General features: G+C 38.6%; 4 protein-coding genes and 1 long non-coding RNA gene across 5 annotated transcripts; 4 read left to right on the forward strand and 1 right to left on the reverse strand.

The window, feature by feature from the left end:
• Positions 1-11,158: 11,158 nt before the first annotated feature.
• fat2 (FAT atypical cadherin 2) lies at positions 11,159-59,022 on the reverse strand. The gene is made up of 24 exons (XM_089134813.1): positions 58,826-59,022; positions 51,221-54,514; positions 50,439-50,750; positions 48,699-48,757; positions 47,442-47,753; positions 46,877-47,087; positions 43,827-43,966; positions 43,378-43,653; positions 42,806-43,016; positions 38,545-42,582; positions 38,007-38,203; positions 37,524-37,677; positions 36,747-36,980; positions 35,768-36,157; positions 30,649-30,860; positions 29,306-29,443; positions 29,018-29,161; positions 27,443-27,640; positions 24,988-25,789; positions 22,407-22,561; positions 16,542-16,983; positions 15,898-16,057; positions 14,249-14,754; positions 11,159-13,156 (listed from the first exon to the last, which is right to left on the reverse strand). The coding sequence occupies exons 2-24, from the start codon at positions 54,483-54,485 to the stop codon at positions 12,699-12,701; spliced, it is 13,014 nt and encodes a 4,337-aa protein (XP_088990939.1). The 5' UTR covers positions 54,486-54,514; positions 58,826-59,022; the 3' UTR covers positions 11,159-12,698.
• Positions 59,023-77,977: 18,955 nt separating this feature from the next.
• On the forward strand, positions 77,978-81,032 carry LOC148977543 (uncharacterized). The gene is made up of 5 exons (XR_016169669.1): positions 77,978-78,239; positions 78,947-78,981; positions 79,264-79,381; positions 79,533-79,625; positions 79,968-81,032. It is a non-coding gene; the product is annotated as an uncharacterized LOC148977543 (long non-coding RNA).
• A 3,398-nt stretch (positions 81,033-84,430) lies between these two features.
• gm2a (ganglioside GM2 activator) lies at positions 84,431-87,701 on the forward strand. The gene is made up of 4 exons (XM_039680387.2): positions 84,431-84,795; positions 84,879-85,028; positions 86,700-86,882; positions 86,983-87,701. The coding sequence occupies exons 1-4, from the start codon at positions 84,691-84,693 to the stop codon at positions 87,139-87,141; spliced, it is 597 nt and encodes a 198-aa protein (XP_039536321.2). The 5' UTR covers positions 84,431-84,690; the 3' UTR covers positions 87,142-87,701.
• A 122-nt stretch (positions 87,702-87,823) lies between these two features.
• On the forward strand, positions 87,824-90,910 carry LOC120484938 (ganglioside GM2 activator). Its single transcript, XM_039680385.2, has 4 exons — positions 87,824-88,295; positions 88,395-88,547; positions 88,962-89,141; positions 89,229-90,910. Exons 1-4 carry the CDS (start codon positions 88,203-88,205, stop codon positions 89,400-89,402), a joined length of 600 nt encoding a protein of 199 aa, XP_039536319.2. The 5' UTR covers positions 87,824-88,202; the 3' UTR covers positions 89,403-90,910.
• A 2,011-nt stretch (positions 90,911-92,921) lies between these two features.
• Positions 92,922-101,888, forward strand: ccdc69 (coiled-coil domain containing 69). Its single transcript, XM_039680373.2, has 9 exons — positions 92,922-93,183; positions 96,384-96,447; positions 96,749-96,924; positions 98,859-98,946; positions 99,070-99,143; positions 99,279-99,380; positions 99,464-99,583; positions 99,937-100,034; positions 101,580-101,888. Exons 1-9 carry the CDS (start codon positions 93,046-93,048, stop codon positions 101,752-101,754), a joined length of 1,035 nt encoding a protein of 344 aa, XP_039536307.2. The 5' UTR covers positions 92,922-93,045; the 3' UTR covers positions 101,755-101,888.
• Positions 101,889-144,179: the final 42,291 nt, after the last annotated feature.

The raw sequence follows: 144,179 nt of genomic DNA on the forward strand, positions 1-144,179 counted from the left end.
TGGACTCGGGAATAAGTCCTAGTCCTAAAAAAAAAAAATGTTCGAGTACGAGTCAATTCCGAGTCCAAATGCACACGAGTCCATGACAAGACCAAGACCATTAAAATATGGTCTCGAGACCGAGACGAGTCCGAGTCTCGAGTACTACAACACTGTAGTAAAGCATTTAAGTGCTGGATCAGAGTCAATAACGTGCCAATGTTTTTTTAATGATAGATCCAAACTCTCTACCAAGAGCTGAATATTGGACAATACAGTTAATTTTCCACTCAGAAGTTCTGGATCTGGTGTTGCTAAGCCAGTCACTTTGCAATGTATTTTCAAAACGATTACTTGGTAATCCATTCATGTTTATATTGCCTCTGTTGAAAACGTTTTTCCAAATTAGCTGCTTGGCCTTGGAAATCACTCTCAGAACTACAGATCCTGCAAATGTGACTAAACTGAGACAAAGGCAGACTCCTCTTGAGTGGAATTGGATGGAAAGATTGTCCATGAAGGATAGAATTTCTGTTTGTGCTTTTTCGATATAAGTTAGATCCTAGTCTATTCAACTCTCTGTAAACAAGAATGTCTAAAAAAATAATCATGTGCTTGTCAAAATCTATTGTGAATTTTAAAACTATACTGTTGGTGTTGATAAAATCACGGAACTGTTTCAACTGAGTCTCAGAGTCAGTCCAAATGAAAAAAAAAAATCATCTATATACCTCCTCCTCCAGTTGGAAATTGAGGGTAGGAATGGATTGCATAGTTGATTCAGGATGACTTCCTTTTCAAGAAGTCCGCAGTATAGGGATGCAAAACTTGAGGCCATTTTAGCTCCCATACTCGTGCCTGACACCTGGAGGTTAAAAGTCAGAGCCAGAGAGAAGAAAATTGGATGTAAGAACAATTTCAATGAGATCCACAATACAGGAGATGCTTGGAGTGCAGTTGGAGCGCTGATTTAAAAAGAATTCAAATGCTTTTAGCCCCCCTTCAAACGGTACGCTAGTGTAAAGAGACTCAATGTCCATAGTCACCAGGAAACAATGCTCATCTGATAATTGAATAGATTGAATCTTATTAATGAATTCCATAGAGTCTTTTACATAAGATGGAAGAGAAGTGACGAGTGGTTGGAGAAAATGATCCATGAATGCTGCAATTTTCTCTGTTAAAAACCCAGTAGCTGCCACGATGGGCCGTCCTCGGGGTTCATTTAAATAGGTTTTATGGATTTTAGGGAGAGTAAACAAAACTGGAGTGACAGGAAGGTCTACTACCATGAAAGCATGTTCTCATTTTGTTATTTCTCCAATTTGCAGGAGGGAGTCTATCTTCCCCCTAAAATACTGTTTGAACTCCTGTGTATGATTACGATTTAGTTTTTTTTTTTTTTTATAAAACATCGTATTGCTCAACTGTCTTTGAATTTCTCCATCAAATGCTGTTTGGTCCTTGATGACAATGGTACCGCTCTTGTCTGCACTGGACAGGAATGTCAAAGTCGTGATCTGATTGGTTAAATTTTATCGGATTTCCGGGGGGTCGCGAGTGTCGCGTTTATTTTTGGTCCGCTGGGAAACAAAGCGCATACGTGTGATTGCGGAAGAAAAACTGCTGTGTTTACATGAGTGACAATGAGCATTTATCAAGATCAGCTAAAATTATGATTCTCAAAACTATGCGAGGTTCACGGCATAGACTCTTTAAGAGGTGTCCAGGAGTTTTGTTTGAGGTACTTAGTGGAGACAAAAAGAAATATTTTAGCCTGTTTGCCGACGGGATTTGGGATGACTATTATTTTGCAAGCCTGGCCGACCCTTTGTCAGCATTTAGGAGGATTCCCAACAGATCCAATTTTACTAGTTGTGTGTCCCCTCCTATCTATTATGGAAGATCAATGAAATTGCGTGTGTATGACAAACTAATTCATATTTACATAATTGGCGTGCTATCAACACGCATAATCGCTTTTCAGCGTGTTTATGAACGTCATTGACTTAACGTTATTACTGTATAATATAAATATATAACCTACCCCAACCCGTCCCTAAACCTACCCGTCACTGGGGTTAATAGCAGTCTTCCCCTACCATCCTAGGGAAAAAAATATCGCTCCCCAGATGTAGATCTACATTTTGCTTCGTTTCGCCCAGACGTTTAACGGCGTACATACTAGTGATGGGAAGTCCGGTTCTTTTCCGCGAACCGGTTCTTTCGGACAGTTCGTTTTAATGAACCGGTTCAAAAAACCGGTTCACCAGTTCTTTTACGTCATCACGTAATGACGTCAATTCTATCATCCCGGCGGATAAAAATACTTCAAATTAAAGGGCATTTGTAATCACAACTTCAGTTAAATAATAGTATGCATTGTCATAATCATCTTGGATAAGTTTCTTACATTTACATTTTGAAAACGAACCCTGCTGCAGCCTAGGCGATGTGCTAACGCGGATGTTTTACATGTTTTAAATATATAAAATGCATAAATGGTCTTCATCATTTTATTTGTTATTAAATAAACTTACATTTCGCCGATTCGCCCTCTCATTTAAGTCCTGGGTTCACCCGTACTACTGCATGCTCGTATATCAGCACAGGATCAGCCGGCCGAAAGAAAGTTCTGTTCAGAGACGGTGCTATCACGCATGCGCAGTATCTCCAGCTCATCGGTTCTCCGTATCGAACGTGTCCGAAAGAAACAGTTCTCGGTTCTGTACTAGTGATTCAAGAACTGCAACAACCAGTTCTCGACTCGAGAACCATAGCATAGGCCTGTGTGTGCTGACCTGAAACCTGATACAGTCCACAAAACTAAAAAATCGATGCATGTCTGTCTCCAATAAAGCCTTCTGTAGCCTATACAGTATATATATCATGTTTATAATGTGTTAACATAACGAATTAAACATGTTTAATTTGTTATGTTAACACATTATAAACATTTACTAGTGCACCAAACCTTGGCAAGAGTTTACATCAATGATTTATTGTTACTTAGAAATTAAATGAGCTAGCTGTTCCTGAAAATATTATTTTAGTATAATAATAAATGTTTAGTTTGACAGTTTTAGAATCCAATCATTATTTCCAAACGTTAAAATAATACAGTGATACAGTAATGTGATAATGTTTCCAAAATGTTTTATTTTGTTACACTTACTGATGTTCAACTAAAGACATGGAAACGTACATTTCATCCCTCAGAAAAAAATGCACGCATCCTCAACTCATCAGTTCTCAGTATGTCGAACGTGTCCGAAAGAAACAGTTCTCGGTTCTGTACTGGTTATCCGACCGCTGTACGTTCGGTAGTACACGCATGCGCAGTATCAGCTGCTCGTGCTCATCTCAGCACCAATATATGTCTCCGTTCAGTGAAGTTTTTGAGTTACTGGAATAAAATGTACTAATGGATATTGGTTTATTTCGATTCGGAGGGACTGTCAGGCATGTCTGAAAGTGAGTAACTTTAGTAACTTGTGGTTTAGCGCTGACGCAAGACGCGAACTGTTTCGAGCAATTCAGTCCGATTTAGTGTACTGGTTCGACCGGTTCACTAAAAAGAACCGGTTCAAAAGAACGATTCGTTCACGAACCGGCCATCACTAGTACATACACGCGGAATCACTCGGACCTTAATGGCATAGACATACACGCATACACGTGGATAGCTCAAATTGCATATAGATAACACGCCACTTGACTTGAAAGTGGCGTGTATGTTTACGCAAAAGTCATGATGTCATGTTGCACACCGGTCTGTTGTTGTGGGGACATTTCCACGCCCCGAAACGTGACTCTGAACGAAACGAACTGTAATTGGTTGTTTGACATGTCGGTCAAACGGCCTTATGGGCGGGCCTTGGCCAAAGAAAGCTGCTGTGAATTCCAGACCTTCAGCCGTCAGTCTGAAGATTTGGCTACGCGAGACTACATATGGTCCCTGAACCCTCAAACAGTCCAGTTGCTATGACGCCTTTTTGGCAAAATGGAAGTCGATCTCTTTGTGTCAAAAGACAACGCTCACTGCCCAATGTTCTTTTCAAAGAATGTGGAATCCAAATCTGGCCCAGCCGCCCACTCTATGCTTTCCCTCCTGTCTCTCTGTTGCCACGGGTAATCAAGAGAATCAGGGAAACGCACCACTGGGCGCTTCTCAAATCCCCGCGATCGATGGGAGAACCAAACGTGGTTCCCGGAGCTGACGCGGCTGTCACAAACAGACCCGTGGCCGATTCCAGTGAGGACAGATCTCCTCTCTTAAGCTTGTGGCTCGATCTGGCATCCCCATCTAGAGCGCTGCTCTCTGCACGCATGGTTGATCAACGGAAACCCGTTATCCTGCCAGAAGGAGTGATGAACACGATTACGCAGTCTAGAGCTCTCTACGCTAGAAAGCTTTACAAGTCCAAATGGTGCACCGACAAAAATCTGAACCCAGGAACGTGTGGGGTCTCGCAGTTGCTTAGTTTCCTTCAAGAACTGTTGAATAAGGGGAGGTCTATGTGGGTCCAAGCTTAAAGTCTATGTGGCGGCCATTGCAGTGTTCGCAGAGTCGACGTGCGGCCGATCACTAGGAGGAACAAGTTTGTCATCCGCTTGCTTAGAGGAGCCAGGAGGATGAATCCCCCGAACCCCATGTCAGTTCCTATGTGGGATCTTTCTTTGGTCCTTGAGGCCCTGAAAGCATATCCCTTTGAAAGTCTATGTGGTGGTCATTGAGGTGTTCGCAGAGTCGACGCACACCGATCACTAGGAAGGAACGAGCTTGTGATCCGCTACGAAAGACCATAATAACAAATAAAAACAGATTATATCAATCCCACATGACCTACATTTATATATATATATAAAGTTATGCAAAGTTACTTACTAGTTATTATAGTGTCTTAATTAATTTGAAATAAAGTGTTACTGGTTATCTGTCTGGTATTTGTATTCTCCAGTCCTATATTTGCTTTGGTGTATCTGTTTGTATTGTTTTAGTAACCTTTTATGCTAATGATCATCCTGGATGAGCTTCTGCTGTGAATCGCGCAGTCGGTTTGTACTGAATATTGAGGGAACAGTACAAACAGCTGCTCGGTTGTTGATAATCTTTTCACAGCCTCTAATTGCGGACATTAAAGTCACCATGCAATCAAATTAGACAATTTTATAGAATATTGCTGTATTTGTCCTTGCACACATTTTTTAATTCATGTGCTGTCATAATTTTTATTTGATCTATTATTAAAATAACTTCCCCTCCCTCTTGCAATCTATTGTGTTTACTGGCACGAGGGTGGGAAAACCTGTCACTCACATAAGATCGACCAATAACAAACCCCAACCATCCAATCAATTCCACAGGGACAAAATAAAGAAAGAAAGAAAAAAAAAGGCCTTTTTTCTTGTTTGAGAAGTCATTTCACCTGGATAACGCATTCAAGATGAGTTATCGTAGGCTACTCAGTACTGTTATTAGTTGACACCATAGACTGTAAAAAAAGATGGATGACACCCCTTCACTCTTTTCCTTTGGAGAGAACTGAAGCCGCCAATTTCCCGATATGGCACTGACATTCTATATTGAAGAAATAGAGAAAGCCAGTCACTCACGCTGCTCTGAGTTGAGGCCATTGCACACTGAGTACGAAATTTTCGTATGCGTTTTTTCGTGTTCGTCAGCCTAAAAATTCATCACGCACAGAAACCTTGCACACTGAGTCCGATGCGTATTTATTAAACCTTTGCGGGGAAAAAACGCAAATGGATTCGTCAAGCAGTAAGGATGATTTTGTTGTCCTCTCTCTTATTGAAAAGAGAAGAAAGAGAAAATATTACGTCCATCTGAAATTGCGCCGAGAAGAAGCACCTCCTTGTCAATGAGTTGCGAATTTATCCCGAGCGATTCAAAATTGACCTCAGAATGTCAGTGGAACAGTTTGATGCTTTGCTTGCGATTCTGGAGCCACATTTTAAAAACAAGATCACCAATTTCCACGAACCAATTGATTCTGAACAGAGACAGTGTCAGTATGTCTAAGGTATGGACACACAGACAAACACACACGCACGTGGCCCGGTGGAAGCGCTGGGCAGACAGAACAGCTGTATAGGCTACAGGTTATATATTGTACCCAAATAATACATTAGTTATCGAATTGGCTGCTCAATCACACATTAATCGATCCCAAATTTCTTTCTGATTGAAAGGGGAGGTTAATCCTTTCATAATCCAATCGAGAGAAGAGAACATAAACACTTGATCGAATTGAAAACCGAAACTGAAAGCACTGCACATATGATGTGCGGAACGAGCTCCATAGGCAGTAATCTAGCTCCCCCCGGCCCTGAATTGTCAAAAAAACTCTCAAAATGCTGCCTGTGGATGCGAAAAACGCAGAAAATCGAACCCGATCCAAATTTTTTTATGACGGACGAAAGTTTCGGAGGCGGTGTGCAAGCGTCATTGACATAACGTGAGGTCGATTTTTTTTTTTAACGTGCGAAAATTTCGGATGCGAATTTTGGACTGTGCAATGGCCTTTACTCACCTGAAGATCCTCTTAGTCCGAGCATCCTGAGTTTCACCGTTGTCCCGGTGAAATAGAGAACGCCAGTCACTCCCGCTGCTCCGAGTTACTTATCTAAAAACCCTTGTAGTCTGCTCATTCTGAACTCCACTGCTATCACGAAGAAGCAGAGCAAGCCCGCTCCTCCTGTTTCAGGTTACTCACCTGAAGATTCGCTTAGTCTGAGCACCTGAGTTCCACCGCTGTCCCAAGGAAATCGAGAAAGCCAGTCATTCATGCTGCTCTGAGTTACTCACCTGGAGATCCTCTAAGTCCGAGCTCCCAAACCCCACCGCTGTCCTGAGGGAATAGAGAACACCAGTCACTCACGTTATTCTGAGTTACTCTCCTGAAGATCCTCTTACTCCGAGCATCTTGAGCACCACCAATGTCCTGAGGAAATAGAGAGCCCGTCACTCACGTTGCTCTGAGCCACTCACCTGAAGATCCTCTTAGTCCGCGCCTTCTAGGCTTCACCGCCTTCCTGAGGAAATAGAGAAAGCCTGTCCTTCATGTTGCTCTGAGTCACTCATCCGAAGACCCTTGGGTGTTGCACAGCCGTGGTTCATTGGTCGCTTGGAAGAATAGAAAGAGTTCAGTCCTCCATGCCAATACTATTTTAAGTATGTTTTAATATCTAATAAAGACAACCCATTTAACTTATCTTGTGTCCGGCCTTGTGATGTTCCCTCAGTGTAGCTCCTCAGAGTGATAGTTGGTTCGGGTGGTGGGCTACTGGTCTTTGTCCCGACCCTGGCCGGTGAAAAAAGCTAATGAGTCTCCCTCATCCATCACTAAATTCATTCTGAGATGTCTGGAATGGCAACAGCATTGTGATGCCATTTCACTAAAAGTAAATACAACTAAAATATCTATAAAAACACAGCATTGTAATAGCTATAAAAAATAGGTGTTACCAAATAAATAACTTTTTTATTTTTATTTTTTTTACGCTATACCATTCAAGGTATGAGGTTGGTAAGATTACTTAAAGTTTGTGAAATTCGATGTCCATTACACGAGAGTAGATTTGAAAACTTCATGCTGATTTCTACTCGGCTTTCTCCAAGACAAGCAAAACTAAGACGAAGCTTTACAGTAAACTATGCTTCTCCATCCATTTACGCTTTCCATTTGGTGGTGTGACTCTCCTTCTGTCTGGAATTAATGGCTACTTCCGTCTCAACCACAGCCAGTCGCTGCTCCTCTCTGCTTCTTCAGATAAGTTCTTTACTGTGCGACCGCAACTCTTGGCCACTGAATCGGACGTCTCTGAGCAACCGGGATGAAGAGTGTGCCACAAATCCTCGACAACCCACTTCCACTAGATAAACCTGGACTCTCTATCCTCGCTGTTCTGCTTCAGCAGCCAGATGAGCATACACCAGTTTCTTCCTCTCATATACCTCGTCTACAGAATCCTCCCATGGCACTGTTAACTATCAGTTGAACAATGCGTGCTGATCCAGATCACAAAAAAAAAAATAATAATCTGGTCATAGGTTAGTGGTGGCAATCTCAGGTGGAAAAATAAGCCGTTGATCAAGATCAGCCAGCATATTCCAGTCCCTAGCAGCTTCCAGTTGTCCTGGCCAAGAATTGGTTTTAACACCTTTTCTTGGTGGTTGTTCGCCTGGGTGGAGAAATATTGTCTTCTGCGTGTAATGTTTTGCTAGAACAGGTGGTCTATTGGTCTTGCTACGCTATTGGTCGTAGCATGACCAATAGCCTACTGGTCATGCTACGCTTGCCTTCCAATGCTAAAGCCAAACATCACAGTACTTGGTCATGGCGCCAAGTAAACCGACCTTTTACATCCTGTCAAACGTCTGCGTCTAACTTCTCCCACTCGAACTGTGTCCTTTAGATCCTCATCACACCATCAAAGACTCATCACTGGCTTCTCAGAAACTGTTGGTATTACCTCATCATTGATGTTTTATCTACTACCTTTCCTTTAACTATCGAGATGCTCCTTGATTTAGAGGGCTTAAATTGGATTTGTGCCCATTCTATATTATCTGTTAACTTACTCAATAACCGATTAGTGCAGGCTACTGTTGTAGTCATGGTTGTCATGTCATCAATGTATTCTCTGATTGGTTGTTAGTCGCATCCCAGAAGCGAAGTGCTCCTCTCCTACTACCCATCTTCCCTAATGATTGATTCCATTGCCATGGTAAAGGCCAGTGGAGAAATGGTGCATCCTGCCATTATTCCAACCTCTAAGCATTTTCATGTAGTGCTGAATTCTGGAGTTGAGAAACTAAAGCCAAGTTCACACTACAAGATTTTAAGCCCTATTTATGCCCGATTTGCAAATCGTTGAGCTCGCCGATAGGTCAGGGTGTTATCGCATGCAAATCGTGGGGGATTAGCGGACGATGAACGCTTGCCAATCTGTTAGTATGAAAGAGCCAACAACGCAGCGAAACCGCTCGCAGATGCTTCGCCGAGCCCAGAAAAATATCTAGCGTGCGTGACTCAACCTCAGTGATGTCATGAGTACAGCCAATCATAGCAACACATGGGTTGAGGACACCAGGTAAATCTTAGTTTTTCTTTTTTTTTCTCAGAGCTGATCGTCGCCCAGTGTGCTGCACTAGTTTCTGTCTGACGTCCATATCCGCGCGTTGTGTTCTCTTCTTCGCTGGGTATTGGCGCACATGCTGTTTCGCATCATTTCTGGTTCATTTTACTGAGTGGTTTTTTATGACAAAACGTGGTTTGTAGACAAGATAGAATCGTTGGGTGACAGATATGTTGTCAACTCGTTATTTATTTGATTATTTTCAGGATTTAGACCGTACCATATTACTGAGCTCTCATTGAGTCACAAATTATTTGCTCTTATCATCCGATCGTGGTTGTATCTCTATGTAGTGCGTTGTCAACTCGTGTAGTGAGTTACCTCCTGTTGTGGATCAATCACGTTGTGTTGTGTGAACAGCTAAACAACTTGAACACTCCTGATTTCACTGAGAGCAAGTCATGTAGTGTGAACCGCACAGTTCAGCCCGACGTTTTAAAATCATAGTGTGAACAAGGCTTAAATTGCAAATCTCTAAAACAGGCTTTCACTAAATCTGTTATTGACATTGGTACTCTGAAAAAAAATCTAATGCTGCCCAAAGAAGCTCATGTGGCACTGATCCATATGCATTAGTCAAATCCAGGAATGTCAGATGGAGATCCTTCCTCTCGTTTTTAGCTGATTGAATTCGTTGCCAGATAACATTGATGTGTTTTAAGCACCCTGAGAACCCTGGAATGCCCACTTTTTTAACTGAAGTGTCAATGAAGCCATTCAGCAAGTATTTTATTCTCACCAAGGCTGCATTTATTTCATCCAAATATAGTATACTGTAATTTTGTGAAATATTTTTACAACTTGAACAGTCTGATTTCTAATTGAATATATTTTGAAAAGTAATTTATTCTTGTGATGCAAAGCTGAATTTTCAGCATCATCCACTTCAGTCTTCAGTGTCACATGATCCTTCCGAAATCATTCTAATATGATTGATGATTTAACTCTAAAGAAATGTTTTTTTTTTTGTTTTTGTTTTTTTTATCAGTTAAAAATAGTTGCTGCTTAATATTGTTTTGTAGAAACCATCAAACATTTTATTCAGGATTCTGTGATTAAATAGAAAGTTGAAAAGAACTAGACAAGAAATATTTGGTAACACTTTACAATAAGGGTGCACTAATATGCATTAATTCATGCTTAACTAATGCACAGATAATCATGAGTTAATGTATAACTAATGAAGAACTAAACCATTAATTAATGATTACTGCATCAGCAACTAATAAAGAGTCTATATGATTAATAGATTAAGTAATACATGAATTGTTATTAATTCATTGTGTCATAGTGTATTAATTCCTTAATAACATATTTTATTAAGTAATATTGTAAATTAATGTGTTAATTACCACAATTAGTCAAAGCTATGCACTTCAACTTCCAGTTGTCTGCTTTAATTAATCATTAGCTAATGATTTGCAAAGGTATCATTATGTTATGACTTTACTTGTTGGGGTACATCATTATTAACTATTCATTTAGTAATTGTAGTAATTTGCACATGAATTAGCATTAACAATGAAGTAATTAATCATGTATTAATGCATATTAGTGTACCTGTCATATTATCTGGAAGTTGAAATACAAGGCTTTGGCTCATTCTGGTAATTAACATATTAATTAATACTATTAGTTAAAAAATGAGTTATTATGGAATTAATCCACAATTACGTATTTAATTAATAGCAATTAATGTATGAACTAATACATTAACCTTACAGACTCTTAATTAGTTCCTAATGTGACAATCATTAATGAATAGCTTAGATAATCATTAGTTACACATTATATCAGTATTATCTTTGCATTAGTTAAGCATGAATTAATGCTTATTTAGTGCACACGTATTGTAAAGTGTTACCAAATATTTTGTAACATTATAAATGTCTTTACTGTCACTTTTGATCAATTGATCAATGCATTCTTGCTGAATAAAAGTTAAAAAAAAAATCAAACAAATGTTTTAAATATTTAGGTTAAATATATATATTAAATTCAAATACAACACAGTGAGTTCTGTATATTAAACATAATTTTATTTAATATAGTTCATAGTATTTTCTACAGAGATGGGAAATGGCAAAGACAACACAGATTCTCTCACGGAGGAACTCATTTTAAACGTGGGTTTCATCCCACATTGAATTTTTTAAAATATAAAAAAAGAGAACGAAAAAATCCATTCGCACATACCACGTCCACTGCACAAACATCTGGCAGATCAGAATGACAAATAATTGCGACAGCTGCCATTAATATGTTCATCAACACTATGTCATTTGAAACACTACAGACTAAACACTACAGTCAGTGAGGGAAGGAAGCAGTTTCATTGAGCACATGCAACACAATTTGATGACACATGCACCCGTCTGATAAATGAATCTACAAAGCCTTTCACATTCAGATCATCTTTGCATCCAATAAGATGTGCTGTGGTGGGAATCCCTATTCATAACTGTACACTAAAAATGTACACTAAAGATGACATCACTGTTATGAACACAGATCATAGACAGAAGCGCTTTAGAATATAAAATGCAGCTATTGTTTGTGATGTACACACACACGTTTCTTCAATCAGTCCAATTTCTTTCATACTTTTTTTTTTATCAAAGTATGTTTGATCTTTTTAATGATTAGTGAGCATTATGACAGTCAAGAAGCATAGGGATTTTGTATGGCCTTGTTTGATTGCCTTGGATCACTCTTAAAACTGTATAACATCTGCAGCAAGAGAAGCTAAAGCCAGTGCGGTTCACATGTAAAATTACTAACAAAACAAAACACAGTAATTCATACACATCTTAACAGAGCAGCCACATTTCCCAAAAACCAATGACACGGCAACTTGCGGTGGAACTATATTTGATATTTCACATTGTGTACTTAATTTCTGATACAGCAGGGAGCCAGCCTCTGCTGCAGTCGACTGTACAAATCAATATAACTACTATACTGTTGTATATAACTACTATACTGTACTGCTGTTTTGTTGTGATGAAATGTGCTTCTACTGTATTATACCTGGCATCACTAAACACATTTACTATGGCACGCTTTCAATTCAAATTTCATAGCACACTGGTTCCTGTCCTCAAAGAACACCTCAGCTAAGTTTACTGGAATAATTATCCATCCCATAGCTGACATCCAATCTGATAATGACATGCATCACTACAATCAGTCATTTAACAAATTTGCTAATAACAATACAGTATATAGTTTTCCCAACCAAACCGGACGGGGTGCGATTGAACTCGCAATAACAAATAAGGGCGTATTAGACACTACTGACGCGTCATTGACAGTATAACCACACTGTAGACTTTTTAAGGTCATGCAATAATTCTACAGTTTCGTAAAGGGCAAAACAATAAGAAAAGTCGCATTTCACACAAAATGTATTGGTTTTCCCTGAAAGTGACTGTTAATACTGATAGTGCTTCTGTGGCTTTTAGCCAGTGAGCTTCATATACTATATGTACGAGACAACCATCCCCTTTATAATCATACGGGACCTTTGATCCACCGCAGACTCCTCTTTTTGTTGCCTAGAACATGACCTCCTCACAGCTGCCATAGTCACTCTCCACCATGTCTGAGCCAGTATAACTGCGAGCGGTCCTTCTAGTGAATCCGCCGCTGTCCGCATAGGAGGGCTGTGCCACGCTCAAACGCACACTGAGCCTCTTATGGCTGCTGGAGACGTTGTCCAGGCTGCGAGCGTGCTGGGTAGGGTAGTAGCTTATGGCCGTGTACTCATTAGGGCACTGAGAGCTGGGCAGCGGCAGCCCGTCTGGCCCCAAGAAGTCATCTAAGTTCTGGTTGCTGTAACAAGGGGGCAATGGAGCACGGCGGTCGGCCCGGTCCAGCGGGAAAGGGAAGCCTCCGAAACGAGAGTTCCTGCGCGACTCTGTGGAAGTAGATGAGTAGGTGCTTTCCACAATGTCAAACTGTGGGAACGCTTGGACGGAGGGTCGGCCATAGTAGTCTGGATCAGCTGGATACACTGTGAATGAGAATGATTATGAATTGTTTATTTGTTCTTTTAGCTAAGGGTTGCAGATTTAAAACATTCTGTCTCAAACGTTATTTTCATGATATGCTAGATGGACAATAAATTACCTTGTATGAAAGTTTGGGGTAGTTACGTTTTTTTTTTTTTTTAATCTTTTTGAAAGATGATCACCAAGGCTGTATTAATTTGGTCAAAATACAGTAAAACATTAATATTATCAATATTGGGTACTATGTAAATATATTATAAAATGTAATTTATTCCTGTGATGGCAAAGCTAAATTTTCAGCATCATTATTCCAGTCTTCAGTTTTTAATGTTCTTGCTAGTGCTGTCAAATCGATTAATAAAGTTTTTTGTTTATGTAATAAATGTGTATTTATATATACGTTTATATATAAAACATACAGGTAATGTGTATATATACAGTATATATACAGTATATATATATATATATATATATATATATATATATATATTTGTGTGTGTGTTTGTGTGTATGTGTTGTGTGTGTGTGTATATATATATATATATATATATATAAACACAGATGTATATGCATAAATAAATGGGTAAACACACATATACATTATACATATATATATATATATATATATATATATATATATTATAAAAACAAAGACTATGTTAGATGTGATGAATCATTGCTGAAGAATTGATTCTTTAAAATAATCATACTGATTCCAAACTTTTAAAAAAAATGTTTTTTTACTATTTTGCCTAAATGTATAAAGAAAAATAAAATAAATGATATTAAATTCTACAAGTGAATTTACACATCACAACATTTTTCTGTAAGCTATATATATATATATATATATATCACCATTTTTAATGTGCTATTGACATTTTTTAAGCCATAGCTTTTAGAAACTCTCAGTGCAGAAAACAGAAGATATTTGTAATTGAATATGACCCGCACATGCTTTTCCATTGACCTGCACAAGCACACGCAGCTATTTGTCCTCCGCCTCTCTCTTCTTTCATGATGTGACTAAATTCTAAATTAAGTGAAGAGCCTGTAGAAGCTGGGAAAATAATCAATAAAACTGTAGTTCTCACCTTCGTAGTCATGCTCCCAATTGTTTTTCCTAATAGAGTCGTTGTCAGAGCTGGTAGAGGGTGGAGGAGGTAGATTGGGGGCCACACTGCAAATCACAGGACCCTGAGGCCTCTGAGACCGGGGTCCCACCTGAGGGCCGAGCTCCCGCTGCTCACGAGGTTTGAGTGAACGGAAAGGACTGTCCGGATCACATCCAGAGCCAATCAGAGCGTTGTTCTCCATGGGAGAGCTGATCTCAGTTTCTTTCATCGTGCTTTTGGGTAAAGTTGGGAAGTAACCGTTGGAATCTTGCACGCAGCCAGACTTGCGCTTCTTTTTGCTGATGTGACGTTTTCGGAAACACACAAAGGCCACGACAAGGAGGACAAGCCCCAATATGCCTGCGCAGATCTCTGCGATTTCCACATAAGGAGGGGAGGTGGTGCGCTCACAGTGGATGGAGTTCCCCGCCATTGAACAGGCGAAACCATACAGACAGGGATTTGGAGAGCATGCAATCTGACATCTGCAAAGAGAAGGAACAATTAACTGAATGTAGGAGTGTGTGGGCCACACGGATCTAGAAACACTCAAACAGCTGAATTACTATTCAATGGAAATGGTATAAGCCATCCTGTATGTCATTTATGGATTATCAGAAATTAATATCTTCCTCATTCTAAACGTCCAGTGTACCCGATCAATTTCTTTTTAAATGCTATCAATATGCTACCATATGGGTGTTTTTGCACAACTCATCATAAATGTGAATGCAAATTAACAAGTTACTTTACAAAAAAAGTTACTTGCAAAATCTGATTACATAACTCACATTTCTTGGAATGTGTTACTCCCAAAACTGGTTAAGACATGTCGAAAAATAAATATGTTTATACAGTATATATATATATATATATATATATATATATATATATATATATATAGTTTTTGATATAATAATTTAGAGTGATAATTTGATGGGTTTTAGATGGTATTTTGCACTAGTGGTCCAGGAAAAAAAGGCATTATAAATAATATGAAATAAAAACAAACAGTTAAATGAATATTAAACATCTCACATCAACATTTCTCACTACTTACTATAATTTTAAAAATGACTAATGCAGTTTACAAAGTAAATGTGCTGTTATGTCTTGCGACACTAATGAAAATTATAATTTTTTACATAGTTATACATTACAATCATATTAGATATCATGTGCAGATATCATACAGGATCTTATTATAGTTCCCCCAAACAGAGAGAAAAAAAAGAAAAGAAAATAGTATTATTTGATAACTATACAGTGTTTGTAAAGTTTCCCGTCTTGGGCTGTGCATAAACTGTAATTATGCTTCGATGCACATAGAACATGCATCAGAGCATTTTGATTGAAATTCTCACACCATGACTAATTAGCTCAAGCTTTGGAGTAACATATGAATGAGGACAATCAATAATGTTTTAAATTATTAACTAAAAGGCGAGTTACGGCATGTCAAACACATATCACATGTAACCTGTGTGGGCATGGGTTCATGAAATATATAAGAGGCAGGATACACAAGTATTCATTTTCAAGCAGATTAGTCAGACTTCTCAATGCCTTTACCAAGGACATTATTATATGTATGTGGGATTTCAAGAGCTCTAGTGTGTGAGCCTCACCTGTTTTCAGCTATTTTTGTGGAGCAGTTGCAGATGTACCCTCGATTATTTGGCATACACGATCCATTGCCACATGGCTGGGATGCACAAGGATTGTCCGGCAGCTTGCTGTTCTCACAGAGGGAGCCATTGTATAGCAATGGACAGATACACCGAAACCCTGGAGGACAGAAATGCATCTTTTAATGGCCAAGATAACAAATTCATATCCATAGGCTGAGATCAAAGAAGACTGTCACTGTATAATGATATTAAAAACTAATGTTCATCATTAGTTAATGATACTGAATGCACTAATGTTAACAATTATGCACACTAACTAACGTTAATGATTTAAACATTATTTTAAAGTGTTACCAACAAATTAATTTTTTATCATCACAAACCTTTTCCATTTTTATTATTTCAATACTACTACTTTGCCAATAAAATGCATTTCGTTTTACAGAGATGTTTATGGACATTTTCTAGTGATCATGGCAGCAGGAATTCATCACATGCCGATATGCATATGTTGCATAAAAATTGTACAGTGTAGACAAGCAAAAGGGGAAACAATATTGTGCAAATGCATATATTATTTTATAAAGAAGTAGGTGAAACAAAATAGACAGTGTGTGAGTAGACTATCATTGCTTTCCCACCTTCACTGGAGTCTTCGACACAAGTGCCTCCGTTCTCACAAGGATTACTGGCACAGATCTTCACATCAGAGCAGCATTGGTAGATCCCAAAGAGTGTGCCAGTCTGCGGGCCAGTTCCTGTCACCCCCTCCTTTCCTCTCACCACTTCTCCATTGAAACGTAAGCTCTCCAAACAGCCCGTGAAGCCCAGTCGCTCTGCATCTGTGCTGGGATTAGAGCCGGCCAGCACCAGCGCCCCACCGGATTGAGTGAGCTTGCAGGGTTGTGGAAGATCGACAGACTTGGAGTGGATGGCATCAATGGTGAGTCTAAGGGTTGTGCCATTGACCTCCAGAGAGACATCATGCCAGCGGCCATCAGCCACAGGGTGGTTGTCCACCTGCATACTGGCAGAAGCCATGTCGCCACATCCATATCTGAACCACAGCTCCTTGTCCACCAGCTAGAAACACGAATACAAAAGTCAATGACAAATAACAATGTTCATGATAAAGAACGGGGAAATGAAAAAATAAAAATCTAGTTTACAGTTTTTTACAGACAATTTTTTCAATACTTTTAACAAATTTCCTAAACACTTAACGCACCAACATGCACCTACAACACACAATTGGCAAAACAGTTAACTAAAGTAAACTTCAACACTAATTTTCAAAATACAATAATATACTATCAGCAATACACTATGTCTACCAAAACACTGCAAAATGTCTCAAAATCAAATAATTTTTTAAAACAGAAACATATGTTTCCCATGACTTTAGCCTGTAAGGTTATAGGTTTAGAGCATTGTGTTATCTGTTCTGGCATATAGTGTTAAAGCATTGATAAATTTGGCAGTACAAATCCATTGTTTTAGTCTTGTTTGAGCTTGTGTGTAAAAAAAAAGTTCAAGCATTTTAAATCTGTGTTAATTGTATCAAATTTGTGTTAATTGTATCCATTTTATGTCAAAACAACACGAAATGTGTTACTAGTATAGCTTACACAGACTGATGTAGTGCTAACTGTGTTAAGAGTTTTGTAAAATTGTATTGAAAAATCTGTCATAGCAATCATAAAAAAAACCCCAAAAAACTGTAAAATACATATGGCAAGTTTTGGCAATATTTCTGCATGCTGCTGGAATGGTTGGTTAGTTGAAGTGTAAAAATTGTTCTACAAAAATAGAGTGGACTTTGTATGATAAAGTCAGAAATGAAGTTAAGTGTGTTTGGAGAGTGAGTGTAGCACTTTTCTGTAACCCTTTGTTTCAAGAGTCTCCCTTAGACATGTTACTAACTATAAGTAACTTGGCAACTACATGTGAACTAGCAGTCGTTAGAGTATTATTAGACTGTCTGCTTAATATCTGCTAACTTTATTGTGATGCTCCTCCAACAAACACTATACTGACTAAGCAACTTTGCAAGTACGCCAACCTATTCTACTAACCCATTTGCCCCAACCTAAGATTCGACTAATACTCTAATGAGAGTTAGTTGACATGTAGTTAAGGTATAATGAGAGTTGGTTGATATGTTTGTAGATGCTAAGTTATTTATAGTTAGTAGAATGTCTTCTTAAATGGACTATGGGAATAAAGTAACCCACTTTTCTTCTAAAGCTTAAAGTTTTAAACTTTTCACATACATACATACAAGTCACTAACTATGAATTGCATATTGAATGTAATTTTGAATAGGTATTTATAATTAAAGAATGAAAGAAAATATTTCATCATCTAAAAAGTATACAATTCACACTTATTAGCTTTAGCCTGATGCCTGTGGCTTAAAAAAGTTACATATTTATGGACTATGTTAAGGCTCTTGCTGAGGTAGGTTACATAGTTTGTATTTTGGCTCAGTTGGAAGTGTGTGCTCTCAGCGCTCGCTCTGTGGGAGATAAGAAGCCCTTTGAGCATTGAAAGTAGTTGTGAAAGACAGAGCTCGATGGAGAACACAGTTAGTTCTTGTTAAATCGCATCAATGACTTTGTGATGCAAAGCAACAGTCCAATCAGGAGCAATCGAAAGCACACTGACATTATGCATCCTCAGCATTCCTCCCACAAATAATAGATCACTCATATATGCATGTATTAACTTTCCTGTTCTGTGCATTAAAAAAACATAGCTCTTGTGTGTGCACTACACATTTGAAAGTATTACACTGATGCTAAGAGTATGCATTATTAAGCATCATCTCCTTCACGCCAGCCTCTTAATTGCTGCGGCAGAATCTTCAGAGAGTTTTGTGATGTAAGAAGTGAGCACAGAGCCTTTTGCTCTGATCTGATAGCAGTCAGCCCAAAGGTTTTGCTCATTTACTTTCATTGGACAGAGATGCAGTTTGACTTGGTGTACTGGTTTGAGCTGAGTGTGCAGTGATAATGCTGGTGAGATAATCACAAAAAAGAAGAAGAACTTCTCCCAGGAGGACTCATCGAGGGTGAGTTTGATCTGAGTTTTGGTTCCTTGAGGGCAACGCTGAGTTTGACCAGCCCGTTCTCATCCAAAGATGTTTTATACTGACACTTTTGACAATGTGTATACATCCAACGCACATGGCACCCTTTAGCATCAATATGAGACGCAGATATATATATATATATATATATATATATATATATATATATATATATATGGGCCTCCTAGTGGTCTAATCCTAACCCTACCCCGACCTAAACCTAACCATAACCAAAGCGTGTTATATTGACACTAAAGGGTGCCATTTGCGTTGGATGTATACGCATTGTCAAAATCGTCACTATATGACACCCTAGGAGGAGAATGCGTTGGTTTTGACAGGGGAAAAAAAAAAAAAATATATATATATATATATATCACATGATCTCGCTGTGCTTGTAATTTGGCTACGAAACAACTTATATCTAAACATTTATGGTCAAGCAAACAGTGTAAAGTATCCTTAAAAGGAAATGTTATTATGTCCCCACCTGAAGATCATGAAATTCAGCTGATATAGTCCAACTAACTATTATTTTGCACAATACTGTATACACAGTATTAAGACTAAGAACACAGACACCGCCAGATCATTTCCATATCATTTGCATGACCAATGCAATCTACCGGGTAGCGTCTGGTTAAAGACGTGCTTGTTTTTGGCTGGTTTAACGCAAACCTTAGTAAATCACCTTTTTCATTTAAATACTCTCTTTAATTAAATACTTTTTAAGTGAAGTATATACACTAGTTTGGAGTCAGTAAGATTGTTAAATGTTTTGACGCACATTTCTCCTACGTATAACCATCTGACTTGTGCCACAGTAGACCTTCTGTTGGTTCAGACCAGATGGGATAGCCTTCAATGCTCTTGTGCATCGATGAGCCTCAGGCATCGGGTTGTGGTTTGTTCTTCCTTGAACAACTGTTGGTACATTCTCACCACCGCTGACCGAGAGCAACCCACCAGCCTTGCCATTTCAGAGATACTCTGACCTAGTTACCTTGCCATAACAATGTGGCCCCTGTCAAAGTCTCTCAGATCTTTAATGCTGCCCATTTCTCCTGCATTCAACATGTTGATAACAAGAACTGATTGTTTGCTTACCATCTAATCGGACCTTAAAGGGATAGTTCACTTTGAAATACATTTTTGATATGTTTTAGCTTACCTCAAGGGCATCCAAGATAAAGGTGTCTTTGTTTCCACAGTATTTTCAATTTTGACATTTTTCAGTCAAACCGTTCTTGTCTATCACTCATACACTGGAGGCTAAGGGGGTCCACCAAAAAGCATGCACAGAGAAGTCAAAATTAAACGATTTAATGACTTATAAATGTAAGTACACATTGATGGCCTAAGACACGAAACGAGCGATTTGTGTGAGAAAACGGACAGTATTTATATCGTTTTACCTCTTGTAATCATAGCCATGACAAAATGATCTGACGGCACGGGCGCTTCGGTCTGCGCATGCACTGGAAGTGATGGCTTGCGCGCCTACGTCACTCTTTGTTTATACAGAGATTTCGGAAGTTTTACCTTTCACTAAACATATTTAGATATAAGGGAAACCGCAATGGAAGACGATTTCGGTATATCTAAATATGTTTAGTAAAAGGTGAAACTTCCGAAATCTCCGTGTAAATATTGAGTGACGTCACACGCAAGCGATCACTTCCGGCATAACATTGAACTGATTCAGTTCGATTCAGTTGGACATTGCACAACTGATTCAGATCACTTGGACGTCACTGTGATTACAGGAGGTAAAAACGATATAAATATTGTTCGTTTTCTCACAAAAAACGCTCGTTTCGTGTCTTAGGCCATCAATGTGTACTTACAACAACGGTTTGACCGAAAAATGTCAAAATTGAAAATACTGTGGAAACAAAGACACCTACATCTTGGATGCCCTCGAGGTAAGCTAAAACATATCAAAAATTAATTTCAAAGTGAACTATCCCTTTAATATGTGGCCTTGTTAGGAGATGACCAATTATCACTCGTGTCTGGTCATGACGTTTTGGCTCATCTGTGTATATAAATAAATCTCTTGTCTCTTGATAAAATGCTGCTGGCAAACATTACAGATATTAGAAGCATAATTTTGCTCCCTACTGTTTGGAAGAGTCTTGGCAAAGGGAGCGTTTCCCCGATTTGCTTTCAATGCTGTCTAGGTAGGTTTCGTAACTGACCTCCTGATGCGAGTCCAGTTAAAAGAAAAACCTAATTATTGTGATAAATGCCTCCGTGCTCGGACTCCTCACAGCATTAAAGGGTATCAGTTCCACCGTATCTATCCCGCAACATATCTGGTTTCTCTTAATAATGTTAGATCAGAGCTGTCGGTATTCATAAATGCTACCGCTGCTTAACTGATCATCTTTTATTCCTTTTCTCTTGTCAGAGGTGGCTTTGCTCAAGGCTGAATTTCCATTTGAAAGTAATCACTTAAATGGTAAGAAAGCTTTAAAAAAAATGTTAGCTGAGTAGTAGATTTGAATTTGAATTTCGCTAGTTTCAAAACCATGAGCTGTCGCTCCTCTGAAATGAAACGATTGATAAGATGTGAAGTTCAAGTGATATGAATTTGCTGATATGCACCGGAATGTTAATTCTCCAGAGAGACACATACATTATGTCATGCATGGATATGCAGCATGCGAAGATGTATGCCCTAAAGATTTCTTGGATGACCATGTTTAACAATTCCTTTTGAAGCCCCTCTGCAACAATGAAATAGTCCATCTTGCCAAGTTCCAAAACCCAGAGGTAAAGCTTTGGAAAAAAAAAAGTAGAGTGCACTTTTGATGTTGCAAGCTACTTAAATTGAATATTCAATTATTCTGCATAAATGAGGCGTCCTCCGAGAGATACGTCATGTGATTTTGAAACAGAGGCCGCTGTTTTAATCCATGTTTTATGCATTCTTTATATTTCTCACAACATATAGGTTTTCTTTTGTGCAGTCCCTTCCTGTAGCTGAAGCTTAAGAGGTTTAAATAAACAATTACTCAAAGATACCTCACTGTGCCTCTGAGAGCAGTCAGCCATGAATTCATCATAACACTCATTTCAGAAACACAGGTTGATTTATCACTGATGTGCTCAAAGGGCGGGATGAAATCCACATCACAAGTTTTTTACTTCCCTTTTGAAATGCACTCTTGAATATTAATGTGTTTAATGTGCAAGTTCATGTAAACAAGCTTCTGTTGCACACGTTTGGATGTTGTATTTGTCATGGGGTGGAGTCAAGTTTCCTGTGATCGTTCTATTGTTATCCGGATGGCTGTTTTCTTTGCATTTGAGATTTATACCTGGCTTTAACATACACCAGTGCACTCAAAATAAGCCTTTTGTGCAAGAATATGGCAGACGAAAGAATAAGTTAAAGATAAAATGTTACCTCTAATGTTCCCCAGTCAGAGGCGTTGGTGGTCATCACTGTGCCCTCTGTAGCAGATGTCTTGAGTCGAAGAGACAGATGGAAGTTCTCGTTGCCCTCTTTTATTTGATAGAGGTATTTCAGATAACCCTTGCCGTCAAACTTCACAGCCGATTCTGCAATGCAGAAAGCATAAATAGTAAGTATATTTGGCAAAATGTGCTGCAGTGGTCAATTTCCCGTTACTAATACTAATAACTAATAACTGGCATCAAGTTACCAGTCTCTCATTAAATAAATTAATGTAAAGCATCTTTTTACTTCCATTTTAAATTAATATTGAAAATACCCTTACGAAAAAGAAGTTTATTCAAGTGTGCCATTAGTATACTTCTTTTAAACTAAAAATAAGAAAGTATACTTTCAGTTTATTTTTCCTGTACTTCTCAGAAGTATAGGCTACTATATGTACTTCTCAGAAATATACTTCAAATTACACTTAAGTGTACTTGACTTATACTGAGAGAAAAGCAAGTATATTTGTCCTGTTCTTGTACTCAATCTTTTGATAAAGAAATACTTAAAAGTATAATTAACTATTCAAAGTATACTTGTATAAGTATTACAGTAAAAAAGTAAACTACTAGTATACCCATAAATTCACTTGCAGTACACATGAGATACATAATTATGAACTAGTTGTGCACTTACTGTTACACTTATAGTACACTTAAACGTATACTTTTATGTACTAAAAGTGGGCCAATTTAGTCCCAAGCGGTATTAAAATAGTACACTTTCAAGTTTACTACTAGTACATAGTGACATTAGTATACTTACTACCTAATGTATACTTAAAATATACTTGAACATTACTTAAGTATACTACATAAAATGAACTTGAAATATACTTTTTTTTCGTAAGGGTACTGTAGTGTTTACAGACACATTCAAAAGTTTGGGTTAAGATGTTTTTTTTTAAGGATATCAATACCTGTATTCAGCAACAATATCGATCAATAAGTTATGACAACGTGTTTTCACATCAAAACAAGTTAAGCAATTTTCAACTTGTTTAAATAAGTGATACAACTTAAAGATTCAACTTAAATTTAAGGTGAAATGACTTAAACATTTAAAGTTGATTGTACTTAAAAATCTAAGGTTGATTTCTGAAGGATCATGTGACACTGAAGATTTCAGACTCATCACGGGAATAAATGACATTTTAAAATATATCAAAAATAGAAAACAGTTATTTGAAATTGTAATAGTATTTCACAGTATTGCTGTTTTTTAACAAAAAAAAGTCAGCATAAGAAATTACTAAAAAAATCTTACTGACACCAAACCTTTGAATGGAAGTGCACATGAAACACAGATCAATGAAAGCACATAGTGCCCAGGAGCTGTCAAGATCTAAAAGAATAAATCTAAAATAAAAGTATCAATATACATACAAAAGTACTGTAAATTTAATGTGTTCGCTCCTAGTGTTACAATAGACCCTTTGGCATAGTTCTCAAATCTTATTAACATTCTCATACATTTAACTATAATATGCTCATCCAAGATGTCATATAACTGACGTCTTGGGATGTCTTTTGACCATACTTCAACATCCGCCTATTTAGGGTACCCTTAAACGGCGGTTAGATGACGTTATCGGATCCTAACCCTACCCCAGACCTAAACCTACCCGTCACCTAACTGACGTTAAAGGTAAAGCGTCAGTTGTATGACGGCCCGGGATCGTCAACTAACTGACGTTTAAGGGTACCCTAAAAAGGCGGATGTTCACGTATGGCCAAAAGACGTCCCAAGACGTCAGTTATATGACGTCTTGGGATGAGACTGTGTTAGCTCATCACACTTGACCTCAATTGGTTATTTTATGTCTCATGTTACACAAAATGAGTATGTGTAATTTTTCCATATAGCTTCAGAAACCTTGGATGATAATAAAATCATATAGAGCTATTGGTTCTCAACCACCCTTTTGACTCCAAAGTATCCCATTGTCCACAAAAATATTCAAATGCCCCACGACTTTTCCAGTCATTCATCATTTACTGGATAAGTAAATCTTACTCACAGTTTCTACAGATAAAATATTTTAGACCTTGGCATAACTGGAAAAAAATTAAATAGATTATATAATTATATAGAAATCAAAATTATACTTCATGTTTCTAAGACACAGGGAACCCAGTTTTTCAAAGACAAAAACAGTTAATGATTTAAATTTAAAGCATTTATCATTCAAGTAATCCTGAAATTGGGCCCTGGCCCTCTGATTGAGAACCACTGATATAAACTACTGCTTTTTGCCCTTATTGGAGCTTGAAAGCCCCTGGTCATAATATGTTTTTGTTGTATGAAATGGCGCAGCTTGAAATATCTGCTAAATGTTTTTTGTGTTCCCTCGACAATGAAAATACTAGGGTTTTGGAATGACATGAAAGGGCATTTCATTTAAGGTCCCTTTAAGGTAGACCCAGAGCAGTCAAAACAAAGGTGCAACTAAGTGAGAAACTTGATAATATCCAAGGCCTCTGGGTTAATCCTCAGTGGAATGCAGAATAAGAGGTGGTCTGCCTACCATTGCAGGAGCACACACTCTCCCAGCTGTGCTGCGGGGTGATGAAGTTGGCCCGAGCAGTGGCGTAGGTACTCATTCTCCCCTGCCTCATCACTACTGCGTTCCTGCAACCCGGAAGCGGGCAACCAGCGCCCACGCAGTCACCATGCTTCAGTCTCAAGACATTCAAACCCAGTGCATCTTCTACATTTGAAAGGACCCCAGTCAGGCGTTGAACAGACACTGGCTGGACGGAGCCATTTGGAGCTCGACGGACCAGCAGTACCTCCATGTTGACGGAGTTCGGCTGTTGTTGCAAGCTGGCGATGTGCAGCTCTTGTCTGGGTATGTTTAACTCCAAGCCCAGGCTGCGCTGGAGGCCTCTCCAGTGATCGGACACAAACTCTTCAGCCGAAAGTCCAGCCAACTGCAACGTAAAGCCCTGATCCAGAGCATGTTGAGCGCCAGCCCAAACGTGGACCTTCACTCCAGCCCAAATGCTAAATGTACCATCGGACACGCTCACGTTCAAGTGGTACAGGCCTGGCTCCAGGTCCTTTTCCACCACGATCTTTCCATCCACTGTGTCCACAGAAAACAGGCCTCGGTCCGGGGCATCAGAGACCAGTTTGTAGGACAGGATGTCTTGGGGATCTTGGTCCGTAGCGTGCAGCTTGCCGATGACACGTTTGGAGAACGTCCCCCCAGCTGTGGTGATGAAAACCTCTAGTGGAGACACAGTGGGTGGATATCGACTCTGCTCTGTGATGTTGATCTTCACCACGCATATAGAGGACAGCGGAGGGTGGCCGCTGTCAGTGACCTGTGGAGATGATATTTATGTGAAGTGTGAAAAAAAATATTGCAACGTGTGAACAACACACTGACCTTTGAGGAGTCGCTTTAAATAATTTAAGATGGTGTGGTAAAATCTCTGGCCCATAGATAACAATTGAGTTTACAACCAATGCTCAGCTTGTGCTGAACCATTACAAGTCATATTTCATTTGAAGGGATGCTTCACCGAACAATGTAAGATTCTTTCATTGTTTATTCACTCTTATGTTGTTACAAGGCATATGAGTTTTGAAATTCTGTGTGAAATGTTCATGTTACTCTTTTTTGTATAATAACAGTTAATGGGGGCCTGGGTTGAGCACCATGTAGAATTTGATCAAGAATGCTTTTGTAAATTCCAATGCAATTCTTTGAATTTGAAAATTGAGTTAGCAAAATTGATTCGGGAGTCCAATTCAAATTTGAATTAAAAGTATAGGTAACCCTTAATTTTTCAGTGCCCTTGTCACACACATCATATGTAGTTACTATAGTAATTATTATATCATTGTGCATAATTTCATGCATATAGCCCTAAACAATTCCCTAATCCTTCCCGTATAGTAAGTGCATGTAGTTAATTATTATTAATCAATACTTAAATGTGTGATTACATTGTATCACGGGAACCTTACAATATAGGGTTACACTTTATTTTAAGATGTCATTCACGCTAAACAAAAATCGAGCTATATAGCACTAAAAGTGGTTCATTGGCTTGTAATCATAGGGGAACCACTTTAAGTGCCACTTATCTTTATCAAATGGTGCTATGTAGAACCATAAGAGGAGCAATAGAGCACCTTAACCACCACTGAAGAACCGCTGAAGAACCAAACTGGGCTTAACAGGTTCTTTAAATGGTAGTGGTGCTATATAGCACCATGAACACCGCAAAGAACCCCTGAAGAACTGCTGAAGAACCTTTTTTTAGAGTGTTGTTACAGTGTAATTATACATCTAAGTACTGAGTGATATTAAGGGTTAGTGTAGGATTAGGATTTGGTTGAGGGTTAGTTGTAACTAATGTAATGCAATTATGCATCATTTACTGTTATTACATGTAACATACTATATGTAACAAGGACACTGTAAAATAAAGTTCCACTTTGGCCACTTGAATTCACCATGCTGACAAACAGAAAATTGCTTAATTTAGCTATGCTTCATATATCGCTATACTATCGCTATGACTTTTTTTTTTGCCCACACAATTTTGCTGACATATTGCTAATGTTACTGGTAGAACAACATAAGGATAAGTAAATGATGGCAGTCTTTCATTTTTTGGTTGAATTCCTTTAAACTTATAAAAATCAATATAAATGTGTGGTCAACGTCTTGTAACGTAAACTCACTGTATTCTGGAAATCACGGTATTCCGGACACTAGACCGTTTCCCGCAAATTCTATAAATAGACACTTCACGGTCATTACATACTGTATATATATGCGTGTCATCTTTGCCTCATCCTCGTTCGCTCCCGACCAACCCAGCTTATAGTTGTTAAAATGTATGCTTTATATATGAGAAATGACTCCTTCTACCTGTCCGAAACACAGTAAGTAGAAATTTTCAGGCGTCCGGAACACCGTGAGTCGTTACTCATAACTGAAGTTAATGAATGAAATCTTTCACCTGAATTTTTAGCAGATGCTGAGGCTTGCCTCTCTTCCTCAGCGGGGAGGATACGGACAGCAGTCCTCCTTGGTCAATATGAAAACTCCTGTCCTCATTTCCCGAGACAATATGGAAGGAGAAGGGAGGGCCGTTCTGAGGCGTATCTCTGTCTGTTACCAGCAGCTGCAGGATCCCTCTGCCAACCGAATCCCCTTCCTGTATCCAGAAGAACACCATTAATCAAGCCGCACATGCTTGGGAAAATAGCATCGGACTTTTAGGAAAGTGTCCTTTTTTAAACAAATAACATAAATAGATTTTGTATTTTGATCAGGACCCTTCTCGCTCTTAAGCAAGTTTTATTGTGTTCTATTGCTTTGGCAACAGAATGAGTTTTGGTGACCAAAGACAAATCATCAGAATTGTTGGAAAAGAATCTGCTCAATCTGCGGATGTTTGTATGTTTCTTTCTGTTTTTCAAAATCTGTCACGGTATTTCAGTATTTCTGTTACGGGACTAATTTCTAATGGCAACAAAGAAACAAATCTAAGCTTGAAGACACAACCCAATTCTGTCTAAATGAAAGAACAGCTAGAACAGATGGTGATTTTTAACACTCTGTCTGAATTTGTCAACAAAGTGCTACCGATCGGTTTGACGTGCTCCTCGTCTTCGTTCAAGCTGGCACAACTGGAACAGGTAATTGAAACAGAATGCTTGGCTGACAGAGCTGAGCCTAATTGTTTCTGACCAACTGGTGCCGCATTTCCGCTGCACTCTAAAGACACAGACACCTTAGGTGAGGTAAATGGGGTGTGAGAAATATTTCCAAGTCAGCAGAGTAGGCCCTATAATTAGAAGCAATGGATCCGGCTGACTCTGAAGGGGTAAACAGACGGTCCGAATGCTGGCACAGAAAAAAAAAAATGCTATATTATGCATGGCTGATTGGCTCTTTAGCCTGAACTCTTGCCTTCCCCTATAAACATGTGTAGCTTAGAGCACAAATGAGATGACAACTGTGTCTGAAACTTGAAAACAAAGCAGTATATGAAGGCATCTGGTTGGTTTTGGCACATTTGATGTGGCGCCAGGCGCAATGCAAGTGTTTTTTGCTAGTTTCAGCCTGACGCAGTTATCATTTTCACATCCTGCGTCATGTTGTTTAAATGCATTTGCACCCATTTGTGCGCCCATGGGCGTGCTGGTCTGAAACGAGGTGTGTTCAGGCGCATTGTTAGAAAAATTGTAAAAGATATGATTGTGTACATGAAGATATGGTAGAATCCGGCTTGTCCCTTAGATGTTTCCTCTCTGGAGACCAGCCGCACATACCCTAAGTGCACTTGCGTTATGCGCTTTAGACCGTGTGCTTAGATCGTTAAAATAGCGCCCTATGTGTGAATGCCATTGTAATCATTAAATATTTGCTTGGTTATCTCTGATGCGCATTTGAATTTGTTCTAGATGGTTTGCCGTGATATTACGGTGTCTTGGAAGACTTAAAACTGTCTGTTTGAAGAAAGTCAAGTCATTGACTAGCTTTGCAGGGAGGAAAAAGGGTAGGTTTTGGATGATGTGTGTGTATTTACCTGAAGAACAAGGCTGTGATTGATCTGCGAGAACGTCGGTGGGTTGTCGTTGACGTCAGATACGGTCACTGTCACCTGGACGGCAGAGGATAAAGGGGGATCGCCTTCATCGGCAGCTTGCACAGTTAATGAGTAGTGTGTTATCTGAAAGGCAAAAGGCTGTGTCAGTGGGATTATGAAGATATGAACAGTCAAATATCCACAGTAGTAATTAAAATGTTAATCTGTGATCAGAGGATATAACTAAACAAGAAAGTACGTGTTCTGGGTTGCGATTCAGGAACTCACCTCTTCCCTATCCAGCATGGAGCGGACCGTTACGTGTCCGGTGTGAGGGTCGATGCTGAACTGCTGTTTTGCATCACCGTTCACAATGGAGTATATGATGAAGTTATTCGGAGGCCCATCAAGGTCGACTGCACTTACCTAAGACAGATGCACAGTGAATGAAAGGTGGATGAGCATACCTGAGTAGTTTTAAGAAATGCTTTAAAGCACTTGATTTTATAAATATGGGGCGATTCCTTCTGGAAAATTTGACTGCTCGTCCTCGTTCTTATCATCAGGTTCTTCAATTAAAACTTCTTCATGGGAGGGTAATGGTGAGTCAGATGGAGAGAAATCCTCTACAACTGACTGTAAACTGGCATTCAAATTTGCCTCCATTTTGTTAGCAACGCCCAACCTCCAACGATCCAATCAATTCCCGAAGGACGAATCAAGCCCCGCACTACATGTTTTTTAATTTCAGAAGCCGTTTCACTCGGATACACTTCACAGTAAGGAAAAAAGGACAATCTCAACTTCTGTTTCATGACGACTTATAGAGATACTTAGTCATAATTATGAGAAAATTTCTCATTATGATGAGACTCTAAGTCATTTTTATGAGAAACTTTCTCAATATAATGAGAAACAGTCATAATTATGAGAAACTTTCTCATTTCTCATTTCCATACGTAAGTGACAAATGACTTAAAAAATAAAAAAATAACAATGCATACAGCTTCTTTTAGACCTTTTCTGTTCAGGAGGGGTTTTTTTTTTAGATGTTAAGGTCCCTAGACCCCTCACATAATCATGACACATCCCACTCGCACATTATCTAAGCACCCATCCCAATAACATGAATTATCATAGGCCTAATTAGTGTCCATAGGGAAGTTCAATCCATTGTTTATGGCCTGATGAGCCGCGGGAAACCGCTACTCTGAGTGATGCGGTGCATGAGTTTTAAAATAGTCATGAGAAATCAAGTGCCACCTCAAATAAAAGACTGGCCCAAGCCAGTCTGTGTTGGGTAAGGCCGTAGACCTCTGTTGAATGTGCGTGACTATATACTGTATATACATTAAAATTTCTTAAATATATATGTGTGTGTATTTATATATATAAAATAATTATACACAGTGCACCCATGTAAACACAAACTTTTATTTTGGACGCGATTAATCGCGATTAATTGTTTGACAGCTCTAATATATATATATATATATATATATATATAGTTTTGTTTCTCAAAATTTTTACTGCAAGAAAATGATCATTTGCAAGGAATAATTCAGTCAGCTTTAGCCTTATTTTGAAAAGCTTAGTGGATGTTCAGTGGTAGTTAAGGGAAAGTGTTATACCTGTAGAACCATGTCCCCAGGTGAAATGTCCTCTGCAATCACGGTTCTGTAGCTACTGCTGTTAAAGACAGGCGGGTTGTCGTTGACATCTGTGATATTAATGATAACTGTGGCAATTTCACTGAGCAGTGGTTTGCCCCTTGCCCCTTCCACTGACAGGTAATACTCGCGGCACAGCTCAAAATCCAGCGGAGCGTTCACCGACAGCAAACCTGTGGCACAGAGCAACAAAATAACATCCAGTCAGTCCTGGCTGGCATTCTCAGTTCTTCTCACATCCAGCATACATTATATCTTTATCAGTTTGCACAGAAATACTGACCAGTACAAAACTTACCAGCACTCAAAGTGCAAAAATTGCAGAGAAAATTAAAGTGTGCTCTGAAGATCTAGCACCATTTTCTTAAAATGCTTCATATTTGAAAAAGGCTTGATATTGCTTCATAAATGTGTGAACAATAATGGCAAAATACTAAATATCTTGATGAGTGTGTATGAGTTTGTTCTGCAGTTTCCCAGTAATAGAAGCACAACTGATTTGTGGGGTTTGATAAAGGGGTTTGATTTACAATTCTCATATAAACTTGTTTCTAAAGGTGTAATTTATTGTACATTGTCCATGTCTGCTGTACCGTGTGCCTAACACACTGTATGTTCAGTAGCCTATATAAAAGTGCTACCAGAAACGTTCGAATAGAACGGGAGTTAAAGCTTTCAATATCTACAATACCGGCTGATTTTCTTTTATCATTGTATAAGCTGACCACGTGCATTCTGTCTTGACTAATAACTCTCATGTACTTCCCAGTGGAGTTGGACTGAATGCATGACATCTTTTATGCAATGTTGCATTTCTGTTTTTGCAAAGCGCTTGATTCCTACAAGAGGCTGATTCATCTAAAAGTATTCGAAAAAATCCGATGGGATTTGCTCTGTGCATTATGGGTAGACACTGCTATTGTATGTCTCATTCTCCAGCAGCAGAGAAAGTTGACAACTGGACCTCTTGCTGATCTGTCTACTCGCATTATCAGAGTAAAACAAGATGGAACAGAACAACAAAAACATGGCATTCTTGCTTAAAGCTCAAGAATCGAGTTTTCAGTGCCAAATTGCTCTGTAATGTTTCTTTTCATTGATTTAAAAGATCAAGGGCTATGTTGTGCCACTTAATGGCTTTCTTAGAGATCCACCACCATATTATTACCAGCGTAGTGTTTGTCCTTGGCACATGTTCTGTCAATATAGGTGTGTTTGTGCTTGTGTTGAACAGACCTTTTGTTCTATGCAAGTGTAGACAGCCATAGTAATCCTTGTCTAAGCAAAAGGAGCACTTTTCAATGTCAAGTGTGATGAAGATGCATCAATGTTCTCTGCATTTAGCCAAGAGCTAAATGTGTATTTACCATTGCATTGGAACGTGATGATGGCTGTTAGGGGAACAAATGACTCAGCCTTCATAAAAATAATAGTCCATACTGTATATGGACTGCAATAACCATCAATGTCAGACATCAGCTTACATCATTTTATTTTATATTTGGTTCGAATGACACAAGCAACTGATCTTGTCGTGAGAGGGGCAATGTGACACTGAACTGTGGGTAATAAGATGTAAAACTGTGACATCTACTGGAAGATGCAAAAACTGGGAGAAAAAAAAAAAGGTTTATATGATTCATGAGTTCCTGGAATGGCAAAACCATGCGCTTGATCATGTCACTATGAAACACTTATGTTGATGTCACACATATGAATGTTTTATTGACAAATGATTACTCCCTTTCAGCCCTCAAAGACAAATATCATGTTGAATACCTTCACATTTTTTTTTTTTTTTTTTGCGATATTGGTGCGATAATAAATGTCTGTTTCCTAGCATAAATGTCTGATCAACACCCAGATCAACCTACTGAACAGACTGCATTCAGATGAAAATAAAGATATATGCTATCTCGATCCATCTGCCTTGACATTTTGTAGTTAATTTGCCTACAGTAACCTGCTAAATGAGTCACTTGCAATCTAACCGTTTTGAACATGTGCAAACATGCATCTTCACCCATTGTCATGTTGAAGATGCAGTGATATTCTTATTTTTATAGTTACTCTTTTATTTCCGAGTCATAAAATTGCTAAAGCAAACATGTTTTTTTTAATACTTAGGGAATCTTTCCTATTGCTATTTGCAATGAGACAAACTGTTAGGTAACTCTGTACCTCCCAATCAGGTGTTGTGTTGTTAATCAAATTATGATTGTTCACTAAAGTAGGCCAGGTAATTGTCTAATATGGTGATCAATGACACTAATATAATATATTTATGTAACTCCCAACAGTAAATTAAATTAATTTATTTTTAATCCTACAATTATTCAGTTTGACCTTGCATGAAATGAGAAAAAGGCAAAGAGTAATACAGTGCAAGTTGGTGTAATGTATGATTGATGAGATTCATTTTGAAAAAAAATAAATAAATGTGAATGCTAGCGCAATTGTAAAATGGCTTAATTTTTTCACGCTGCACACACACACAAAATATGCTCATGTACAAATTGCACGAGAACAATCGAACATGAAAAGTTTGACAACTTTTATTAAAAAGCCTCAGGTCTTCTTCAAAGAAGGAGAGATTTCTATTGAAATGCAGTGGATACGGTCAAATCAAGCAAACTTCACCAAAAGAGTATCTGAAAAGAAATATTGCTGATACAACACTGAAGATCTGCTTTTGAACTATGAACCATCTAATCTATTTGATTCACTTTCTTATACCACATAAAGTTTTTTTTAGATGACACATCTTAATGAATCACTGAACTCTAGGCAAAAAAGAAAAAAAAAAGTCCAGAATATAATGCAAACCCAGCAGATCTGAGCTTAACATTTATTTGCTATGAAAGTATGCAAAACTTCAGTGGATTTTTGGAAGGGAATTACCTCAAAAGCAAATTGATTTATGCAGAATGCTTGCTATCAGGCAGAACGGACAGTTTTGAATTGTTTGACAACTTATAAAGATTGTGGCTCAATCAGTGATAAAATTCCTGCAGCATGAAGTTTCAGATGATTTGAAATAAGGGACAAGAGCAAGAAAGAGAGGGGAGACTACTGAACAGATGGGATTAACAATTAACAAGCTAACAAAACATGTCAGCACAGATTCTTAAATTTAACATGTTTTCTGAAGAACATTCCAGCTTTGCACAACAGCAATAAAGCCACTGAAGATCAATGGCGGCATGCTAATATATCTACTTTCTAAGATGCATGTGGATCACAAACATATTCAGCCTCAAACTCATTGTTATTTTTTGTGAGACTGACTTCAAGTTATATAGGCTACAGTTCCTGTAAGCCTTTTCAGTTCAGAATGTGGTCACTTTTTAGATTGGGTCCAATTCTCACTGACTAACTATTAACTATGACTTTTCCCTCAATAAACTCCTAATTTCGGCTCATTAATAGTTAGTTAAGTTTAGGTATTGTAGGAATAAGGGATGTAGAATAAGGCATTAATATGTGATTCATAAGTCTAATAAACAGCCAATATCCTTTAATATGGATGATAAAAAACAACCAGTTAATAGTGAGAATTGGACCCTAAACTAAAGTGTTTCCTAGAATTTTTTTTTTTTTTTTGTGTAAATTTAATGATATGGACAATGAAAAATAAAAGTGTTAGAGGTATAAGAACTTTGTCCCACTTTATATTAAGTGGCTTTACGTACTACTTACATTGAACAATAAGTACAACATATTATTGTGTTCCTCTTGTATTGTAAATCACGTTTGCTGTTATTGAGGTGTGATACGGGTAAGGTTAGGGTCAGGTGTGGTGGTATGGGTCGGTTTAAGGGTAGGTTAAGGTGTGAGGGTAGGGTCAACTGTATAGTTACAAATGTAATTACATAAAGTAATTATAGCTGTAATTACATGCTAGTATTTTTAAAATATAAGTACAATGTAAAAACATATATGTACACAATAAGTCCATTGTATCAAATTATTAATTTCATAATATATGTGGGTGCACTGTGTATAATTATTTTGTATATACTGTATATAAATACACACACATGCATTTAAGAAAAAAATATTATTTATATATAAAATATTATTTATATATAAAATATTTATAATATAAATTATATATAAACCAATATACAGTATATACATGAAAATATTTCTTAAATATATACAAGCATGTGTGTGTATTTATATATAAAATAATAATTATACACAGAGCACCCACATATATTATGTAAACACAAACTTTTATTTTGGATGCAATTAATCACGATTAATCATTTGACAGCCCTAGTAAAAAGTAATATTTTATTTTACTTAGTTTCCTTACATCATTAGGTTCCACTTTATATTAAGTTGCTTTACCATGACACTAACATTTAAAATAATAATTTGATACAATGGACTTATTGTGTGCACACATTTTTTTTACATTGTGCTTATATTATAAAAAAAAATACCTGCAAGTAATTACAGATTTAATTAATTTATGTAATTTAATTTGCAATTGCTGACCATTCCCTTACACCTTAACCCACCCTTATACCCATATTACACACACCTGTCCCTAACCTTAGCCCTATCACACCTCAATAGCAGCAATGTGTTTTACAATACAACATGAACACAATAAGTACATTGTACTTATTTTTAGATGTAAGTACATAGTACTTAAAGCCACTTAATATAAAGTAGGACCCATTCATTATGTCAAACTACCAAAAAAACAAACTAAAAAAACTACCTCAAAAATTTAAAGCATTTGTAAGTGTAATGATGTGGTGATGGTGCAGTGGATAAGACACATGCCTCTGGTGCGAGAGACCCTGGTTCAAATCCACTGTGAGACACCAATGTGTCCCCGAGCAAGACACTTAACCCCTAGTTGCTCCAGAGAGGCATGCGACCTCTGACATGCAGTATATAATTGTAAGTCGCTTTGGATAAAAGCGTCAGCTAAATGAATAAATGTAATTGTAAATGTGTAAAACACTGACATGTTTAAAGCCTGGCCATATATTCCATGATCCATCATTACAAAACATTAAACATTTACTAAATAAAGAAATCTAATTTAAAAAGCCCTTACCTGTCATGGAGTTTATCTGGAATCGGCCGTCTACATTGCCAGAGAGGATAGTATATCGTACAGGCTCATTATCAGTGCCATCTATGGGGAGGGCAGACACGCTGATCACCTCTGATCCGATCCGTAACAATTCTGGGATCTGTACAAAGTACTCCGAGCTAAGGAACAATGGCTTGTAATCACTCAGGATGACCACGTGTACTGTAATTGTGGCAAAGGAGAAAAGGTGGCGAGGTAGGCCTCTGTCGGTGGCTTTTACTTTCATCTCATAGGTAAACTTGGGCTCGTCGGCTAGAGATCTCTCCAGTCTCAAAATGCCTGAGATTTCATCTAGGGAGAAGAAGCCGCTGTCGACGCCTTGAAGAGAGTACCTCACCTCTGAGTTGATACCTGGAAGAATTATATAACAGAACATTCTCAGTATTACAGTGCAGGAAAAGTGTTCGTGAGAAGAATAAAACTTAAAAAAAACTTGTAGATATCAATCTGCTGCATATCTGATGGATGCTTGCATGTTTGTTTTTTCGCACTTTTGAATGTATCTTGAGTAAAACAGCTCCATATTTAACAAAAGACCTGAACCGGTTGAAACCTATGTTTACATTGCAAGGTTGTGTTCACATTAACTTTGCACAATTGTGCATTACTTATGCTTAGAAAGGATAATGTCCTTAAATCACTTGTTAAAGACATATTATATAAGAGCACAGAAGTTCCAATTCACATCAATCCCTGTGACGGTACTCTACAAGTTCACACACATCTCCAGGTGTGGTCTGTTCCTCCCCTAATCATGTTTCTCTGTCAGAGCCTTCAATCCTACATCAAACACTGCATTGCTTAAGCTTTTCAACCTGCATGTGAAGGGTCAAAGAAAAAAGCTGAGGGGCTTTTAATACTTTCTGAGTGGATAAGTCGAAAATGGCCTGTGTGTTTTGCTTTATAGCAGCCATTCGTGACAAGAGAAACAGTGGCATACCTGTGTCTGGGTCTTTGGCATAGATGACAGCAATAGGTGTCCTAATCGTGGTGTTGTCAAACACAGTGATGTCATAATGGCTTGTGGAGAATTGTGGCGGGTTGTCGTTCGTGTCTTTTACCATGAGTGTGACGTCTGCCTGACAAGAGCGGCCACCACCGTCAGTCGCTTTGACAACAAGATCATACTCTGATTCCCGCTCCCGGTCCAAGGCAGCAAGGGTGTATAGCTCACCTTTAAAAAAAGAAAAGGCATATGCTTGAAACTAGGCTTTATTAAAAAAATGACAATAACAGGGAACGGTTAAACACTGTGTTGTAACATGTAGGGTATTTAGGACAAGCCTTGACTAGTTATTTATTTGATAGATATGTGAAACAGATTATTTACTTGAAGTCAGTGGTTTCATTTCCTTACAATGGCTGCAAAAACAAAAGAAGTTGTTGTTTAAAGAACTTTACACTACAGAGCTGGACACAGTCCTTTGTTTCTATCATTCCCTGAAACATTTCATGCATCTTGTTTCTTGTTAACCCAAAATAACCATCTTAAAAGATGTTACATTTAGATAGGTTGCCCTGGAAGAGATTAAGTCACATAAACAAATAATAAATCAAATAATCTCATACAAGGAATTCCAGAAATTCCTAATGTCCTGGGAAAGTTGCCTCTTATCTTGTTTGTTGGTTTGATTTCCTCGAACAGTAAGCAAAAGCAATCTCAAACTAGTCAGAATGCTACTAGCAATCTGGAGGAAGATTGACAGATCAAAATTACCAGTTTTGGAGTCAAGATGGAACTTGTCTGCATTAGGTCCATGAAGAGTAAATGACACCTGGCCATTTGTTCCAATGTCGGGATCAGATGCAGAGATCTTCAGGATGAACATGCCTGATTGGGAATTCTCCCCAACTGCCTCTGTATAAAGTAACTGGGAAAAGTGGGACATTTTCCAATAAAATAGGTTGCCATCAACCAATTTCAGAATTTCTTCAATTTAGGCCCTAGTATGTAAGCCTTTCTCCGGGCACTTTTATATCCCATGTCAGAATACATTTATTATTATTAACACATGTTTTCATTAATATCGCATTAAAGTAGATTTTGGAAACTTTTTACCATGTCTTCATCTATCTATCTATCCTGTCTGTCTATATTTTATTTTATATATATCCACAGGGACAAAACTGCCCATAGTTGAAGAAACACACATAAACATGCAGAAACATACTGATATCTTCTGAAGAACGCCTGACTTACTTGCTCACACAAAGGACTGTTGTCATTGAGGTCAAGAACATGGACCTCGACTTTGGCAGAGGTTTGAAACCTTCCATCTGTGGCTGTTATCTTAAGGGTGTATTTGTCTTTGTCTTCTCTGTCAAGTGGACTTTTGGAAATCACTGTCCACTCCTCCCCTGCTGATGTGACTGAGAACTGGCCCAATGGGTCTCCCTCTTCAAAGATGAAAACAGCAACAGTATGTGTTTAAAACCAAACATATATCATTTTGCCCATGCAAAAAAAAAAAAAAAAAAAAAAAAAAAACTGTTACAACAATGTTTATACAACAGTCAAAGTTGAGGTAAAATGTCAAAGCTGATTTGTAAAGACAGACAGCACAGAATAACTACACTCTTAGAAGAAAAGGTTCTATATAGAACCCTATGCTTCATATATAAAGCCCCAATGAACCCTTTTTTCTAAGAGAGAGAACTCAGTTTCATTATATTAATAGTGTTATATAAACATTACATTAATAGACAATAATAATTGAACTAAAACAGTGACTGCGTACCTGTTATATAACATACAATCTGTCTATTATCTGCAGACACATCTTTGTCAGCAGTTGTCAGAGTCACAATGGTTGTTCCAGGCCTGCTGTTCTCTAGTATGGACCCTTGGTACAGTTCTTCTGTAAACTGAGGTGGGTTATCATTTTCATCTGTGATAGTCACCTCAACTAGAACTGAAGAGGTCAGTTTGACAGTGTCGCCATGATCAGTGGCCACCACATAGAATCTATGAAGCTGTTTGGTCTCAGAATCCGCCTCCTTTAAGGCAGTAATCCAGCCAGTTTGTGAATCAATTGTAAACATGTCGCCAGTATCATCTGCCTCCGACTCGATTGTATATGAGACTTCTCCGTTGACGTTTGTGTCTGCATCATTAGCTGTCACTTGAATGATCGTGGTGCCGCGGGGCAAATTCTCAGTCAGGAAGGCCTTATAGGGGTCAGCCTCAAACATAGGCTGATTGTCATTAACGTCTTGAACTTTTATGTGAACAGACACAAGAGATGCTACATCGGTACCATTGTGATTTCCTTGAGCGATCACATCAATCTTGTATATCTTGGTTTTTTCATGGTCAATGTTCTTCTGCACTACAACTGTACCGCTATCTTTGTCGACAGCAAAAGCATGCTCTTTGTTGCTGTCTATGGTATTACCATCCACCAAGCTGTAAATCAGTGGCATATCAGCATCCGCCTTGACTGTGCCTATCTCATATCCGATAGGGAGGTCCTCAGATGCTGAGAAAGTGTACAATGGCTCAGTGAATCGGGGCAGAATGACCTCTGGTGGGACCACCTTGACCTGTACTGGCACAGAGGAGTTGTAAAAAGGAATGCCTCCATCTCGAGCCTTAACTTTGAAGGTGAAAATCTTGTTCTCCAAACCAACCAGACTCTCTTTGACACTGACCATTCCGGTAAAAGGGTTGAGCTCAATAATATCTTCAGTAACCTCCTCCGCTTCTTCTACTGTGTAAGTGACATCCGCATTTTTACCTTCATCTGCATCATAAGCCATTATCTGTATCACTGGTGAGCCTTTGTTTACTGTTGACTGAATGGACACCTGATACTCTGAGGCTTTAAACTGAGGGACGTTATCATTCTCATCTGTTAGAATGATCTTTACAGTGCAAAATCCCACTCTTCCTCCACCATCCTTAGCCATGACCTTAATCGCAATCACTCTTTGCGATGGATTTTCTCTGTCCAATGACTGTGAAGTCACAATTTGTCCATCTTCATCAATGGAGAACTTCTCATCGGCAAGCTTGTTAATAATGGTGTAGTCTACACTGCCGTATGGCCCATCATCCGGGTCAATAGCAGCCAGACGGATCACTCGAGTTCCCACTTCTGCGTTCTCTGCCAGGTCTGCCTCGTAAATGTTTTGGTTAAAAAAGGGGCTGTGCTTGTTGCCGTTTGTCATGTCAATGTTAACAGGGGCAGTCTTCTGAAACACACCGTCAGAAACTGCAACGGTGAGGTTATAAAATGGATCCAGGTTTTTCTTGCACAAATTGGAGAATGAGATAAGTCCAGATGATTCATTAATAGAGAAATATCTCCCCTCGTTGCCAGACAGGATCTTATATTGGAGGTCATCCTTACTATCAGGGTCTGAAGCCTGAACTTTGATAACGATGTGGCCACAAGTAGCCATTTCATCAAGAGAGGCCCGATAAGATGGCTCATCAAAATCTGGAGGGTTATCATTGACATCCATGACGTTCACAATGATGTGAGCCTCACCGCTGAGCGGTGGTGAACCTTTATCTGTGGCTTTAACTTTCAGCGTGAACTGCTGCATGGTTTCATAGTCCAATACTTGCATTGTCACCAAAATCCCAGTTAGTGGGTCAAGATCAAAAAAATCACTTTTGTCTATCAATTGGTAAGTTACCTCTGAATTGCTGTGTGAATCTCTGTCAACAGCTGAGACCTGTAAAATAGATGTGCCTATTGGAAGGCCCTCAGACAGATCGGTAATATAAGACAGATTTTGAAAGACAGGGGCATTGTCGTTTATATCTTCCACATCAATCTCTACTTTGGCTTCGCTAAAGGTACCAGTCACCGAATCTGTGGCACGAACAGTCAAAATATGCTTTGTTTGAGTCTCAAAGTCTAGGAAATCAGTGACACTTAAGACCCCTGTTTTGAAATCAATGTTGAAAAACCTGGAGGCATTGTCTTCCTCTAGATTGTAGATAAGGCCGTATCCTTCTGGGTTTCTTGCTTGCACATGCAGGATCGTTGTAAAAGGAGTAATATTCTCAGGTAATTTCAAAGGGTAGTACATGCTTTGAAATATTGGATGAGAACGATTTTGCACTTGGACGTAGAGTGTCCCAGCGGCTGAAAGACTCGGCTCACCATCATCCGATACCAATACAGTGAGCACATAATTATTCAGAGATTCAAAGTCTAAGGGTTTCTGTAATGACACATCCCCAAGATAAGAGTCGATTCTAAAGAGATTGAAATCATCCTCCAGTAAAAATATTATAGATCCATTCTCACCGAAGTCATCGTCGGTTGCTAGCACTTGGAAGAGAACATCCCCTGGTTCAGTTTCCTCCGATATTATCAACGTATGAGGCAAATTTGATATTTTCGGAGCATTGTCATTGATATCATCTATATAGACCTTAACAATACTTACATCCACACGTGGTGGATGCCTCATGTCTCGGACCTCCACGGAAACATCGTACTCATCCTGTTCCTCCCTGTCAAATGGAACTCCGGTGGTATGCAGGACTCCAGATGATGGAACCACTGCAAATTTCCCATGTGGGTTCAAAACGGTGTACTGCAAGGGCTCGTTCAGGTAGCTACCTGTTGCCCTCAGAATGGCTAAAATTTTCACAGACGCAAAGTTCTCCGGTACACTGACTACATGCATCCTCTCCTCAAACTTGAGACTAGTCTTTGTTGAATTGGTGATATTGCATTTCACTAGGGTAGTGTCTTTATATAACCCATCGGAGGCAGTGATCTTCAACTCAATATGGGACTGTAGTTCAGATGAATCATTCACTGAGATTATTCCAGTGGACTGGTCTATTTTAAATGCATTTTTATTACTACTCTCCGAAATCATGTAGGTGACTGCTGAATCTGGATCATGAGCTGTCACTTGGATCACTTTCATGTCTTCAAAAACTGGTGAGGTGATGGCAGTATTATAGATAGGTAAAGCAAATTTTGGAGGACAATCATTAAAGTCCAGGACACGAATATTTACTCTGCATGGCTTGGAAGAACTTAGCGATGGCTCGCCGGAATCCCACACCTGAACGCTGAAGAAAAATTCAGGCGTTGTTTCAAAGTCAACTGTAGTCTTTAAGAAGATGGTACCCATACTCGGATCTATTTTAAACACGTTCTGTGCTGCAGGCTCGAGGATTTGGAAGACCAGAAGAGCATTTGTGTCTTTGTCCGCATCTGACGCCTTGATCACTAACGGTGTGTTGTTCTCGCCAGTCACCATGCTGTTTATGGGCGCAGACTCACTAATCTGCCCATAATATGTGTCCTGATGGAAAACAGGGGCGTTGTCATTTTCATCTATCACATAAATGTTAATTACAGCATCAGATGAGACTCCTGCTGAATTTGTAGCTCTTATTTGCAGACGATAGGAGGGGTGCTGCTCAAAATCGAGCGCGTTTTGGACAGATAGCAGTCCAGAGTTGATGTTGATGTGGAATGTCCCATTGGGGTCGCCTTGATTGATCCTGTACAGCACTGAGGACGGGCAGCTGGCGGAGACTGATAGCACAGGGGAGCCAGGAGGCATGGCCTCACTTATCTCAGTAATGTATTCTTCGGAGGAAAACCTGGGTGGTGTGAATTCAGACAACTTTACAGTGATGGTAACGGGGCAGAGGGCACTGCGCTGGGGAAAGCCCTGATCTGTGGCTTTTACTGTGAGGTGATACTGCTCCTTCGGAACTCTGTCTAATGCATCAAATACACGAATGCTTCCCGTCTCCTTGCCGATTTCAAAGGCACCATCCACATTCCCACCTGGACAAAAAAGGAGATTATTTACTTAAATGTCAAAAACAGAATAAATGTGATTATAATTTTTTTTAATTGCCACCCAAGAGTATTAAAATAGTAATAGAGTAATACAAAATTGAGGATTAAGGCAAGATTTCATTAATTCATATGAATTCGTACTAGCATGAATGCTAAAGAAAAGTTAGTTGAAAAGCAAAGGCAATAGTGCTCCAGGCTAATTTCTTACCTGAGTGAAAGGAATAAACAATCTCTGCATTGCTCCCTGTATCCTTATCCAGGGCTTTGACTCTTAGCACTTCAATCCCAGTGGGTGCCAGATTACTTATGGTGCCCTCATAATGAGTATTCAAAAAAGATGGGATGTGGTCATTACAGTCTTCTACATGCACAACAACCTTCGCAAAGTTCTTTTTTATTGGGATCTTGTCATCTCGTACCTGGAAAGATAAAGTACATGGGTCAATGTGTGTGCGGTGCAAGTCAATGTGAGTTAGGGAGTTAACTTTTGAACACTGATGACCCTTTTAGGCATTTTAATGAGGTCAGGAATTTTTCAGGAATGTGGATGTATGGTTTTCTCTTGTGCTCTGAGTCTGACCCCATCATGTCAGGGCCTCAAGATAATTATTCAAGATGATTTAACTGGACAAATGTCCAAATTATTTCATGCCCATTCAATCAAAGTTTAATTTTTGTCTGGATTTCCCAAAATTGTAACAGATTGCTCAAGCCATTATTACTATTTACATAAGACCTTGAGATGAGAGTCTAGTTGAATCAAGTCAAGTGTTAATTTACCATCACTATCAGCGTATGAGAGGAGATGGTCTCATAGTCTAGCTCCTCTTTAATGACAAGCACACCACTCCTTTGGTCCAGGTGAAAGTACTTGAGGCTGTCTGGGTTGAGGCTGCTGTGGATGGTGTAAAACAGTCCACTGTTGGCATCTGCATCATGAGCACTAATGTGAAGGATCTCCTTCCATGGAGATGTGTCTTCTGGCACTCTTACTTCATAGAGGCTCTTCAAGAACATGGGCCGATGCTCATTTATATCCACTACTTGAATAAAGGCCTAAAAGTAAGACAAAACATCAAACTCTCAGCTGTCCATTGGCTTAAAGTGAGACACAATGCAGACCTAATAACAATAGTAAATATTTCATCTCGCAAAGGTGCAGAGGTGCATGCTAAGAATTTATTAATTCTGCGCTCAATGTGTGATAGATTTTGAACGTGTGCTCATACTTGAGTGGTTATGGCCTGAAATCCATCTGTGACTCTGACAGTTAAGTTGTAATGAGATTTTCTGCCAGCATCTAGACGTCTTGCTTTCACAATGCTCCCTGTGTTCTTCTCAATGTAGAAGTCCTGCTCTTCATCACCACCTGAGACAAAAAATTAGCTAGTGGTTAGATGGTGGTTCTCAACATGGGTCAGAGGTTTGTTATCAACCAGCCACACAAATATTCAGGATAGCAAAATAAAAGTCTTTTAAAAAAAGAATGCTTCCCATGTACAGTGGTATGAATAAGTTTTGGCACCCATGCTAAAGTTGCCTAAAAAGAGGAATAAAAATAATCTTTTGGATATTGATCTTAATGCCTTAATTAGAAAAATGAGGAAAAGTCCAACCTTTAAGGACACCAATTTTCTTTGTGAATGAATAATGTATCATAAATAAATAAATGTTTTTCTTTAAAATACAGGGTGCATAAGTCAGGGCACCCCTATGTTAAATTCCCATAGAGTCAGGCAGATTTTTATTTTTAAAAGCCAGTTATTTCATGGATCCAGGATAATGGATCCTGATAAAGTTCCCTTGGCCTTTGGAATTAAAATATCCCCACATCATCACACACCTTCCACCACACCTAGAGATGGGCATGGGGTACTTTCCATAAGATCATCTTTCAATGCAAATCAAACCAGCTATTAGGCTAACTGAAGTAAAACCATGCCAATCTCTAGGTGTGGTGGAAGGTGTGTGATGATGTGGGGATATTTTAATTCCAAAGGCCAAGGGAACTTTATCAGGAAGCATATTATCCTGGATCCATGAAATAACTGGCTTTTAAAAATAAAAATCTGCCTGACTCTATGGGAATTTAACATAGGGGTGCCCTGACTTATGCACCCTGTATTTTCAATCAATCAATAATTGGTGCAAAATTATCGGTTACTTCACTAACTGGTCGATTAAATAGTATATGTGTTTGAATTTAATGTTATATTAATATTATTTAAACCTATGTATTTCAATATTCCATAATTACAATAACCCATGACAATTTCGAATTTCTGTAAACATGTCATGTAAACATGTTTACAAATATGGTTTGAGCCATAGTGTACACCACTGACTGCTAAGATCAATATCAATTCATTATTATAATAATTTTGCGATTAATGCATTTTAATGTTTGATTTTAAGTTGACTTTACAATAGTACTTTACTATTTGGTTTCTGTTTTGGGTCATCACTCAGTGTCCAATATAAAATATGCTTTGTTAGAAAAAAAAAACACTGGTTCATAATAACATACTGTTTCAAACATCTGATGGTTTATCATCGATGTTTGAACCATTGTGTAAACCATTGTGGGTGAAATTATATGCATTACTTCAGGGCTGAGTCAGTACCATGAAGTGTTATGACAGCAGGATTCAGGTGAAGTGATCCATACTGTACAATCCTCTACGCTTAGCATTAGTAGAATAATTACATGACTATCAACAGCAACAACGACAAAAAAGCCTTGATGAAAAGTACAAGCATACTTCATATTTGAGAGTATGAATACCATTCACACAGTTGCTCTCAAACTATTGGCCATCCAGGCACAATAATGACAGAAAACAAGGCCACGTCAGGAGGCCACTCTTGAGACACTGTTCATGACATCAGCACTATTGTTTAAGGGACATTTGGCACACGTATAAAAAAGACCAGACGTGTTACTCAGTGGGGGCAAATTCATGCCTGCTTTAACAGATGGTGTTTATTAAGCATTCCACCTATTGAAGGCTATCTGGTCCCATTTTAATACAACATTCATTTTAAGTGGCTCTTCATTATGTTTATTAACAAACTTTACAAAGCAGTCTTTAAGTGGATTTATCATCATCTTTGCTGGAGGCCAACCATCTCTAATTTTGCCCTTGATGGAGACTTTGAGAAAAATTCAAGTTGTTTGTTTTGTTTTTTATCAATACATAATTGACTTCTCGAGGACTGAAAACTAAATGATAAAAAGTTAGGGTTGGGGATATAAAGTTAAGCAGACTAGAGATGGTTTTATGTAATCATTTAACTTCCAAAACTGCACTGATTCACTGCACAGATTTTTAATCTTATATTCCAATCAAACATGAAGATTCTTTTATTTTTGCCCTGCTCTTTATGCAATTCATTGATTTTATTTAAATTATAGATTATTTAATGTTTCAGTAAACAAATCAACCATACACTGTTAATTCAGAAATCTAATTTAAGTAACTATTTGTTTGTTTTTTCCATTGGTTTTCAAGCTATTTAAATAGGGTTCACAAAGATTAATTTAATCACATCCCTTCTAAATGTCTGGCTTAATTTAGAAATCCCCAAAGGTACAGAATTAAAACTCACCATTCAATGCACAATTAATGCATGAGGATCTGAAATGTAAAGTATGACACAAGAGTATTTTTCTTCAAATTGACCACACTTTTCTGGTTAAAATGTAGTGTGTTCATATTTAAGAGTAAGATAACACATTTAAATGAATGCAGGCCTCGCTGTCATTATATCATTTTCAGTAGAACCATGATAAAACAAGTTCTGAATCCACAGGTGAACTTTCTTCCTTGATTCATTTTCCCTCCCTACTACAAAGGCCTCTGATTTATTTCCACTGAAGCTCATTTCTCTCGGAGTGAGGCAACAGGGCTGAAGGTAAGAACGTAGGGAGTTGAGTGAAGGTCAGGTTCAGCCCGTAACTGCAGGCGAATATGTGCTGCTTGCACGGGCATAGAGAGACTGATGGCAGCTCCTATGGCGCTCTGGCTTGTCATCTGAAGAAATGTGTCACTGCTAAGATCTACCTCCTGGCACAGATCTTATCACAGAGAGGGAAGATAGCATCACAGTGACACCCCACCCCCTACAGCTGTTTTTGCATAGCCACTGTTAATTCATTCTTTTCACTCTTTGTTTTAGACATAAACATCAGATTTATGCTTACAATATTGACCGTGAATCTTGTTTATGTTCATTTACTACAGAGCAATGGTGTGGTAAGGGATAGAGCCTTGCTTACCGGTTATGTCAAAAAAGTGCAGGCTCTTTGAGATCTCTGTTCGGATTATTCCCACCATGTCAGAGACAGGATCCGTCTCCATCACCACATAGTTGAATGGCGGCTCATCAAAAGCCAGTACCTCAGAGCTGGACTCAGGTTGGGGCAGCCATTGAACGTGCAGACGGGCCTTAGACATTCTTGGAGGGTTGCCTTGGTCTGTTGCTCGTATCTATGATCGTGAAGAAGAAAATAAAAGGTGAAAAAGTGAATTTTCCTCCCTTTTATTGTAATGTATAACTAGATTTACTGGAATACATCATGTCATACAGTATTTGTTAGGCAACTATTTTGTTTATGTTTGTAGAATGTTTTACTAGGGTTATGCCAAATTAAATTGCGCTTATTTAAATAAGTACTAAGTAAAATTCATTAACTACATGTACTTACTATAGAGTTACGATTAGGGTTAGGGTTTAATTTAGGGTTAGTTAAATTGCTCTGAATTTGCAAAAGTCACTTTTGAACTGAAACAAAATATCGTGAATCACACTGATTCAGCCTGAGCCCTAGATTGTATCCATACCGTCAGAATACTGTAGTTGCCCCGAATAAACTCTCCCCTAGCTGTCACCACCCCGGTCTCAGGATGGATATGAAAAAGATCGTCACTTTGGTCTTCCAGGCTGTACGTGATCATGCCATTGGGCCCCACATCATCATCACGGGCCACCATCCTGTAGATGTCCTGAGGCTCCTCCGTGTTTTGCTGTTCGGGTAGTTTTATCTGGAAAAGCTTTTCACTGAACTGAGGGCTATTATCATTCTCATCCAAGACTTCGATGATTACAGTGGCAGTGGAGCTCAATGGAGAATCTCCTTCATCTGATACCATGACCTAAAAAACAGCAGGTGTGGAAAACAACTTTAACATCATGTGCACAAATCAAAACCACATCTCTGTCAACTCTCAGAGTATATACTGAATATAGTGGAAGCATTCATTGCATCCAGAGCACCAGCATTCATATCCATTTTAATTTCTCTCAGTGTTGTGAATTGTTTTGAGATTGTTGCTTTGGTCTGAGAATGTTTTCTGGGGGAAAATCTCTAGAACAAACATTTGTAACCTCTGTGGCAGAAAAAGGTTTGGAATGACCACAGAATGTAGTGTAAGAAAAAGTTATTTGTTCATTCAAGGTCTAAAAGTAAAAAAAAAAAAAGAACTATTGTACTGTCCGCTTTTAAGCGCCATGTCATTAATCCAAAATTGAATACTGTTATTTTTTTATTTTTTTATAAGACAAACTCTGAACAATCCTCAATGAATGTCTTTTCTATATTACAACAGTGCCAATGACAATGACTCCTGATTCAAATCATGCATGTATGATTTGTGAACCAGATCAACCAGTTTGTCGGAAAGAACTGATTCTTTTTAAAATTGGATGGATCTGGTTCACTGATGCAACAACGACTCGGTGATTTGGTCACATTGGATCTCAAGTTAACAGCACTTTAGGGGAGATCATTATGAGTGAATCATTTTACAATTACTCAAAGCTTTTGCAAGAAGACTTGAAACAAGTCAATCAAATTTATAGTGTTTGTGTTTGTTTGTTTTAGCTCAGGGACACTATGAATTGTTGGTAAAAACATACCTGAAGGTTTTTCCAAATTAGACAGGAAAAAAAAAAATGACAGGTTGAAATGACATAGAATGAGTAAAAAAAAAAAGACACACTGGAAATACAATCAGCAACATGTTCTCAGCAATCAGCAAGTGAAAGGCTCAGGCCTGAGGTTCGTGACCTAGTAAACAGAAAGGAGCAAGTGAACCAACCTCAATGATATGCTCTGCTTTTTGTTCCCGGTCCAGAGCAGCAAGAGTGCTGATCACACCTAAACAAACATACAGAGGAAGAACAGACAGGCTGATCAATGCTACCGGCCTCAGACGGATGGCACACCTGTTCGTTCACCACAGGCTCCCCATTTTACTCTCCGTTCTTCTCACAGGTTTGTTTTTCAATCTTTATTTGTTTTGTTCCACAGTTTATATTAGGTCAACCTGTGGTATACAAGCCGTGGGAACAACGGTAATTTTTCATATCCACATCAATGAGGATTTAGCCATACTAATAGACCAGACTTTCCAATTGCCAAGAAATCGACAGAAAATGAGCCACGGCTTAAGAACCAAAGCAGTTGCGAAGTACAAAAAGCAGTGTTGTGAATTAATACAAGAGGTTCTCAGACAGTTATTTTTTACAGTGTGTGTGCTTCATGCCTCAACAGCTAACTTCAGGCTAAGGTGGACAAAATGCACTAGTGACAGTGGTTTACCACCACTGCAATAAACACTTGAGAGTGTCATTTCAGTGGAAATACCTGGCAGAGACCCACAGCATCTATCAACGTGTGCAGCACTCAAAACAAACCCTGCTGGGCTTTTATGACAGCCTGTATTTATGCAGGTGATACTGAAAGTGTGGTTTTAGCACTAATGCCCACCTGTGTGAAAGTCTGCCCTATCATGCATGGGACAATGGGCAAATGCATGGATTTAAAAATGTCTTTAGTGCTGTTGGATTTAAAAAATAATATTACACAACAACCCTTTGTGACACCATTCTTGTGTCTTAATCCCCCCTAGAGCATTTGGCATTTGATAATGTAAACTTCTAGAAATGCTTCATATCTAATAAATTATACGGTTTTGTGGTGCTAAGCTGTTGAGGCGGTTAGCTTAGTCAGTATTCATTCAAGTGATTCGTCATCTCAAGCTGTCCTGTCTTGACAAAAACTCTAGAGAAATCTAGTCCCTTTAGCCCTGGGAGAAAAAGGCAAAACCGCACTGAAGTGGTATTTGTTGCTGTCTTGAGATGTAGTAGAGATTATACTACACTTTTATATTCATTTAGCATTCTTCTTGATCCTCCTCCACTATTCAGTACACTTATACAATATTCAAGGAGCTCTCTTTTTTGAGTAATGGTTCGTAGGCTACTAAAAGAACTTTTCGCCTCAAACTTCCAGGCAAACCCACTAGCCCTTTATCAATGGAAATGAGAGCTCATCTAAAAAAATGACTGGTATAAAACATCTACAAGTAAGCATTTCAGGAGAATACAACCCAACCCCCGTCTTTTTTGTAATCCTGGTCTATTAGCTCAAGGTGCGGCAGATGAAACAACAAAAAGACAAGACTTGGTCGAGACAAGTGCAAGCTTGCAATGCTGGTTAATGCGGTTCCAATTTTCATAGTTACTGTTCAAAGGCTTGGTTAAGCTGATGCAAAAAGGGTCAGATGTGTTGTGTTTTTTGATTGAGTGACTCTGTGGGCTCGCTAAACAACTATCCTCACCCTTGACGCAAAATGACACACTGATCACAATAGTCACTGTAATTAGAGGTCCTATTCATTGTGCCCTACACAAGGCATACCACCCTTATATAAAACGTGTGTCTAGACAAGTTTAATCGATCCATCAAAGGTTGTATTATCCCATGACATGAATCACCAACGTCAAAACTGATGAACAAATACTTTCTGACAGGTCATTTGAAGCATAAAGTTTACCTGTTTTTGAGTCTATGGTGAAATAAATGCGTTGAGAATCAAGGATCTGGAAAACAAGTTTCCCCTCAGAGGATTTGTCCATGTCTGTGGCAGATACTTTCAGCACAGATTTGTCCTTTGGCAAATTCTCTTGAATTGAGCCAAAGTAGACAGGCTGGGAAAGCTCAGGGGGATTGTCATTGATATCCCAAACTTCGATGTAGACCTCAGTCCAGGAAACCAGTGGTACAGTGCCCAGATCTTTTGCATAAACTGTCAGCCAATAGTGTGGAACAGCCTCACGATCCATGAGGCTTGCCGTCCGAATAACACCTGCAAAATGAAATGATCCAGAATCACCAAGCAATACCAATAGCAATATAGTGCACTGCAACATTTAACATACAATGAACATATAGTACATAACAAGTAACAACATTTTTTACATTTGTTTTCTAATATCTGAAATCACGTCATAACCCAGTGTGCACAAGCATTGCTAAACTCAAACCAATATTTATGTATTCAAAGGAAAATAGGTGAATGTAATGTAACAGATGTTAATTTTTAAAAATTGTTCAACACATGCAGGAGAAAGCCATGTATCACATTGTCTTCACATATGTTTGGTATGCCTAATGATTGATCTGTAAATGTTTGAACATGCAGCGTTGACCCATATTGCTGAAGGCAGGTACTGTAAACGAGAAGGTACTCTCGCATATCCATGAGGTATTTTTCTAGCTAGGGTAAATCATGTGAGAAAATTGAATACAAATGAAATATTGTAATCACAAACATACCTGTTTCTTCATCAATCGTGAAGACGCCAAGCCCTGTACCATCATGCATGTAGTATCTGACTTCTCCATCTCGTCCTAGGTCGTTATCTACAGCCGTTAGCGTCAAGACTGAAGTTCCTATTTCAGCATCCTCCTTAACGGCTGTGTTGTGCACAAAAAGAGTGAATAGAGGCCGGTTCATGTTTTCGTTGACATCTAACACTTCAACCTCAATGAAACATGAAGACGATAAAGACCGTGGGTTTCCATGGTCTACAGCTCGAACAGTTAGATTATAAGACTGCTGCCTTTCAAAGTCCAGTTCACTCTCCAGAGTCAAGCAGCCTGTGGATGCATCCAGGAAAAACGTCCCTGCTTCACTGTTTTTTAGGTTGTAGCTTATGAGACCTCCGCTCTCCAGATCAAAATCAAAGCTTTCGACCCACAATAGCACTGTGCCTGGAGGAACGTCCTCGGGAACTTTGATTCTGTAGATTGTGGGTACAAACTTTGGAGGATTGTCATTGATGTCCTCCAGTACGACCACCAGATCTACAAATGAGAATAGTTGTTCGTCCAGTTTGGCTTGATCTCTGGCTTCAATTTTCAGGTCATACCTACTAAAGGTCTCTCTGTCTAAAGGGCCAGTTACCTTCACAACCCCTGTCACTTCGTCAATTTGGAACAAATTGGTAAAGGTTAACAATGAAAATTTAAATTCTCCATTGTCATCCAAGTCAAAATCGACTGCATTGGCTTTGAAGATGCTTTTGTCAACCTCCGTGTTTTCTGGGATGTTCACAACATATCTTGGCTGAGAAAATAATGGAGGATTATCATTTGCATCAAGAATGTTGACAGCAAGAAACTTCCAAGTAGAGATTTGTGGAGATCCCAGGTCATACACAGTTATGTTGAGAATGTAAAACTCTTTTTGCTCTCTGTCCAAAGCACTGATAACCTTGAGGTCCCCTGTGTTCATGTCGATAGTAAAGCATCCATCCTCATTTCCACTGGAAATTGCATAGACAAGTTTTCCGTTAAAGCCAGAGTCATTATCAGTGGCATTAAACTGCAACACCGATCTATTGAGAGCAAAGTCTTCCCTGATGTCAAACGAGCTCGGTGTGCCCATGATAAACTTTGGAGAGTGCTGGTTAATTATATGAACATCTGAGATAGACTCGTCTTCTTTGACAGTGAGAGACGGCTTAAATGACTCGATAAGCTTCTCTGTCAACTGCCTAGTAATTCCAGTCTCCTCGCAATACGTGGTGGCGCCTTCGCCCTTGCCAGTGATATGTATGGTCATGGTATTGGGATCGGCACTATATTTGCCATCTGTTGCTGTTATTTTAAGTATATAAAAATGATTATCTGTGTCTTCATAATTTGCGGGAATTGCCCTAGAAAGTTTAATGGTGCCAGAAACCGGGTCAATTGCAAACAGTCCCTCGTCATTCCCAGATTCTATCCTGTATTTGATCTGCTGCAGCTCATCCAGATCGAGTGCTGACATCTCTGTAATACTTTGCCCCACAGGAAAGTGTCGGGGGATGGAGGCATTGCACGCCACCCGCTCAAACACTGGAGTGTTGTCGTTGATGTTGGTCATGGTGATGGTTGCAGAGCATTCGCTCACTCTGTTAAAAGGGCTGCCGCTGTCTGAGGCCCATATTCTCAAGTGGTACCATCTCTTCATGAGCTCATAATCGAACTCCTGGGAGGTCGAAATCACACCAGTCAGTGGGTCTATAGTGAAAGGAACAGGACTTGTGTTTGCTATAGCGTAGGTCACAAAACCATTGTTATCTTTGTCCACATCAATAGCAGAGACAGCTAAGATGCTTGTTCCAATTGGGACATTTTCAGGCAGAGAAGCCTGGTATGAAGGCAATGTGAACCTAGGGGCATTATCGTTTTCATCAATTATATCCACAACGACACGGGTAACCGCTTCTCCATCGTTTGCTGTAACATCAAACTCATAATGGGAGTGCTTTTCAAAATCAAGTGACTGAGAGGTTACAATTACACCAGTTTTGGCACTGATTTTGAATTTGTAGCTGTCTGGGTTTTCTTTGATGCTGAAGGTTGTATTTTTGACACTCAAACCTACAGATACTTTAACTACATGACTTTTCGGTGGGGAAAATTCACTGAGGGAGACATGGTATAGTTCTTGTTCAAATGTCAAGGGTTTGACATGAGTAGGAGGAGGGAAATGCACAGTTTCTATTGGTGTTTGCAATAAACCATTTCGGCTACTTCTGTCTTTGGCCTGCAGGGAGATGTTTAGTCCAAATGGGTTTTGTGACCAGTCAATCCATTTTGTTGAGACAAGCTGAAAGCCACCATCAGGCAAAGTTGATGGAATAATCTGAAAGCACTTTAGTGGATCCCCTTCAACTATACTTAAAGATGCCACTTTCTCTTTCTCCTTGGGTTCCATCTTGATGTTCACACTTATTTTGTCGTCATCCGTTTGCGGACTTACTGCACTAGTGGGTGCAATGAGGGTAAAGTTTTCGGTCACCTTTTCTACGGTCACAACAACCGTTGCTACATTTCCAAACTTCTGCACACCAGAAATTTTCTTTGTCCTGTCCTCTGCCAGCACTGTAAGTTCATAACGGTCTCTCTGACTGGCGTCAAGTCTCTTGACGAGTGTAACGGTCCCCGTGAAAGGATCAACGGCAAATGGGTGTGATCTAGTGGTGAATGAGTAATAAAAGTCTGCATTGCTGCCAATATCAGCATCTGTAGCAGTCACTCTCACCAGGCTTGATTTGATCGGCGTGTCCTCTTTGATTAGCACATTATAAGAGGCAGGGTAAAAGAGTGGTTTCAGATCATTTGTGTCAAGCACCTGGATCAATACCTTTGTTCTAGCTCGGTTCTCATAGGAACTTTCTGTAGCCTCAACGGTGAGAGTGTAAATGTCTCGAACCTCTCTGTTCAGCACAGCTGAGTTACTGCTTCTGGTTTTGATTCTCAGAAAGCAGAAATCTCCAACGGTTTCCTGCTCGGCTTTGAAAAGCCCATCGTCATCACCAGAGACAACCTTGTACTTGATGTCCCAGAAGGTATCAGATTGAATGATGCCCATTCGGACTGGGCTCTCCACATAGGTCCTGGGGGCAGAGTTCTCATAAATGCTCGCATTATACAAATGATGGGTGAACCTCAGCAGAGAGTTGTCTTTAACCAGGCTCCCCTGACCTCTGGTTAACATTCCTAGGACTGCCATGACAGTGAGAATTATGGCTGTGTCTGTGAAAGCCATTCTCACCGTCTCAACATGGACCCGCAGACCTGAAGAGAAGGCAAAAGAATTTACATATTAGACCATCTTGTGCAAATATATGCTCTTACAATGAGCTGATATGACAAAATAATATTGCAATGGCCATTATATAAACACATACTAAAATCTGAAAGCACAAAACAGGAACTCACACACACACCCGCTCATCTCATTGTCCGTTTCACCTAGTAAAAAACCATAGTCACGTATTCTTTTCTCCTGTTTTGAGTTGACATGTCTTGACAAGCTATTACATTGTTTGACCGTGTGAAGAGCACTAGAACTCTTTAACCCAGGTGATACATTTTCACATGGTAGGCCAGTCTTTTTTTATCTAAGTCAAAAATAATAAGCATATGGAAATGGGACATGTAACCTATGAAGTGCTCTGGAACGCTATTGAAAACAGGCATTAAAATCATATATTTGGGGGTCTCTGAAATTGATCTCCCTATCCTTACCCACTCGTTCAACTAAATGTTAATCATATCACCCAGCCTATTTTAAAAAATAATATATTCACCTTTACAATATATTCTTTATTTAAAAAAACTAAGTTAATTGTGATATTTTTGTCATTTAACAGATAAATTAGTTTTTACTTTTATTTCAAATAACATTTTCATTTAGTTAAATAATCACACTGACTGAAAGTATAGAAAGTACGATAACACTTTATAATAACTGCACGCTATTAATCATTAGTTAAGCATGAGTAAACAGTTAATTCATCATTTATAAAACACTAATAGACATTAATAAGCAGTTTATAAATATAGCTATAAATGTTTTTTCTTGATTTATACGCATATCTATAATGCGTTTAATAATTGTATTTTCATGCTTTGTTAATGATCAATTAATAATTTCTAAATGAAGTATAGCATTATTTACAAACCAGTTGTTTAAGAGTTGTCAGTCATTCATAAGATCACTTAGAAAGTGTAAGTAAATGTAGTAAATGCAGGTAGTTATAAAGCATTTAGTAGTGGTTAGTTAACTATTTTTGTGAGCCAATCTAAAGTGAGGACTATTCATGCTTTGTAAAGCATTTATAAAGGTGATTTAAAGACTCATCAATCTTCTAAACAGTAAAATGTAACAAACACAACGCAGTGATACAGAACATAGAAATATTTAACAGCCTTTAAAAATGCTTTACAAGGCATGAATAGTCCTCACTTTAGATGAGCTCACGAACATAGTCAACTGACCACTACTAAATGCTTTATAACTACCCAAATTAATCCTGAATTACAGCATTAATACATGTTAATAAAGCATTCAATAACACACCAAGTAACCATCACTATATGTCTGAATGATAAGCTGTATGAATGCACATTTAAATAGTTTATAAATCATTTACTTACACGCTCTAAGTAATCTTACGAACCATTGACAACTCTCAAATAACTGGTTCATAAAAAATGCAATTCTTCATTTAGAAATGATAAATTGATCATTAATAAAGGATGAAAATACAATTATTTAACAAATTATAGATATGCTTTTAAATCAAGAAGAAAGCATTTATAGCTGTATATATAAACTGCTTATTAATGTTTATTAATGCTTTATGAATGATGAATTAATGGTTTACTCATACTTAACTAATTATTATTAGCGTGTAGTTATTATAAAGTGTTACCAAAGTATATATAATTTAGAGGAGGCAAATGTTGTTTCACTATCTCACAAAAAAAACTACAACTGCACTTACAATTATGTAAATCTATGATAACAGTTTTAACTGCCATAAATCTCTCTAAATGGGGGTGGGGGGTGTTATGGAGCATTATTTCCTGGAATGCATGTTAGATAGAGGCACTAACAAATAATAATCTGTGCCATACTGGTTAAACCTCAAACTGATAAGGAAACCCAGTGTTTCTGCGTGGGTATGTTTCAGAAACAATACTTTTTAACTCTTTTGAAATCTCCTGAAATCAAACCGGTACAAGTTGTGAAATCCCCCAGGCTGAGTCTGTTAGCAGTAGGATGTGCCGTTTTCTGCCCTCCAGCCTACACTCTCACAGCTACCTGCTGCCACACGCTCAGACAGGCAGCACACACTCGGATCATATTTCACTATAAGTCCTCACTTTGCCAGTTTTGTTAGATGTAATGGTATTTAAGGATACTCTGAACAGTTTAGCATGCTATCACTCTTGTAATGTTTCTGTGTAGTAATAAGTCAAATTTGAGTGTAGCAAGCAACAAGACTACTCAAGAAAGTCACATCAAAGTAAACTGTATAGCATAGCGTATGTTTAAAAACGTTTACTACAGTAAACCACTAGTAAGCCAACAAACTGCACTCCTTATATTGTGAATACTGCATTTTTTCACTTCCTTTTTAAAGGATTTACTTTCACCTGCACATGTTTTATGCTTTGTGGTGCATGGGTTACTACTGGATTACATTGGCTCTTGCTGTAAGTTTATTGTTTGCAAAAGTTGTGGCCAGAGCCAAGCATCAACATGCCCATGGATGCGTGATTTTAACAGCTATTTCAACAGCACTGAAGCATTACGAATGACGTTGAATATAACATCTTAACAAAATAATGTTTTTGAACAGGAATTGCCTGCTAATAATATTATGATGAATGCAGTTGTTTAAAGTGAAGCATTCAGTGCATACCTGTATATTTTCTACTGTATAGGAGATTAAATATTAAATGCTGAAAGTTTAACAACATCTTTGTGTGTTTTCCCTATATCTGTCTATGTAAAATGGGCATGAGGACCTCACATAAATTCCCTCATGTCCACACCTAGTGCCACAGGGAGGCAATTATCTAAATTAGGGGGGGGGGGGGGATGTTGGGTATTCAGAGAATGGATGGTTTAGACAAATGGTGTGTTCACCTTAAAGTGTTGGTTCACCCAAAAATAAAAATTCTGTCATCATTTATTCACCTTCATGTCTTTCCAAACATGCACACATGAAAACATAATTGAGATTTCTGTCCGTCCAATTACAGTCCACAAAACTACCACTTTAACTCTTCAAGAAGTTCATCAAGATCACTTTATACACTGAACATATTTCATTTAGGCTTTTATTCACATATAAACATTCGGGAACTCATACAGCAGTCACATACGTCACACATGAACGTAAACTATAGCATGTTCACCTGTTGTGCGAGAACCAATAAGGTTCACTCTTGTGTTACGCAGCACGTTTGAGCGTCCACAAGAACCAATGAGGTTCGTTCTTGTGTCACACAGCACGTTTGAGCTTCAGCGAGAACCAATGAAGTTCATTCTCGTATTACAGCACGTTTGAGCTTCTGTTCATGTTCGTTGATCAATGTTTATATGTGAATAAAAGCCTAAATTCAATCTGTTCATCTTATAAAGCAATTGTGTCTCTTCATAAAATTTTAACTAAACCACTCAATTCATTATGGATTAGTTTTACGATCTCTTTACTAACTTTTTGAAGTGTACAGTAGTTTGAAGTGGTAGTTGCATAGCTGTCTACATAGGGACAGAAAGCTCTCAGATTTCATCAAAAAGATCTTCATTTGTGTCTGAAGATGAACAAAAGTTTTAGGGATTTGGAATGACATTATGGTGAGCAAATGATGACAGCATTTTGATTTTTGTGTGAACTAAACCTTTAAGGTGACTACCTTCTTGTGATCGTCAAGATGCATCACCACCTTCTTATGTGTGATACCACAAAAGGTTTAATATGTACTAAAATCATTGTTAAATGTTTAATCTCTAATGACCACACCATGTTAAAAGCCCTTGATGGATGAGATGGTACTAGGTATTTAGAAAGAAATATAATTTAATTTTGAATGAGATTACATAGAAGAGAGGTCATGTTGTAATTGACAAGTCAAAGATTTTAATTAATAATAACATTTTATATTATTAATATCATAGTTATCAGAATATTGGTTTCTGTCAATTAAAAAACTGACAATTGTCTTACTATTGTCATTAAATACAGACCCTGTGAAGTACACTTGCACAGTCTTCTTCACATCAGTAATTAGTAGCACCAGCTTTCTTGATACCATGAACTATATATAAGAAATATTTATCTATTTAGAAATAGAAAAACAGAGTAACAAAGAGTTACATACAGCTGCACTGTAACACTTCTAACAGCTTGACTGTAGCCCAAAGAAATGCTTACCACAGCAAAATAACAAGACGTATAAAATCACACAAACCCTCAACACACTTTTGGATATTCACATATGTAGATTGTGTGCAAAAATCAACTGACAGAAATGAGGCAAAGAAGTTTAGCAAACTGACACCGCATGTCTGACATCTCAGAAACTCACCTGAGGTCCTCGACTGCTGCTATACATAAAACTTTTCCCAAAGTTCTCACACCTTTGTATTCCAATGCGGAAATAAAACCAATTGCTTTTCATCCATAATGAGCACTGAGCCAGAATAGCTAGTGTTGACGGTTTCAGCTAATTTACCATGTTCAGGAGAGTAGTTGAGACACCTTACTCCCTGAGGAATCAGGTTGATCTTCCCCTCCCCAATCCTGATGACACTGTCCCTCCCTCTACAAACCCTCCCCCTCTCCCTAAACTCAGCCCAACACCCATCAGTCATCAGCCAGGCACACAGATTGGGGCCATTTTTACACTTTCTCTCTCTATTTTTCTGTTTGTTTTAATCTTTGGGTGAGGTAAGAGTCCTAAATTTTACCCAAAGTTAAAATAGTCCCGTTCAAAAGTAAATACACACCTCACAGGTTTCATATTACTCTAATAGCATGCAAGTCACCTCAATGCTTTTGAAGAATGTGAACAAAATATTGAAACAGACTTAAGAAAATTAGCTTCTGATTAACTCACGAAAGCAAACCATATAAAAGCCTTTCAACAGATACCAGAAGGTAATTATCTATGATCAGAACTAGCGCTACTGCTGACGGCCTGGAGCACCTAGTCTTTGTTTGACTGTTATGTAAACAGAGATCACGTTCACACTATAGTGTAATGTATATCATTGAGGCACAAGGTGATTAGCATTTCTTTAGCAGTTTCCCAATTAAAAGTTCTCCACAGTCAAATTATGATAAGGACACAAAAAAGGCTTCAGAACTGTGCATTGAGGTACGTCCACCCACCAGTGATGATGTAAACAGACCCCACACTTAGTGCCAAGACCTGCCATGGAGTGAGAGAGGATGAGCACATGGAGCAGGCATGGCCCACAAATAAGACTCAACAGACGGTGGGCACCGGGCCACTGGCAGCAGGTGGACTTTGACGAAGTGCACTTTGAGGATGAAGTGAAAAATGTGCAACCCTAAGGGCATTAATGAAAGATGCCACATGCGTCTCTATTTCACAATGCTGCTTATATGGACAGTTAAATGGACAGCACTTGTACTTCATTGGGTGTTTTTCGGAGTGCGCTTAAAAAGTATTTGTTTTCTTTGCCATTTGATAATGCTTTGTGAGTTGTTTGCATTGTTTTATGTCTTTATTTTATTTAACACCTTCTGAACAGCACTTTGGTTCCGCTCATGATGTTGAAAGTGCTTTATAAATAAAGTTGAGTTGAGTTTTATGAGTGGAACATGCACGACCATGTTCATATTAGTATTTTGTAACATCTTGTCCTTTAAGATCTTGCACACTGACATGATGTCAAACCATATCTTGATAGATCAATCATCACTTACAAAAATGCAAACCACTTAATCCTAGGATTCACAAACTAAAAGATATGAAGATATGAAGATATTTCTCGGCACAGTCTTAGAGTGAAGTTCCCTATCAGTCAGCAATGTAAGCAGTCTGATCTGTGACAGGCACACATGGCTTGAGTGACAGCTCTGTTTAATCTGCGTCCTCTCTTCATTTCCTCTTAAATAATGCATTGACCTTCCTCATTGTGAACTTCTTTGATTCTTTGTCTTCATTTGCCTTGGATTTGCATTAACCGTCAGAGGGTTGTGAGACAGTGAAACATTGCTCTTGTGAGAAGTGTTGTATTGTTTGATAGAGTTTGCCAGTTTTATTTGCCTTGTTGTTGTTGTTTTGTTGTCACATTTAGTAACTTGTTGTCATGAGTGTGGTTCTGTACTCAAAATGAACGTTTAGTTAATGTTTACCCTTTCGTTGATCTCCCATACCCATCTCTTTATCAGCACAACTTTATAAAATACTGGGCATGAAGCAATATTCTGGTCTGTTTTGGGGTCTATTTTATTGAGTTTTTTTTATTTTAAACATTTAAAAGGCACATAGTCCTAAGAAACAATGCATAGTCCTTTTAAACAATGTTTCTTACTGGATAGCTAGATCACAACTTGCACATAACTCATTTTCTTCAAGGCTAGTTGTCATTTTAAGTTGTAAAAATAATGAGGTAATTGAATTAAAGTTCAAAACATTCATGCAAACCATTGACTTCATTGTGTACTGTATATTCACGACCTACACTCTAAAAATTGCTGGGTTGTTTTAACCCAACTTTGGGTCAAATATGGACAAACCCAGCCATTGGGTTACATTTTTTAATTTCATTTTTAACCCAATGTTTGGGTTTGTCCATATTTGACCCAAAGTTGGGTTAAAACAACCCAGCATTTTTAGAGTGTAGCAAACAAATGTCCAGGAACAAGCTACAGATACTCACCTTTGCAGGGTTCTGAGTAATATCAAACATGACTAATGTGGAGAGGAAGTACTACAAACCACTGAACACATTTACTGGCTTTCAGACAGACCTCATTTGTCTGTCAAAGTAAGGAGAAGGTGAATGACTGAAACACACAACTGCCTGCACCTTGTAAACAGTATTCTGTCCTCACTGACCACATGGCTGTCAGGAGACTCTTCAGCAATGTTGACACAGTGCTAATGACTGCTGGGAAAATGCAGATGTCAATTAGGTTGAGATGAATTAGTGGTTAGTCTGTGAAGAATCTTTATGCAGCTCTTTTCTATACAGCAACAGTGATCAAAAGACTCTAAAATGGACAAATGAATGTAGTCTATATAGCTGTTTCCATCCATTTTTGGGATATCGAGATAAAAAATGCTGCACTGAAATGCAAAGATGTGCATCAAAGTTCGAAAGACGTATTCACTTAGTCGAGGCCGATCATTTCTTTGTCCTGTAAGAAGACATGTGCATAACACATTTACTGGATAAATCCCTCAATGCTCGACAGAGGATGTGATTGGATAACAGGACTAACCAGGAGAACAATTTCATTGTATTGTATCTCAAATGTTGATTTGGTCATTCTGAAATGCCTGAGACAAACTTTGTTATCACAATGTTTGGGCATAATCCCCAGAACTATCTCATTCCCGATTACATTCTCAAACACCAGGCGTCTGCATCCGAATGCAAGATAACATGACAGTTATTGCATTTCATACACGCTCTGAGGAGAAAGTAATTTATGAAGTATACATGAAAAAAGAGCGGTAACATTTTATAATAACTACACGCTAATCATTAGTTAAGAATGAGTAAACAGTTAGTTCATCATTCATAAAGCATTAATATACATTAATAAGCAGTTTATAAATGCAGCTCATTCTTAACTGATTAGCGTGTAGTTATTATAAAGTGTTACCCAATTGGAATGTACATTCATACATCTTATTATTCAGACATAGTGATGGTTACTTAGTGTGTTAATAAATGCTTTATTACCTTGTATTAATGCTGTAATTCAGGGTTAATTCGGGTAGTTATAAAGCATATAGTAGTGGTCAGTTAACTATGTTCGTGAGCTCATCTAAAGAGAGGACCATTCGTGCTGTAAAGCATTTATAAAGGAGATTTAAAGGCTGTTAAATATTTCTATGGTCTGTATCACTGTGTTGTGTTGTTTAGAAGATTGATGAGCCTTTAAATCGGCTTTATAAATGCTTTACAAGGCATGAATAGTCATCACTTTAGATGAGCTCACAAAATAGTTAACTAACCACTACTAAATGTTTTATAACTACCTATTACTACGTTTATTTACACTTTCTAAGTGATCTTATGAATGACTGACAACTCTTAAATAACTGGTTTGTAAATAATGCCATACTTCATTTAGAAATTGATCTTTAACAAAGTATGAAAATACAATTATTAAACGCATTATAGATATGCTCATAAATCAAGAAAAAAAGCATTATAGCTTTATTTATAAACTGCATATTAATGTCTATTAATGTTTTATAAATGATGAATTAACTGTTCATTCATGCTTAACTAATGATTAATAGCGTGCAGTTATAAAGTGTTACCAAAAGGGCTTTCCTGATTGCAGAAACCATTTTTATTACAGATATTTTATGCCAATTTCCCAGGAAGTGAAAGTGTTGTTCTCTTGAACACATTAGGTGGAAACAGTGCAAATGTTTTATGGGTATTTAGGCAGCTGCATATATGAAGAAGAAAAAAAAACACCAAAGTTTCTCAGCTGTTTGTTGTAGTATTAGATGTCCTTATAACATACTAAAAGTTTAGCAAAGTTTGACCACGAGAAAGTGGTCAAACTTTCATTTTCAAGATGGCATCCAAGACACGCAGGAAACCCTTAAAATATCCTAACCCCTTCATTATTTGACCTAGCCAAGTAATATTGGTGTCTAACCCCATGTTTTCTGGGACTATGAATCCATTGGACTTGTCTAAATTACACTGACATGATTATATACTAATGGAATACATGATTTTGTCAGATGACTGTAAGGTTTTTGTCATTATTAAGGGTGAAGATTTAAACGATTTAGCCTATGTCATGTAACTCTCTATTCAGTGTTGTTGGACACATTTACATTTATTCATTTAGCTGACGTTTTTTGTCCAAAGCGACTTACTATATGTGTCAGAGATCGCACGCCTCTGGAGCAACTAGGGGTTAAGTGTCTTGCTCAGGAACACATTGGTGTCTCACAGGGGATTCAAACCTGTGTCTCTCACACCAAAGGCATGTGTCATCCACTGCGCCATCACCACCCAAGGGCACATGGAGTCCTCAAGCAAGAAATCTAACAAAACTGTTCTGGATTCCATCACACCATCTGAGCATTATGTCCTTGACCGTGGCTCCCTGGTTCATGACCTGGCATGGAAAAAGGGTGACCATTACGTCATATGCGGACTTTACCATACGCCATTATGGTAAAGCAACGGTCGTTTTTGATGGTTATTATTGACAATATCAAAGACAATCGTTAACTTCAATGCAGAGACTGTGTTTGTGGGAAGAAAGGATGATTTCCTTTCCAGATTTTGCAACAAACAAGGACTTATCAATCTTGTGACAGTGGAGCTGTAGAAGAAGGGCTGAAGGCACTGTTATCAATGCAGACGTGGACATTGTGAAAGCTGCATTCAAGGCCTCAGAACATCAGCACACAACCTTGATAGGGGAGGATACAGACTTACTTATCGTCTCCTCTACTATGCTAGGACGAACAATAGAGGCCTCTATTTTCGTTCAGACAAGCCCAAAGAAAAAGTCAAAGTATAAAGTGTTCAACATCAGTGAGATGAAACAAGTCCTGGGTAGTGACTTGTGCTCCCAGTTGCTGTTTATTCACGTGTAAGCGTATCCATAGTAGACTGGTGGGAGTGGCCTTGGACGGCAACATGCCCAGTGTATTATGGGTGTTGAAGTGTGAAGTGGAAGTGGAAGACAAGTTTCTCTGTTCCCTTTCGAGGGAATTCAACACTGCCTCGTTGAAAACCACTCTTTGGGGACGCTCCCTAAGCGTGCACTTCTGAAGTATGAATGAAACTAATCCAATCCTGATTGGTGTTGCGTCGTGACGGCATAACCGGTCACATAAAAGTGACGCTGACACACACACACACACATAAGCTTTTGCTCTTCAGCAAGAGCTCTGTGTTGAATACTGTCAGTCTTATTTTGTGTTGTTTGTCTGATTCAGTTACATATATGGCCAGCGAGCAATTTAAGATGTGTGTGCACCCCTGCCCTTGTTTCATTACGGGTGGGGACACTCATGTTCTATGTATAAGTGCAGCATGTCCGGGCAGCTCTCGAGGGAGCTGCCTGTGGAGACTGTGTTCAAAGCACTACCTATGAGAGTGCTGCACTCCTGGCTGGCGTGCTTTGACGAGCACGGTCAGGCTCGCGTTCGCCGCGGTTCTGGTCCCACGTCCGTTGAGGCGGCGCGGCAATCAGGTACCAATGCTTGTGCTCTCTGCTTCCGAGGAAGTGGACGTGCTCAGCATCGATGCGGATGACCGTGAGTTAGGCGTGCCAGTTCACGTCCAAGCATATGAGAGCTGGTGGAGGTTGTGATTTGTGCCGTGGCCAAAGTTAACATCAGCTGGCCACAAGATGAGCCAGGAAGGCAAGTCAAAAGTAAATTAGACAAGCGTTTCCAGCGGCACAGCGTCAGCACCGGGGTTTGCCGTTTTTCCCCGATCGCCACAAGAAGATCTTGAGATCATGGGAAAAACCACATTCGTCCCAAGTCTCAAATCCCAATGTGGTTGATTACAGCAATGTAATGGGGGCACGGGACATGGGCTATGGGAAGATGTCTAAAGTGGAGGAGGCTTTAGCGGGATACCTCTCCCCTGAGGTGGCATCTTCCCTTAAAACTCTGGCGCTGCATAGTAAGCCCTGCAGAGATACATCTGCATTAATAGGCAGGGCTTACATGGCGGCAGGTAGGGCTGGTTCATGTCTGCATTCATTGGCTACATACCAGGCTAACCTCCTGAAAGATTTAGATGAGGGGGAGGGGCCAACTCCAGAGGACATCGCATAATTGCGTAAAGCCACAAATTTGTCTCTCGCGCCATTGGCCGCTATATGGCAGCTATTGTACGAAGAAGCAATCTGCGGCGTTCCAGCCGTACTAAGTCTAAATCGAGTAGGGTGGGGCAAAGAGATCAGCCCCAGTCATCAGCCAGCTCCTCGCACCACCCAGAGCAAAGAGGGAGCGTTTCCTCTAGAGCCCCTCCTCCAGAAGCTTGGCAACAGAGGAAACGCTGAGCCAGAGGGGCGACCTGAGGGACGTCATTTAGGCTAGGAGGGCTTCAGGAAAGAAGTCCGAGCCGGGGTGGAGGTAACTCTGAGGGCTGTTCCCTCCATTGCAGAGCAACCGAGGTTGTTCTTGCAGCGGAGTCCTCTAGGAAATGATGTGAATTGCCCACCGTCGGTGATGCTTCGGGCCGCATAATTTTCCAGCGAACGCAAAGACTGTTGGGCCTCATGGCAGTGGCATCCAACATTATACCTTTGGGCCTTCTACACATGAGGTCCCTTCAGTGGTGGCTGAAAGCCAAGGGGTTTTCCCCCAAGGGGAATCTGTTTCGTATGATCAGAGTAACGCGCAGATGCCTTCATTCTCTGGTAATATGGAAGAAACCTTGGTTCCTGTCCCAAGGGCCAGTGTTGGGAGCGTCATGCCAGCGGAAAACCGTTTCGACTGACGCCTCCATCACTGGCTGGGGCGCGGTCATGGACGGCCACGTTGGCAGGACCATCATCATTCTTGGCACATAAATTATCTAGAGATGTTGGCTGTGTTCTGGTCTCTGAGGAGCTTCCTTCCAGATATCAAGGGTTACCATGTCCTAGTACGATCGGACAATACATCAGTGGTAGCTCATCTGAACCGACAAGGGGGACTCGTATTATCTATACGCATTTTCAGCTATCCGCATGTTTACACCACTAATGTCCGAGTGATTCCGCGTGTATGTACACGCTGTTAAATGTCATCGCGAGGCTGATGTGTGTGTGTGTGTGTGTGTGTGTGTCAGCGTCACTTTTATGTAACCGGTTATGCCGTCACATGTTACGTCACGATGCAACACCAATCAGGATTGGATTAGATTCATTCATACTTCAGAAGCGCACGCTTAGGGAGCGTCCCCAAAGAGTCGTTTTCAACGACGCAGTGTCTCGTTCCCTTCTCCGGGAACAAGGGTTATAGTCATAACCCGAGACGTTTTCTCTAGTCAGGTTGAACCGATTAAAAAAAAAGCCTTCCTACTGTATAGACGAGTTTTATTGAAAGCCCATTTTGCCAGAGGTGAATAAATAATAAAAATTGTGTCATATTTTATTAATTTCTGCTTCTCTAGATTAATAATCAATGCTCTCTGGGCAGCAAATAAAGCACTGATGATCTGACAACACCAGCAAATATGTATGCTGGCTGGAGTTTAGCAATGTCCATTATGAAATTCTGCTTGAATGAAAGTGTCATACAGCCAGCTACTGTAGCCTATTGTGTTCTTGGAAGAAAACAGCATGTGCTGTTTGTTGCTATCAGCGAGTGAACTTTTCTCTGTGACAAACTTTAATAAATCCAGTTATTCTATATATATGCGTATACAATCTTCCATAGTTTGCAGTGTTTGGCCAAAAGAATAAGAGTGTCTTTCTTTTGCAGTCTGTCTGTTGGAATTAGTTGAGCAATCTGGATCTGAGGTTTGTCTCATTGGCAGAAGAATCGCTTCTGGGTGGGTAAAGAACAGGCCAAATGTAAAATATAAAATAAGAGCATATTTTTCTCTGGAATTTTTCAAATGAGAATAATTGTGTTTATCAGTTTAATAATTATTGTGCAGCCCATACTGTATAGGGAGTTTTAATGGTGAATGTCTGATTTTGATGGAGGACAGGCACAACAATGATCTCTTTCCTCCAGGGCTATAATTACGTCTATTTATAGTAAATATACACAGAACAAAGCTTGTCATCAACGTTCGATAAGCATCGCATTTCCAACTGACAATTTGCCTTTATCTATATTTCATGTTAGGCTGAGGGCAGAATGTTTGAAATCAAGAGCTAATGCAGATTTTACTGATTATCTCAAAAACGCGTGACTGTATTGATTACTATGTGAATTTCAATATTTGCTTTCTAGGACATTAAAGGAGAATGGATGGAACAGATTAACTTTTACAGTGCATTGACAGATGATCCATCATTAATTTGCAACCTGAAAACACCCGATGAAAGCTGCCACAAAACAAACATGGAGAAATGACACAATGAAACACTTTTTTTCCAGCTTGACAGACTGGTCACCATTAACTTTTTAAGAGTTAACATAAAGAGCATCGTTGACATTGTGTTGACAATGAGATAAAGATGAGTAAATGATTTTAAATTACTCACAAGATGAATGTGAATTTTTCTGTGAATTGTATTGTGTCTTTAACTTGATTCAATAGTGGTTACATTATCTCAGGCTGCTAATCATCTGGCATTAAATTGTTGAGCTTAGATGACTTTTGATGATCTCTGATTGAAATGCTGGCTGATGAACGGCGCAGTTGTGCCTAATGTTTATTGCGTTTGGACCTGTCGTGGATGCGTTAACTGCTTCATTAGAATGAGAACAGCTGCTTGCGGCCTGCATAACAACTCTCACAGAGATCACAGGTGCAGCAGGAGAGGGATCAGGACAGCTAGGAGTTGGAGCTCATTCATATGTCAGTCTGACTCTGCAATGCTAATCTGAAAATTCCCATGCTGCCTGCTTCTGTCAGATAATGAAGGTCCCATCATAGCGAATCACTGGGTTATTATGTTAACATGACAGGGACGACTATGATCCCCCTGTATTATTGAACAAATCAGGTATTTGAATAGAGAGATATTAATCTAAATTGAGTCCAAGCAGAGTTGAATGCTATTTCATGTTCAGCTTTAGGCTGCTTTGTCCAAGCGCACAAAGAATTCCCGTCAGTTAAGTTCATCTACAACTGACTACAAAATTTGTGCATAGTAATCTGCAACTAAACATGTAATCATAAATGCTTTAAGATTATCTTTCTAAAAGTTTATCTTTCGATCACTCAGCTGTTTGCAGTTTTCTTTTAGTGTTAACCCTGCATGGCTGTGACATAGCTAGATGTGTTGTTAGAGGCATTAGAGTTTGCCAAGACAAGTAAATCACTTGTAGTATCTTCTTTTCAAAAGAATGCTGACATTCCATCTTCGAGAGCAATTTTCTTTCAACAGGCCTTTTGGTCAGACAGTGGAGGAAATAGATGGAACTCTTTATTGTTGAATATGTGTGTTTTTTGCTTGCAGGTACTTGAAAAAGTGGATTGTAATTTTGATTGTTGAAGGTCAAATGGACCTGTCAAAATTTAGAGGCCAAACATTTCAGATGCAAAGTTCAAGGGTCAGATTGGTGAATAAAACTCCCTCCCACACTCTTGAAAATAAAGGTTCCAGGTTTTTTTTTTTGTATTTGTAGTGATGTCATACAGCAGTTCTTTTCTTTCTATTATAAAGAAATTTTTGTGCAACGGAAATGATGGATGTCCCATTTTTCATGGAACCATAGAAAGTTTTGAGCCTAGCTGAAAAACGCTCGGTTTTTATGGGCGTCTCGCACTGAAGACTTGGAAGTAAACGCCCACTGCTGTGAGTGGATAACAGTTTTGCATATTATAATGAGTTTCAACTCACCCGTCGATGCACTTGGGGGAAATTGTTTTGAAAATGTCCAATGTTGTAAAATGGCAACCGGAATAATTCGCCCATACATGTTCGTCCCAGAGTCCGTTTGTTGCACCATTCCTGCCAGATCCAATATAGATGGCACAGCACCGTTCTTTAATCTTAATCGGTCTGTAAATCCAGTCTTGTTTACAAAACAATCCTCAGTGAAATGAAGCGAACAGACTGACAATGTTTTACCTCATCAGCTGGAATGTCATTAAAAATAAAGTTTATCCACGCAGTCCTATTGGAGTCCAGAGGAAGCATATGCAGCGGCTGTCTTCTTGCACAACCAGGCGCTGCACAATATTCTGTATTGCTCGGTGGCTCGATTCGGTTTGTCATCACGAGGTAGGCCTATGTTATTTAGCAGGTCTAATGCGCGAATCGGTGGGCGGGCCTAAACCGGCCGCGTTGAAGTAGGCGTTGATCTTCTTCTTCTTTGGGGGTGGTGTTTTATCCTATTTGACGTCATAGTTCCCCACTTTGAAAAACGAGTCGTTTGCTGAGGCTGGTGTCAATAAAAGCTTTTATTGGACTAACAAGGACGTTTTCAGTTCTGAAACTTACAGGATATTCCAATGCATTCTCATCCTTTAGCGTCATATAGAACGCTATATGACAAAACGGCGCTATACTACGCACATGGCACCCGTCATCGTTAATATAACACGCGCTGTGATGGGTAGGTTTAGGTGTGGGGTAGGGTAGGGTAGGGTAGTCTCATATTACGTGAAAGGATTTATGACGACTTGGGTTCGCGTGAATGTTAACTATAAAGGGTGCCATGTGCGTATATAGCGCCTTTTTGTCATATAGCGTTCTATGTGACGCTAAAGGATGAGAACGGGCTGGATATTTTTATAATATGATGAGAAAAAAAACACTGACAAATACTAGTCCAAGGGTGTAAAAAAACAAAATGAGGCTAAATCAAACGCTGTCTCAAAAAAGGGCTCTGCAAGCCTGCTAAGCTATGAGTGGGCTGTAATTAGTAGTTATGAGTGTGAATTCTTCTGAGCAAATCTCCCATTAGTGTAAATGTGCATTTAATCCTATTTCACTTTATCAGTCTTATAAGTAAGCTGTTCAAATACATGCATCCTACGCTTGACTGAGATCTAAGCAGCAATGCAACACTTCACGGTTGTTTTCATAATCTTACAAAAACAAGTCTTGGTATTACTCACTGCACCACATAAAGTTGGAAACACTGCAACTTTTCTTACTCGGGGCATTAGAGCGGCATGTTTTTATCCACCCTGTTCTGCCATAAGAGAGCAGCATGCCAACAGGGAACAAAAAGTGCTTGAGAACCATACCTCGTGTCACATCATCATTACCTGGCCCCGCTCAAACCAGGCCACAAGGGTGTGTGTGCGGGGGGGGTTGTGGGCGATTTGAAATGCGGTTTGCATACTGGATGAGAGAAGGGGGAGGATGAAGCGCAGGAGAGGCAGATGGCGCATGGTTGGGGAGAAAAGGGACAGGACTAGGCACAGCGCAGCACGCTCAGGAAATACAATCAAACTCTCAGCAGACCTGCTGAGTCTGACATACAACACATCTCTCTCTCTCTTTCTCTCCATATCAATTTCTCTCTAAACATCATATGGTTATGGCCATTTGGTAACTTGAATAGGTTTCCAAAAGGTCACTGATATTATGACCTTTTCTGGATACATTTCTGAACAGAAAACTGCAGAGACTCCAATAATGTAAACATTTCTGTTTGAATGCACGTGTCACGTTTGCTGTGTTACAGGAAGTGACATAAATGCAGGAAGTGTGGACTGTGGAGGATCACACATAATCAGCTTAAGAGCTGTATGAGTTGTGTAGATGTTTTTATTCAAATTATATATTTGATATTATATTTAAAACTATTTTAAATACGACTTTTTAAAACTGCACATATCCACTTTTTGAAAGTGTATGTTACATGAAGTCATGTTATGAAAGGGTTTTTTTAATGTAGTTTTCAAGAAAAAAACTTTAATCGCCAACAACAGAAAATGGAAATATTTTGTCTATATAAATCATATAGCAAAACTAGACCGGATGATCATGACCCTGATGTGAAGCAGAAGGCTATAAAATGATTTATTTTTCAATAATGTTTGACTGTGAACACTTTTGTGCTTATTGGATGGCTCGATTCCTCAATTAATAAAATAGATATTAAATATTTAATAACTGAGAAGAAAAAGGCACAAGCTTGCCACAAACACAAAACTAGCACTGCTATAGGACATTCGTTGGCATCAATCAAATATACATCTTATCATTATTACATTTGACCATGGAATGCTGCAAATGACTAATCAGAATTAAGTATCTCAGATTTGTGTATTAAATAGTAAACATTTTATATTTGTAATATAATATACACAGTAAAGCTCTGTACTTTTCCTATTTGATGACTGAACAGAAAACCGGTTTCGCCAGCTCACGGATTTGCTTGATTTCACGGATTTGCATAGTAAGATATCCTGTTGTGAAGGTTTATTGTCATTTTATAATTTATCAGCTCAGTTATCTGCCCAAAAGCCTCCATCTCTTTCAGTGTCCATCAGCATAGTTTCGAATGATTGAGGATTTCCACATAGCTTGTTTTTTATTTCCATTTTTATGACATTGAAAGTCCACTATCCAGTCAGCCATCCTAAAATATGTCAGACTTCCTGATCCTTTTAAGCCTGAGGAAAGTGATATATTATTCTGCTAAGAAAATAAGTGCTTAGACAAAGGTTTTGTTGAGGATTTGAGCTCTGCTTGTTGTGACAACGGAGTTCAGCTGCAGATAGTCAGAGCGGTGGAGAGCACTGAGATATGATTAAACAGTTGTGTTGTTCTCATTTGGAACAAAGATCTTTTTGAGGAAGATGTTGTCCGCATGTTGACGCCAACAGAAGTTAAATGAAAGACTACTTTGTGCAGCAAACAGATAATGGAGTGTGCAGAGTTCTACAGATATCTTAAGTTGAGTGGCTTTGGCCATGAACTACACTGACACTCCCACTCATCCCCCACACATACACATACACATAAGGTCTGCCGGTAAATGTTCAGCGATATCTAGAGAGGAGAAAAATTAATTTCATTCCTCAGTCTAAATCATTAAAAACAAATGTCTTAAAGCGTTCAAAATAATTAAAGTGTTGGCCAAAACTAAATGGGGGAGCAGCCTACACTGTCCTTCTGCGACTTTGTAGAGTATTGATCCGGTCCCGTTTGGACTATGGGAGCATAATTTAGTGATTCTGCCAGAAAATCAGATGCTTGACACCATCATCAGGGATTACAGCTTGCCTTGGAAGCATTCAGAACTTCAAAGTTTGTACATTGAAGCCAATGAACCATCACTTCAAAACAGACGGTTGAAGCTATCTCTTCAACATGCCATCAAACTAAAAGCAAACAAAAAATAACCCAGCCTATTTTACAGTCTTTTAACTTGGATTTACGACATCAGAAGAAAAGAGTGACTCACCAAAATGTATATAGACTGCAGTATTTAGACATAATAATGATAATAATAATCATTTGTTACATTTATATAGTGCTTTTCTGGGTACTCATAGCGCTTTACATGGAAGGGGGAATCTCCTGAACCACCAATGTGCAGCATCCACCTGGTGTCACGATGCGCACACACAAACAGGTAAGATCCAAGTGCATTTATTGGGTAAACCGTAAACGTAATTCCAGGCAGGCATAAGGTCAAAGTCCATAGAAAGCAATCCAAAACCAGAAACAATAGAAAACAGACCTCTAGACACAGTGTGTGACATACAACAAGGACTCCGTGACATTACTCGTCACATATCCCTTTTCCAAAGATAGTTTCTGTCATTTACTGTAGTTTCTATTACGTTGATTTAATTTCAAGAGTTTGTTTTTAGTTAGTTTTTTGATGCAATGAAAACGGTCCTGTGACATCATGATTGACCGCTGTGATTGACAGGTTCTCTGTGTGAACTGGTCACTGAAGCACCAACAGACTTTTTTTTTATAATGTTGACTATGTGGTTGTATTTACCTTATTTTAACGAGGTATTGCAATCAGCAGACACCATTGGAAAGGATCGGAGCAGACAGAGGCCACTTAAGAAAAGTGCGGGGCGTGTGCTTGCGGTTGATTCTGTGAGAGTGAGGCTTTGCTTCCTGCTCACGACTGCGCATGTCTGGTCCCTAAAACACAAGTCCGAAGATGTCAGCGCCATGTCAGGACATTAGCGGCTTCAGTTCTCTCGAAGGAAAGCGAGCAAAGGGGCGTCATCCATCTTTTTTACAGTCTATGGTTAAGACCCACACAGATCCCTGGGTGAGTGCCCCCTGCTGGCCTCACAAACACTTCTTCCAGCAGTTTTTTTCCCTATGGTTTTTCCAGGAGGTCTCCTGTCCAGGTCCTAACAAGGCTCAGTCCTGCTTAGCTTTAGTGGGCAACCAATCTTGGGCTACATGGTCATTGGTAACATGGTCATTCCCCTTTTCATTGACCCAAATAATGTGGAAAATGGTGTGACTGCAGCAATGGTGTCTGGACAGCAACATTATGGAATCCGCATTCCAAAATAATGCTCAATTTTCATAGCTGAAGCATGTTTGTAGAAGTACTTTTAGACACACACACACAAAAAAATATTTTATAATTTTCACAGAGTCCAAATCATTTCTTCAAGCAATGTTCGCTTTAAAAACTGATCATCCTTTGGGGATCATTGATATGCCCACACAACACAAACCAAACTCTTCCAAGGCTACAGCAACAACTATAGTGTTTGAGGGTCAAAGTAGATGTTGTTTTCCATCAGCCAATAAAGACCATAGGCTGGCATTACGCAAATTTGTTTCAATGTAGGTTTGTGCAGGAATTAAGACTGGGCTTACTGTGTCAGGCAGTTCAGAATCGGTTCCTTTTTGGGAGACTCCATTTATCTGAACTTCAATCTTTGAAACTGTAGACCTTTTACGTTCACAAACGGCCATTTTACACACTACGATAAATAAAACACGTGCACTTTAAGAGGTGTAGGATACAGAGGAACAAATGAAGGACAAGATAACTAGGCTTTACTGTCCCATTAAGATTCCATACTATGGATATGCATTGTTAAGCAGCAAATGACAAAACTGTACTAGGACCTGACAAATGAAACCTGTACAAATGTGGTCTGGTTATAAGGAATGATTAAACAGACTACAGCAAAGAGGTACGTTCCTTGTTTGGACGGGAGTGTACTTTACGAAACCTTTCACCCAGTCTTTTACACAACTGTTGAGCAAGTTCCACTATTACAGTATCAGTTTCCCTCTCAGGCTTTGCCTCAGCAAGTCTGCTTGTGTAGGCACACGCATTCACTGCAGTTGCTCAATGATGCTCCAGGCACAGCTTAAACCTGGCAAAGACTGAGCTTTTACAAGGTTCGGGGTTGTCTCAATCTTACCACCTTTGAAGTGTTTAAATCTAACCCAAAACATCAACAGAAATAACTGAATTATTGTCAACTGCCCCACTGCAGATTTTGTTGAACTGTAAAAGTTTAAAGTAATGAACTTTTAGAATGTAAAAGTCACCAAAATAACTTTTATACACAACATGTTAACGATTACTACTACTACTGCTGCTACTTTATGTTGATACGACCAAATAGACATGTGTAAGGAATATTTGTATAAAGAATCCTGAAAAAAAATATATCATGGTTTTCACAAAAATCAGCTGTTTTCAATGCTAATAATAATAAGAAATGTATCTTGAACAGCAAATCAGCATCTTAGAATGATTTCTGAAAGGATCCCGAGACAATAGACTGGAGTTATGATGCAACAGTTATTTAAATTGTAAAAATATACTGTTTTTTATATCAAATAAATGCAGCCTTAGTGACCATAAAAGACTTCTTTCACTATACCAACTTGACTCTAAACTTCTGAAGTTGTGTAGTGTAATGCCCTCAAATAAAGTTTATAAAAAGTCTGTTTAAAAAAATAAATAAAAAAACACATTTTATTTGGAGTGACTATAGCAAAGCTCCATAGTAAGAGTGCTGCTTGTGCAGTATACGGTTATTAGTTATTAGTTTGTGCAACAAAATTGAGTTGTAAGTCTAGAAGATCAAGCAGAAGACACACGGAAAAATAAAAATAAAAATCCAGTGCAGAAATGAGGCCTTACACAGGAGAGGCTTTTCTCTTATGCATATTTTGGATTTACTGTATGTATGATGATACTGACTTGGCATTTAGAAATGTCACAACAGCACACAAAGTCTCTAGAACATGAAAACTGATTTTACTCATGCAGAGATCATTGGATTGTGATGTAGGGCCTATTGTCATCTGTAGAAATCTGTTTTCATCTGAATATATGCAAGTCTCCTTGGTGTAGGCTACCGTAACCCTGAAACCGACCCATTAAAGGCGCCAGCATATCCTAACATTTGAAAGAAACACTGGTGAGTGACATATTTCTTGTCAGGGAACCTGTTGTATTGTGTGATTGAAGTATTGTCATAGATGAGTTCACCTGCAGAATGCAAACCTTCATTCATTCCTGTACCTCAGGGTGCATCTGTGCAAGATATGGGGTAACATTATCATCCTGGGAGATGTGCAAATTGTTTGCCTGCCATAGCGAGAGAGATGGTGGCTATTTGTCACGTTTGAGTGTATTAGACAATCTACAGCTGAATGATGGGCTGTGGTGCAAGAGACCACAGTGTGTACATAACAGATTGATTTAATGGAGCGAATCTTGGGTTTCGCCCTTTGTAAAATACACTGAAAGATGTTGTCTGAACAAAAAAAAAAAATCGAGCAATTGAATATATAATTCCTTTGTTTTTGATTATTCTCCAAATTTAGTAAATGGAGTTTGGCAAATATGTCAATTTCTACAATCAGATGCTAAATGTTTAACCCTTAAATGCATACCTCAGGTATTTAGTGACCCGTGCCCTCCTCCTCATTCATTTTTAAAGCTATCAATCTTCTTAGTATTCCTCAATCAAATCATTATAGACAATATAACAAGAAAAAAAAGTCTGTTCTCCCATTCAGTTTTGTAAAACTCGTATAGGGTCTCTAACGACCCGAGGTGTATAAGTGTTAATATATTTTATTTATATTTTTTCATTTTTGCAAAATAATTATAATTTAATCTTTGATGACTGAATTAGCGCAGTCAAATGTCCCTGTCAATTGATGGTGGATCTGGTGAAGAAGCTGTCAGTGATTAAAATATTGATTTTTAAGATGTTGAATATATAGTATTGAGAATGTGTTTGAGATGCTGAATGAGCCAGATGCTGAATGTACTGGGAAATGAGTTCTGATGAGGACAGTGATGATGATATAAAACATCTGCTCAAACTGGACCCTTACAAGCTCAAAAAGTGAACAAAATATGCTTTATTTTATTCTTCTGTAATTTTTACTCTAATATCAGGAGAGATTTATATTATTCCGACAGGTGGAGATTCATCCATGTTAGCTATAGATCTGGGTCGCTAAGAATGTGTAATAATGATTGGGGAAATATTAATGGATTTAGGGGTTCAATCAGATTTTCAAATGATTTTGCTGATGCACACACTGTTAGACCTTACCAGGTTTTTTACAGAAAAATACTGGCAACACTGTTGCCAGTAATTTACTGTAAAAATGCACTTAAAACTCAAGTTAACTAAAAAATACAACTTATTAGTTTTAGTGCATTTTTACAACACTGTTGCCAGTAATTTACTGTAAAACTGCACTAAAACTCAAGTTAACTAAAAAAAACAACTTATTAGTTTTAGTGCATTTTTACAGTAAATTACTGGCAACAGTGTTGCCAGTATTTTACTGTAAAAAACCTGGTAAGGTCTAACAGTGCATATATAATATTTCTCAATTTAAGATGAGGAAAATCAATTCAAAAATAAAGAGTGTGCATGCTCCCACACACAATTCACACTTTTGTTCCAGACATTCAGCTAGTTTGTAAAAACACGGATGCACCCTCATCTCACAATGTGTAAGCACAGCATTCCTTGGCAAAATATTACAATAACCAACGGCACTTTCAATCATCAAAGCGCCAGAGGCTTATCTCCTGTTAGACAAACACGCCATATCTCAAATCTTCTGATCTCAACATATGAAAATCATAAAAGGTATATGTGTTGATAAGTGCTCTACTTGTTATTGGGATAGTTCTCCAAAAATGCACATTCTGTTTTTGTTTACTCACCCTCAAGTTGTTCCAAATCTCTATGAGTTTCTATCTTCTGTTGAACACAAAAGAAGATATTTTGAAGAATGTTGGTAACCAGACAGTTGACATTGACTTCCATAGTATGTTTTTCCTAAGTCAATGGCTGCAGTCAACTACAGTATCTGGTTACCAACATTCTTCAAAATGTCTTCTTTTGTGTTCAACAGAAGATAGAAACTGATTTTGTAACAACTTGAAGGTGAATAAATGATGACAAAACGTTTAATTTTGGGGTGAACTATCCCTTTAAGGGGACACTTTTGATATGGAGAAACATTTAATCTGTTTTAAATAGGAAATGTTGTTAAAAGAATAAATTACAAATGAGAATAAAGAGATATAACAATACTTCTTCCCAATATGATTTTTGAAGGATCATGAGACACTAAAGACTGGAGTAATGGCTGCTGTAAATTCAGCTTTGCAACCATGGGAATATATGACATTAGAAAGTTATTTTAATCTGTTATAATATTTCAAAATAGATCAAATAAAGCTTATATCTTTTATGCTCACCAAAAGAGGTGAGCATAAGAGATATAAGCTTCTTTCAAAAACATTTTTAAAACATAATCATTCCAAACTTTTGACTAGTAATGTATAATATAACTTATTTATGATTATAATTACAAGTAGAATATGTATTTAATCAAATAATTAGAATTATTTTACTGCTTATCAAATGGCATACCACCAATTTGTTGGAGTGTTCAGAGGTCATGCTTCACACTGTAAAATGTAACTGATGATCTTACTAATAACATTAAGTGAATAAAACTTATTTTGAATAAGTTTGTTGACCTTACTAAGTTTGATAAAGTAAGGACAACGTTTTAGCACGGTAAGTTATTAAACTCAACAGATTAAATTAACCTCTACTTAAAATAATAAGTATGTTGAACATTTTCGAGTGGTCATGCGCAGTTCTACCAGTAGGTGGAGCCGATTTGAAAACGTAATACCATTATTTCGGATGAGGAAAGCACATGGAAAGGTGAGTCAGTGCTTTTTATGTCTTATTTTAATGTCTGAATTGCTTAATATACACAATTGACCGTGTAATAAATGAAACAGATTAAACAATCTAGCGTTACACATGAACATTGGATGTGTTATTTTAATCAAATTCTTGGATTGTGTTGGATTGTGCTAATCGAAATGAGCAGTCTAGCATTTGCAAATCGGTAGCCTAATCGTTAGGTCCATGCTTTCAATCAAGGAACATACTTTATGATACAACTGTTTTTTGGGAGAACTATTCTTTTAATGTTAATAAAACAAAAGTCACTGAAAATCACTCACTTAAATACAGTGGCTTTAATAAGAATAAATTATTAATGTATACTGTCAAGCCAATTTATAGGGTTTATCTTATTTATATATTATGTTGTGTATAACGTGTATCTTTATTCCTATTTCTTTATTAACAAAGATTAAACAATTACTAAGCTTTTTATTATCATTAATTTTGACCTAAAATGTCTGCTATTCTATTTTGTTTTTAGCTTTGTTTTTTTGAAAATATGGAAATTTGCTGTAATGCAAAACAGTAAAACCAACATGAAAAGAATTGTGATATCATATTTTGCCATATCGCCCACCCCACACTTTAAATGTTTGAACACTATTGATTTATAAATTAAAATACAAAGCTGTATATTAAAAAAGTGTGCATTTCAATATTATTTTCTTCATTTGCAGAGCTTGCTTTGTGAGATGAGACATGCAAAGGAAATGTAAGTACTGTTTTTTCCCCCTATGAAAATAGAGCTCTCCTCTTGAAGCATTATCGTATAAAAACATGGAAGCTACACCAGAACTACACCATTTCCATGTCTTCACACAGACTGTTTGTGTTCATTTAAGTCATAAATATATACCTTTACGTTTATCTGAAGAATAGAGGTACATTTGGGATACTACGAGATTGAGTAAATAAGGCAATTTTCAAGTATCCCTATAACGCAGTAACCAAAAGCCTAATAATAGATATAACATTGTTCTTTTTCCTTTTACAGATCAATGCAGAGTTTATTCGCATCACAAGCAAAAACCTCAAGCAAGAATTTTTTACAGCACTTGATCAACATACAGCTCCATTTCTGGCAGTTGGAAAAAAAACTTTCTGAATTTGTGGTAAGCTTGTCTATGCTTATTTCTTAAACTAATTTTTGTAACTGTTATTTCATAAAATTTAATTCTATGTTATAAAACTTTTTTTCAGAGCAGCCATCACATTTTAAAGTAGTTTATTCAGACTAATTTTAAATTTAATTTGGTTTTCCAGGGCACTGACATCACTGCAAATCGCACAGCAGTTCTTTGTGGACTTCCCCACATTTTTGGAGAAGACACCTCAGACTTTTTCAAAACAATATTGGCAAGTACCATTCTCTGTATATTTCTCTCTAAACTAATCCCCCACACATACATTACATATAGCCATTCAATTATTCTTCATTCAACTATCCCAGAAACAGACCAGACACAAACTCTTCAAATGTAATTGTACATTTTCTTGTGTGTTTGTTCTGCCATCATTGCACTGTGCATTGTTTTCTGATGTCTAATTTTCATACAATACTTTAATGTTTACCTGTTAGTTGAGTTGTATGTAGAACAGAAGGTAATGGTCCTGATTCTTTAAGTTACATGCACATTTGTGAGATTTCCTATTTGTAATGTAACTAGAATTTTAATATTTCTGTATTTTTTTTATTAGGACTGTGATTGCAACACACCCAAGATTTCCATTGGGATTATAACTGTGATGACTGAAGAAACTCAGGATTCATCACAAGCACTGCATTTAGAGGCTTCACACACAGCAATTGTCCTAGAAGGAGCCATTGTTATGGATGAACTTCAAAAACTTCCGGATGCCATGTGCCTACTTTTTGGGCTAATATACTGTATGCGTTTAATTCGAAGTACACTCCACAGCTCAAGAACACCTTTGATTTTATTCAGAGACTGTTTCTTTCTCTGGGACACAAATTCCTGAAGCCTAAACTACAGTCACCTGAAAACATGCTGCTCATGTAAGTAAATGTTGTTTCAGATTGAAAATTCTGTCATAATTTACACTCCCTCATCTTGTTTCAAACCCGTAAGAGAAAGGGTCTAGTCTTAAAATAAATCATAAATACATCTTAATAATCTCTTTATATCTTTTAAGTTAGGGTCATCTGGACTATCAATAGAGGGACATAAAATGCTTAACTGGTTAATTTTAAATATTTGTATTTGTGTTTCAAAGAATATCCAAATTTACAGGTTTGTTATGAGATGTGGGAGAGTAAATTATGACAGATTTTTCAGTTTAGTGGCTATCCTGTTACTATCCCTTTAAAGGGTTAGTTCACCCAAAAATGAAAATTAAGTCATTAATTACTCACCCCCATGCTGTACCAACCCCGTAAGACCTTCGTTCATCTTCGGAGCACAAATGAAGATATTTTTGATTAAATTTGAGAGCTGTATCACTGCTACATAGGCACTCTAAGGGATCGAAACTTGAGGGCCCAGAAAGTCAATGAAGAAAATGTTTAAATATTCCATGACTACAGTGGCTCAAGTATAAGTTTATCAAGCGACGAGAATACTTTTTGTGCGAAAAAACAAACAAATATAATGATTTTATTCGACTATTCCTTTTCTTCCTTGTAGGCCTGAAACAAGAGATAACGAGATTTCCATGACGCATGTGTGCGAGAAATCTTTTTAAGTCTTGTTTCAGGCCCAGAAGGAAGAAAAGGAATAGTCGAATAAAGTCGTTATTTTTGTTTTATTTCCCCACAAAAAGTATTCTCGTCGTTTGATAAACTTATAGTTGAGCCACTGTCGTCACATGGAATATTTAAACATTTTCTTCAATGACTTTCTGGGCCGTCAAGTGTCTATCCCTTAGGAGCCAATGTGGTAGTGATCCAGCTCTCAAATTTAATCAAAAATATCTTCATTTGTGTTCCGAAGACGAACGAAGGTCTTACGGGGTTGGTACAGCATGGGGGTGAGTAATTAATGACTTAATTTTCATTTTTGGGTGAACTAACCCTTTGAGTTTGTGGTTGTACAAAATTTCTAAAATACACAAAACATTTATAAATTGTCACTTGTCAACCTTGGTTAAAAATGCTTTTCTTGTTTTATAACAGTTGTATTGTTAAATGCTTTTGTTTAACATATTTTTATATTGCAACTTAAGTGTCAATTTTCCTGCATTACCCTAATGTTGATGCTTTTTAGTTGCATTTGCACTGCACATTTGAATTGCTTTAGGGTTAACAAGAATAACAATGTGTTTTTGTGATTAAAATTGTTTGTTACATTAACAAAAAACTGTTTGGGGTGTCTGAATGACATTGTTTAGTACACTGTTGTGCATAAGGACAATTGATGAGTAATAAATAATGTTTTACCCGAGTTCAGTTTTGTCTTTTTGTCTTAACTTAATTTGTTTAGTTCAGCTTACTTCAAAATTTTAAGGCAATCGGTTTCCTAATTTTTTCCTAGTAATGTGAACTCTAATAAGAAGTTAACACAACTAATAATTTTGAGTCAACTTTACTTGAGTATACTTGATTTACAAGTTGTCTATACAAATGCTATTAAGTTGCGCCAACTAAAAATTAATACAATACTTTACTTGGAAAATTTAAGGCAATCGGTTTCCTCACTTTTTCTAAGTAAAGTCAACTTGTTACATTTTACAGTGCAACATGAGCTACGTGCATTGAAACTCTTTTCATAGCTCATGTCAAGTGAATTGACATATTTGATTGTATAATGCATAGCTCATGTTTAAGCACAGTATATGACCTCTAAGCACACTGACAAATCCCTGGGCAAGTATGTCATTTGATAAGCTGTGATTTTCTCCAATTTAGGACTGTTTGAACACAAGGACTGTGTTTGAATAGCACACGGTACCTTTACATCTAAACATTGTGTGATTATTTGGCACATATGGCCTGGCATTTACCTGCAGGCACATGCAGGGAGATTAAGAGTGACTCATGCACTCATCATATGGCCGATGAATACAAGTGTTCTATCACATAAAACCTGAGAGCCTGATTAGTGCACTCTTTCATGATTCACAGATGTAAACACATACTGACATAGAAAATTATATAGCCTCATATTGCTCACAAAATGATTGTAGGATGCACTTTTGTACAGGAATTTCTCCCATAAAACTATTCAGCTTTAAAAAGTGTGCTTTGCTGCAATGCTGGCTATATATCAAGAAATGGTCCACTTAATTTTGATAGTCCAGTTTAAACATTCTACAAACTAACTATAACTTTAACTATGTCAACTACCAGTCATTAGATTATTAGACTGTCTGCTTAATATCTGTTAACACTTTATTTTGATGATCCACTTTAGATATTCTACTAACTATAAAAAACTTTGCAAGTACATGTCAACTTAATCTACTAATCCGAAACAAAACTCACATTCTACTAAAACTGTAAAAAGAGTTAGTTGGTATTTAGTAGCAACGTTGATTATAGTTGGTAGTAGAACGTCTGAAGTGGGCCATCATGACTCTGAAGTACAAATACAAGTTCACCATCTTGTGGCCACAGACAGTAACAACAACAAAAGAAGGCATGTAGCAACAATGTAATAACAAAGTATTAAAAAAATAGTAGTTATTGATTAGTTAATAGTAAAGTACCACTTTCATCTGTGCGCTATTACTTACTAGTTCGTTAATCAGAGTTTCTTGTTAATAATAGTTACTATTGTTAATATTGTGTTATTTGTTGGTTCTAGTGTAGCTTATTAACGAAGGAACCACATTCTAAAGTGTTACCAAACTTTTTTTTTTTTTTAAATGTCAAAAAAGCATTAATAAATTCTGCTATTGCCATGTACTGCAGGTTTTTCATTTGCATCCAACATTACAGGAACAAGAACAAACATACGTTTTGTTACGTCACGTGTCACAGAATAGTCAAAACTGAGACGAGGATTCAAATGCACAGTGAATTTAATAGTGACGGGTAGAAAAGGTAGTACAAACTACAAGCAAGCGGGAAGGAAACACAAGGAACAGGCAACTCGGACAAACAAACCAGCACAGGACAATAAACACAGGGAAGCTAAAAACATGGGGACAAACAAAGGAGAGTAACAAGAAGGACAGGTGGGACAAATTTAATAATCAATCAGATAATAAGATGAGTGGGCTAGCTAGACAATAGAAAGGAGAGCACATGGCACAAATGAAACACATGACAAACCATGTGCTCACAATAAACAGAACTAGAACACAAAAAACAGACAATGTGACAACATAAATACATGAGATAATTAACAGAAATGAGAACGAATTAAACTATATGCTATGGGAACAAACTATAGGGCACAGGGAAATATTCAACTCAAATCAAATTAAAAACACAATGAATCTAAATGGAACCATAGGCCTAATCATGACAGCTAATTCTGTATGCTTTACATTTTTCTAGATAACTAAAATAACGTAGGCCTACCTAATTTTCTCGCACTGTCGCACAGGAACATGCGCTTCCATTCATCACAACTGATGCGTTGAATGTTTATATGTGAATGAAAGCATAATTCAGTCATCATGATAGTGTTAGAATATTTGGACTAAACCGCTCAATTCTTATAATTAGTTGTATGTATATGTTCATGAACTCTTTAATTTAAAGTGTCAATTGGTTGTGTATGTTGTGCAGTTGTCAATGAAGGGACAGAAATATTTCAGATTTCATTCTTCAATTGTGTTACAAACATGAACGAAAGTCTCACGGGTTTGAACGACATAATGACAGCAATTTTTATTTATGGGTAAACTATATCCCTTTAAAATTATGCATTGTGCAGGCCAAACTCAAAATAATTTACTTAAAAATGATAAACTCGCCAGAACTTGTTGAAAGCAGGTGATAAGGTGCTTTTCAGGATAAATATTAAGCCTACTTTAAGTTACCATAATGTTTTCATAAATAGGTCTATCTGTTCGGTGTTTACAAAAATGTTTGCATGGCAATTTTTATACGCCAAAAGCTGTGAGTACTAAAAATGAATTGTGTAAAAAATGTCCTTAAAAAGTTACCATAAGTTTTATCTCTGCTGTTTGCTAACGGACTGCTGTTATTCCTCCTGCCTTTAGAGGTCGCAGTAACACTCTATTTCGCAGGATAAAACGCGGAAAGAATCATCATGGCAAAACAACATACCACAACACACTCACATAACACACTCACATGACACACATATAGTTCCTGAAGTGAAGCTTGTATTGGTCTTTAACGTATTTCATTGTTGTTCTGTCAGGTTCCTTTAAATTACGTCGTGTTAGTGTTACCTGTTTCCGGTCATGATCGCTTGTGATTTTGTAAAGCTCTCTTGTTAAACAAAATCCAAAGTTACTTGTTGTTTTTGACTTTATACCGTGCAAAATGAAAAGCTCTGTTTCCGTGTTTATCGTCCTTTTCGCTGCAAACTGTTTTTTGCTGGAAGGCTCGAGCCACTTGCACAGCAGGAAAATCCCTAAATTAGCCACGGTAAGATTGGGGAATATTCTTATCAGGATCACACTGCGTTTTCTTTCATTTGTCATTGCTTAGTTTTTATTATTTTTGAACAGGTGTGGGGGTTTTCTTGGCAAAACTGCGGTGACCAAGATCCTGCACAATTGAAGACACTCCATATATCTCCAGATCCCATTCCCATTCCAGGACAGTTAACAGCAGAAGCATCAGGCACAACGTCAGTAGAGCTGGTATCTCCTCTCTCGGTAAGCAAGATCAATGCAAACATGCAATTCTGGGTCTCAAGATAAATATTAAAATTGATTAGTCTTTCTATAATCAGATTATTAGGACATATGATTGTAGAAAGACTAATCTATGTTGATATTCATCTTGAAACCCAGATTTGCATGTTTGCAGTGAATATCTCTAAAAGCAAGACTTTCTGTATAGGACTTCCTCTTCTTGGTTAAAAAAGCTAACAACATGATTCCATGCGGTACAAAAAAAATACGTTTTTTTGGTGGAAAGAGGAACTCCACATTTAGTATGCATTGTTTTGTGATTGACATTATTATATATTTTTAAAATAACATTTATTAAAGATAATGTCCCTATGACACTTTACACTGCCTATTATTTCCTGCATTGTTATAATATACAACAGTTTGACCCAAATTAGTAGTTATAGACTTTAAGGTTGAAAAAACACCCACTTTTTTCCTTTTTTTTTTTTTTTTTTTACTACATGCATAGCATATCGCAACAAATCCGGAATAAATACATATATATATATATATATATATATATATAAATATATATATTAATACACAATAAAATAAATTTAATAAAATCACTTTGTAATATTATTTACAACATATTTAAGTAAATATGAATTGCATGTTTTGTTTAAAGGGCTATTTAAATGATCATAAACTAATTTGTTAGTAAGCTAGTAGTGTGCATAGGGGTCAAAAAACTATAAATATCTTTTTTTTCCCTGCATTTTTTATAACTACAGATGACGAATTTACATGAAGGTTAACAATTGACATCTTAGCTTCATTTTCATAATTCCTGATTTGTTATGCTCCAAATACTACAAAGTCGTTAAAAAATATTTATATATTTACCTTGCACCATAAACTTCTGAAATCAGTTCAGAGTTTTCTGCCAATTCTTGTGACCTAGTTTATGCCTTAATGACTGCTAGTGAAATACATTTTTATGCCTGGAACCTCTGTTGGTGACTCTTGTGACTATCACAAGAGGCTTTAAACCTCCATGATAGTTTGTTTCTTCACAAGGCATTGTTTTAAAGGGCTAGTTCACCCAAAAATTAAAATTCTGTCATTAATTACTCACCTTCATGTCATCCCAAACCCATAAGACATTTGTTCATCTTCACAACACAAATTTCTTCACAAAACTTTCTGTTCCTCCATTGACAGCCAATGCAACTACCAGTTTCAGAAAGGTAGTGAGGTTTAACCCAGATTTTATAAAGGAACGCGAGTGATTTGTTTGCGCAAAATAATAAAAAAAACATAATTTACCACTTTATTTACAAAATATTTATCTCCGACACGTTCACGTGAGCAACGTGATGTGATGCGAGAGTAAACATTGTTGCGTGAACCCACACAGAGATTAATATTTAGTAAATAAAGTAGTAACTTTTTTTTTTGCCCTAACAAAGCATTCGCATGACTTCATAAAATTGAAGTTAACCCAATGGAGTCACATGGATTACTTTTATGATGTCTTTACGGCCTTTCTGGGGCTTTAAAGTGGTAGTTGTGTCTACAGACTGTCAATTGAGGGTAAGAAAACATTCAGATTTCATAAAAACAAAATCTTAATTTGTTTGACAGAATTTTCTTATTTTTAAGTGAACTATTCCATTAATAACATGTTTACTCTGTTATCTGTTTCAGGTGAATGTGACGTTGGACAGAGAAGTAGCTGGTGTGTGGGTGAAAATACCATGTCTGGATGAAATAGGAAGTTGTCATTATCCTGATATCTGTGACCTGCTCAATCAGCTCATCCCCCCAGGACAGGACTGTCCCGAGCCTCTGCATACATATGGCCTGCCCTGCCACTGCCCGTTCAAAGCTGTGAGCGTCTCCTGATTCACAAGATTTTATTGAACATGCAAGAACGCAAAAGTTCATGCATTTTTTGAGGCATAACATTGTTCATATTTTATTTTTCCAGGGTGATTATTCTTTTCCTACATCAGATATCTACATACCAGACGTTGAACTGCCTGGCTGGCTGACTAATGGCAATTACAAAGTACAGGGTGTTTTAGGAAGCTCTGGGAAGGAACTGGGATGCCTCAAAATCAGCTTCTCGTTGCATTCCTCGATGTAACACTATCAAGCAGATTATTTACTGTCCTATGACACTGGTTAGGGGTAAGAAGAGAAAACATGTCATGATTAAAGGTGGAATGTGATTCATCTACTTTTACCTAAATTTCACTTTCATAACTTTTTAGAATGTGAGCATTTGTTTTCAACTAATTAGAAGTCTCATTCAGTTGTTTTTGCAAAATTCACTTTTATATGGTGTGTTTGCACACACAACCAACATACAATGAAAAAAAATCCATTATCTCCTTTTTTTCTCTCTCTCTCTTTTTTTTAATCCTCAAAAAATCTTAACACTTGGTAGAAACTGTAAATGTCCCTACATAAGATTGCTTCACAAACCACTGGACAAAGTTTGAAATCTGAGACTTAAAACTGCACTGGATAAACTGCACTGGTTTTATTTTATTATTTTTATTAACATGAATGTTTTAACAACTGATTGTTTTCATGATTTATGCTCTTGTTCTTTTAGTACAAATGAAGTTCAGTGTTAAATCATAGCTGAATCAGATTTTTGTTTAATAAATAGGGATTTTTTTTAATAAACATTCAAACAAGTTTTTAGTAGTTGTTTTACATTTTCTCAAGTCTGAAATACTTTACATTTTGATTTAACTTTAAAAAAAAATACTTTTAATGTTGTTTTTTTTTGTTTTCTGCAAATTATCATTTTCATAAACAGCCTAGCAACGCTATGTTTTCAGCTGAACATGTTTGATAAAGAGTCAGTTTGTTAGAGTGAATGGTGTAAATGTTTTTATTATTATTATTACTGTCATGGCTGCAGTTGTCATCTTTGTGGAGGTTTCTTAAAGGGTTGTCATGGTGTGAATCAGCCTGTAGATGTCGCTGTATAATTGTTTTTATATATATATATAAATGCAAAAAGTTTCACGAAAACATTTTTCAGTAACGTAATAACAATCGCATGACACACTTAATAATCTGTCAGTGAAAACCACGTGAAGTGTTTCAGAGTGTCTTATCTCTAACTTGTAAGTTAGTAAATAGGCGCATACCTCTTAGATATTTAACCAAACGGTGAGACAAAAGTTCAAAATGAAGAGCTGCATTTCCGTGTTTATCGCGTTATTCGTTTTCAACTGTTTTGTGCTGGATGTCTCGAGCAGGAAACGCTTTACATTTAAGAAGGTAAGAACCTGAGATTGGAATCAGACCGTTTTGATATTAGCCTACTTTATTGGTCTTTGTATTATAATGTGCTGCTTTGTGTTACTTACTGATGATCAGTTTAAGAAATTTTCCTGGGACAACTGTGGAAAGCCAGATGCACCCATAACTGTGAAGACGCTACATGTGTATCCAAACCCAATTCCTTCACCAGGATATATATTAGCACCTGCATTGGTCACTACATCAATAGATCTCCTCTCTCCTTTGCCTGTAAGTTGTAATATTGTCTTAAGAATATGTTCTTATTGCCTACTGTGATCAATCATGTACCAATTACTGTTGTTTTATATAAAAAATAGTATTGATACTATTTTTTCCTCCTTTTTTCAATTTATACAATAGATTTCATATTTTATACAGCCTAATTGTCAATATTTATTTATTTATTTATTTATTTTTAAATATAACGGTAGGCTACCATAAACCTCTGAATTGATTAAGTAGCCTACCCCATCCCCATTAGCTAGCTTTAACCAACTCTTGGTGTCACAATTGTCTGAAACTTTTGTACTTTACGACTATTACAAGAGACCGGTAAACCTGTATGACCACATTTCAGCAGCTGAACACCGTGCCTTGTATCTTCATAAGATAATTTGGATGACGTCATTTTATTTGTTTCAGGTGAACTTGACACTGGAAAGAGAAGTTGATGGTGCGTGGGTAAAAATACCTTGTGTTGATGACCTAGGAAGTTGTTATTACCCTGATGCCTGTAACCAGTTGGTCCAGCTCTTTATGACAATGACAGGACTCTGTCCTCCTGGCGTTCATATAAGTCCCTGCATCTGCCCGCTCAAAGCTGTGAGTATGACTGTTTGACTTAACATCTAGTTTCACATGCAGCAAACTTTTATGCATTGTTAAAGTTAACATGTCACTCTGTTTTAGGGTGACTACGTTTGGCCATCGACTGGTACCTACATCCCAGATTTTTCACTCTCCGACAGACTGACTCATTTCAGATTCCAGATAATTTTAGGAAACTCTGAAAAAGAACTGGGATGCCTTCAAGTCAATTTCTCAGTGATATCAATACTACACTACCAACACAATGAAATGTAGTAATTGCTGTCCTACAGCTGTCTTCTCTGGTCCTGTTTTTTTTTGGGAAAGTGACAAAAGAGGCAAATGTTAACAGAACAGAATGCCATAAACAGAGAGCCTGCTGGAAGTCATTTGGCTCTTAAAGGGATAGTTCACCCAAAAATGAAAATTAGACCATGATTTACCATCATTATTAGTCATCCTAGGTGTACATGACATTCTTCTTTCAGACAAATACAATTGGAGTTTTATAAAAAAATAAATAATAATAAATGTCCTGGCCCTTCCCAGTTTTATAATGGCAGTGAATGGCTATTTCTGTTTTGAAACAGCCGCTTCTGGTAATCGCCTCTGGTTCCTGTATGATTCTGTTTCCTGAACAATTCGTCAGAGTAACAGAGAAAAAAGACTGAGAATCATACACTACCAGACTTTCAAGTTGGTTCCGGATGCAAAAAACTCAAGAAAAAAATGTACCTCATTGCTAGGAAATGCATGACAGGTATCAAGATATCATCTGGCTGCTAAAAATCCAGTCTGTCCTGTGACCATCAGGACTTTGACTTAAAATTCTGTCATTATTTACTCGCCATCAAGTTGTTCCAAACTTGTATGAATTTATTTTGTCTGCTGTCTGAAATATATATATATATAAAATAATTTAAAAAAATTATTGTGTTAATTTGTCATTTCCTAACATTAAGGCGCATTTTTCTGATTGAGTGTGTTGCGTTCAGAACAACTTGAATGTCTGGTAGTGTGTGATCATCAGTTGTTCAGTGCAAAGTGGCCAGTTTTTTCTCTGTAACCATTTACAAAGTCGGCAAGTAGTTCCTAGTGTTTCAAAATCTGTTTCATTAGTTGGTGTTTTTTTTTTTTTTTTTGGAAACTAGTATTGACTAATCGGGGCAAAAGGTGTGTTTAGGAATGGCAATGAAAAAACAGTCAACATTTCATAATGCTGATGTACATGTCTCACCAGTATATGTTCACCCAGGTTTGTTCTCCTCCTGTACACATTGTTTGCATTCCTGATTTTCCAGCCTGTCTTTCGAGCCCTCAATCCAGATGTCCAGGTGGAATACCAACCAAAGCAGATTTCCACTGTGAGCAAGACTAGCCATGTTCTTCATTTTTAATGATCACTTAACTCGGATGTACCATCACTTGTAAACAAAAAAACAAATCCGGACATGTGAATTGTTAAAATTACCTCAAATTTATCTATGAAATTTAGCTCTATCGGAAGTATGTGATCATAGTGTGTTGTTTTAAGGTTTTTAATTAAACCTAACTGAGAGCTCTCTCATGAACTCTCAGTAGGACTTCTGAGTTTTATTTCGCTCTCTGAAAACACTTTTCCGAGGCCTTGAGGCTTACACCATGCCTGGGGTCGGAGGGGGAGCAATGGAAAGAATGTTATCTCCTGGCTGACTGAGAGGCTGCGTCTGTTTTTTGTTTTTTTTAAGAGCTTTGTGGCACAAAGCACGTTCATAAAGCTCTGTGGCATATACTCCTGGGTGGCACACTACCATGCAGAAAACATTCAGACTCAAAAATACAAAAATATATGTATTTATCAAACATGGTTTCAAAACTAGTCGGATTTTATACCAAGGAATCAGGATGAGAGGTGTGTCGTGATGAATGTTTAAGGAAATTGGCTTTAGTTATTGTTCTCCCTTAAAACCCTGACCTCATATGTTTGATAAACCTGTTAACTTTGGCAAATCCTATGTTAAATCCAAACATACTGTTTTACTGTTTCTGTTCCTGTAGATAACTACCAGACGACTCGCTTTATTACGGTCACCACTAAGCTGCCGAGACCCTGCAGCTGTCTGTCAATGGAAAGTTTGTCACTTCTCAGCAACAACTGCTCTATCGTTTTTATGACAGATTTGAGACCTTGCTATAAATAGACAGAGTTTTGACAAAAAGGAAAGTCTCAAATTACCCAGATCATCCAAAGTCGACGTATCGCTTTAGAGCTTAATATATACCAAACAAGAGGCCAAAAATAGATGCATCTCTGACACTATCCTGTATACGCCATATATAGGGCAGTGAATGTGATCAGCTCAGTCGGTTTATGTTTTGTCCACTGAACATTTAACAATATTTTATGTTGTGAAAGGCGGTGGCGGATTGGTAGAAATGTTTAAATAGCCATTTGTCTCTTTTTCTAAATTAAAACTTCAAGTTTAACTCATTTGTCATTAAATTGACATTGGTGATGAAATCTCAACTGGCAGCCAGTATAAACCTTGTTATGTTTACATTCCGCATGTGCATCCACATACCTCACCACTGACTATGGATCACTGCTGTTTTGACAGTCTCTCTAAACAATTCCTCTAAAGCAGCAGGGTGACAATATGGCCACTTATGTGCAACTTAAAATTCTCTCTGTTGACCCATCCCATCACTGTTTTTACTCTCCTCAATTAAACTTGCTTTGTAATATGGCTGTTTTACTGTCAGAACTCATTTTAATTTGGAGATTAATTTTTCCACTGTGAAAAAAGTTGCTGGCTTATTTTTTTTTTAGTACAATCAACTTGAATTTAACTTAAATCACATTAAACTGAATTAAAAAATAGTTGAATCTTATTTAACTTATTAATGCTAGAGGTCAGAGGAGATAGGCTACAACAGCAGAAGACCCCACCGGGTACCACTTATCTCCACTACAAATAGGGAAAAGAGGCTACAATTTGCATGAGCTCACCAAAATTGGACTGTTGGAGACTGGAAAAATGTTCCCTGGTCTGACGAGTATCGATTTCTGTTGAGACGTTCAGATGGTAGAGTCAGAATTTGGCGTAAACAGAATGAGAACATGGATCCATCATGCCTTACCACTGTGCAGGCTGGTGGTGGTGGTGTAATGGTGTGGGGGATGTTTTCTTGGCACTTAGGCCCCTTAGTGCCAATTTGGGCATCGATTAAATGGCAGGGCCTATACCTGAGCATTGTTTCTGACCATGTCCATCCCTTTATGGCCACCATCCTCTGATTGCTATACTTCCAGCAGGATAAGGCACAATTTCACAAAGCTCGAATCATTTCAAATTGGTTTCTTGAACATGACAATGATTTCACTGTAGGCCTACTAAAATGGCCCTCACAGTCACCAGATCTCAACCTAATAGAGCATCTTTGGGATGTGGTGGAACGGGAGCTTCGTGCCCTGGATGTGCATCCCACAAATCTCCATCAACTGCAAGATGCTGTGTTATCAATATGGGCCAACATTTCTAAAGAATGCTTTCAGCACCTTGTTGAACCTCGCGCCATCAGAGAAGATGTTGCTGCAATAGATGAATTTTAAAAATAATTAATAATGATAAATCATTTATAATAAATACTGTCATATTCTATTAAAACAAATTATTTCATGGACTTTAAGGAATCTTCTTTTTCTCTCTGTCTCTCTCTCTCTCTCTCTCTCTCTTTTTTTTTTTTTTTTTTTTCAAAGCCATTTGCACTTTGGGTAGATTCGAGGAAGCTGTGGTGACATCAGTTTACGTGCTCGGATTCACCAATTTCCCGCTTGTCTCGGCGTAAAGTTGTAAATGTAGCCTGCGTTTTTGTAACGCAGCCCTGACCCTGCAGTTCCCGCCCCTCGGTCCCAGCCTCAGCCTATTCGAGCGGATCAATGAGAGCTGAGCTCATATTTGAACTGCTGCACACAGACAAAAACTTACTATCGAAAACGGGGTTGAAAATAGAGACGAGGCAGTGGAGTATGGGTTGTCACTACAGCAAAAATTGTGGCCAGGTCCCCCGGAAAAGGGTAAGTTAGTCCGTTTTAGTATTAAAAAAAAAAAAGCCAGTTTACAACGAGACCCGCAGCAACGTTAGAGATGTTGCAAATACACCACGTGTAAATGTATTTGTTTATGGGAGCCAGTCTTGTTTTGTTCTCTCAAATCACTTGTTACTTCCTCTCTAATGCGTTAGTCGATGCGAAACCTCTCACGTTAGTTTGTCGACTTGTGAAGTTTTTAATGAGACACAGATGACGAGTTCAGCACTGTTGTTTAAAATGTGCTGCTGACATCCGTTATGACCAATTTAAGGTGTGCTATCGTACATTTGAGTGTTATCTCTTTGCTCAGCTTTAAATTCTTCCGCATTTCGGTCAATACCAATTCAGGATGTACGAATTTGTATTTTAAACATTTACCATTAACTTTTCTGCAAATATTATTGATTTAATAGTGTTAATAAATATACTTGTGTACACAGCTTAGTCAGTATTTTCGAAACGATTTTTAAGAAATATGTTTTAATAGGCTACTACTTGTTTTATTACAAACTATCTTTTTAAGAATTTGATTGGGACATTTTGAAAACATGTCTATCATAGAAAAGGAAAAAAAGCATCAATTGCGTTTTTTATGTTTCATTTCATAACTTGCCTCATTCACGCTTTAAAAATGAGAGAAAAATCCTTGCATTCTTGAGGCCTTTAAACATTCAGGGGAAATCTGGCTTTGATAGTGACAGGGTCAAGCTTTCATTAGCCCAGATTGCTGAAGGATTTTGATTCACTGGACTCGAATGCAACAGACACAGGGTCCCAAATTTCTCACTGCAAGTTTTAATGTGACCTATAAACAGACAGAGTTCCTTTGGTCCTGTTAATCACATAGCCATGTGTCTGTATATTTGACATGGACAACTGGAGAAGTGTGAAAAGTCTCTGAAGACTTAATAACAGAAATCTTTACACTCACTATTAAAGACTGTATTGGAGTTGCATCAAAAGCACATAACCACATGACGGTGAAGTGTAATAAAGCCAAGGGTTCATTAAAGTTCCAGAACATTTGGTTCCCTGCCACAGAGAGCCAGCAAATACATAACAGCGTTGTTGTGTGGATTACTGAATTATGAGATGAAAGCTGTTTCTTTTCTTGCTTTTATTTCTGAATTCTCATTTAAACCATCTCACATGGCAGAGAGAATCTCTCAGTAGAGATTAACTCTAATTTGTTGTTCTTGTCGACTGAGGGTGTTGGCTTAGACGAATAGTGTGTTATGTTTGTATTATATGCAGAACAAAATGGTGAAGTTTAGCTGCTCTTTTCAATATGACAAAAGGTTACATGGGGTCATCAAGCCCCCAAAATCATGATAAAAATAGTTACAAGTCATACTGAAGTTATGTGACTTGCTTTGTACGAGTTAAGAGATTCACTGATAGTCTTCGGTGCAGCTCTCAAATCGTATTTGTTTTGGGGGGTTTTTGTGTAAAAAGCTCCAGAGACAGTGTTAAGAAGCACTTCTTTAATCTGAAGTCAGGAGATTTTGCTCTTGGTGGAGAGACATTTTGCACTTTTGAGTGTTTTGAGGCTGTGTGTGTAGGCTTTATCTCTGCAGACATTTGGCACGTAAGCTCCAAACCATTAAATCACCTGTGAACGTCAAACATTCACACTGGGATGTAGAGCTGCACCTTTCTGGAATTTTTTATTTATTTATTTTTTTTTAATTGAGAACATGATTCTGAAAAGATAATCAAAAAAAAAAAAACAATTTAATTAGTTTGAGTGAATGATACAATGACTCGCTCATAAAAAGACTTAATGAATCTCTTGAAATAATGATTTGATGACATCCATTTTTAACAGTTGTTTGTCGTCACCTACTGGCATAATGATGCAATTGATTTATTATCGCAAAATGCAATTTGAATTCTTGGAACACAGAAATAATAAAACTGTGTGTTTGCAAGGACTTTGTGAAGCTGTTTTATAGTTACAGTATACACGAAAGCGGCAGCGCTGACGCAGATCTGCATGTTCGCTCATGTACTTGTCAAAGGATTAATTCCTTTAAAATTAGTCAAAGGATATCATAGCGATTCGCTATCTTTTTATGATTAATTATATGAAAGCGTTCTTTTTTGAATTTCAGTGCTTGTGAAATGTGTGGAGAGCATGCTAATAGTCAAGTCAAGTCATCTTCATTTAAATAGCGCTAACAATGTAGATTTGTTAAAAATATGTATTCCCGCAGTGATAATAAACCAAACAATAAGTGTGGTCAAATTTTCAGCTAAATGAAAGCTATCCTGTTGAGAAGTTATATTGTGTTGTCTTCTACCTTAGCTTCATATCGACTTTGGATTTACACCAGGACCATTCAAACAAGTCTTGGGTCCGTAAGAGATATAAATAAATGATTCAGCAAGCCAAGTGACCGTAAAACCATTTTATAATAATACAGCTTTCTATTTCGAATAAATGCTGTTTATCATTAAGCATCACAACTGTTTTCGACATTTATGATAATAAGAAATGTTTCTTGAAGACTGAGCAGCTTATGATCTCTGATGAATCAAGGACTGAACTAATCATGCTGAAAATTCAGCTTTGCATCACAGGAATACATATTTAAAATTATAATAATGTTACTGGTTTTACTGTACTTTTATGTTTAAATTGTATAATTATTTGAAATTTTATTTATACATTTTAAATATTTTCAAATAACCTGTGAGACTTCTTTGGAAAAAAACAAAAAAACATTCTTACCCACCCCCAACTTTTGAACGGTTGTAAATATGTGGGATTTTAATTTTTTGTTAATCTGTTTTTGTTCTTGTTAACGGTTATATAGAATAGGCAGCGGTCTTGTCTTGTATAAATTTGTTAAAATGTTTTTCATTTAGAAATGAAAATTATGATTTCAGTCGTCCCACCTATTGAGAAATACAAGTCAAGTTTTCAAAGTGAGCTGTACTACTGCAAGTGATTTGTCGATGATGTCATGCTTGTGCAATCTTGAGTGCATATCTCACCAGTAATGTAAGACTGCTTTGGAATGCAACAAATATCAATTTATAAGACGCTTGTGAAAGCGTTGCACATGTAGATCCAACTTGTCAGCTAGTTTTTGAATCATTAATCCTGTGTCTTCTGCCGTTAGCTTCAATGCAATAAATCAAACTTTTTTTTTTCTCTCTCTCTCTCTCTCTTCATTTAGAAAAAAAATAAAGCTCAAGAAGGTGAGAATCACATAAAGGACATCAAACTTCAAGATGCAAGTGGTAAGTGCTTTCTCCCATTCGTGTCATGTGAACATGTGCATGATGCACATGCTATGGTTATTATCTATTAATGTGTGCTTTTCATGCGAATGATTCAGAGCCCTTTGAATGTCCCATGATCCCTTTGTGAAGTGTGTTGTTTTAGGCAGAGCCAGGCTTTGGAAGTGCTGATGTTAGGTTGCAGGGACCTGTTAATATTCTTGTGTTGCTGGCCGTGGGCGATCTTGGCTTGCGCTCATGGATATATTGTTTCAGATGTACCGTTGAGCAAACAATCTAGTGTTCAATTGTTCTCCCCTAGTTACACACTCTTCTGAGGAGCAACGCTCTGGTTTGGAGAATCAGTTGGAGACTTATGAGTGGCAGCTAAAGGTACTACATGCAGTTTTGACTGCTTCAGGAGACCAGGAGAGAGAGCAGCTCCTCAAGGACCGTCCTGGAGACATTTGCACTTTAGTCCACAGCATTACAGAGAAGGTAGGGTGTAAATAAAAGCTCTTCATATTGAAAGCCTTTTCTTTTTGTCTTGTGAATGGAACTCTCGTAGCAAGTTCATGCAGCTTCATCTAGCCAGTCGAGAAAGACGACTACTCTGATCCCAGATTATGTCAGCAGCTTATACATTATGAATCTGTCAACAGTAATAAACAAGACGTGCTTTTCCATTACAACATGATTGGGACCATGGCTGTTTCTGCGCAGTTGTTCTGATTGTCTGTACAGGGCTTGGGAATGTGTGCTGCGGTACATCTGTCCTTGTGCTAACCTCTGACCAACAAAGCTAAACCTGTTTGCAGGGAGCGATGTTATTCATTGCCTTGTAAAGAGGACTTGTGTGTTTAAACACTGTAGAACATTGCTTGTTTTAACCGAGGAAAACAAAAGATTATTATTTATTTTATTTTTTTACCTTTCACCAAGAATGTATTTGGTCTAAAACCCTGTAGACTTGTTATTTACACACGCATATTTACTTAGCTATTTAAATGGGGACATTACATAGATTTGTATTGTTTTTAATAAACAGCTTTTTAAAAATACTATAAATCAAACCCATACCCTAACAGAAAACTATCTGCATTTTTTTACAATTTAAAACAGTAGCCCTATTGTGCTATTTTTAAGGTTTCTAATTTTGTGTTGGAGGTCTCCTACAATAGGGTTACATGCATCTAAGGGAAAAAAACATTGTCTCAATTTTCTCCTGTTGTGATTGCATCAAAAGAATTATGATTACGCAACGATGATGTTGGTTTACTGTATTAATTCGAGCTGGAGTCCTCATCCATGCAAACTGCATTTGCTTTCACAGCGTAGAAAACAGCGTCTTCTTGATATATGTCGACAAAATGAACCAAACTCTTCCAGGCCTCAGCTACAACCACAGTGTTTGCGGGTCAAAGTTGATGTCGTTCATGGACAGTGAAGACCATAGGCTGGTATAATGGTGATTTCTTACAAACCTACATAGGTTTGTGCAGGAAGTGAGACTGAAATTACTGACGACTCGCTTTAGGCAGTTCAGAATCCGTTCTTTGTTTTGGGAGACAATAAGTGTATTGAGACTCCATTTATCTGCATTTTGATCGTTGAAACTTTACGAAACTTTTACGTTCACAAACTGCTATATAAACACTAAATGAAAGGCATCCGAATAAGGTTTTGTCCGATTTAGCTTACTTTCTTCAGAAGTTCAAATAGCTAACCTAATAAAATGTTTTATTAATGTGATCTTAACGTGCAGACTATACAATAATAGTTCAAGTTTTTTTTTTGTTTTTATTTTTTTTACTATACAACGTGAAATAATTATAAATGTATAGCTCTGCTAATTGTCTGTTATCTAAAAAAATAAATAAATAAAAAAAAAATAAAAAAAGGTACATCCTGGGATGCTTTTCAAAACCGAAAGAGGTCACATGCATGCTTGTTCGCTTCGTTTCCTTCACTATCCATTTAATTTTGGAAATAATTTTTTACTGGGGCATTTTTAATTTTTTTTTTTTTTTTTTTACTGGGGCAGGTTTTATTTATTATTTATTTATTTATTTATTTAACAAAGTAATAACATTTTCATGAGAAATCGTTCAAGTTTGTTCAAATGTTTGACTGTGTTGTGTGTGTGATTTTAGTCAATTAATTATTTATTTATTTATTTTTTATTATTATTTATTTTAATTTGGTAAAGTGTATTAAGTAAGGTATAATGTACATCCAGACGATTGTTATCGCAGAATAAACCCAGACAGGGTGATAATATTGTTATTGCGTATAATTCTTTATTTATTGACATTTTCTTCTTCTGATTATTTTAATTTCTGCTACTCTGAATTTGCCATGAAAAAAAGCCTTTGCTGCTTAAATGGCATTAAATAGTAAATAAATAAATGCATGATGTCTTGTGTTAACAGGTAAAGACTGAGATAACCGCTGATCTAAATGATCTCCATGAAAAACAGATGAGCAGCACCCTAGAACGGCATCAGAGCACAACTGAAGGTTGGCTGCACATGGAATGCTAACAACACATGTCATGTACTGACACAAAATTTAATGCATATGTGAAGTACCAAGTCACTTTGTCAAACACATTATAGCAATATTCATTAATTTGCTTTGCAGAGCTACAGAGATTACACGATGAAGAGAAGAAGGTTTTAAATGAGTCGCATGCAGCAGCTGAGAATGCTTTGAAGGTGAAGCATGTCTATTTGTAACATCACTTCTCTGATTTGCCTTAATTCATTTGACTGAGAACTGATGTAATAGACTCCCCATGTCATGCCAGACTTGACTTTGAAATGATTGGTCTGAACTTTCTATGAACTCAGGATCAGATTGAAGGGCTGACATCAGAGCTGAAGCTGTTCAACGAGTTAAAGCGCAGAGCGGAGGAGTCCACACTCAAGAGAGACCTTCAGAGAAATATTGAGGTTTGTTATGAGAATGGAGATCTATTGTCAAAGCATGCTTCAGATAGCTCTAGTATTTAGCTGCATCTGTGTTTTCATCCCAGACTCATGGCAGCCCTGGTGAATTCTGGGAGCAGGAGCAGGAGAGCCTGTTATTTGTCATTGAAATGAAGCTTGAGCGGTTACAGGACCAGGGGAACAAGCTGCTGCAGATGGAAACACTGGTAACTTTTACTGATATCTAATTAGAGGGGAAGGCTGTAACCATCATGTATACAGAGACCAATTTAGACCAGATTAATATGCAGTTTTAAATCGCAGGTTCTTTAATTTTTTTCATTTTATTCCCCATCTAAAACAATTGATTACATCCATCTTGTTAAAGCTTTATACTCTCTCTTGGTAATGTACAAAAATGAGAGCAGGTGTACATAATTTGTGTATTCATGTTGTCTATTTGAATATGGCAAATTGACCTATTTGTTTGCAAATAGAAATGCAGAAGATTCCAACTGAGGCCAAAACCTTGATACAAGTTTCACTAACTTTCCGCTGCTTGTTTTGTACTGATTGTCAGGTAGAGAAGAATCTCTCATTAGAGGATCAGCTCCTGCATGTTCTCCAGCAGAATGAGGACTACAGGGTCCGGATAGAAAACTACCAGAGCCTCATACAGTAGGTTTACGTCTCTTTACCATCTATTATAATAGGCCGAGTATTTTAAGTGATTTTGTTATGCTTTTTCAGATATTACATTTCCTGTGGTGTTTGTGATTGTAAAGGTCTTCAAAGTTTCAATGATTTAAATGTGCAGATAAAGGGAGTTATTGTCTCCCAAAAGAACGAATCGATCCCGAACTGCCTGAAGAGCAGACTGATCTCATGAAATGGCGTATGTATGACACATAGCAATTGGTATTTCCATTTTTGGCGTGCTATCAACACGCATAATCGCCTTTCAGAGTGTTTATCAATGCCGTTGACTTAACGTTATATTACTGTATATATAAATATATGACCTACCCGTCACTGGGGTTAATAACATCTATGAGTCTTCCCCTACCATCCTTGGAAAAAAAAAATCGCTCCCCAGATGTAGATCTACATTTTGCTTCGTTTCGCTCGGACATTTAACGGTGTGTACAGACACGCGGAATCACTCCGACATTTAACGGTGTAGACGTACACGCAAAAGATGCCGGTTCGTTTTGCCGTGGACATGCACGCGGATAGCTCAAAATGCGTATAGATAACACGCCGCTTGATTTGAAAATCGCAACAGATTGGACCGCCTGACCAATCCGAGTGGAGTTGGCTCTCAGAAAGGAGGGGTTTAGAGAAACCGAGTCCTGTATCGAATCATTTGAGAGACTGAGAAGAGAGGTGAAAATTAAAGTGTTTTTTCACCTTGGGCGGGTGTAAACCTATTGTAGTAGACCTCCAAAACTAAATGATAACCTTAAAAATGGCATTATGATGCACCTTAAAATATTGAAAGAAAAAATTGTGCTTTTTTTCCTTGTGGAAAAAGTTTGACAAGTTATACTGTAAATATGTAATTATTTTAAGTTTATCCTCTTAAAAACACTCTGCTTCTGTTGTGCTATCAAAACAGCATTCTGCTTGTTGCCCAGTCCAACAATGTTGGGGGCAGGACTATTTGTTTTTCCAGCCAATGACAAGAATTTTAGCAATTCTGTTTGCTTATTAAGTTATACAAAAATTGAATGCATCATCTCAGCAATTTTTTTAAGGACTTAAGAAGACTCCATGTAGACGGAATGGACACGCCATATAATTATATATATATATTTTTTTTTTTATTTTTTATTTTTTGTGCGCGTGTGTGTTAATTTTTGTGTTACTTTGCTGATATAATTTTATTCTTGCACTGGATTGAACATTTGGTAGCTCAATTATTTGTTTGTGGCGCCACCTGGCGTTTTAGACGTTTTTATGCACATTTCTCTTGCTATTTACATGATTTGCCAATTATGAGTTCGAATTTTATTTTTAATTCTGTTAAATTGTATGTGTGGTTCATGTACACTCCATGTTGTGGGGATATTTATTTTTTTTTGCTCCCCGTAAGAAAAAATCTTTTTTTGTTATCTTTTAATACATTTCTATAGTTTGTACAGTATAAAAATCATTTGTGTCGATGGAAATTCAGCACGTGTGTGATGTATAGACACCAAAAACCTTATGGTCCTCTTTCAGACAACTGTCCAAGGAGCAAAATGAGCTGCAGGAGGCGCTAGAGAAACGTTCTCTACAGAACCAGAAGCTCAGCCAGGAGAAAGAAGAGCTGCTCTTTAAGCTCCTGCACCGCAGAGACTCGTGCTCATCCTTCCACCTTCCTTCAGTCATACCCACTGAGGTGTCTCCCAGCTGACTGCAACATTAACCCTCATCACTGTATCCTCACCCTGCCTGGCCGAGGTGCCTTAGCAGCGCTTGTTTTTTTTTTTTGTTTTTTTTTAAATGCCAGTTTATTATGGAGTGCTGTGAATATGCAGTGCTGAAATGAACTTACACTGCATTTATCATTTTAACTGGCAAAACAAATATTTTTGTACATTTTATTTTGAAGATATGCTTATCAGGATTTTTATTTTTTGGTTGCATTTATTTGAAATTGTTGTGGATATACAGTAGTTAATTAAGTCTTTTTTTTGTTGTTATTGTACACAGTCAGTGTATTAGTATTTTTTTTTTTTTATTATTATTTCTTTCCAGGAAACAGCAGTCAAGCAGGTATTGTGAGCAACAAAAAAATATCTTCTTGCCTTAAGACGTTATTGGAGTCCTAGCACTTGTACATGTAGCATGAATATTTGGTATCTTTTCAGATGCACTTGCACTTTTATCTCAGTATTTTTATTCTTTTGAGAGATAATGGGATTTTGGTGTTTACCCGTATGCTTTATCCTACACTTTGCCTCAGTATCTTCGGTTCTTGTGTCCTATTGGGTAAAATCCAGTCGTTTTAGCTCGAGCAAACACAATGTTTGCTCATCCAACCAGAATAGCTGTTTTCTATTTTGCTACTTTGTCAAAGCCAACTTTAAAAGAATAATCTGAAACACTCTGAACAGAAACATTTGACTGAGCTTCTTGTAATTATTTCATACTTTAAAAGCATTTTACGCACTGATGGCATTCTTTTTGCAGTGATTGATTTGCCATTTTAAAAGCAAAAGTGGTAAATTGGTTGCCTTTGTGCCTATATCTCTCAACCCCCCCCCCCCCTTTTTTTTTTCTTTAAACTATTGTGATTCATGCAGCATGTTCTGTCATATATACTGTATGTTTACTTCCAAATCAGTGCCTTTGGTGTTTCCTGTAAAAAATCAAGCAATAAAAGCAGCATCAAAGGAATAGTATTTGAAGTTTTTCAAGAAAAAAAAAAATAATTAATTTATTTTATTATATATATTTTTTTTAATGATTGTCATATTTGGTCACCTTATATTCTCCACATTAATACAATTTATGAACCTCAAATCATAGTTTGATAGGGCTAAGACGTTAAAACACAGACTTTGTCCCTAGGGGGCGCAATGACTCAAGATAAAAACAGGCGTGAGTATTTTGTTGTTGTTCAGACAAGTTTTCAAGTTGTCTGGGTGTTTTCACCATGGCCTGTCGAAATATTTTGGAAGGATAGTTAAATATTGGTAAATGCTTGTCATTCCTCAGTTGGTAATTCTCTGAAATTACTGGATTTCTGTTTTGTCATGAGTTTGCGAGTGCCTCATTCATACATTATGATATTATAATAGTCTGGTAGATGCAGGCCTACAGACGAGCCTTTTTACTCCACATAGATTAAATAATATAAGATTTCGTTTAGCTTTCTGGCCCACAACTGACTTTTCCCCTTATGGATAAGGTCACTCACCTCACAACTTTCACTGTTGCATGTAATGAGACACTGATTGGTGGGTGTTTCTAGTGACCAATAAAGAGCATAAAGCCAGGCTGATTGACAGATTGAGACATTTACCCTGCGGTGCCCCCCATTACACTACACCAGCACTTACCATGGAGAAGAGCCTGGCTCTTTTTGCTGGTTGTGCGGATGTTAGGTTCACTGGTTTCCTGACTATTTGACATGTTTGGACAATACTTGCCTAGCCAGTAAGATAAGCACAGGTCACCCCCTGTAGTGATGTCAGGAGGTTCCCAGAGCATTTAACAGCCACCTGGAAGAATCTCAAGGGTTTTCATTCCAGCTCAAGTGAACATTGCAACATCTGACTTTATAGTGTAAATAAAACAACTTCTTCATTCAATTATTATACAAGGAAAAATCAACAATATTAAGCATTTTCATATGTTTGTAACAAACATTATTGGGTAGGACTTAGTTGGCGAATGTGCATTTGCTCAATAGAACATCAGGTCATGACTCTTAATAGCCTAATTTAAAATAGCCTATAAGATATCTGACAAAAAATAACACGCATTTTTTGATCACGAAAAATCAAACATGATGCACCCTGGCGAAATCTGCTAAAGTATTTAGTCAAATACAATAATTACAGCCTTAAAATTTGCCTTCTAATAGGATATTATAGGATATTATAAAAATAACCCTTCTGTTTTTGTTTTTTAATTAGCTATTTGCATGTGGGTTAACAACAACAATATTGACATTGTATCTTTTTAAAGAACATAGTGTTGCCGAATTTTCCTTGGGCCAAGCTATGTCTATAACCAGAGTCATTATGCTTTTTGTAATGTGTAGCCTAGTGAACTCTCATAGAGCCTTAATGCTTAGTTCTAGATTGTAATGTCTCGAAACGTCTATTTGATGTGCGTGGAAGAGGTATTTTGAAGAGTGTTTGCTCATCTGCAACGCATCTGTTCCCTGTCACGTGTTTTAGAAAACGTGTATGATTTAAGAAAAAAAAAAAAACTTTTTAAAGACGTTTGTCAATTCAATTTCCAGACAAAGTGCTCTTTAAAATAAAGTTTGGAGACGTTGGGTATGTTTCAACTTTTTAAAAATCCTATAAAATCTAATCATTTGTAATCTTAGAGCATGGTTTCATTTTGGTTGTTTGCATAATATTGCCTAAATTATTATTTTTTTATGTTCATACTTTTATTTAAAAATTGTCGGCCTGCTTTATTTAAAAGTAGCCAATGAGAAAACTGTATTTTTGAAAGAGAAAATCTATAATTCAATCCTTTGCTCCACTGAGTTGGCGGGAAGGCGCGCGAGTTTGCTCACCTGAGTTTACGCGCTGTCCCTTTATGACATCGTCACCAGCCACACGAATGTAATTCAATACCGGCCTTTCATTTCATTATCTGTTAATTGCCCATCCTAAGCGTCCCCATATTAGCAGTGCTCAAAAATAATAATGTGTCGCTATTAACTTACATTGCTCCCATGTCGTCTGCGAAATGCGCGCACTTTCGAGTGGTTTATTTATTACAATTTCCGTTTATTAGGCTACCGCAAAGATAACCTTAAATTGTCAAGGGTTGGAGGCAGTTTTCTCAAATAAGATGATTGCTATTTGGGGCTGCTGAGTTGTTCCTTATCACTTTGACTTAGAACAAAAAAAAAAGGTGAAAATTGCACCCCGGAGAAAACAGCTTTGATTAAAAGGTGTGGGGCTGGTTATCACCCCAATTTTTACACACCATAATCAGCTTGATTTCCTTAACTCCTGTTTCAGTACAGCAGCATGATATTTTAAATACGATATAGGTATAGACTGATCGGATTTAGACCAGTGGATCATTTCACAAACAAAAGGCTATACGATCTTTGTAATTCAGAGGCTTCATGCGTCTTGCTATAACGCTTTCACGCTAAGTCAAAAAAAAAATTAATTCATAATAAATTGTGTTTTGATCGATGTCAATCCACTTTACACAACGTTTAGCTAGGCTACTTGTGTTTTACATGAACGGGACATATTTGTTTGTCTAGATTTATTTTTCCACAAATAGCCTACCTACACAATCTACACAAACATACATTTTCAATAATTCATGTTTTCAATTTCCATCCATCCTTCTTCCGCTTATCTGGGGCCGGGTCGCGGGGGCAGCAGTCTAGAGATGCCCAGACTTCCCTCTCCCGAGCCACTTCCTCCAGTTCTTCCGGGGGGACACCGAGGCGTTCGGGCCAGCCAGGACTCCAGGAGACATAGTCCCCCGTGTCCTCGGTCTTCCCCGGGGTCTCCTCCCAGTGGGACGTGCTCGGCACACCTTCCCGGGAAGGCGTTCAGGAGGTATCCGGAACAGATACCCGAGCCACCTGACCCTTCTCGATGTGGAGGAGCAGCGGCTCTACCCTGAGCTTCTCACCCTATCGCTAGGGATCGCCCGGCCACCCTGTGGAGAAAGCTCATTTCGGCCGCCAATATCAGAGATCTTGTCCTTTCGGTCAAGACCCAAAGCTCATGACCATATAGGTGAGAGTAGGAAGTTCTAGGAACGTAGATTCATTGACCGGTAAATCGAGAGCTTTTCCTTGCGGCTCAGCTCCAGAGGTGGAAGTAATGAATTACAACTACTCAGATTACTGTAATTAAGTAGTTTTTTCGTGTACTTGTACTTTTATGAGTACATTTTTTAGTCTGTAATTTTTTCTTGTACTTGAGTTCAAATTAAGTTCAGTAATGTACTTCACTACTTTAAAAATGCCATACAAAGTACTTGTACAATTTGAATTCAACAATTATTCAAATCTTTGACCAGGATTTGGGTATCCAATGGAAATAACTGATCGTGGGCGGGCCAATAAAAACCCTTGTATTTGGAGCGGGAAAAAAGCCCGGTTCCTGGAGAGCTATATTCGTCCTCACACGTCCTTCAGTTTGTATTTTAGTGTTATCAGAGAACTTTGCCGTAATGGACATGGACATTCGAGACACTGAATTCATTGAAAATTCCGAAGAAATAGCAGATGACGAGTGCCCATGACCCCACATGCAGGAGTTGTTCTTATACAGAGGAAGGAAAGGAGACGTTTTATAGAAACTTTGTTTCTGCAGTGATATGACCTCATGATAATTTGACTAAAAACATCGCTTGAAACATGAGCTTCAGCGTTACTCAGGTGACAAGCACATATACCGTAATAAAGATTTAGCATTGTAAACTTAGATTAAAAAGTTATATTGTATGTCATTGTCAACACAATGTTTTATTAATATTGAATCCGTGTTTTAAGCTTACAATGAAGAGTTTAATAATGACTCTTTCATAAAAACAGTATCTTGCCGGCCATGACCCACTGGCATAACAGTGTAACTGCACTGATTGTCTGTCTGTCTAGATGGCACATTTGTGTCAGTGCTAAATGCTGATAACTTTTGAAACTTTTGAAATATTAGTAGGGTACTTTTGGAAATCTTTATTGTAAAAAAAAAAAAGAAAAGAAAAAAAGAAGTTTATAAATAAAATAACCCAATAAGTTTATTTATTTTGCATTATAATTCATTAATAATAATAATCATATTAGACCATTTTTATAACTTGGTTTCCATAAAAGTAAATAAATATCACAGGCTAAAAGTAATTAGTAATTAGTTCTTGAGTAGTTTTTGACAGGGGTACTTTGTACTTTTACTTAAGTACATTTTTAAAACATACTTTTGCTTGTAATCGAGTATTATTTTAGCAACTACTTGTAGGCCTACTTGTACTTGAGTACAAATTTTCAGTAGCCTACTCTTTCCACCTCTGCTCAGCTCCTTCTTAATCACAACAGACCTGTACATCGACTTAGGCTACTGCAGAAGCTGCACTGATCCGTCTGTCAATCTCCCGTTCCATCCTTCGCTCACTCGTGAACAAAATCCCAATACACTTAAACTCCAAGATACTTTCAATTTCTGAAAATAGGCTAATTGATGGGTTTTTTCTTCATTTTGACGTTTAGTAGACCCTTATCGCCTTGTGCTTGATAAGAAACGAAAAAGTGTCTCATAAATAGGCCTAAATAAATTAAGAAATATATAAAATAAAGAAAAAAAGTTAGCATAGGGCCTATCACTATGGCATGTTCTTTATAACTTATTTTAAATCAGTTTTTCTGTTGATGGGGTTTTTTTTAACAAGCAGTTTTGGTTAAAAATATTGTTCTTGTCTCATATTATAGACACATTGTTTAAAAAATAGCTACACATGAAAAAAAAAATAGCGTGCACATTTAGGCTATCATATATTTAGGAGACTTGCATTCACGTTTAAATTGCAAGTATCGTACGTCTTTATGGTTAAACCGCTTATCTTTAGAGTCATTATTCAGTAAATGCTTTTTTATTTTAAAAAAAAAACGTTATATGGGCTATATTTATCCTATATGAACGTTTGTTTTAAACTATTGCAACATTTTATTTTAGTTAGACTATTTATTTATTTAGGCTATGTATTTATTTTGTATCCTTATTTTTCGTTGATCTTCGGACCATATCCTATAATGTTCATAATTCCTTATAAGACTAAAAAATCATGCATAAACCTCCCTAAAAAGACAGTTGTTAACTTACATCAAAGAAATCACGTTAGCCTCCCTTGTAATCCTGGTTTCACAGACGAGGCTCAAATGGATAGGCTAGTTCACCCAAAAATGAAAATTTTGGAAAACAATTAGCTATGGAAGTCAATGGGTTCCATCAACTGTATAACATTCTTCAAAATATATAGGCTACCTTCTTTTCAGCAGAAGAAAGAAACTTATATTTTTCAACAACTTGAGGGTGAGTAAATGGTGACAGATTTTTTATTTTTGGGGTGAACTATCCCTTTAAGCTAGTCATATAGACTAAAATGCATGTTTGAACTATATTTTTACTAAAGCCTATAACTTGCGCTGACTGACATCTTAAAATATGTCAGTGCCATTGTTTTGTCACAAGAATCACACCGCAGTAATGTTTTCTTCCAAGTCACGTTTATAAAAGTTACTTAAATATCCTAATTGAATGAGGCCAAATCCTTGCTTAATCTAAGCCCTGTCCGTGAAATCAGGCCATACGCCTTATTCACGGCAGCGCCATCTTTGATTTTTAATGAGAATGAAAGCGAGGCTGTGAGGGATAGACTTGCATCTCTTCAATGGGCTGTACTGTTATTTAATGGGTTTTCGGATTGTTCTGCTCATGAAACACTGGAAAAATATTTTCCAAGAAATTACAGTTGACAAAAAACTCCCGACAATGTAAATTATGGAAAATTGTAAGTAATCTAGGAGCTTTATTCAGCTTTTTACAGCGGATGCCATTGGAAACACACGGTAAGTCTATCCCTCACAGCCTCACTTTCATACCTGTCATGGCGCTGCTCTGAATAAGGTCTATAGACGTCCGAAATGGAAGTTTTGTGCGTCTCGTGCTCATGAGTGTAACGCCGTCAGTCACCACTAGAGCGCTCTGTGCTGCAGTCATGTGACCTTCCCAGCGCTGGCTCCATTCCCATGGTTCAGAATCAGATCAGATAAGATACAACATGTTTGCACTGTCTACTCGTCTAATTTGTCGGGATGATAGCGCCATGTGTCTGGTTGGTTAATAAATCAACAGATTTGACGGGTAGAGCTGAAATGATACCCCCTTTTAGATAAAACAACAGTAAATTGATCGCCATAATTCATCCAAATTATTTAAATGTGGAGGACTCATTATGAGGTAGCCTATTAAAGTAGGCTACTTAGTCTACCTCATAACAAATTATTAACCTATTGCCAGTAAGATGTATAATCTCTGAGCAAATTCATTATTGCCACTCACTGGTTTCAAATATCCCAAATTTCAACGATAGACTGACAGCTTAGATGAGGTAGTGAATGAGTTGTTTCTGTCTCTTTGAAATATGTGCTCAAGGTCTTCAGAAACTCCTTCTGTCTTCAGTTGCCCAAAGATATATGGTGAGTTATGGCATTTTTTGAATAGCTCTCATACAGGTGAAAACATGCAGAAGAGATTCAGTTTAGTTAATGGTACACCAACCCTGAAGCAAACTGTCCTAAGGAACAAAACATAAATTATAATTTAAAAGCTGACTACTGTAGGCTACTCCGCCTATGCTGCTAGACAAAGTTGGACGTGAAACTGACACCCCACAAACTACACACAAACTAAACAGCTATCATATTAGTGCTAAAGGCTGCCCATGGGTTCAAGGACACTGGTGTGCTCTTAAAAGGTGACTCCCTAATGAGTCTGTTCTTGGTCGATACAGGCCGACTAATTACTTAGACCAGGAAGTCTGTGTGCTTTATGAAACTGCCGGATCTTCCTCATGAGGTTTTTTTTTTTCTTTTTTTCTTCACAATAGACCATTTGAGGTTGCAGAGCATTGTGGTATAGTGATCACTGATTGTTCCCTCTTGTGTTTAACGACACACATGGACTCAAACTATTTGTATTAAAAATATTTTCCAGGATTAATAGCTTGTTGTCATCTTATAGCTCTGCAACTGTGGGCACCATACAAACCACATCGGATTTGATATTGCTGTCGGTATTAGGCAAGGATTGCACCTGCGGCGACTGAGAGCGGGAAGTAACGTGAGTGACTGACATGTGCCTTACATCAGTGCTGGGTGATGGACAAGAGATGCAGCTTAGCTACATTCTTTCCATACGCAAAGTTCTCTCTCTCTCTCTCTCTCTCTCTCTCTCTCAATCATATTTGAAAGAAGAAACAAATTTGAAGTCACCCATCAGCAAGGATTCTACTCTGATCAAACACTTCCTGCCTTAATCCATCAACCTGTTAGCACTTTATGAGTCATTCAGAGTCATTTAGCAAAAAGCCTTATACTTGAGATATAATAATAATAATAATTGTGCTTATTTTTGCACCCAAAAATGAAACTTCGGACATTTACTCACCCTCATGTCCTTAAAAACCTGTATGATTTTCCTGCAGTGGAACATAAAAGAAGATATTTTAAACAATGTCTCAATTTATTTCCCGTACAATGAAAGTCAATATGGTCTAAATCAACGTGTGGTAGTCATGACTTGGCATGTATAATAGAGAAATTGATGTTCAAACATGTTTTGCCAAACAATAATTCCAAACGTATTATTTAGGTTATATTATTTTTGTGGAACACAAATGGAGACATTTTTTTTTCTCTACAATGAAAGTCAATGCATTGTTTTTGGACCCCATTGACATTCTTTGAAGTCAATGACTCAGTGTAAAAAGTTATATATATATATATATATATATATATATATATATATATATATGTAAAAACTGATATATGTATATTTATAACATTTATTTTATTTTTATTTTTTTTACCCACTGCCATTAAATGTTACGTTTAGTCAACTCTAAATGTTTAGTCAACAATTTCATTCAAATGGTTATTTCCCATTTCAAGTTGACTAAACTTAAAAAGTTTAAGGCAGCACAAACACTTACTTTTTTAAGTTGGAAAAAAAAATATTACCAGAGAAATAGACACTGACTGTCAAAAATTTGCTAAACAGTAATTCCCAATCCACTATTTTTATTAAATTTATTTATCATTTTGTCTTTGGGACCCCAGTAACTTTCTTTGTAAGAACGAAAACATTTCCACATAAGATATGTTTCAAACATATCAGAACAACATGCAGGTGAATAAAGGATGACAGAATATAAATGTTTGGGTGAATTGTCCCCTTGTATTACAAAAGCATTATATGGAAAACCAATGCCCAGTTCAAAGATTACACCTTTCAAACACCAGAACGAAAGATCTGAATGATGCAGATGTCGTAAGAACACAACATAACGCTAAAACAAACAATGCATTAACATGAAAACAGGAAAACAAACAGAGATGTACAAAGGCTTAATTGTGCACACCAGGGAGCCGTTCGGGCTGGTTAAAGTCTCTATTTAAAGCCCCGTCACCTTTAGGGATTTCACTGGAAACATACGCCACCACAGGAAGACCCCAGGGGCAACGGAGACACCCCCCCCCCTCCTCCCCTTAGACCATCTCCCCTTTACAAAGGAGAGGCACCCTACCTTGACACCTGTCAACACATTAGGTGTCAAATAAACTACCTTTCAACCTGGGCCAGCAGGTAAGCAACTGAAAGGCCTTACTTGACAGAATGGATCAGTGTTCTTAAGTCCTTGGGCACAATACTAATGGGGTCTGTGTGATCTGTTGCCTCAAACTTTTCGACAAAATAAAGTCCAGCTTGTGAGTAAGTTTTATTGATATTTATCAGTTTGTATCTTTCTCATTGTTATTATTTTAGGAGTGTTGCAGCGAAACTTCCAGCTGTTAGGATCACAGCTGTATGCCAATAAATCTTTTTTATTGTTTTTTTTTTTTTTTTTTTTTTTATGGCTTCTTAGGTGGTAATTTATCTTTGAAAATTCTAAAGGTGTCTGGTCTGGATCAGATAAAGCCACTCCGACGTCCCTCCACCCCTCCTTCAGGGCCAGTGTGGCAGAGATTCACTACAGGAATGAATTGAGAAAGTAATTATACGTTTAGCACACTAGACCCGGGCTAGTTGTCACACAGAGAGTTTGTGATGAGAGCAGAGTTTTGGGAAGATTGGAGAAACTTAATTTCTCGCCCGAAAAAAAAAAAAACCGTAAGGGGTACCACTGTCGTTTTTTTTTTCGGGCCGAATTTTTGAGTTTCGATATCTCAGCTCTGGAAGGGGCTAGAGCCTCCATTTTTGCACTCAGGTCTAAGTCTCATGGCCCTCTATCAGAATCCAGAGTTTTGAGAAGATTGGAGAAACTTAATTTCTCACCCGAAAGAAACGTAAGAGGTACCACTGTCGTTTTTTTTTTCGGGTCGAATTTTTGAGTTTAGATATCTCAGCTCTGGAAGGGGCTAGAGCCTCCATTTTTGCACTCAGGTCTAAGTCTCATGGCCCTCTATCAGAATCCAGAGTTTTGAGAAGATTGGAGAAACTTAATTTTTCGCCCGAAAAAAAAACAACACATAAGGGGTACCACTGTCGTTTTTTTTTTTTCGGGTCGAATTTTTGAGTTTCGATATCTCAGCTCTGGAAGGGACTAGAGCCTCCATTTTTGCACTCAGGTCTAAGTCTCATGGCCCTCTATCAGAATCCAGAGGTTTGAGAAGATTGGAGAAACTTAATTTTTCGGCCGAAAAAAAAAAACGTAAGGGGTACCACTGTCGTTTTTTTTTCGGGCCGAATTTTTGAGTTTCGATATCTCAGCTCTGGAAGGGGCTAGAGCCTCCATTTTTGCACTCAGGTCTAAGTCTCATGGCCCTCTATCAGAATCCAGAGATTTGAGAAGATTGTAGAAACGTAATTTTTTGCCCGAAAAAAAAAAAAAAAAAACATAAGGGGTACCACTGTCGTTTTTTTTTTCGGGCCGAATTTTTGAGTTTCGATATCTCAGCTCTGGAAGGGGCTAGAGCCTTCATTTTTGTACTCAGGTCTAAGTCTCATGGCCCTCTATCAGAATCCAGAGTTTTGAGAAGATTGTAGAAACTTAATTTTTTGCCCGAAAAAAAAAAAACGAAAGGGGTACCACTGTCGTTTTTTTTTTTTTGGGTCGAATTTTTGAGTTTCGATATCTCAGCTCTGGAAGGGACTAGAGCCTCCATTTTTGCACTCAGGTCTAAGTCTCATGGCCCTCTATCAGAATCCAGAGGTTTGAGAAGATTGGAGAAACTTAATTTTTCGGCCGAAAAAAAAAAACGTAAGGGGTACCACTGTCGTTTTTTTTTTCGGGCCGAATTTTTGAGTTTCGATATCTCAGCTCTGGAAGGGGCTAGAGCCTCCATTTTTGCACTCAGGTCTAAGTCTCATGGCGCTCTATCAGAATCCAGAGTTTTGAGAAGATTGTAGAAACTTAATTTTTTGCCCGAAAAAAAAACAAACATAAGGGGTACCACTGTCGTTTTTTTTTTTCGGGCCGAATTTTTGAGTTTCGATATCTCAGCTCTGGAAGGGGCTAGAGCCTTCATTTTTGTACTCAGGTCTAAGTCTCATGGCCCTCTATCAGAATCCTGAGTTTTGAGAAGATTGTAGAAACTTAATTTTTTGCCCGAAAAAAAAAAAACGAAAGGGGTACCACTGTCGTTTTTTTTTTCGGGTCGAATTTTTGAGTTTCGATATCTCAGCTCTGGAAGGGGCTAGAGCCTTCATTTTTGCACTCAGGTCTAAGTCTCATGGCCCTCTATCAGAATCCAGTGTTTTGAGAAGATTGGAGAAACTTAATTTCTCGCCCGAAAAAAAAAAACGTAAGGGGTACCACTGTCGTTTTTTTTTTTCGGGCCGAATTTTTGAGTTTCGATATCTCAGCTCTGGAAGGGGCTAGAGCCTCCATTTTTGCACTCAGGTCTAAGTCTCATGGCCCTCTATCAGAATCCAGAGTTTTGAGAAGATTGGAGAAACTTAATTTTTCGCCCGAAAAAAAAAACGTAAGGAGTACCACTGTCGTTTTTTTTTTAGGGCCGAATTTTTGAGTTTCGATATCTCAGCTCTGGAAGGGGCTAGAGCCCCCATTTTTGCACTCAGGTCTAAGTCTCATGGCCCTCCATCAGAATCCAGAGTTTTGGGAATATTGAAGAAACTTAATTTCTCGCCCGAAAAAAACGCAAGGGGTACCACTGTCGTTTTTTTTTTTCGGGCCGAATTTTTGAGTTTCGATATCTCAGCTCTAGAAGGGGCTAGAGCCTCCATTTTTGCACTCATGTCTAAGTCTCATGGCCCTCTATCAGAATCCAGAGTTTTGAGAAGATTGGAGAAACTTAATTTTTCACCCGAAAAAAAAAAAAACGTAAGGGGTACCCCTGTCGTTTTTTTTTCGGGCCGAATTTTTGAGTTTCGCTATCTCAGCTCTGGAAGGGGCTAGAGCCTCAATTTTTGCACTCAGGTCTGAGTCTCATGGCCCTCTATCAGAATCCAGAGTTTTGAGAAGATTGGAGAAACTTAATTTTTCACCCGAAAAAAAAAAAAACGTAAGGGGTACCCCTGTCGTTTTTTTTTCGGGCCGAATTTTTGAGTTTCGCTATCTCAGCTCTGGAAGGGGCTAGAGCCTCAATTTTTGCACTCAGGTCTGAGTCTCATGGCCCTCTATCAGAATCCAGAGTTTTGGGAATATTGAAGAAACGTAATTTCTCACCCGAAAAAAACGCAAGGGGTACCACTGTCAAATTTTTTTTTTTCGGGCCGGATTTTTGAGTTTCGATATCTCAGCTCTGGAAGGGGCTAGAGCCTCAATTTTTGCACTCAGGTCTAAGTCTCATGGCCCTCTATCAGAATCCAGAGTTTTGAGAAGATTGGAGAAACTTAATTTTTCGCCAGAAAAAAAAAATGTAAGGGGTACCACTGTCGTTTTTTTTTCGGGCCGAATTTTTGAGTTTCGATATCTCAGCTCTGGAAGGGGCTAGAGCCTCCATTTTTGCACTCAGGTCTAAGTCTCATGGCCCTCTATCAGAGTCCAGAGTTTTGGGAAGATTGGAGAAACTTAATTTCTCGCCCGAAAAAAAAAAAACGTAAGGGGTACCACTGTCGTTTTTTTTTTCGGGCCGAATTTTTGAGTTTCGATATCTCAGCTCTGGAAGGGGCTAGAGCCTCCATTTTTGCACTCAGGTCTGAGTCTCATGGCCCTCTATCAGAATCCAGAGTTTTGAGAAGATTGGAGAAACTTAATTTTTCGCCCGAAAAAAAAAACGTAAGGAGTACCACTGTCGTTTTTTTTTTAGGGCCGAATTTTTGAGTTTCGATATCTCAGCTCTGGAAGGGGCTAGAGCCTCCATTTTTGCACTCAGGTCTGAGTCTCATGGCCCTCTATCAGAATCCAGAGTTTTGGGAATATTGAAGAAACTTAATTTCTCGCCCGAAAAAAACGCAAGGGGTACCACTGTCGTTTTTTTTTTTCGGGCCGAATTTTTGAGTTTCGATATCTCAGCTCTGGAAGGGGGTAGAGCCTCAATTTTTGCACTCAGGTCTAAGTCTCATGGCCCTCTATCAGATTCCAGAGTTTTGAGAAGATTGGAGAAACTTAATTTTTCACCCGAAAAAAAAAAATGTAAGGGGTACCACTGTCGTTTTTTTTTTCGGGTCGAATTTTTGAGTTTCGATATCTCAGCTCTGGAAGGGGCTAGAGCCTCCATTTTTGCACTCAGGTCTAAGTCTCATGGCCCTCTATCAGAATCCAGTGTTTTGAGAAGATTGGAGAAACTTAATTTCTCGCCCGAAAAAAAAAAACGTAAGGGGTACCACTGTCGTTTTTTTTTTTCGGGCCGAATTTTTGAGTTTCGATATCTCAGCTCTGGAAGGGGCTAGAGCCTCCATTTTTGCACTCAGGTCTAAGTCTCATGGCCCTCTATCAGAATCCAGAGTTTTGAGAAGATTGGAGAAACTTAATTTTTCGCCCGAAAAAAAAAACGTAAGGAGTACCACTGTCGTTTTTTTTTTAGGGCCGAATTTTTGAGTTTCGATATCTCAGCTCTGGAAGGGGCTAGAGCCCCCATTTTTGCACTCAGGTCTAAGTCTCATGGCCCTCCATCAGAATCCAGAGTTTTGGGAATATTGAAGAAACTTAATTTCTCGCCCGAAAAAAACGCAAGGGGTACCACTGTCGTTTTTTTTTTTCGGGCCGAATTTTTGAGTTTCGATATCTCAGCTCTAGAAGGGGCTAGAGCCTCCATTTTTGCACTCATGTCTAAGTCTCATGGCCCTCTATCAGAATCCAGAGTTTTGAGAAGATTGGAGAAACTTAATTTTTCACCCGAAAAAAAAAAAAACGTAAGGGGTACCCCTGTCGTTTTTTTTTCGGGCCGAATTTTTGAGTTTCGCTATCTCAGCTCTGGAAGGGGCTAGAGCCTCAATTTTTGCACTCAGGTCTGAGTCTCATGGCCCTCTATCAGAATCCAGAGTTTTGAGAAGATTGGAGAAACTTAATTTTTCACCCGAAAAAAAAAAAAACGTAAGGGGTACCCCTGTCGTTTTTTTTTCGGGCCGAATTTTTGAGTTTCGCTATCTCAGCTCTGGAAGGGGCTAGAGCCTCAATTTTTGCACTCAGGTCTGAGTCTCATGGCCCTCTATCAGAATCCAGAGTTTTGGGAATATTGAAGAAACGTAATTTCTCACCCGAAAAAAACGCAAGGGGTACCACTGTCAAATTTTTTTTTTCGGGCCGGATTTTTGAGTTTCGATATCTCAGCTCTGGAAGGGGCTAGAGCCTCAATTTTTGCACTCAGGTCTAAGTCTCATGGCCCTCTATCAGAATCCAGAGTTTTGAGAAGATTGGAGAAACTTAATTTTTCGCCAGAAAAAAAAAATGTAAGGGGTACCACTGTCGTTTTTTTTTCGGGCCGAATTTTTGAGTTTCGATATCTCAGCTCTGGAAGGGGCTAGAGCCTCCATTTTTGCACTCAGGTCTAAGTCTCATGGCCCTCTATCAGAGTCCAGAGTTTTGGGAAGATTGGAGAAACTTAATTTCTCGCCCGAAAAAAAAAAACGTAAGGGGTACCACTGTCGTTTTTTTTTTCGGGCCGAATTTTTGAGTTTCGATATCTCAGCTCTGGAAGGGGCTAGAGCCTCCATTTTTGCACTCAGGTCTGAGTCTCATGGCCCTCTATCAGAATCCAGAGTTTTGAGAAGATTGGAGAAACTTAATTTTTCGCCCGAAAAAAAAAACGTAAGGAGTACCACTGTCGTTTTTTTTTTAGGGCCGAATTTTTGAGTTTCGATATCTCAGCTCTGGAAGGGGCTAGAGCCTCCATTTTTGCACTCAGGTCTGAGTCTCATGGCCCTCTATCAGAATCCAGAGTTTTGGGAATATTGAAGAAACTTAATTTCTCGCCCGAAAAAAACGCAAGGGGTACCACTGTCGTTTTTTTTTTTCGGGCCGAATTTTTGAGTTTCGATATCTCAGCTCTGGAAGGGGGTAGAGCCTCAATTTTTGCACTCAGGTCTAAGTCTCATGGCCCTCTATCAGATTCCAGAGTTTTGAGAAGATTGGAGAAACTTAATTTTTCACCCGAAAAAAAAAAATGTAAGGGGTACCACTGTCGTTTTTTTTTTCGGGCCGAATTTTTGAGTTTCGATATCTCAGCTCTGGAAGGGGCTAGAGCCTCCATTTTTGCACTCAGGTCTAAGTCTCATGGCCCTCTATCAGAATCCAGAGTTTTGAGAAGATTGTAGAAACTTAATTTTTTGCCCGAAAAAAAAAACGAAAGGGGTACCACTGTCGTTTTTTTTTTTCGGGTTGAATTTTTGAGTTTCGATATCTCAGCTCTGGAAGGGGCTAGAGCCTTCATTTTTGCACTCAGGTCTAAGTCTCATGGCCCTCTATCAGAATCCAGAGTTTTGAGAAGATTGTAGAAACTTAATTTTTTGCCCGAAAAAAAAAAACGAAAGGGGTACCACTGTCGTTTTTTTTTTTTCGGGTCGAATTTTTGAGTTTCGATATCTCAGCTCTGGAAGGGACTAGAGCCTCCATTTTTGCACTCAGGTCTAAGTCTCATGGCCCTCTATCAGAATCCAGAGTTTTGAGAAGATTGGAGAAACTTAATTTTTCGGCCGAAAAAAAAAAAACGTAAGGGGTACCACTGTCGTTTTTTTTTTCGGGCCGAATTTTTGAGTTTCGATATCTCAGCTCTGGAAGGGGCTAGAGCCTCCATTTTTGCACTCAGGTCTAAGTCTCATGGCCCTCTATCAGAATCCAGAGTTTTGAGAAGATTGTAGAAACTTAATTTTTTGCCCGAAAAAAAAAAACATAAGGGGTACCACTGTCGTTTTTTTTTTCGGGCCGAATTTTTGAGTTTCGATATCTCAGCTCTGGAAGGGGCTAGAGCCTCCATTTTTGTACTCAGGTCTAAGTCTCATGGCCCTCTATCAGAATCCAGAGTTTTGAGAAGATTGTAGAAACTTAATTTTTTGCCCGAAAAAAAAAAAACGAAAGGGGTACCACTGTCGTTTTTTTTTTTTTCGGGTCGAATTTTTGAGTTTCGATATCTCAGCTCTGGAAGAAGCTAGAGCCTCAATTTTTGCATTCAGGTCTAAGTCTCATGGCCCTCTATCAGAATCCAGTGTTTTGAGAAGATTGGAGAAACTTAATTTTTCGGCCGAAAAAAAAAACGTAAGGGGTACCACTGTCGTTTTTTTTTTTCGGGCCGAATTTTTGAGTTTCGATATCTCAGCTCTGGAAGGGGCTAGAGCCTCCATTTTTGCACTCAGGTCTAAGTCTCATGGCCCTCTATCAGAATCCAGAGCTTTGCGAAGATTGGAGAAACTTAATTTTTCGCCAGAAAAAAAAATGTAAGGGGTACCACTGTCGTTTTTTTTTTCGGGCCGAATTTTTGAGTTTCGATATCTCAGCTCTGGAAGGGGCTAGAGCCTCCATTTTTGCACTCAGGTCTAAGTCTCATGGCCCTCTATCAGAATCCAGAGTTTTGAGAAGATTGGAGAAACTTAATTTCTCGCCCGAAAAAAAAAAACGTAAGGGGTACCACTGTCGTTTTTTTTTCGGGCCGAATTTTTGAGTTTCGATATCTCAGCTCTGGAAGGGGCTAGAGCCTCCATTTTTGCACTCAGGTCTGAGTCTCATGGCCCTCTATCAGAATCCAGAGTTTTGAGAAGATTGGAGAAACTTAATTTTTCGCCCGAAAAAAAAAACGTAAGGAGTACCACTGTCGTTTTTTTTTTAGGGCCGAATTTTTGAGTTTCGATATGTCAGCTCTGGAAGGGGCTAGAGCCTCCATTTTTGCACTCAGGTCTGAGTCTCATGGCCCTCTATCAGAATCCAGAGTTTTGGGAATATTGAAGAAACTTAATTTCTCGCCCGAAAAAAACGCAAGGGGTACCACTGTCGTTTTTTTTTTCGGGCCGAATTTTTGAGTTTCGATATCTCAGCTCTGAAAGGGGCTAGAGCCTCCATTTTTGCACTCAGGTCTAAGTCTCAGGCCCTCTATCAGATTCCAGAGTTTTGAGAAGATTGGAGAAACTTAATTTTTCACCCGAAAAAAAAAAACGTAAGGGGTACCACTGTCGGTTTTTTTTTTTGGGCCGAATTTTTGAGTTTCGATATCTCAGCACTGGAAGGGGCTAGAGCCTCCATTTTTGCACTCAGGTCTAAGTCTCATGGCCCTCTATCAGAATCCAGAGTTTTGAGAAGATTGGAGAAACTTAATTCTTTGCCCGAAAAAAAAAAAACGTAAGGGGTACCACTGTCGTTTTTTTTTTCGGGCCGAATTTTTGAGTTTCGATATCTCAGCTCTGGAAGGGGCTAGAGCCTCCATTTTTGCACTCAGGTCTAAGTCTCATGGCCCTCTATCAGAATCCAGAGTTTTGAGAAGATTGTAGAAACTTAATTTTTTTCCCGAAAAAAAAAAACGAAAGGGGTACCACTGTCGTTTTTTTTTTTTTCGGGTCGAATATTTGAGTTTCGATATCTCAGCTCTGGAAGGGACTAGAGCCTCCATTTTTGCACTCAGGTCTAAGTCTCATGGCCCTCTATCAGAATCCAGAGTTTTGAGAAGATTGGAGAATTTTAATTTTTCGGCCGAAAAAAAAAAACGTAAGGGGTACCACTGTCGTTTTTTTTTCGGGCCGAATTTTTGAGTTTCGATATCTCAGCTCTGGAAGGGGCTAGAGCCTCCATTTTTGCACTCAGGTCTAAGTCTCATGGCCCTCTATCAGAATCCAGAGTTTTGAGAAGATTGTAGAAACTTAATTTTTTGCCCGAAAAAAAAAAAACATAAGGGGTACCACTGTCGTTTTTTTTTTCGGGCCGAATTTTTGAGTTTCGATATCTCAGCTCTGGAAGGGGCTAGAGCCTCAATTTTTGCACTCAGGTCTAAGTCTCATGGCCCTCTATCAGAATCCAGAGTTTTGAGAAGATTGTAGAAACTTAATTTTTTGCCCGAAAAAAAAAAACGAAAGGGGTACCACTGTCGTTTTTTTTTTCGGGTTGAATTTTTGAGTTTCGATATCTCAGCTCTGGAAGGGGCTAGAGCCTTCATTTTTGCACTCAGGTCTAAGTCTCATGGCCCTCTATCAGAATCCAGAGTTTTGAGAAGATTGTAGAAACTTAATTTTTTGCCCGAAAAAAAAAAAACGAAAGGGGTACCACTGTCGTTTTTTTTTTTTCGGGTCGAATTTTTGAGTTTCGATATCTCAGCTCTGGAAGGGACTAGAGCCTCCATTTTTGCACTCAGGTCTAAGTCTCATGGCCCTCTATCAGAATCCAGAGGTTTGAGAAGATTGGAGAAACTTAATTTTTCGGCCGAAAAAAAAAAACGTAAGGGGTACCACTGTCGTTTTTTTTTCGGGCCGAATTTTTGAGTTTCGATATCTCAGCTCTGGAAGGGGCTAGAGCCTCCATTTTTGCACTCAGGTCTAAGTCTCATGGCCCTCTATCAGAATCCAGAGATTTGAGAAGATTGTAGAAACGTAATTTTTTGCCCGAAAAAAAAAAAAAAACATAAGGGGTACCACTGTCGTTTTTTTTTTTCGGGCCGAATTTTTGAGTTTCGATATCTCAGCTCTGGAAGGGGCTAGAGCCTTCATTTTTGTACTCAGGTCTAAGTCTCATGGCCCTCTATCAGAATCCAGAGTTTTGAGAAGATTGTAGAAACTTAATTTTTTGCCCGAAAAAAACAAAACGAAAGGGGTACCACTGTCGTTTTTTTTTTTTCGGGTCGAATTTTTGAGTTTCGATATCTCAGCTCTGGAAGGGACTAGAGCCTCCATTTTTGCACTCAGGTCTAAGTCTCATGGCCCTCTATCAGAATCCAGAGGTTTGAGAAGATTGGAGAAACTTAATTTTTCGGCCGAAAAAAAAAAACGTAAGGGGTACCACTGTCGTTTTTTTTTTCGGGCCGAATTTTTGAGTTTCGATATCTCAGCTCTGGAAGGGGCTAGAGCCTCCATTTTTGCACTCAGGTCTAAGTCTCATGGCCCTCTATCAGAATCCAGAGTTTTGAGAAGATTGTAGAAACTTAATTTTTTGCCCGAAAAAAAAACAAACATAAGGGGTACCACTGTCGTTTTTTTTTTTCGGGCCGAATTTTTGAGTTTCGATATCTCAGCTCTGGAAGGGGCTAGAGCCTTCATTTTTGTACTCAGGTCTAAGTCTCATGGCCCTCTATCAGAATCCAGAGTTTTGAGAAGATTGTAGAAACTTAATTTTTTGCCCGAAAAAAAAAAACCGAAAGGGGTACCACTGTCGTTTTTTTTTTCGGGTCGAATTTTTGAGTTTCGATATCTCAGCTCTGGAAGGGGCTAGAGCCTTCATTTTTGCACTCAGGTCTAAGTCTCATGGCCCTCTATCAGAATCCAGTGTTTTGAGAAGATTGGAGAAACTTAATTTCTCGCCCGAAAAAAAAAAACGTAAGGGGTACCACTGTCGTTTTTTTTTTTCGGGCCGAATTTTTGAGTTTCGATATCTCAGCTCTGGAAGGGGCTAGAGCCTCCATTTTTGCACTCAGGTCTAAGTCTCATGGCCCTCTATCAGAATCCAGAGTTTTGAGAAGATTGGAGAAACTTAATTTTTCGCCCGAAAAAAAAAACGTAAGGAGTACCACTGTCGTTTTTTTTTAGGGCCGAATTTTTGAGTTTCGATATCTCAGCTCTGGAAGGGGCTAGAGCCCCCATTTTTGCACTCAGGTCTAAGTCTCATGGCCCTCCATCAGAATCCAGAGTTTTGGGAATATTGAAGAAACTTAATTTCTCGCCCGAAAAAAACGCAAGGGGTACCACTGTCGTTTTTTTTTTTTCGGGCCGAATTGTTGAGTTTCGATATCTCAGCTCTAGAAGGGGCTAGAGCCTCCATTTTTGCACTCAGGTCTAAGTCTCATGGCCCTCTATCAGAATCCAGAGTTTTGAGAAGATTGGAGAAACTTAATTTTTCACCCGAAAAAAAAAAAAACGTAAGGGGTACCCCTGTCGTTTTTTTTTCGGGCCGAATTTTTGAGTTTCGCTATCTCAGCTCTGGAAGGGGCTAGAGCCTCAATTTTTGCACTCAGGTCTGAGTCTCATGGCCCTCTATCAGAATCCAGAGTTTTGGGAATATTGAAGAAACGTAATTTCTCACCCGGAAAAAACGCAAGGGGTACCACTGTCGTTTTTTTTTTTCGGGCCGAATTTTTGAGTTTCGATATCTCAGCTCTAGAAGGGGCTAGAGCCTCCATTTTTGCACTCATGTCTAAGTCTCATGGCCCTCTATCAGAATCCAGAGTTTTGAGAAGATTGGAGAAACTTAATTTTTCACCCGAAAAAAAAAAAACGTAAGGGGTACCCCTGTCGTTTTTTTTTCGGGCCGAATTTTTGAGTTTCGCTATCTCAGCTCTGGAAGGGGCTAGAGCCTCAATTTTTGCACTCAGGTCTGAGTCTCATGGCCCTCTATCAGAATCCAGAGTTTTGAGAAGATTGGAGAAACTTAATTTTTCACCCGAAAAAAAAAAAAACCGTAAGGGGTACCCCTGTCGTTTTTTTTTCGGGCCGAATTTTTGAGTTTCGCTATCTCAGCTCTGGAAGGGGCTAGAGCCTCAATTTTTGCACTCAGGTCTGAGTCTCATGGCCCTCTATCAGAATCCAGAGTTTTGGGAATATTGAAGAAACGTAATTTCTCACCCGAAAAAAACGCAAGGGGTACCACTGTCAAATTTTTTTTTTCGGGCCGGATTTTTGAGTTTCGATATCTCAGCTCTGGAAGGGGCTAGAGCCTCAATTTTTGCACTCAGGTCTAAGTCTCATGGCCCTCTATCAGAATCCAGAGTTTTGAGAAGATTGGAGAAACTTAATTTTTCGCCAGAAAAAAAAAATGTAAGGGGTACCACTGTCGTTTTTTTTTCGGGCCGAATTTTTGAGTTTCGATATCTCAGCTCTGGAAGGGGCTAGAGCCTCCATTTTTGCACTCAGGTCTAAGTCTCATGGCCCTCTATCAGAGTCCAGAGTTTTGGGAAGATTGGAGAAACTTAATTTCTCGCCCGAAAAAAAAAAACGTAAGGGGTACCACTGTCGTTTTTTTTTTCGGGCCGAATTTTTGAGTTTCGATATCTCAGCTCTGGAAGGGGCTAGAGCCTCCATTTTTGCACTCAGGTCTGAGTCTCATGGCCCTCTATCAGAATCCAGAGTTTTGAGAAGATTGGAGAAACTTAATTTTTCGCCCGAAAAAAAAAACGTAAGGAGTACCACTGTCGTTTTTTTTTTAGGGCCGAATTTTTGAGTTTCGATATCTCAGCTCTGGAAGGGGCTAGAGCCTCCATTTTTGCACTCAGGTCTGAGTCTCATGGCCCTCTATCAGAATCCAGAGTTTTGGGAATATTGAAGAAACTTAATTTCTCGCCCGAAAAAAACGCAAGGGGTACCACTGTCGTTTTTTTTTTTCGGGCCGAATTTTTGAGTTTCGATATCTCAGCTCTGGAAGGGGGTAGAGCCTCAATTTTTGCACTCAGGTCTAAGTCTCATGGCCCTCTATCAGATTCCAGAGTTTTGAGAAGATTGGAGAAACTTAATTTTTCACCCGAAAAAAAAAAATGTAAGGGGTACCACTGTCGTTTTTTTTTTCGGGCCGAATTTTTGAGTTTCGATATCTCAGCTCTGGAAGGGGCTAGAGCCTCCATTTTTGCACTCAGGTCTAAGTCTCATGGCCCTCTATCAGAATCCAGAGTTTTGAGAAGATTGTAGAAACTTAATTTTTTGCCCGAAAAAAAAAACGAAAGGGGTACCACTGTCGTTTTTTTTTTTCGGGTTGAATTTTTGAGTTTCGATATCTCAGCTCTGGAAGGGGCTAGAGCCTTCATTTTTGCACTCAGGTCTAAGTCTCATGGCCCTCTATCAGAATCCAGAGTTTTGAGAAGATTGTAGAAACTTAATTTTTTGCCCGAAAAAAAAAAAACGAAAGGGGTACCACTGTCGTTTTTTTTTTTTCGGGTCGAATTTTTGAGTTTCGATATCTCAGCTCTGGAAGGGACTAGAGCCTCCATTTTTGCACTCAGGTCTAAGTCTCATGGCCCTCTATCAGAATCCAGAGTTTTGAGAAGATTGGAGAAACTTAATTTTTCGGCCGAAAAAAAAAAACGTAAGGGGTACCACTGTCGTTTTTTTTTTCGGGCCGAATTTTTGAGTTTCGATATCTCAGCTCTGGAAGGGGCTAGAGCCTCCATTTTTGCACTCAGGTCTAAGTCTCATGGCCCTCTATCAGAATCCAGAGTTTTGAGAAGATTGTAGAAACTTAATTTTTTGCCCGAAAAAAAAAAAACATAAGGGGTACCACTGTCGTTTTTTTTTTCGGGCCGAATTTTTGAGTTTCGATATCTCAGCTCTGGAAGGGGCTAGAGCCTCCATTTTTGTACTCAGGTCTAAGTCTCATGGCCCTCTATCAGAATCCAGAGTTTTGAGAAGATTGTAGAAACTTAATTTTTTGCCCGAAAAAAAAAAAACGAAAGGGGTACCACTGTCGTTTTTTTTTTTTTCGGGTCGAATTTTTGAGTTTCGATATCTCAGCTCTGGAAGAAGCTAGAGCCTCAATTTTTGCATTCAGGTCTAAGTCTCATGGCCCTCTATCAGAATCCAGTGTTTTGAGAAGATTGGAGAAACTTAATTTTTCGGCCGAAAAAAAAAACGTAAGGGGTACCACTGTCGTTTTTTTTTTTCGGGCCGAATTTTTGAGTTTCGATATCTCAGCTCTGGAAGGGGCTAGAGCCTCCATTTTTGCACTCAGGTCTAAGTCTCATGGCCCTCTATCAGAATCCAGAGCTTTGCGAAGATTGGAGAAACTTAATTTTTCGCCAGAAAAAAAAATGTAAGGGGTACCACTGTCGTTTTTTTTTTCGGGCCGAATTTTTGAGTTTCGATATCTCAGCTCTGGAAGGGGCTAGAGCCTCCATTTTTGCACTCAGGTCTAAGTCTCATGGCCCTCTATCAGAATCCAGAGTTTTGAGAAGATTGGAGAAACTTAATTTCTCGCCCGAAAAAAAAAAACGTAAGGGGTACCACTGTCGTTTTTTTTTCGGGCCGAATTTTTGAGTTTCGATATCTCAGCTCTGGAAGGGGCTAGAGCCTCCATTTTTGCACTCAGGTCTGAGTCTCATGGCCCTCTATCAGAATCCAGAGTTTTGAGAAGATTGGAGAAACTTAATTTTTCGCCCGAAAAAAAAAACGTAAGGAGTACCACTGTCGTTTTTTTTTTAGGGCCGAATTTTTGAGTTTCGATATGTCAGCTCTGGAAGGGGCTAGAGCCTCCATTTTTGCACTCAGGTCTGAGTCTCATGGCCCTCTATCAGAATCCAGAGTTTTGGGAATATTGAAGAAACTTAATTTCTCGCCCGAAAAAAACGCAAGGGGTACCACTGTCGTTTTTTTTTTCGGGCCGAATTTTTGAGTTTCGATATCTCAGCTCTGAAAGGGGCTAGAGCCTCCATTTTTGCACTCAGGTCTAAGTCTCAGGCCCTCTATCAGATTCCAGAGTTTTGAGAAGATTGGAGAAACTTAATTTTTCACCCGAAAAAAAAAAACGTAAGGGGTACCACTGTCGGTTTTTTTTTTTGGGCCGAATTTTTGAGTTTCGATATCTCAGCACTGGAAGGGGCTAGAGCCTCCATTTTTGCACTCAGGTCTAAGTCTCATGGCCCTCTATCAGAATCCAGAGTTTTGAGAAGATTGGAGAAACTTAATTCTTTGCCCGAAAAAAAAAAACGTAAGGGGTACCACTGTCGTTTTTTTTTTCGGGCCGAATTTTTGAGTTTCGATATCTCAGCTCTGGAAGGGGCTAGAGCCTCCATTTTTGCACTCAGGTCTAAGTCTCATGGCCCTCTATCAGAATCCAGAGTTTTGAGAAGATTGTAGAAACTTAATTTTTTTCCCGAAAAAAAAAACGAAAGGGGTACCACTGTCGTTTTTTTTTTTTTCGGGTCGAATATTTGAGTTTCGATATCTCAGCTCTGGAAGGGACTAGAGCCTCCATTTTTGCACTCAGGTCTAAGTCTCATGGCCCTCTATCAGAATCCAGAGTTTTGAGAAGATTGGAGAATTTTAATTTTTCGGCCGAAAAAAAAAACGTAAGGGGTACCACTGTCGTTTTTTTTTCGGGCCGAATTTTTGAGTTTCGATATCTCAGCTCTGGAAGGGGCTAGAGCCTCCATTTTTGCACTCAGGTCTAAGTCTCATGGCCCTCTATCAGAATCCAGAGTTTTGAGAAGATTGTAGAAACTTAATTTTTTGCCCGAAAAAAAAAAAACATAAGGGGTACCACTGTCGTTTTTTTTTTCGGGCCGAATTTTTGAGTTTCGATATCTCAGCTCTGGAAGGGGCTAGAGCCTCAATTTTTGCACTCAGGTCTAAGTCTCATGGCCCTCTATCAGAATCCAGAGTTTTGAGAAGATTGTAGAAACTTAATTTTTTGCCCGAAAAAAAAAACGAAAGGGGTACCACTGTCGTTTTTTTTTTCGGGTTGAATTTTTGAGTTTCGATATCTCAGCTCTGGAAGGGGCTAGAGCCTTCATTTTTGCACTCAGGTCTAAGTCTCATGGCCCTCTATCAGAATCCAGAGTTTTGAGAAGATTGTAGAAACTTAATTTTTTGCCCGAAAAAAAAAAAACGAAAGGGGTACCACTGTCGTTTTTTTTTTTTCGGGTCGAATTTTTGAGTTTCGATATCTCAGCTCTGGAAGGGACTAGAGCCTCCATTTTTGCACTCAGGTCTAAGTCTCATGGCCCTCTATCAGAATCCAGAGGTTTGAGAAGATTGGAGAAACTTAATTTTTCGGCCGAAAAAAAAAAACGTAAGGGGTACCACTGTCGTTTTTTTTTCGGGCCGAATTTTTGAGTTTCGATATCTCAGCTCTGGAAGGGGCTAGAGCCTCCATTTTTGCACTCAGGTCTAAGTCTCATGGCCCTCTATCAGAATCCAGAGATTTGAGAAGATTGTAGAAACGTAATTTTTTGCCCGAAAAAAAACAAAAAAACATAAGGGGTACCACTGTCGTTTTTTTTTTTCGGGCCGAATTTTTGAGTTTCGATATCTCAGCTCTGGAAGGGGCTAGAGCCTTCATTTTTGTACTCAGGTCTAAGTCTCATGGCCCTCTATCAGAATCCAGAGTTTTGAGAAGATTGTAGAAACTTAAGTTTTTGCCCGAAAAAAAAAAAACGAAAGGGGTACCACTGTCGTTTTTTTTTTTTCGGGTCGAATTTTTGAGTTTCGATATCTCAGCTCTGGAAGGGACTAGAGCCTCCATTTTTGCACTCAGGTCTAAGTCTCATGGCCCTCTATCAGAATCCAGAGGTTTGAGAAGATTGGAGAAACTTAATTTTTCGGCCGAAAAAAAAAAACGTAAGGGGTACCACTGTCGTTTTTTTTTTCGGGCCGAATCTTTGAGTTTCGATATCTCAGCTCTGGAAGGGGCTAGAGCCTCCATTTTTGCACTCAGGTCTAAGTCTCATGGCCCTCTATCAGAATCCAGAGTTTTGAGAAGATTGTAGAAACTTAATTTTTTGCCCGAAAAAAAAACAAACATAAGGGGTACCACTGTCGTTTTTTTTTTCGGGCCGAATTTTTGAGTTTCGATATCTCAGCTCTGGAAGGGGCTAGAGCCTTCATTTTTGTACTCAGGTCTAAGTCTCATGGCCCTCTATCAGAATCCAGAGTTTTGAGAAGATTGTAGAAACTTAATTTTTTGCCCGAAAAAAAAAAACCGAAAGGGGTACCACTGTCGTTTTTTTTTTCGGGTCGAATTTTTGAGTTTCGATATCTCAGCTCTGGAAGGGGCTAGAGCCTTCATTTTTGCACTCAGGTCTAAGTCTCATGGCCCTCTATCAGAATCCAGTGTTTTGAGAAGATTGGAGAAACTTAATTTCTCGCCCGAAAAAAAAAAACGTAAGGGGTACCACTGTCGTTTTTTTTTTTCGGGCCGAATTTTTGAGTTTCGATATCTCAGCTCTGGAAGGGGCTAGAGCCTCCATTATTTGCACTCAGGTCTAAGTCTCATGGCCCTCTATCAGAATCCAGAGTTTTGAGAAGATTGGAGAAACTTAATTTTTCGCCCGAAAAAAAAAACGTAAGGAGTACCACTGTCGTTTTTTTTTAGGGCCGAATTTTTGAGTTTCGATATCTCAGCTCTGGAAGGGGCTAGAGCCCCCATTTTTGCACTCAGGTCTAAGTCTCATGGCCCTCCATCAGAATCCAGAGTTTTGGGAATATTGAAGAAACTTAATTTCTCGCCCGAAAAAAACGCAAGGGGTACCACTGTCGTTTTTTTTTTTTCGGGCCGAATTGTTGAGTTTCGATATCTCAGCTCTAGAAGGGGCTAGAGCCTCCATTTTTGCACTCAGGTCTAAGTCTCATGGCCCTCTATCAGAATCCAGAGTTTTGAGAAGATTGGAGAAACTTAATTTTTCACCCGAAAAAAAAAAAAACGTAAGGGGTACCCCTGTCGTTTTTTTTTCGGGCCGAATTTTTGAGTTTCGCTATCTCAGCTCTGGAAGGGGCTAGAGCCTCAATTTTTGCACTCAGGTCTGAGTCTCATGGCCCTCTATCAGAATCCAGAGTTTTGGGAATATTGAAGAAACGTAATTTCTCACCCGAAAAAAACGCAAGGGGTACCACTGTCAATTTTTTTTTTCGGGCCGGATTTTTGAGTTTCGATATCTCAGCTCTGGAAGGGGCTAGAGCCTCAATTTTTGCACTCAGGTCTAAGTCTCATGGCCCTCTATCAGAATCCAGAGTTTTGAGAAGATTGGAGAAACTTAATTCTTCGCCAGAAAAAAAAAAATGTAAGGGGTACCACTGTCGTTTTTTTTTCGGGCCGAATTTTTGAGTTTCGATATCTCAGCTCTGGAAGGGGCTAGAGCCTCCATTTTTGCACTCAGGTCTAAGTCTCATGGCCCTCTATCAGAATCCAGAGTTTTGGGAAGATTGGAGAAACTTAATTTCTCGCCCGAAAAAAAAAAACGTAAGGGGTACCACTGTCGTTTTTTTTTTCGGGCCGAATTTTTGAGTTTCGATATCTCAGCTCTGGAAGGGGCTAGAGCCTCCATTTTTGCACTCAGGTCTGAGTCTCATGGCCCTCTATCAGAATCCAGAGTTTTGAGAAGATTGGAGAAACTTAATTTTTCGCCCGAAAAAAAAAACGTAAGGAGGACCACTGTCGTTTTTTTTTTAGGGCCGAATTTTTGAGTTTCGATATCTCAGCTCTGGAAGGGGCTAGAGCCTCCATTTTTGCACTCAGGTCTGAGTCTCATGGCCCTCTATCAGAATCCAGAGTTTTGGGAATATTGAAGAAACTTAATTTCTCGCCCGAAAAAAACGCAAGGGGTACCAATGTCGTTTTTTTTTTTTCGGGCCGAATTTTTGAGTTTCGATATCTCAGCTCTGGAAGGGGCTAGAGCCCCAATTTTTGCACTCAGGTCTAAGTCTCATGGCCCTCTATCAGATTCCAGAGTTTTGAGAAGATTGGAGAAACTTAATTTTTCACCCGAAAAAAAAAAACGTAAGGGGTACCACTGTCGTTTTTTTTTTCGGGCCGAATTTTTGAGTTTCGATATCTCAGCTCTGGAAGGGGCTAGAGCCTCCATTTTTGCACTCAGGTCTAAGTCTCATGGCCCTCTATCAGAATCCAGAGTTTTGAGAAGATTGTAGAAACTTAATTTTTTGCCCGAAAAAAAAAAACGAAAGGGGTACCACTGTCGTTTTTTTTTTCGGGTTGAATTTTTGAGTTTCGATATCTCAGCTCTGGAAGGGGCTAGAGCCTTCATTTTTGCACTCAGGTCTAAGTCTCATGGCCCTCTATCAGAATCCAGAGTTTTGAGAAGATTGTAGAAACTTAATTTTTTGCCCGAAAAAAAAAAAACGAAAGGGGTACCACTGTCGTTTTTTTTTTTTCGGGTCGAATTTTTGAGTTTCGATATCTCAGCTCTGGAAGGGGCTAGAGCCTTCATTTTTGCACTCAGGTCTAAGTCTCATGGCCCTCTATCAGAATCCAGTGTTTTGAGAAGATTGGAGAAACTTAATTTCTCGCCCGAAAAAAAAAACCGTAAGGGGTACCACTGTCGTTTTTTTTTTTCGGGCCGAATTTTTGAGTTTCGATATCTCAGCTCTGGACGGGGCTAGAGCCTCCATTTTTGCACTCAGGTCTAAGTCTCATGGCCCTCTATCAGAATCCAGAGTTTTGAGAAGATTGGAGAAACTTAATTTTTCGCCCGAAAAAAAAAACGTAAGGAGTACCACTGTCGTTTTTTTTTTAGGGCCGAATTTTTGAGTTTCGATATCTCAGCTCTGGAAGGGGCTAGAGCCCCCATTTTTGCACTCAGGTCTAAGTCTCATGGCCCTCCATCAGAATCCAGAGTTTTGGGAATATTGAAGAAACTTAATTTCTCGCCCGAAAAAAACGCAAGGGGTACCACTGTCGTTTTTTTTTTTTCGGGCCGAATTGTTGAGTTTCGATATCTCAGCTCTAGAAGGGGCTAGAGCCTCCATTTTTGCACTCAGGTCTAAGTCTCATGGCCCTCTATCAGAATCCAGAGTTTTGAGAAGATTGGAGAAACTTAATTTTTCACCCGAAAAAAAAAAAAACGTAAGGGGTACCCCTGTCGTTTTTTTTTCGGGCCGAATTTTTGAGTTTCGCTATCTCAGCTCTGGAAGGGGCTAGAGCCTCAATTTTTGCACTCAGGTCTGAGTCTCATGGCCCTCTATCAGAATCCAGAGTTTTGGGAATATTGAAGAAACGTAATTTCTCACCCGAAAAAAACGCAAGGGGTACCACTGTCAATTTTTTTTTTCGGGCCGGATTTTTGAGTTTCGATATCTCAGCTCTGGAAGGGGCTAGAGCCTCAATTTTTGCACTCAGGTCCAGAGTTTTGAGAAGATTGGAGAAACTTAATTCTTCGCCAGAAAAAAAAATGTAAGGGGTACCACTGTCGTTTTTTTTTCGGGCCGAATTTTTGAGTTTCGATATCTCAGCTCTGGAAGGGGCTAGAGCCTCCATTTTTGCACTCAGGTCTAAGTCTCATGGCCCTCTATCAGAATCCAGAGTTTTGGGAAGATTGGAGAAACTTAATTTCTCGCCCGAAAAAAAAAAACGTAAGGGGTACCACTGTCGTTTTTTTTTTCGGGCCGAATTTTTGAGTTTCGATATCTCAGCTCTGGAAGGGGCTAGAGCCTCCATTTTTGCACTCAGGTCTGAGTCTCATGGCCCTCTATCAGAATCCAGAGTTTTGAGAAGATTGGAGAAACTTAATTTTTCGCCCGAAAAAAAAAACGTAAGGAGTACCACTGTCGTTTTTTTTTTAGGGCCGAATTTTTGAGTTTCGATATCTCAGCTCTGGAAGGGGCTAGAGCCTCCATTTTTGCACTCAGGTCTGAGTCTCATGGCCCTCTATCAGAATCCAGAGTTTTGGGAATATTGAAGAAACTTAATTTCTCGCCCGAAAAAAACGCAAGGGGTACCACTGTCGTTTTTTTTTTTTCGGGCCGAATTTTTGAGTTTCGATATCTCAGCTCTGGAAGGGGCTAGAGCCCCAATTTTTGCACTCAGGTCTAAGTCTCATGGCCCTCTATCAGATTCCAGAGTTTTGAGAAGATTGGAGAAACTTAATTTTTCACCTGAAAAAAAAAAAACGTAAGGGGTACCACTGTCGTTTTTTTTTTCGGGCCGAATTTTTGAGTTTCGATATCTCAGCTCTGGAAGGGGCTAGAGCCTCCATTTTTGCACTCAGGTCTAAGTCTCATGGCCCTCTATCAGAATCCAGAGTTTTGAGAAGATTGTAGAAACTTAATTTTTTGCCCGAAAAAAAAAAACGAAAGGGGTACCACTGTCGTTTTTTTTTTCGGGTTGAATTTTTGAGTTTCGATATCTCAGCTCTGGAAGGGGCTAGAGCCTTCATTTTTGCACTCAGGTCTAAGTCTCATGGCCCTCTATCAGAATCCAGAGTTTTGAGAAGATTGTAGAAACTTAATTTTTTGCCCGAAAAAAAAAAAACGAAAGGGGTACCACTGTCGTTTTTTTTTTTTCGGGTCGAATTTTTGAGTTTCGATATCTCAGCTCTGGAAGGGACTAGAGCCTCCATTTTTGCACTCAGGTCTAAGTCTCATGGCCCTCTATCAGAATCCAGAGTTTTGAGAAGATTGGAGAAACTTAATTTTTCGGCCGAAAAAAAAAAACGTAAGGGGTACCACTGTCGTTTTTTTTTCGGGCCGAATTTTTGAGTTTCGATATCTCAGCTCTGGAAGGGGCTAGAGCCTCCATTTTTGCACTCAGGTCTAAGTCTCATGGCCCTCTATCAGAATCCAGAGTTTTGAGAAGATTGTAGAAACTTAATTTTTTGCCCGAAAAAAAAAAAACATAAGGGGTACCACTGTCGTTTTTTTTTTCGGGCCGAATTTTTGAGTTTCGATATCTCAGCTCTGGAAGGGGCTAGAGCCTCCATTTTTGTACTCAGGTCTAAGTCTCATGGCCCTCTATCAGAATCCAGAGTTTTGAGAAGATTGTAGAAACTTAATTTTTTGCCCGAAAAAAAAAAACGAAAGGGGTACCACTGTCGTTTTTTTTTTTTCGGGTCGAATTTTTGAGTTTCGATATCTCAGCTCTGGAAGAAGCTAGAGCCTCAATTTTTGCACTCAGGTCTAAGTCTCATGGCCCTCTATCAGAATCCAATGTTTTGAGAAGATTGGAGAAACTTAATTTTTCGTCCGAAAAAAAAAACGTAAGGGGTACCACTGTCGTTTTTTTTTTTCGGGCCGAATTTTTGAGTTTCGATATCTCAGCTCTGGAAGGGGCTAGAGCCTCCATTTTTGCACTCAGGTCTAAGTCTCATGGCCCTCTATCAGAATCCAGAGCTTTGCGAAGATTGGAGAAACTTAATTTTTCGCCAGAAAAAAAAAATGTAAGGGGTACCACTGTCGTTTTTTTTTTCCGGCCGAATTTTTGAGTTTCGATATCTCAGCTCTGGAAGGGGCTAGAGCCTCCATTTTTGCACTCAGGTCTAAGTCTCATGGCCCTCTATCAGAATCCAGAGTTTTGAGAAGATTGGAGAAACTTAATTTCTCGCCCGAAAAAAAAAAACGTAAGGGGTACCACTGTCGTTTTTTTTTTTCGGGCCGAATTTTTGAGTTTCGATATCTCAGCTCTGGAAGGGGCTAGAGCCTCCATTTTTGCACTCAGGTCTGAGTCTCATGGCCCTCTATCAGAATCCAGAGTTTTGAGAAGATTGGAGAAACTTAATTTTTCGCCCGAAAAAAAAAACGTAAGGAGTACCACTGTCGTTTTTTTTTTAGGGCCGAATTGTTGAGTTTCGATATGTCAGCTCTGGAAGGGGCTAGAGCCTCCATTTTTGCACTCAGGTCTGAGTCTCATGGCCCTCTATCAGAATCCAGAGTTTTGGGAATATTGAAGAAACTTAATTTCTCGCCCGAAAAAAACGCAAGGGGTACCACTGTCGTTTTTTTTTTCGGGCCGAATTTTTGAGTTTCGATATCTCAGCTCTGAAAGGGGCTAGAGCCTCCATTTTTGCACTCAGGTCTAAGTCTCATGGCCCTCTATCAGATTCCAGAGTTTTGAGAAGATTGGAGAAACTTAATTTTTCACCCGAAAAAAAAAAACGTAAGGGGTACCACTGTCGTTTTTTTTTTCGGGCCGAATTTTTGAGTTTCGATATCTCAGCTCTGGAAGGGGCTAGAGCCTCCATTTTTGCACTCAGGTCTGAGTCTCATGGCCCTCTATCAGAATCCAGAGTTTTGAGAAGATTGGAGAAACTTAATTTTTCGCCCGAAAAAAAAAAACGTAAGGAGTACCACTGTCGTTTTTTTTTTAGGGCCGAATTTTTGAGTTTCGATATGTCAGCTCTGGAAGGGGCTAGAGCCTCCATTTTTGCACTCAGGTCTGAGTCTCATGGCCCTCTATCAGAATCCAGAGTTTTGGGAATATTGAAGAAACTTAATTTCTCGCCCGAAAAAAACGCAAGGGGTACCACTGTCGTTTTTTTTTTCGGGCCGAATTTTTGAGTTTCGATATCTCAGCTCTGAAAGGGGCTAGAGCCTCCATTTTTGCACTCAGGTCTAAGTCTCATGGCCCTCTATCAGATTCCAGAGTTTTGAGAAGATTGGAGAAACTTAATTTTTCACCCGAAAAAAAAAAACGTAAGGGGTACCACTGTCGGTTTTTTTTTTGGGCCGAATTTTTGAGTTTCGATATCTCAGCACTGGAAGGGGCTAGAGCCTCCATTTTTGCACTCAGGTCTAAGTCTCATGGCCCTCTATCAGAATCCAGAGTTTTGAGAAGATTGGAGAAACTTAATTCTTTGCCCGAAAAAAAAAAACGTAAGGGGTACCACTGTCGTTTTTTTTTCGGGCCGAATTTTTGAGTTTCGATATCTCAGCTCTGGAAGGGGCTAGAGCCTCCATTTTTGCACTCAGGTCTAAGTCTCATGGCCCTCTATCAGAATCCAGAGTTTTGAGAAGATTGTAGAAACTTAATTTTTTTCCCGAAAAAAAAAAAACGAAAGGGGTACCACTGTCGTTTTTTTTTTTTCGGGTCGAATATTTGAGTTTCGATATCTCAGCTCTGGAAGGGACTAGAGCCTCCATTTTTGCACTCAGGTCTAAGTCTCATGGCCCTCTATCAGAATCCAGAGTTTTGAGAAGATTGGAGAATTTTAATTTTTCGGCCGAAAAAATAACCGTAAGGGGTACCACTGTCGTTTTTTTTTCGGGCCGAATTTTTGAGTTTCGATATCTCAGCTCTGGAAGGGGCTAGAGCCTCCATTTTTGCACTCAGGTCTAAGTCTCATGGCCCTCTATCAGAATCCAGAGTTTTGAGAAGATTGTAGAAACTTAATTTTTTGCCCGAAAAAAAAAAAACGAAAGGGGTACCACTGTCGTTTTTTTTTTTTCGGGTCGAATTTTTGAGTTTCGATATCTCAGCTCTGGAAGGGGCTAGAGCCTCCATTTTTGCACTCAGGTCTAAGTCTCATGGCCCTCTATCAGAATCCAGAGCTTTGCGAAGATTGGAGAAACTTAATTTTTCGCCAGAAAAAAAAATGTAAGGGGTACCACTGTCGTTTTTTTTTTTCGGGCCGAATTTTTGAGTTTCGATATCTCAGCTCTGGAAGGGGCTAGAGCCTCCATTTTTGCACTCAGGTCTAAGTCTCATGGCCCTCTATCAGAATCCAGAGTTTTGAGAAGATTGGAGAAACTTAATTTTTCGCCAGAAAAAAAAATGTAAGGGGTACCACTGTCGTTTTTTTTTTTCGGGCCGAATTTTTGAGTTTCGATATCTCAGCTCTGGAAGGGGCTAGAGCCTCCATTTTTGCACTCAGGTCTAAGTCTCATGGCCCTCTATCAGAATCCAGAGTTTTGAGAAGATTGGAGAAACTTAATTTCTCGCCCGAAAAAAAAACGTAAGGGGTACCACTGTCGTTTTTTTTTTCGGGCCGAATTTTTGAGTTTCGATATCTCAGCTCTGGAAGGGGCTAGAGCCTCCATTTTTGCACTCAGGTCTGAGTCTCATGGCCCTCTATCAGAATCCAGAGTTTTGAGAAGATTGGAGAAACTTAATTTTTCGCCCGAAAAAAAAAACGTAAGGAGTACCACTGTCGTTTTTTTTTTAGGGCCGAATTTTTGAGTTTCGATATGTCAGCTCTGGAAGGGGCTAGAGCCTCCATTTTTGCACTCAGGTCTGAGTCTCATGGCCCTCTATCAGAATCCAGAGTTTTGGGAATATTGAAGAAACTTAATTTCTCGCCCGAAAAAAACGCAAGGGGTACCACTGTCGTTTTTTTTTTCGGGCCGAATTTTTGAGTTTCGATATCTCAGCTCTGAAAGGGGCTAGAGCCTCCATTTTTGCACTCAGGTCTAAGTCTCATGGCCCTCTATCAGATTCCAGAGTTTTGAGAAGATTGGAGAAACTTAATTCTTTGCCCGAAAAAAAAAAAACGTAAGGGGTACCACCGTCGTTTTTTTTTCGGGCCGAATTTTTGAGTTTCGATATCTCAGCTCTGGAAGGGGCTAGAGCCTCCATTTTTGCACTCAGGTCTAAGTCTCATGGCCCTCTATCAGAATCCAGAGTTTTGAGAAGATTGTAGAAACTTAATTTTTTTCCCGAAAAAAAAAAAACGAAAGGGGTACCACTGTCGTTTTTTTTTTCGGGTTGAATTTTTGAGTTTCGATATCTCAGCTCTGGAAGGGGCTAGAGCCTTCATTTTTGCACTCAGGTCTAAGTCTCATGGCCCTCTATCAGAATCCAGAGTTTTGAGAAGATTGTAGAAACTTAATTTTTTGCCCGAAAAAAAAAAAAACGAAAGGGGTACCACTGTCGTTTTTTTTTTTCGGGTCGAATTTTTGAGTTTCGATATCTCAGCTCTGGAAGGGACTAGAGCCTCCATTTTTGCACTCAGGTCTAAGTCTCATGGCCCTCTATCAGAATCCAGAGTTTTGAGAAGATTGGAGAATTTTAATTTTTCGGCCGAAAAAAAAAACGTAAGGGGTACCACTGTCGTTTTTTTTTCGGGCCGAATTTTTGAGTTTCGATATCTCAGCTCTGGAAGGGGCTAGAGCCTCCATTTTTGCACTCAGGTCTAAGTCTCATGGCCCTCTATCAGAATCCAGAGTTTTGAGAAGATTGTAGAAACTTAATTTTTTGCCCGAAAAAAAAAAACATAAGGGGTACCACTGTCGTTTTTTTTTTTCGGGCCGAATTTTTGAGTTTCGATATCTCAGCTCTGGAAGGGGCTAGAGCCTCCATTTTTGTACTCAGGTCTAAGTCTCATGGCCCTCTATCAGAATCCAGAGTTTTGAGAAGATTGGAGAAACTTAATTTTTTGCCCGAAAAAAAAAAAACGAAAGGGGTACCACTGTCGTTTTTTTTTTTTCGGGTCGAATTTTTGAGTTTCGATATCTCAGCTCTGGAAGAAGCTAGAGCCTCAATTTTTGCACTCAGGTCTAAGTCTCATGGCCCTCTGTCAAAATCCAGTGTTTTGAGAAGATTGGAGAAACTTAATTTTTCGGCCGAAAAAAAAAACGTAAGGGGTACCACTGTCGTTTTTTTTTTTTCGGGCCGAATTTTTGAGTTTCGATATCTCAGCTCTGGAAGGGGCTAGAGCCTCCATTTTTGCACTCAGGTCTAAGTTTCATGGCCCTCTATCAGAATCCAGAGCTTTGCGAAGATTGGAGAAACTTAATTTTTCGCCAGAAAAAAAAATGTAAGGGGTACCACTGTCGTTTTTTTTTTCGGGCCGAATTTTTGAGTTTCGATATCTCAGCTCTGGAAGGGGCTAGAGCCTCCATTTTTGCACTCAGGTCTAAGTCTCATGGCCCTCTATCAGAATCCAGAGTTTTGAGAAGATTGGAGAAACTTAATTTCTCGCCCGAAAAAAAAAACGTAAGGGGTACCACTGTCGTTTTTTTTTTCGGGCCGAATTTTTGAGTTTCGATATCTCAGCTCTGGAAGGGGCTAGAGCCTCCATTTTTGCACTCAGGTCTGAGTCTCATGGCCCTCTATCAGAATCCAGAGTTTTGAGAAGATTGGAGAAACTTAATTTTTCGCCCGAAAAAAAAAACGTAAGGAGTACCACTGTCGTTTTTTTTTTAGGGCCGAATTTTTGAGTTTCGATATCTCAGCTCTGGAAGGGGCTAGAGCCTCCATTTTTGCACTCAGGTCTGAGTCTCATGGCCCTCTATCAGAATCCAGAGTTTTGGGAATATTGAAGAAACGTAATTTCTCGCCCGAAAAAAACGCAAGGGGTACCACTGTCGTTTTTTTTTTCGGGCCGAATTTTTGAGTTTCGATATCTCAGCTCTGAAAGGGGCTAGAGCCTCCATTTTTGCACTCAGGTCTAAGTCTCATGGCCCTCTATCAGAATCCAGAGTTTTGAGAAGATTGTAGAAACTAAATTTTTCACCCGAAAAAAAAAAAACGTAAGGGGTACCACTGTCGTTTTTTTTTTTCGGGCCGAATTTTTGAGTTTCGATATCTCAGCTCCTGGAAGGGGCTAGAGCCTTCATTTTTGCACTCAGGTCTAAGTCTCATGGCCCTCTATCAGAATCCAGAGTTTTGGGAAGATTGGAGAAACTTAATTTCTCGCCCGAAAAAAAAAAACGTAAGGGGTACCACTGTCGTTTTTTTTTTTCGGGACGAATTTTTGAGTTTCGATATCTCCGCTCTGGAAGGGGCTAGAGCCTCCATTTTTGCACTCAGGTCTGAGTCTCATGGCCCTCTATCAGAATCCAGAGTTTTAAGAAGATTGGAGAAACTTAATTTTTCGCCTGAAAAAAAAAACGTAAGGGGTACCACTGTCGTTTTTTTTTTCGGGCCGAATTTTTGAGTTTCGATATCTCCGCTCTGGAAGGGGCTAGAGCCTCCATTTTTGCACTCAGGTCTGAGTCTCATGGCCCTCTATCAGAATCCAGAGTTTTAAGAAGATTGGAGAAACTTAATTTTTCGCCTGAAAAAAAAAAACGTAAGGGGTACCACTGTCGTTTTTTTTTTTCGGGCCGAATTTTTGAGTTTCGATATCTCCGCTCTGGAAGGGGCTAGAGCCTCCATTTTTGCACTCAGGTCTGAGTCTCTTGGCCCTCTATCAGAATCCAGAGTTTTGAGAAGATTGGAGAAACTTAATTTTTCGCCCGAAAAAAAAAAAACGTAAGGGGTACCACTGTCGTTTTTTTTTTTTTTTTTCGGGCCGAATTTTTGAGTTTCGATATCTTAGCTCTGGAAGGGGCTAGAGCCTCCATTTTTGCACTCAGGTCTAAGTCTCATGGCCCTCTATCAGAATCCAGAGTTTTGGGAAGATTGGAGAAACTTAATTTCTCGCCCGAAAAAAAAAAAAAGTAAGGGGTACCACTGTCGTTTTTTTTTTTCGGGCCGAATTTTTGAGTTTCGATATCTCAGCTCTGGAAGGGGCTAGAGCCTCCATTTTTGCACTCAGGTCTAAGTCTCATGGCCCTCTATCAGAATCCAGAGTTTTGGGAAGATTGGAGAAACGTAATTTCTCGCCCGAAAAAAAAAAACGTAAGGGGTACCACTGTCGTTTTTTTTTTTTCGGGCCGAATTTTTGAGTTTCGATATCTCAGCTCTGGAAGGGGCTAGAGCCTCCATTTTTGCACTCAGGTCTGAGTCTCATGGCCCTCTATCAGAATCCAGAGTTTTGAGAAGATTGGAGAAACTTAATTTTTCGCCCGAAAAAAAAAAAAAACGTAAGGGGTACCACTGTCGTTTTTTTTTCAGGCCGAATTTTTGAGTTTCGATATCTCAGCTTTGGAAGGGGCTAGAGCCTCCATTTTTGCACTCAGGTCTAAGTCTCATGGCCCTCTATCAGAATCCAGAGTTTTGAGAAGATTGTAGAAACTTAATTTTTCGCTCGAAAAAAAAAACGTAAGGGGTACCACTGTCGTTTTTTTTTTTTTCGGGACGAATTTTTGAGTTTCGATATCTCAGCTCTGGAAGGGGCTAGAGCCTCCATTTTTGCACTCAGGTCTAAGTCTCATGGCCCTCTATCAGAATCCAGAGTTTTGAGAAGATTGTAGAAACTTAATTTTTTGCTCGAAAAAAAAAAAAACGTAAGGGGTACCACTGTCGTTTTTTTTTTTTCGGGCCGAACTTTTGAGTTTCGATATCTCAGCTCTGGAAGGGGCTAGAGCCTCCATTTTTGCACTCAGGTCTAAGTCTCATGGCCCTCTATCAGAATCCAGAGTTTTGAGAAGATTGTAGAAACTTAATTTTTTGCTCGAAAAAAAAAAACGTAAGGGGTACCACTGTCGTTTTTTTTTTTCGGGCCGAATTTTTGAGTTTCGATATCTCAGCTCTGGAAGGGGCTAGAGCCTCCATTTTTGCATTTAGGTCTGAGTCTCATGGCCCTCTATCAGAATCCAGAGTTTTGAGAAGATTGGAGAAACTTAATTTTTCGGCTGAAAAAAAAAACGTCAGTGGTACCACTGTCGTTTTTTTTTCGGGCCGAATTTTTGAGTTTCGATATCTCAGCTCTGGAAGGGGCTAGAGCCTCCATTTTTGCACTCAGGTCTAAGTCTCATGGCCCTCTATCAGAATCCAGAGTTTTGAGAAGATTGTAGGAACTTAATTTTTTGCCCGAAAAAAAAAAAACATAAGGGGTACCACTGTCGTTTTTTTTTTCGGGCCGAATTTTTGAGTTTCGATATCTCAGCTCTGGAAGGGGCTAGAGCCTTCATTTTTTGCACTCAGGTCTAAGTCTCATGGCCCTCTATCAGAATCCAGTGTTTTGAGAAGATTGGAGAAACTTAATTTTTCGGCCGAAAAAAAAAAACGTAAGGGGTACCACTGTCGTTTTTTTATTTCGGGCCGAATTTTTGAGTTTCGATATCTCAGCTCTGGAAGGGGCTAGAGCCTCCATTTTTGCACTCAGGTCTAAGTCTCATGGCCCTCTATCAGAATCCAGAGTTTTGAGAAGATTGGAGAAACTTAATTTTTCGCCGGAAAAAAAAAAACGTAAGGGGTACCACTGTGGTTTTTTTTTCGGGCCGAATTTTTGAGTTTCGATATCTCAGCTCTGGAAGGGGCTAGAGCCTCCATTTTTGCACTCAGGTCTAAGTCTCATGGCCCTCTATCAGAATCCAGAGTTTTGGGAAGATTGGAGAAACTTATTTTCTCGCCCGAAAAAAAAAAACGTAAGGGGTACCACTGTCGTTTTTTTTTCGGGCCGAATTTTTGAGTTTCGATATCTCAGCTCTGGAAGGGGCTAGAGCCTCCATTTTTGCACTCAGGTCTGAGTCTCATGGCCCTCTATCAGAATCCAGAGTTTTGAGAAGATTGGAGAAACGTAATTTTTCGCCCGAAAAAAAAAAACGTAAGGAGTACCACTGTCGTTTTTTTTTTAGGGCCGAATTTTTGAGTTTCGATATCTCAGCTCTGGAAGGGGCTAGAGCCCCCATTTTTGCACTCAGGTCTAAGTCTCATGGCCCTCTATCAGAATCCAGAGTTTTGGGAATATTGAAGAAACTTAATTTCTCGCCCGAAAAAAACGCAAGGGGTACCACTGTCGTTTTTTTTTTTCGGGCCGAATTTTTGAGTTTCGATATCTCAGCTCTTGAAGGGGCTAGAGCCTCCATTTTTGCACTCAGGTCTAAGTCTCATGGCCCTCTATCAGATTCCAGAGTTTTGAGAAGATTGGAGAAACTTAATTTTTCACCCGAAAAAAAAAAAACGTAAGGGGTACCACTGTCGTTTTTTTTTTTCGGGCCGAATTTTTGAGTTTCGATATCTCAGCTCTGGAAGGGGCTAGAGCCTCAATTTTTTCACTCAGGTCTAAGTCTCATGGCCCTCTATCAGAATCCAGAGTTTTGAGAAGATTGGAGAAACTTAATTCTTTGCCCGAAAAAAAAAAACGTAAGGGGTACCACTGTCGTTTTTTTTCGGGCCGAATTTTTGAGTTTCAATATCTCAGCTCTGGAAGGGGCTAGAGCCTCCATTTTTGCACTCAGGTCTAAGTCTCATGGCCCTCTATCAGAATCCAGAGTTTTGAGAAGATTGTAGAAACTTAATTTTTTGGCCAAAAAAAAAAAAAACATAAGGGGTACCACTATCGTTTTTTTTTCGGGCCGAATTTTTGAGTTTCGATATCTCAGGTCTGGAAGGGGCTAGAGCCTTCATTTTTGTACTCAGGTCTAAGTCTCATGGCCCTCTATCAGATTCCAGAGTTTTGAGAAGATATTAGAAACTTAATTTTTTGCCTGGAAAAAAAAAAAACGAAAGGGGTACCACTGTCGTTTTTTTTTTTTTCGGGCCGAATTTTTGAGTTTCGATATCTCAGCTCTGGAAAGAGCTAGAGCCTCCATTTTTGCACTCAGGTCTAAGTCTCATGGCCCTCTATCAGAATCCAGAGTTTTGAGAAGATTGGAGAAACTTAATTTTTCGCCCGAAAAAAAAAACGTAAGGAGTACCACTGTCGTTTTTTTTTTAGGGCCGAATTTTTGAGTTTCGATATGTCAGCTCTGGAAGGGGCTAGAGCCTCCATTTTTGCACTCAGGTCTGAGTCTCATGGCCCTCTATCAGAATCCAGAGTTTTGGGAATATTGAAGAAACTTAATTTCTCGCCCGAAAAAAACGCAAGGGGTACCACTGTCGTTTTTTTTTTCGGGCCGAATTTTTGAGTTTCGATATCTCAGCTCTGAAAGGGGCTAGAGCCTCCATTTTTGCACTCAGGTCTAAGTCTCATGGCCCTCTATCAGATTCCAGAGTTTTGAGAAGATTGGAGAAACTTAATTTTTCACCCGAAAAAAAAAAACGTAAGGGGTACCACTGTCGTTTTTTTTTTCGGGCCGAATTTTTGAGTTTCGATATCTCAGCTCTGGAAGGGGCTAGAGCCTCCATTTTTGCACTCAGGTCTGAGTCTCATGGCCCTCTATCAGAATCCAGAGTTTTGAGAAGATTGGAGAAACTTAATTTTTCGCCCGAAAAAAAAAACGTAAGGAGTACCACTGTCGTTTTTTTTTTAGGGCCGAATTTTTGAGTTTCGATATGTCAGCTCTGGAAGGGGCTAGAGCCTCCATTTTTGCACTCAGGTCTGAGTCTCATGGCCCTCTATCAGAATCCAGAGTTTTGGGAATATTGAAGAAACTTAATTTCTCGCCCGAAAAAAACGCAAGGGGTACCACTGTCGTTTTTTTTTTCGGGCCGAATTTTTGAGTTTCGATATCTCAGCTCTGAAAGGGGCTAGAGCCTCCATTTTTGCACTCAGGTCTAAGTCTCATGGCCCTCTATCAGATTCCAGAGTTTTGAGAAGATTGGAGAAACTTAATTTTTCACCCGAAAAAAAAAAACGTAAGGGGTACCACTGTCGGTTTTTTTTTTGGGCCGAATTTTTGAGTTTCGATATCTCAGCACTGGAAGGGGCTAGAGCCTCCATTTTTGCACTCAGGTCTAAGTCTCATGGCCCTCTATCAGAATCCAGAGTTTTGAGAAGATTGGAGAAACTTAATTCTTTGCCCGAAAAAAAAAAACGTAAGGGGTACCACTGTCGTTTTTTTTTCGGGCCGAATTTTTGAGTTTCGATATCTCAGCTCTGGAAGGGGCTAGAGCCTCCATTTTTGCACTCAGGTCTAAGTCTCATGGCCCTCTATCAGAATCCAGAGTTTTGAGAAGATTGTAGAAACTTAATTTTTTTCCCGAAAAAAAAAAACGAAAGGGGTACCACTGTCGTTTTTTTTTTTTCGGGTCGAATATTTGAGTTTCGATATCTCAGCTCTGGAAGGGACTAGAGCCTCCATTTTTGCACTCAGGTCTAAGTCTCATGGCCCTCTATCAGAATCCAGAGTTTTGAGAAGATTGGAGAATTTTAATTTTTCGGCCGAAAAAAAAACCGTAAGGGGTACCACTGTCGTTTTTTTTTCGGGCCGAATTTTTGAGTTTCGATATCTCAGCTCTGGAAGGGGCTAGAGCCTCCATTTTTGCACTCAGGTCTAAGTCTCATGGCCCTCTATCAGAATCCAGAGTTTTGAGAAGATTGTAGAAACTTAATTTTTTGCCCGAAAAAAAAAAAACGAAAGGGGTACCACTGTCGTTTTTTTTTTTTCGGGTCGAATTTTTGAGTTTCGATATCTCAGCTCTGGAAGGGGCTAGAGCCTCCATTTTTGCACTCAGGTCTAAGTCTCATGGCCCTCTATCAGAATCCAGAGCTTTGCGAAGATTGGAGAAACTTAATTTTTCGCCAGAAAAAAAAATGTAAGGGGTACCACTGTCGTTTTTTTTTTTCGGGCCGAATTTTTGAGTTTCGATATCTCAGCTCTGGAAGGGGCTAGAGCCTCCATTTTTGCACTCAGGTCTAAGTCTCATGGCCCTCTATCAGAATCCAGAGTTTTGAGAAGATTGGAGAAACTTAATTTTTCGCCAGAAAAAAAAATGTAAGGGGTACCACTGTCGTTTTTTTTT

This window comes from Pimephales promelas, chromosome 9, assembly GCF_988280905.1.
Source record: "Pimephales promelas chromosome 9, fPimPro1.hap1.1, whole genome shotgun sequence".
In the NCBI taxonomy this organism is placed as follows: domain Eukaryota; kingdom Metazoa; phylum Chordata; class Actinopteri; order Cypriniformes; family Leuciscidae; genus Pimephales; species Pimephales promelas.

Bases quoted from the DNA above. Each gene is read 5' to 3' on its own strand.
- gm2a (XM_039680387.2), top strand. From the start codon at position 84,691: ATGAAAAGCTCTGTTTCCGTGTTTATCGTCCTTTTCGCTGCAAACTGT. The intron at 84,796-84,878 runs GTAAGATTGGGG...ATTTTTGAACAG, and splicing joins AAATCCCTAAATTAGCCACG to GTGTGGGGGTTTTCTTGGCA. The intron at 86,883-86,982 runs GTGAGCGTCTCC...TTATTTTTCCAG, and splicing joins GCCACTGCCCGTTCAAAGCT to GGTGATTATTCTTTTCCTAC.
- ccdc69 (XM_039680373.2), top strand. From the start codon at position 93,046: ATGAGAGCTGAGCTCATATTTGAACTGCTGCACACAGACAAAAACTTA. The intron at 99,144-99,278 runs GTGAAGCATGTC...CTATGAACTCAG, and splicing joins CAGCTGAGAATGCTTTGAAG to GATCAGATTGAAGGGCTGAC. The intron at 99,381-99,463 runs GTTTGTTATGAG...TTTTCATCCCAG, and splicing joins ACCTTCAGAGAAATATTGAG to ACTCATGGCAGCCCTGGTGA.
- fat2 (XM_089134813.1), bottom strand. From the start codon at position 54,485: ATGGCTTTCACAGACACAGCCATAATTCTCACTGTCATGGCAGTCCTA. The intron at 25,790-27,442 runs GTGAAAGATTTC...TCATCTCCACAG, and splicing joins AGCATCTGCTAAAAATTCAG to GTCACTGACAGCGGCCACCC. The intron at 14,755-15,897 runs GTGAGGCTCACA...TTCTCTTTGCAG, and splicing joins ACAAAAATAGCTGAAAACAG to ATGTCAGATTGCATGCTCTC.
- LOC120484938 (XM_039680385.2), top strand. From the start codon at position 88,203: ATGAAGAGCTGCATTTCCGTGTTTATCGCGTTATTCGTTTTCAACTGT. The intron at 88,296-88,394 runs GTAAGAACCTGA...ACTGATGATCAG, and splicing joins AACGCTTTACATTTAAGAAG to TTTAAGAAATTTTCCTGGGA. The intron at 88,548-88,961 runs GTAAGTTGTAAT...TATTTGTTTCAG, and splicing joins ATCTCCTCTCTCCTTTGCCT to GTGAACTTGACACTGGAAAG.